Source organism: Typopeltis vanoorti, chromosome 7 (assembly GCF_054136105.1).
Source record: "Typopeltis vanoorti isolate ZY-2024b chromosome 7, IOZ_Tvanoo_1.0, whole genome shotgun sequence".
NCBI lineage: Eukaryota > Metazoa > Arthropoda > Arachnida > Uropygi > Thelyphonidae > Typopeltis > Typopeltis vanoorti.
The window spans coordinates 15594914-15739092 of NC_143555.1; the positions used below are offsets into that span (position 1 = coordinate 15594914).

At 35.9% G+C, this 144179-nt stretch overlaps 2 protein-coding genes across 4 annotated transcripts; both read right to left on the reverse strand.

Annotated features, from left to right (window-relative positions):
• Positions 1-43565: 43565 nt before the first annotated feature.
• LOC150104508 (uncharacterized) lies at positions 43566-70189 on the reverse strand. The gene is made up of 2 exons (XM_090395794.1): positions 70131-70189; positions 43566-44618 (listed from the first exon to the last, which is right to left on the reverse strand). Exon 2 carries the CDS (start codon positions 44580-44582, stop codon positions 43782-43784), a length of 801 nt encoding a protein of 266 aa, XP_090251920.1. The 5' UTR covers positions 44583-44618; positions 70131-70189; the 3' UTR covers positions 43566-43781.
• Positions 70190-72157: 1968 nt separating this feature from the next.
• On the reverse strand, positions 72158-111207 carry LOC150104509 (SEC14-like protein 2). 3 transcript variants are annotated; one of them, XM_090395683.1, is made up of 12 exons: positions 111004-111207; positions 98652-98721; positions 94652-94695; positions 93289-93351; positions 91962-92055; positions 91175-91269; positions 87950-88028; positions 82411-82491; positions 79247-79333; positions 76767-76873; positions 76120-76453; positions 72158-72792 (listed from the first exon to the last, which is right to left on the reverse strand). In XM_090395683.1, the coding sequence occupies exons 1-12, from the start codon at positions 111055-111057 to the stop codon at positions 72665-72667; spliced, it is 1236 nt and encodes a 411-aa protein (XP_090251809.1). In that variant the 5' UTR covers positions 111058-111207; the 3' UTR covers positions 72158-72664. The 3 variants fall into 3 exon arrangements, with proteins under 3 accessions (XP_090251809.1, XP_090251808.1, XP_090251810.1); XM_090395682.1 differs by lacking the exons at positions 98652-98721; positions 111004-111207 and adding an exon at positions 94968-95736; XM_090395684.1 differs by lacking the exons at positions 82411-82491; positions 98652-98721; positions 111004-111207 and adding an exon at positions 94968-95736.
• Between the last annotated feature and the right edge of the window lie 32972 nt (positions 111208-144179).

The window sequence follows — 144179 nt, forward strand, 5'->3', positions numbered from 1 at the left end:
GACCAACTAAGAGATAGGTATCAGAAAGCTGTATCTGGGATGCAGTATCCCAAAAGAGGAAAGTCAGTAGTGGTGCACTGCAGGGGTCTGTATTAATAACGCTGTTTGTTCAACTTGTATATTCAAGATATTGGGATGGGTTTAACTGATAACATTCCACTTTTTGCAGATCATGCAAAATTGGGGAAAACAATGCAGAGTTATGCAGATGTTATAGCCTACAGGGGATTGTAATAGATTATATGAATGGGCAGTAAGTGGAACTATCAGTTCAATTTTGCAAGGTTTTGAAATTTAGTAAGCAACAATGTGATCTAACATTATACACTCAGTAGGGAAACTTTGAAGGAGGTAGAAGAGATGAGACATCTGGGAGTGGTGATGGGCAAGGATCTGAAATTCAGGGGCCACACTGCACAAGTTACAAAGTTGTCACATTGGATAATGACAATGATGTGTAGCACCTTGATGTGCAGAAATAGAGGTTATGATTTCATTATGAGGCATTGATCAGGCCTAATATGGAGTGTTATGCAGAGATTTGGTCACCTGATTTTTATGCCAACATATCCTTGTTACTATGTTAGAAAGGATATAGAGAAGAATCACAAAGGTTGTAACTGGTCTTTGAAATGTGGAGTATGAAGAATTAAAGAATGTAATTTGCAAAGCCCCATGAATAGGATGGGGGGGGGGGTATGAATGAGATGCAAGCTGATCGAGAGTTGTTATCAGGTTAACATAGAAATTTTTTACAGAATGCAAGGGGGAGGGGGAACAAGATACCATCCACGGAAGCTGTATAAGGAGGGTGTGAGCAAAGGAGTGAGGAGAAGGTTCTTTGCATGGACAGTGGTATGCAGTACCTAAGTGTGCTGTGAATGAAGACACACTGAATCAGTTTAAGGCACAGTTGGATGAGCTTTGTGTACTTCCCACAATGAGTCTCTGACTCCTTGGAGGTCAGATGTTAATAATAATAAACAATTTTAAAAACTTATAGATCACCATTTGAAAAAATTAGAAGCTGTTCAACAACGTAACACATCCTGAGCAAAATTACAGCAAGAACATGTAGCACTGAATGTATCATCACAAGCACTCTCAGAAGATGCTGCCGACATGCTCAGTCAGATAGCTCATCTTTGAGATCTTTATCCTCTGTAGTGATGTGAGAGGCCCTATTTTTTAGCATGTGTACAATGCCATCACCCCCCCCCCCCAAAGTACCAGTTTGTAGCTGGTATTCTGAGGAAATCCAAACCTCCCAAGACTAACATTCCACCTAAAGAAATATCAACACTTAAAAAGTTATACAGGAAAAAAAAAATATTATAACCAAAGGTGATAAAGGAAATGCAACTGTTATTATGGACCAAATGGATTATAACAGAAAAAAGAACTGTCTCATAAGGACTCATTTACTTATCAGATTATATATTGGGATCCTTTCAAATCTCAAAATAATAAAAAACTTACAAATCTCTAAATTACCAGAAAGATAAAACTTTATCATGTCAAACAACCAAGTATATATGAGGTCCCAAAATTCACAAACCTAATAATCCCCTTCATCCAATAGTTGACAGCACAGATATCCTCACCTACAAACTGTCCAAACATTTATCAAAGTCACTCTCTGTCCCCTCCCCTCCCCAATTCATACACACAGGTAACTTTATCTTTTATTAAAACTTTTCTGCTGTCTAAAACACTGATAAAAAATTTAACCTTGACAGATTCTGACATCAAATTCAAATTCTACATTTATCCTAGTTATTTCTTATGGAAACCCAGCCATGCTTACTGAAAACTTGACATGTTGGTCCCAAGTCCGAATAAACAGGGAGGGTTGAGAGCAGGGCTAGTAACCCAGTCTCAGAAAAAAAGTTTTGCTATGCAAACTGAAACCTTCCAAAATGTGATACCGGATGAAGCAAAAAACAGAGTCCGGTGGAAAATGGTGGTGGAAGACCTATGCTCCCAGGTGGAGTGAAGAGGATTAAGTAAGTTAAGTATTTCTTATGGAAAAGAAAATATATAAACAGCTAGCCAGACAACTTTACATGGAACATTTTGAAAATCAACACAGCTACGATCAAACCAATGGTCTGACTGTGCAATGTTGATAATGCGTTTGCTATTTAGCCTCATGGCCCAGTGTTAAATTGTGAATGAAGATATTTGAGAATTATAATACTTCATTCACATTTAACATAATCTGCCATAACTTAGCAACAGTTGTAAATATTATTTGATGTTAATCTCTTGCTAGTAAATTATTATTCATATAATTACTTTGAGTTTGTTTATTATTGTTTAATTATTTAATCTAGAATATATTAGTACTGAAAGGACTCTGTATTAAAATGTCATTCAATTTATTTTATTTATTCCTGTATAAATATTATAAGAAGCTGTGTATATATATTATAAGAATTTGTATTTGTCATATTTAAATGTATTTTATGTGAACTATAGATTATTTCTTTATTTGTTATTTCTGAAAGAGAACGTAAATATGTGGAATTCTGCTGATATGATTTTAGGTAATTCTTCTGATTGAATTTGATTGTCTAGTAAAGGAGAAACAGAGTTGTTTTTAGTTAGCGCATGATTAGAATGTGAACAGCTATGATATGGAGACAAGCCTGTAGATGTAAGCTGAATGGCTAGAACCGGATTTTGGTGGGAAGAATAAACGCAGTTGATTGGAAAACGAAAGAATCTGAAAAAAAAGCTTAGGGATAGCGAAGAGACCGGGGGTGTGTGTAACAAAAGGCGAGCGGGGATATGCGGAAAAATCTACAAGGAAAGGACCGGGAATAAAAAGGCATAAAAAAAAACTACCTCAATGGAATTCTGATATTATGATAGATTTCTAACGATTAGAGGACGAATACTGCAGAGCTGAAGTCAATACATAGTGGAAAATAAGGAATTAGTTCATGACGTAAATCCAATGTGTCAAGACTTATGTAGCTCTGTGTTTAATATTTCAGTTAACATAGTGAAGATTTCTTTGAATTGTGTTTCCTCACGATAATTAGTTAACAGGAATTTTGAAAATGTGCCTAAGTAAATTCAATGTACTGAAGTTATAACCCGGTAAGACTTATCCTTTTTACATCCAGTGCGAAGCAAATTGAAGTTAGTTCTGCCTAATTTATCTTAACCCTAGCTGTGGCATTTAACTATAAATAGTCAAAGGAATAAAGCACTAAAGTGTGTCCCCCCTTGAACTGTTAACTGCCTTGTAATTCAATTAAGCATTTATAGACTAGAAGTGAATTAGAGAAGCCAACTATAATAATATTTATTGTGAATTCTGGAACTTTGAACTGTGAGAACTATTTTCTATAAATCGACAGAATACAGAGAACTGGGAGTTGAATGTTTGATACCTAACGCATTGTATCTATTCTGAGCACTAGAACTAAATCTATGTGTAGATGATATGATTTGTCTCATAGAATAGAGACAAGTTGTGATAGAAACACTTATCTCTTGAATATTAAGATCTAAGACTTTTGCTTTAATCTCAAAACCTAACTGAAATGTTACCTGTAACTCAGAGATATTTTGGATTTGTTCAATTGCATTATCATGTTTAGAAAGTTATACTTAGATGTACATTAATCCTGCATTAAATGTTTTGTTTAATTCAATTTGATGTTTAACTGATTTTCTTTAATTGCACCGCTCATAAAAATTTATCAGACCTTGCAGAAGCCTTAAAAGATATTATAAACCTCGGCCAGTAGAAAAGTGAGATTGCAAACATTATTAGTTGACGATTGATTCCTCTGTAATATATAGACTAATCTAAATATAAGGTGGGGCAGGATAATATAAATTTCTTTATATTCAGATCAGTATCAATCAACATCTGACAAAAAAAAAAAAAAAAATGGAATTTAAAGAAATAAGGATAAGTTCGACTAACCAACATAAATGGATCAGTCAGCAAGATAGGACGACACAACACCAGACATTCTGGATACATTTTTAGTGCATCTCAACAGCTATCATCCTAAAATAAATTTCAAAACAGAAAAATAAATTAATAATTGCCTCAACTTTCTTGATACACTAGTGAAACAACTTAGCAATGACATATTATCCTTTTCCATTTATAGAAGGCACACACATACAGGAAAATGTTACATAAGCAATCACACCACCACCCATCCCAACAGTATGGCATCCTCAAAACACTTATTCACCAAACCAAGACTATTTGTTCAAATGACACAACCCTTAAAACTGCGCTCAAAAATCTCTGCAACACATTTTTAGCCAATGGCTGCAACCCATATAAAACAGATAAAATACTGTATGTGTCCCATCATCCCTCCTGCAACCAACACACAGGATTGCAGTTATCCAAACTATTAAGATCCCGTATATTAAGGGTAGAAACAAAAAATGATAGCTAAAGTTCTCTGCAAAAATTACATTTATGCCACTTTCAAACCACTAATTCAGCTAGCTCTTTTATCCATTCTTCTGAAGATCAATTTCATCCTCTTGCACATACTGGAGTGTATAAAGTTCCTTATCCATGCAGTTTAGCCTACAATGGACAGACTTGTAGACCAGCTAACATCTGCATGAACGAACACAAAAACTGCATACATGATCATCTGTGTGGCTAGTTGTTATTAGCATGCTCTGGATATTCCCTTCACACCACATTAAATGGAAGAAGACATTGGTATCACATAAAAGTTGCTATAGGATCAGAGAGACCATTTTCAGAATCAGCATCTGAAGCACTTCACCCAATCTCTATAGCATTTATCTACGTAATCATCTGCCAAAGATAAAGGAGATGGTCATTTTAAGACTAGAGAGCTTGACTTCTCCAAAATAACTTCATAGTTATCTGATTCATAGAGGGCACCATGTTAGGATATTAGTTTAGTACCAGTTACAATTTGAATTGTTTCGAATGATATAATTTAGTGCCTGTGTGCTTTTAACAGTTATAATATGTGCTCTGAAAATGCTGGGGTAGAAAACCAGTGAAATATTTATTAGTTCATTAAAGTAATTTTTTATTTGTTTTTGGTGTTGTTTATACTGTGAAGCTATTATTAAGCATGACAATTTGCCTTTATACTGACTGTTTATGTAGTGCTATAACCTTTGACCTTGTGTATTGCTGTAACATATGATATGGTGCAATATGACTTTTGCTGTTCTTGCACCAATAAACTATAAACCAACCAATCAGACTTTATATTATTTTTTACACCATCCATGGAGTCAGCAGACTCATCATGGAATGTTCATTCAACAGACAACATATCTATCATACTGAATCATAAAATCCTTAACACTCCCAGCATTAACAACATATTCCAGTAATGCATTCCATTCAGTGACAATTATCCGTGTTAAAAATCTTCTCCTCACCCCCACTCCCCTCTTCACCACACTCTCATAAATTCCAGGCATGACCTCTGGTTATTCTTCTCCTCTTGCCTTCAACACATTTTATAATCCTCTCTGGATTAATCTGATAAAATCCACTCACTAACTTAAACGCATCTATCATATCACCTCTTTTCCTGTTATCAACCAAACTCTCCAATTCACATTTCTTCAATCTCTCTCTCACCATAGTCCTGATATTGTCTTAGTCACTCTCTCTGGATCCTCTGCAATGTTTCCACATCACATTGAAAACCAGGTGACCAAATCTGAGCACAACAGTGACCAGTGCTTTATACAGTGGCACAACCACTTCCTTATCCCTACATGTTAGAGTACATCTCATCATAGCAACACTATGATGGACAGTCTTTGCAACGCTTGCAATATGTTCTCTAAATTTCAGTCTACTGTCAACAATCACTCCCAAATCTTGAATGCAAATCCATGCTGACCATTATAAAGAATAAACAGTAAATTACACGATAACCACAGTAATTAACTTTAATGAAATCATCAAAAATAAATAAATAAAATATCAGCTAACGCCTTTTTATTCCCATATATATAGGGAGTAGGCGAGGAAATTAAAGTACAGATATTTTGTAGTGAAAATAACAGTACCACATTATTTCAGACAGTAACATATCTTGTTAGGGTTAGGCACTAGATGGCAGCACTTGTTTGCCAGCCCCTTCATCGGCAGCTGCTATAATTAGTGATAGACATGGGCCAGCTATCTCCAATTGGCTACCGGTGGAGATTGAACTGCCCACTCAGTCTCCAAAAGTTAGATAGGATATAAAGGCCTCGCCTACTCCCTATAAGGGAATAAAAGCTGTTAGAAGATTTTCTTTTTTTTAAGTAACAGTACATCAGTGCGTAGAAACAAAAAAACAAACAAACCATTTTTTTATGCACTGATGATATACTGTTATTTTCAGTACAAAATATCTGTACTTTAATTTCATTAAAGTTAATTATTGTGGTTATCATTTAATTTATTGTTTATAGTCATGCCACAGGTACCTTTAAAGATTAGACATAATAAAGAATGCTGTGTGTCCAATCAACTCAATACCATATTCTATTCCTAACCAAGTTCTCAAACACCTTGACTACAACAGCAATTATACAGATTGGTCTATAATTGGAAGCTTCTGTCCTAGAACCATGCTTGTGGAGTGGTTCTCTTCTGTCTTCTTTCCACTCCACAGGAACCTTACTTACTGCAAGACTTTCATTAAATAACTAGATCAAGTGCATAGTTAACTGTTGTGCACATTCCTTAAGAATAAGGGGTGATATGTCATCCATTTCCACAACTTTATTAACATTTAATCCAATAAATACCAGATGAACCTCATTCTTTCACTTCCAATTCTCAACCCAATATTCAACCCAATTTTGACAAATTGACTCCAAAATACTAGAGCAATGCAGAGTCAAGCATATGTTATGGCCTTACAAGATTACTAGAATAGATTGCATGAATGGAGAGGTAAATGGAACTATTAGTTCAATGTTGCGAAGTGTAATGTTTTGAGATTTGGTAAGCAATGATGGGATGAAAAGTATGCACTTGGTGGGGAAACTTTCAAGTAGAGGAGATGAGAGATCTAGGAATGATGATGGACAAGGACCTGAAATTCAGGGGCAACAATGCACAAGATGTCACATTGGATATGCAGAAATAAAGAGGTCATGATGCCATTCTATAAGGCCTTGATCAGGCCTCATATGGATTATTGTGCAGAGATTTGGTTGCTGGGTTTTCATGGTGATGAGGATATGTTGGAAAGGGTCCAGAGAAGATTCACAAAAGTGGTCAGCGGTCTTTGGAATCTGGAGTATGAAGACATATTGAGAGAATGTAAGTTGCAAAGCCTCGTGAATAGGAGAAAGGGGGGGGGATATGATTAAGACATATAAGCTAGTCAGGGGTTGTTATCGTGTTACATGGATGAGATTTTTCATAGAATTGGAGGGGGGGATAGAAAAAGAGGCCATCACTAAAAACTGTATAAGGAGGGTGTGAGCAAAGGAGTGAGGAGCAGGTTCTTTGCAAGGAGAAAGGTTGGTGAGTGGAATGCATTGCCTTTGTGTTGTGAATGTAGATACAATGAATCAGTTTAAAGCATGGTTGGATGAGTGCAATAATGTTGGTTGTGTGCAATAAAGCACAGTTGGTTGTGTAACAGTGTGTATCTACCACGATGAGTCTCTGACTCATGCAAGTCAGATGTTAATAATAATAATAATTTCCTTTTTTTTGGGTAATAGAAACCAAACATAGTGACTCACTATTTGTGTTCATCTGACCTGTGCAAGAACATGTTTAAGTTTAACTTAAACATGTTCTTTCACAGGTTAGATGAACACAGATGGTGTTGATAGTGAGTCACTATGTTTGGCCATTATTTGCCCCCCAAAAAAAAGGAAATTATTATTATTATTAACATAGGATAAAATTCAAAAATATTTTCAAAAGAAAATATTTGCGATTCGTACAACTGAAAAAATGCAGCAAGAAAGAGCCTTAAATGATATGTAATATCGCATACACTTGAGCTCGGGAAATTTTGTGCTAATTAACCATTCAGCAAATATTTCACTGGTAAGGTATCAGCCTAGTTAGCATATCATAGTCATCTAATATATATGAATTACATATTCAATCTCTCAGATCTGACCAGTCTAACTACCAAATCAATCAAATATGTTAGGTACTGTGTTTATCAGTCTATTAGACATGAAGAAAACAACTTGTACATTTTAAGAGTGATATATTACCATTCATTATTTATATATTACTGATACTTAATCATTTCACACATACATTTTCATTTCTAATGCTTATAGTATGTCTATAATAAAAAGGGGAGATATGATTGAGACATTCAAATTGCTAAAAGGATTCTATAGGATTAATTCAGATGATATTTTTGAGATCAGGACTGGTGGTGGGAGAACTAGGGGACACCCATGGAAGCTGGGCAAGAGCGCGGTTAGCAGGGGTGTTAGAGCTGGGTTCTTTACTTTTAGAGTGGTAAATGAGTGGAATAAGCTGCCAGAGTCTGTTGTGGGTGCTATGACAGTGAGCGAGTTCAAGGCAAGGTATGATAGATACTGTGAGAATGTTGAACAGCTGTGTGAACATGATGTTTAGGGCCTCCCTCGATGAGTCTAAGGACTCCTGGAGTAGCCCGTGGTAATAATAATAATAATAATAATAATATAATTGCTCTTGTATGGAAAAACTCTGAGCTATTATAAACAAATACTGGAGCAAGAATATTCAAATCATTATAAAAATTCTTATACAATAAAATCCTTAGGTCTAAATAAATATCAACTAAATTAGTGAGCTTAGTGAATTAGGAGTAGTCTCCAAAATACTGGTGAACTGTCTGTCCTCCAGTATTTTGGATGTCAAATGACATGATAAGAACTGAGAAAACAATCAAAAAACATTTAGGTTATGTAGAAGCAATGCAAAGAAATTATATATTTTTTGAAAAAATATATAATTTCTTTATATTATAAAGAAATTATTACATTCGTCATATTCCACCACTGGTTACGAAAGACAACATTTTACCATGATTATGCTTTCGTGACTATCACCTGAGAAAGAAGATGTTACTAAATTTGGATTAACTTAAAAAAAATTCCTTATCCTTAATCGAAGAAACTTCACTAATAGAATCATTATCTCCTGTAGCCATTGTACTTGAGTCAAAAATTAAGCTTTTTGGAGTCTACGATAAAGTTGAATCACAACAAATTCTGTCAACTGTGTCATTTGTTTATTTTAATCCTTTACTGGCTCTGTAAATAGTTTGCTTTACACCAGGCGTTGAGTAATTACACAAGAATTCATTCTGATTGGTGCAAAAACTTTTAAATCTCTTTTAGAATCCTGAAAATTATTGACTTGAAACAAAATAAAAAAATATATACATTTAATAAAACTAAAATGATATTACATTTTAAATAAAATCACATAAATAACTACAAAATTAATTGGATCCAAGGCTCTTTTCTTTTTTTAGGTAAGAAAATCATTCATTCTTTGACTCATTATATAGCTAGTTTGTTTAATATATACTTAATCATGTCTGCCAAACTAAACACTTTGTTTACATGATAACAAAATGTTCATCAGTCAGTTTTTTGTTAGGCCCTTTCCTGAAAACACAGAAATACCTCTTCACTTCCATGGGATTCTTTTTATAAATTCCTTAATTAGCATACGATTTTTTCAATCATTCCTCCTGTTTCACTAGAGTATAAATATTCTTACCTCTCACAGTTCAATTTTAATTACAAATTACCAATTTTTGTACCAGAGAAAGAAGGTTCTTCTGCTACTTCATAAACAACATATCTAAGTAGAGCTCTTCATGCTAAGCCACTTGACAGTTATAGATTTTACTAATTCCATCACTTTTTTCCACTAGAATAACAAACAGATCCAGCATCCTTAAGACAGAATATGAAACTTTTCATTCAGCATTTCCTCCAACATAGAATTAGAATGTCAACTCCAAATATCTTCTTTTATTTTCTAAACACTTGCTGACAGTCTCAACTTTTCTAGTTTAAAGATTCACTGTGTTACGATTTCTTTTCAGAATCTTCTATTAATATTCCGCCGAATGTGACATTTTCTTAAAAACTTCCTAAGAACAAAAATCTCTGGTTGCTGTTCTCAAATATCCATTCTCTCTCTAGTTGTTTTCCTCCATACCCCAGATACTGAATGCTCTCTCTGTTGGCTGTCAATCACCCAAAGAACTCCTCGGTGAGCATGCACACCCCATGTAAATGGCAAGCAAAAAGTTACATAATTGCTGACACATTGTCTCATTAGTGACAAAGAGAATAACTTTACAAAACACATCAACTCTTAACAATTTTAAATTACAATAAAAAAAGACTGAGAGTAACACAACTATCACAATCTAGTAAGTACATCAAAATTTCAAATGCTATACATTTCATTTTGACAATAATAATATCAATAATGCACACATTGCCAATATCCGTTGAAAGTTGAAAGTTTATTTTTCACTTGGTTAGAGTATAATAAATTTAGCTTAATCCTTTATCCAAGTGTGAGCAAACAAAGTTTGCACCTGAAAGTATCTTCAGGACTGGGGTAAGGTGGTACAACACCAGGACAACTCGTTGCAAAAGGTGGGGCAAGCTACCAACATTCCTGTCTCAGTATCTCCTATAATGTAATGCAAAACATCTCCTTGCAGATATGTCTAATGTTATGCATTAAGGGAAGGGCCACTACCCAGACTAGTTTTGACCTTTATTGAGGTCTCTTCAGTGGGAGCCAGGCCCAAGCTGAGACAAGCTGAGATACCACGCAGAAGCATTCGCAGGTCATCTCTACCTATAGGAGTTGCCAAATGGTGTGCCACCCTTTTTTAATAAATTACTCTGGATTTAGAGAAAGATGTTGAAAGTTTATTTTTCACTTGGTTAGAGTATAATAAATTTAGTTTAATCCTTTATCCAAGTGTGAGCAAACAAAGTTTGTGCCTGAAAGTATCTTCAGGACTGGGGTAAGGTGGTACAACACCAGAGCAACTCATTGCAAAGGTGGAGTAAGCTACCAACATTCCTGTCTCAGTATCTCCTACAATGCAAAACACATCTAAACTAAATTTATTATATGCCAATATCCATGTTATGAAACCAAAACTAATAATATACTAACATAGAGAAATAATTGTAAAAAGATTCATGATTATAAATTATGAATATTTTTACAAAGAGATGGGTGATGAATAGACATCAAACAATATGGCAGAGTAGAATTCAAGAGAAGAAAGGGTGATCAATAGTATATAATATATAACAGGGAAGAATTCTCCATGCTTGCTATGCAAGCTCATTACTTGAGAAAGAAGTATTTATTTGTAAATAAATGCATGCATTTATAAGCTTGCATTTAGGCTTTTATTTTTGTAGACAGAAGACATCTTAAGCTTGCATGGCAATAATTGAGCTTTGCATTGTGTATCGAAGGCCATACCCATCTAGTCGAAGCTACCTTGGCTTGCTCAGTTGTGGGAGCTTCCAGGTCCTTGTTGCAGCACTGTGATTTAATGTGTGCATAGCCATTTTTACTCCCTTCACGTCATCTTAAACATAGGCCATATGCAGTCAAAGTAGCTCTAGCCAGTGAGCTTCAGCCAGACTTTACAAGTGTGCGTGTTGCTTGGGAAAATTAAGTTACAACCAGCTTTTTATGACGATGTTATTGACCAGTTATAAAGAAGAACTGTAGGGTAGAATTTCTATTCAAGTAGCAAAATTGAAAAAAATAGAATATCATTTGTAAAATAAATGTCATATTTGTATGATAAATGTACATAAATTTCTAAATATATAGTTTTAAACGGTCAGTAATTCATTATTCTGCTAATCAGACTTCAATCACACCTCTCACTCTCTGAATGATAACAAGAGCAAGCGTGAATTTCAAGACCAGCATTTGCCCCTGATATATAATAGTATATAATATAATAGTATATATTACAAAAGTAATGCAGAGCTCCTGAAGAATAATTTAAATAAACTGACAATGCAGGCAAAGGAAAATGGTTGCCAGTTTAGTGTAAAAACATGTAAGATAAGGTTATGTACTTTGGCATGAAAAAAGATTATAAGATATGTATCACTGACAGCACTAGACGATTGCTAGAAATTGACAAGACTAAGGATTTGGAAGTAATGGTGAGCAGGGAGTTGAAGCAATTTGAAGGTCTCAATCATATATCCCCCCCTTTCTGCCAATCAACTAATTTCTACAACCCACAAATCTTCAACCTGTTCTCATATGGTTCATTCCATAGAACTGCTATCATCTTGGTCACTCACCTCTGGATCCTCTCAAACTCCTCCCCATCAAGAAGAAACCTAGGTGACTAGATCTAGGCACAGTAGTCGAGATGGGGTCTTATTAAGGCTTGATATGGAGGAACAATAACTTGCTTATCTCTGCTCTTCAAAGTATTCTTCAGCATCCAAGTGATTTGATGAGCTGATTTAGCCACTTCTGCAATGTGCCCCCCCCCCCCCCAAAACTTCAACTCCCTATCCACCAACACTCCCAAGTCCCTGGCCTCAATCTCCTGGGGTACTGTTCCACCAATGTGATATACTGCTGCTAATCTTTTCACCCCAAAATGCATAACCTTACATTTTGCCACATTAAATTGACATCCATCCTCCTTAGCCCAGACCTCCAATCTATCCAAATCATCCTGCAACTTTGATGGACCAAACTTTGCATCACCAGCGAACAAATGAACCGTTCCTCTCAATTCCTTCCCTATATCGTAAATGAACAAATTAAACAGCAGTGGCCCAAGAACAGAACCCTGCAGCACACCACTAGTTACAGGTCATCTTTTGGACTCTACTCGTGAGTAAACTACTCTCTGGTATTTCTCCATCAACCACCCTCCTATCAATCTCACCAACCCTATATCCATTCCCATATGTTGCAGTTTAAGAATTCCATTTGGTATCCGGTCAAAGTCCTTAGCCAGGCCCAGCAGTATCACTGTAAACCCTTTATCCTTTATCCAGTTCAGCCGTTCACTGTGTTATAAAACCTGAGCAAGTTGATCATGAGGCATGATCTACCCTTCACAAAACCATGCTGTCTCCCAATACAGTATCTCATTTTCATCAATCCATTCCTGTATTTTTCCCTTGACTACTTTCTCCAAGACCTTGACAACGACTCCTGATATGCTGATCGGTCGGTAATTTGCAACAGTAGTCTTGGATCCTCCTTTATGCAGTGAAACTATTTCCGCCCCCCTCTTTCCACCCCTTTGGGACTAAACCAGACCCGAGACTCAGATTAAACAATATGGTCAAGGACACTGACAATTCTTTAGCCGCTTCAGGTAAGACCCATGCTGGTATACCATCCAATCCCACAGATGTATTCACATTAAGGTTCTGTAATAGACTATTCACCTCCACTTCATTCACCACAATTCCCATATAAACTAATGGTTCCTTCAATGTCATCACCTGGATGATATACTCTTGCAAAGTGCTCACTCAGTAATGCCACTATATCGACTGATTCAGTGACCTCCCTACCATCGGCATTCCTTAAAATCATTCTGCCATGTACAGTTTTTCTTTTACTTGCAGCATATTGAAAGAACTGTTGGGGATTCTCTTTATCTTGCATGGCTAATTTCCTTTCACAATCTGTTTTTGCTTTTCTTACCACACTCGTTACCCTTCTGGCCTGCGCTTTACACCGGTCATGTGCCTGCAGGTCACCTTTCTCCTTAAATTCCTTCCACAGTTGTTTCTTTTTTTGCAACTCAAGTTTAATGGTGTTATTCATCCATTTAACCCCTACGTGATTTACTATTCGGACTACTCTAGGTATACAGTCAGCCATAACCTCCTGCAAATGCTCCTTAACCACTTCCCATGCACTATCAACATCCAGCCCTTGCAGTTTTACATGCCATGGCACTGAACCAAGCAATCTCCTAAGCTTGTCAATACCTGCCAGCATGGTAATTCCACATGTACCCTGTCTTAATCAAAAATTCCATACATTTAGCCACATCCCAGGTCAAGACCCTATGATCACTCTCACCAATAGGTGGCAACATGGTCATATTCATTACAGTCCAATTCTCAGATGCTATTATTAGGTCTCACCTTATTCAGTGTCACTGTAATTGTTACAGAGATTTTCTGAAATTTATTTTTTCATCTATATCTCTGTCTCTGAGATATGTTATTATGCACCCTAAATAATTAGACTGGGTTACCTGTTATAACATTTATCTTGTATGACTGTATTGGAACTAATATAATCTCTGCCTTTAAATGCCATGATTTTTGTTTTATTTCGTGGCATCCTTTAAATTGTACTGTTGACTTATTCAATTTATAAACTGATATTCTGAAGGTCATATTCATTATGTTGCAAAACAATCTGATCATCTGCATACAGCATGGTATTGATAACGGTTCTTCTATTTACCTGGATAACTTGTTTTATTATTGTCTTCCATAGTCTTATAATTTGTATATATATATATATATATTGAATAACATTAGAGGCAGACTACATCCCTATCTTACACTTTAATTAATTTCAATATCTTCTGTTAGTTTTTTACCTAATTGCAACTTTGTATAGCTTGTACTAAATGTACAATGATGTGTTTTCATTATACTCTCTAATTTTTCTCTATGTATTTTACCAAAGTTTCTCACAGAAGGCTAAATTGTCTCTAAATTAAATTCTTGTCTCTATTTGATAATTTGCTTTATCATTACTATCTTTGAAAATGGAGAGAAAATTTACAATAATAATAATTTTTCTCATCTATGTAGGCAACGGTATGGAATATGGTACTGTCAGTTCAATGCTGCAAAGTGTAAGGTTCTGAAATTTGTAAACAGTGATGGGATGCAAAGTATACACTTGGTGGGGAAACTTTAAGTGAGGTACAGGAGATGAGAGATCTGAGAGTAGTGGTGGTGGTGGACAAGGTCCTGAAATTCAGAAGCCACATTTCACAAGTTGTGAAGACATCAAATCAGATAATGGCAATAATGCAGAGGAACTCGATGTATGCAGAAATAAAGAGGTTATGATTCCATTGTATAATGTCTTGATCAAGCCTCATATGGATCACTATGCACAGATTTGGTCACTAGGTTTTAATGGTGACAAGGATATGTTAGAAAGGGTCCAGAGAAGATTCACAAAGGTGCTAAGTGAGTGTCTTTGGAATGTGGAGTATGAAGACATATTGAAAGAATGTAAACTGCAAAGCTCATGAATAGTAGGAGGAGCAGGTGGGGGGGGGGGGAATATGATTGGGACACATAAGCTAGTCAAGGGTCATTATCAGGTTAACATGGAAGAAATTTTTCATGGAATGGGAGAGGGAGTAGAACAAAAGGCCATTCCTGGAAACTGCATAAGGAAGATATGATCAAAGCAGCGAGAAGCAGGTTCTTTGCTTAAACAATGGTTGGTGAGTGGAATGCATTGCCTATGTGTTGTGAATGTAGACACACTGAATCAGTTTAATGCACAGTTAGATGAGCTTTGTGTATGTGATAGTGTGGACCTCCCATAATGAGTCTGTGACTCCATGAGGCCAGATGTTAATTATTATTTACTCAGGTATCTCCAAGGGATTAAAAAACTCATCAACAGAGGTCCATACTAACCATTATTCACACAATATCTATCATACTTCTACTTGAACTCATTCGCCAATGAAGCATTCATAATTGCTACTGGCAACCCATTATGCTCATTCATGACCTACACAAAAAATATAGTCCTCACACTCAAACATAATTTCCAGAGATAATCCTGAGTTTCCCCACTTCCTGTTTTCTGCCTACCAACTAGCTTTCATAACCCACAGACCTTCAACCTACCTTCACTGAATTGCAGAGATATGCCACAATCTTAGTCACTTGTCTCTAGATTCTCTCTATCATCTCCACATTCCAAACAAAACCAGGCAACCATATCTGTACAGATAATTTAAATCTGGCCTTATAGGAAGAATAACAACCACCCTATCCCTGCCTGCCAGTGTGCTTATCAACATCCAAGTAATCTGATAAACTGTTCTGGCTACCTTTGCCATATGCACTGTAAACTTCAACTCTCTATCCACAATCACACCCATATCAATCGATACCTTAATCAATTTCCTATAGTCCTGTTCTATCATTGTGGAATGCAGCTTGTAATCTCTTCCTCTCCAAATATATTACCTCACACATTGTTACATTAAACTAAATAGAGTGCATTGCTGAGAAAGTGGTGAGTGTTGAAACCAGGAATGAGTTTGAAGCACAGTTCAATGAGTTTTGCGTGTGTGTGACAGTTGGGACCTCACACAATGAGCATTTTGATTCAATGAAGGTGTGATGTTAATAAGTTATACTGTATTAAGTTATATCAGAGTTAACTTACCTCTTTCAAAATGGTCTGTTCAGAAGAACTCAAATTTTCTATTTTTTCACTCATAGTGAAATACACGGTTTTAAGTCCTTCTCTGCCAGATGAAAATATTTAATATACACCCTTTAAATGCACTATGACCTAGAAAAATTACAAATATATTTTTATTATTACATTTGATTAAAATAATACTTATACTACAGGAAAAATCTATATTATTGGGGAGAAAAAAAAAATTCATATTCTGTTGCACGTATCTGCAAATCTACATTGCACTGCAAATTCTGATTATTCTGCTCTAAATGTTTATGCTAAAATTTTCTGCAGTCTAATTATTCAAATAGCAGGGTTATCTTCCACGAGGCCTTGAATGTTCATAACTCCATCATAATTTCCAATTTACAATTCCAGTGATCAAGCTTCACAAGATATCAAAGTATTCACAATTAGCAATGATCTAACATAAATTGAGCCTCCATAGCTCAGTCAGTATAGACGAAGCCCTTTTTTGGTTAGAAAGACCTGGGTTTGATTCCTGTCACTGACGTGAGGAAACCTTAATCTGGTCTCATTCAACAAAAAGTGAGTTAGCCAGTCTCATACAGAGGTGGGTGTTTTTTCACCCAGAAACTCAGGTTTTCATCCCCCAGAATAGGCAAACTGGCCCCATGAACACACACACACACAGATTACAGTCATGAATATTGCCCTTAGAATATTTCCCCAGCATCAATCTTATAAAAACCTTTAAGTAATTGAAATGTTTCTATCATATCTCCTCTTCTCCACCTATCAACCAACCTCTGTAATCCACAATCTCTCTATCAATGTAGGGAGCATTTTTTACATCACTCACCAACTTAGTCACTCTCCTCTGAACCCTCTCCACAACCTCCTCATCTCCAAGGAATCCATGTGACCAGACCTGAGTACAGTAATCCAAATGTGAAAGTATCAATGCTTTATAAAGGGGAATAATAACCTCTTTATCTCTGGATGTTAGTGTGTTCCTCAATAACCAAGTAATCCTATGTGCAATCTTGGACACCTTAGCAATGTGTCCCCTGAACTTCATCTCCCTATCCACCAACACCCCTAAGTCCCTAGCCTCATCAATCTTTTGGAGTACCGTTCCATCCATGTAGTACACAGCTGGTAATCTTTTAATCCCAAAATGCATAACCTTACACTTTTCCACATTGAACTGACATCCATTACCTTTTGCCCGCTTATTTAAATCATCCTGCAAACTCTCAACATCAGATATTGATTTTTTTTTTATTGTGCTACCCAATTTTGCATCAACAGTAAACAACTGGATATCTCCCTTTAAGCAATTTCCTATATCATTTATGTACAAATTAAACAACAATTTGGTATAGAGGCCTCCTATAGTAATTTACTATCTTATGCATTACATAAGATAGTAATTATCTTATACACATTATCTGATTTTAATTGAGTGGCCAATTTTCTCTTTCATTAATTATATATTAGGTTTTATCCTTTATCCAAGTGTAAGAAAACAAAGTTTGCACCTGAAGTACTTTCAGGATTGGGGCAACTCGTGGTAAAGGTGGTATAAGGTTTCATCACCTGCCTTAGTATCTCCCATAATGCAAATGGGAGATCATGTGCTTTGCATTATGGGAGATACTAAGGCAAGTGATGAGAACTTATACCACCTTTGCCACGAGTTGCTCCAGTCCTGAGTGTACTTCAGGTGCAAACTCTGTTTGCTTACACTTGGATAAAGGATAAAACCCAATATATAATTAGTAGCATAGCCAAGTGAAAAAAATTCCTCAAATTTCTCATTCATTAACTAGTTGTCAAGACAGATGATTTCCTCTTTTCAGAATTCCATATAAATACAAGTGCCAGAGGAATACGTACATTATTATTATTATTATTATTATTATTATTATTCCTGATACCTCCAAGGAGTCCGAAGATTCATCGCGGGAGGACATCTTCAACTGTCTCTACACCTTACCTCTACTACGAATCAACGCCATCTACCGCCCACCTCCAACACCACCACAACTAGTAATTTTTGTCTGTAAATTGCGTGTGTTCTGAAGGGCCGATTTGTATGTATGCGGGATGAAAAACCCGAGTTTCCGGGAGAAAAAACCCTGCTACCTCCGTATGAGGTAGCAGGGTTTTTTCTCCCGGAAACTCTGTTATCCACCCTGTTATTCTTTTATGTAAATGATTTCTTCTCATTGATCTTAAATTTTATCAGTTTTGCTAGTGATAGTTACTCTAATTCTCTTCTTTTGACAAAACTTTCAGACTATTCAAATCACACTGTAAATGCTGTAAATGGTGGATGAGGACCTGAAATTCAGCGACCACATTGCACAAGTTGTGAAGACATCACATCAGCTAATGGCAATGATGCAGAGACATTGACATGCAGAAACATATGGATTATTGTGCAAAGATTTTGTTGCAGGTTTCATGGTGATGAAGATATGTTAGAGAGGGTCCAGAGAAGATTCACAAAGGTGGTCGGTAGTCTTTGAAATGTGGAGTATGAGGACAGATTGAGATAATGTAAATTGCAAAGCCTTGTGAATAGGAGAAAGATGGAGAATATGATTGAGACATTTAAGCTAGTCACAGGTATCAGGTTGACAGAGATTTTTCATAGAATGGGAGAGTGGTATAGAACAAGACAGCATTGCTTGGAATTGTAAAAGGAGAGTGTGAGCAGAGGAGTGAGGAGAAGGTTCTTTGCATGGAGAGTGGTTGGTGAGTGGGATGCATTACCTGAGTGTGTTGTGAATGTAGACACACTGAATCAGTTTAAAGCACGGTAGGCTAAGCATTGTGTGCAATAGTGTGTACCTCCCACAATGAGTCTTTGACTCCATGGAGTCAAAAACTCTAATAATATCAGTGGCATCTCTGATTATCTTTGCATCATCAGCAAACAATTCAAGATCTCCTGTCAGGTCCTTCCCAATAGCATTAATATATAAGTTAAACAAGAGTGGTCCAAGGAGTGATCTCTAATCCATGCCACTGGTCATCTTAAATCTGGCACCTGTCCATCAACTACCCACTTATCCAAGCGAATAGTTTATATTCTAATTCCATATTCTCCAGTTTATGCAACAACCTTTTATATGGTATGCTATCAAATGCCGCAGGAAAGTCCAACAGTACCACGGTGTATTCATTCCCTTCGTCCAACGCAGCTGTAACATTATTATAAATGCTAACATATATATTTCTTGAACATGACCTTTAGTAAACCTATGCCGTTCCTTGCAAAGTACAGCTTCTCTGTCCACCCCATTTCTGTATGCCAGTTCTTAGCAACTTCTCTAAAATCTTCACAATCATCAAAAAAGAGTCAAAAGGTATCATTTCAGAAATGTTAAATAGATAGAAATAGGGAATATTAAAGATCCATCCTTATTTCATAGCCAAAGAAAAAATAGAAACTATGAAAGTTTCTGAGAATTTACTAGAGAGCTTATGAGAATATAATCCTAAGCATGAGAGTTTCCTTAGCTTGTGTGAGTGCTGCCTAGATATCTGTATAGTCATCATTTATTAGTAATTCTGAACATCCACTCCAGAGATGCTGATAAGTCTATAGTTAGACACATCAGTGTTTGTACCATCCTTATGCAATGGGATTATCATACATTCTTTCCATTCCTATAGGATCTTTCCTGAGCTAAGACTCAAATTATACAAACACATCAAGAGCCTAGCCATTTCGGCTGAACATTACTTTAGCACCTTCCCATTTGCTGATATCCTATCTGACTATTGTTGAATTTACATCCGAGTTATGTAATAGCTCTAGAACCACCTCATGTACCTCTATCTCTTCAGCCAATGTAGTAATAGCACTGTGCAATTACCAGGTTGAGATCATGGTGAATTAAGCACTCATTTGAACTATCACATCTGCTTCTGATACAAGAATACGGTCTGCAGTAAAGTTATTCTTCCAACATTCATTCTTTCTTTTACTTGCAGCATAACAATAAAATTCTTGTCGGTTGCATTTTGCCTGTTTATCATACTCAAACTTAACTTTACATACAATACTTGCACCTTTTCCGACCTGCGTTTCATAGATTTCATAACTCCTCTTGCTCTTATTCTTATATTCCTTTGATATTCCTTCCACATCATCATAATCTTATGAATCTCTTGCTTATTAAGATAGCATAACCATTTCACTGTTATTCTATTTGTTGTTCAAATTCCAGGGACACATTGAGATACTGCATCATTTAAGCATATTTTCAAAGTTTCCCATGCACTGCTGATATCCTCCACATTCAGTAAATGATACCATGGAACCAAGGATAGTATTCTTCTGAGTTTGTAATAATTTCCAGATTTGTAGTTCAGCATGTAACGTGTCATGATTGGAATGTCAATAAAGTTGTCTATCTCCCAGGGTCAGTACATCATGATCATGTCATCAAATGGTAGCAAAACAGTCACATCCTTAATTGAGACATCTTCTGATGCTATGATCAAATCTAACACGTTGTTCTAGAGTTGCTTCTTTTACATGCAGCTTGAGAAAATTGTCTCACAATAACTTAATAAATTCTCCTTCATTCATATGAGTTTTCTCTGCAATGCAATCAACATTCAGATAATTTAAGTCACCCATAGTAATTAAGTGCCCATCAGGGTAATTTGGCAATGCATTTCTTCATCTGCAGCAAATGAACTGAAATCAGATATGTGAGATATGCGAGTACAGATGAAATAGTGATACGAATGTCGATGAGCATAATTATGAATCTGCTTAAGGAATGATCTGTACCTTGAGTTCTGGTATTTTGTGTGTCTGCAGAGGAGAAAAAGAAAACTGTCTATTTGGGTTAAGCAGACTGTGTATAAGAAAAAGTAAGGAAGTAACTTATGTCCATATCTATACATAAATGCCAGGTGCATTAGAAACAAATTTCAAATGCTCCTGGCACAAATTTCTAAACACCCCAATGGTATTATAATTCATCCAATTAGCCTCCACACAGCACCACAGTTTATGGTAATGAGATTCTAAAACTGAGGGAGCAAAGTATGTTGCTGAAGTACAAAGAATATTTTTCCAATAAATGCAAACCATAAAATCAATACCAAAAAACTATGATTAAATAGTCACCTAGCTTTTATGATACTGTCTTTGGAGAGTCACACTAACAATAGAGTATGAAAAGTAATAATCCTTAATGCAACTTAGTTATAACTGGGCTAAGCAGTTATGATGGATCAGAAGCAAACTAAACAAATTAAATAAGCTGAACTGAGTTCACCGTAATGGCAAACCAAGTCCATGAGGCCTACTTTTTATGTCACTTAATTTTGTTGCTGGTTTGCCTGTTTTAATCGAAGCTGAAAATTTAACTTTTCAGCTTCGATTAATCTAGTTTGAAAACCAAAAAAATAATGTTTTCAATCAACCACTTCTCTGTACTCCCTCTAGCCTAAGAATCGCTTAGTTTGGAGAAACACCATTTCTAATAACGGTGTCATTTTTAAATGCAAAATATTTTCTTTAAAATGTATAAGAATCATAAAAAAAATGTACTAATGTTGTCGCTCATTTATGAGTTGTTCTTTTCCCTTGAGTTTATGAAATACAGAAAGTACAACATGGAATAAATATTCTGTGCGTTCAAGCATTCGCGAAAGAGTTAAATTTCGGATGACAATTCTACACTAGCGGAACCACCTTAATGCGAAACGAGCGATGCGGCAGGGCCCGCAATGGAAGATTTTCATGGAAAAGAAGGTAACGTAGTTTGTCGAGGGGTGATGATCAATTCTGCCACTGTTCACTTCCCACGTAAGTAAGCTGCTGTCCCCAATAACTACAATACTTCAGCAATTACTCTTCTCCATTGATCAAAAACACCATCTTACTGAAAATAATTAAATATAAACCAATGGGGTTTACTTCTATAGTTCTCCTCACCCCGCCAACTATAGTTTACTTCTAGAGTTGGTGGGGCGAGGTCCTTTGCTAACTGCAGAGAACCTCACACCGCCAAATACAACGGATGCCTTCTCAATCCAAAAAACCAACGGTCAAAGGTCAGGAGGAGCAAGATTCAATCTTGCTCCTCCTCTCCACGACGCCATAAGCAACCAAGTAGGTCGCCCCTAGTCCAAAACACCTCACCTTCAACCACACAGGAAGGAACAAGATCCACGACCAAAACATATGCTAAGGCTGTACGAACTAAGATTCCTACATCTCTCGAGCTAGCAAGCTCCAATCTAACATCAGTTTTAACTGATTCGCCCACTATGCTGCAGGAATTCAGCAAAACAAGCCCTTCACCATCTTCCAGAAAAAGATTCCTGCAAGGCACTCAAACCATTATAACAGCCATCAGTCATGTGTAAAAAATTCAAATCAAAGTCACTCGTGATAGTAGCATGGAATGCAAATGGATTGATAAAAAAAGTCCTGAAACTTCAAGAATTTGCGACTCGTCTCAGTGCTTATATCATCTTGATTGGTGAAACACAACTAAGACCAGCTAATAACCCTAGAATCCGTGGCTACACTATGTACAGAAATAATATACTTGGCACAAGAGGTGGAGACACAGCCATGTATATCAAGAGTTACCTGAATCATAATACAATACCCAACCCCCAAACCTGGAGGTGACTGGTGTGGAGGGACATACCAGCAATGCTAGCAGTCTCAAGATCAATGCTGCTTATACTCCTCCGAGCATTCCTCTGCTGACAACAGATCTGAACTCCATACTTGGATCAAATGACTCCATAATAATAGCAGGAGACCTCAATTCAAAACAGACAGCTTAGTACAGCACTTCAATTAACACCAAAGGCTACATGCTATTCAACTACGCAATGCTCAACTCTGCTGTTGTGACGTGACCTACCGAGCCCATCCACTTCAGCACATCCGAGCTACCTGATGTGCTAGACATCGTCATTTTTAAAAATATAAGACACCAATACAAATTAGAAACAGTTAACGAATTATCTTCTGACCACAGTCCTATAGTGCTTAATCTAGGTTCATCAGATCAATTATCTCCTCCACACACATTCACATCATGGGACAAGTTAGCCAAGGTTCTTCTGGGTTATATTGGTCAGGTGCCCAACATCAGTAAAAAGGAAGAGAAGACTCAGTAGTAAATAACTTAACCATACAAATTCAGAAAGCAATAGAATCAGTCAGGCAAACCACGGTCTTCCACCCAACCAACCACATCCCAGAGGAAATCATGGATCTAATTAAAGCAAAAAACAGAGCCAGAAATAGATACCATAATACTATGGTCACACAAGACAAAACAGTATTGAACAACCTAAACAGACAAATACATGAAGCTCTTCAAAAACACAGAAACCATCAATGGGAAACCAAATTGGCTAACATCAAAGCTGAAGGTCACTCTGTCTGGAAATTCTTAAGAGCCATCCGCACCAAAAAGCAACTCATAACCCCCCCCCCCTATACAAATCAGGAAAGGGATTGTTCATACAGATGAAGAGAAAGCTGAAGCACTACCTTGAATCACAGTGCAATCCATCTTATTCAAATCTAAATATTAACCTTGTATACAAGATTCTCTGTCATGTTAGAACAACTTTACGACAGCACATCGATAATTCAGAACATATCACTCCCCCAGCAGAAATGATAAATATCTTCATTCACCTAAACAGTAAAAGGCTCCAGGTCCAGATGGCATAACTAACTGAATAATAAAACTACTTCCAAGAAAGGCCATTGTTCATTTCGTCAACATTACCAATACCATTTTTAGATACCAGCATTTTCCCACTGCTTGGAAAACAGCCACCATCATGCCATTGAAGAGGCCAGGGGAAAACCCTCAACTCCCCGAATGCTAAAGACCTATCAGCCTGTTGTCTAGGCTCGAAAAGGTGAGAGAAAGTGATCCGTACAAGGCTTCAAGTAGAAACGGATAAGTTAGGAATTTTGCCCTATGAGCAGTTTGACTTCCGCAAGTCCCATAGCACAGTTCAACAAGTACACTGGCTAGTGCAGATCATTACAAAAGGCTATAATTGGAAACTCAATACAGCTTCCATCTTCATAGATGCTGAGAAGGCGTTTGACGAAGTATGGCATCAAGTTCTTCTTTACAAACTCATAGCATTTAACTTGTCAATCAAGTTAATAAAAATACTCCACTCATACATGAAAGGCAGACAGTGCAGGTCAGGGTCGGCAAAACGATTTCGTCCAGACCCAGGGTCTTAGCAGGAGTACCTTAGGGCTCTGTTCTGGCCCCGCTCCTGTTCTCAATCTTTATTCACTGCATTATATGCAGATGATACTGCATTAATGGCAAGATCTCTGAGCCCAAAACTGGCAACTAGAAGACTTCAAAGCAGTATATATACACTAGAAAAATGGAAGGCAGACTGGAGGATCCAAGTAAACCCCCAGAAAAGCTCAGCCATGCTGTTTTCTAGAAAGAAAATCCATAGTATGGAGGACATTCATCTTTTGGGAGTCAAGATTCCATGGCAGACTGAAGTCAAATATCTTGGAGTGATTCTTGATAGAAAACTCCTATTCAGCAATCATATAAGACACATTGCCTCGAAGACATCCAAAGTAATAGCGCAATGGAAAATACAATGGGTCTTTGTATTTTCTAGCATTTTAGCACATTACTAGTATGTGCTAAAATGCAAGAAAACAAAGTAAAAACACTGCAAATATAATACATGATGGTACAAATTAAGTGAATATGGAATCCAACATTATTTCATAGCCGAATATAGAAACTACAAGAGTTTCGTGCCGAATATATAGGAACTATAAAAGTTTCGGCGGATGTAAGCATAAGTAGTGCCTTATGGGTAACTCGTAGTAAAGATGGAGCAAGCTCCAGACCTCTTTCCTTAGTATTTTCCATAAATGTAAAGCACATCTTGGAGAGGTCAGCAACCTTTTTAATATGAGCGCAATATAAAATTTAAAAATTACGTAGGGCTCATAACAGGAATTTTTTTCTCTCATTTCAGGCTTAGAAATTCTGTGATTAGTTCTTTTTAAGAAAAATGATATTTCAAATTTTAACATTATTTTATTTACCTCGCTTTTACAACATATTTTTGTCACATATGAATGAATATAAAATACCATAAAAAATAAATAAATACAGAAAGAATATTCATGTTAACAATTAGCATGTATTTGTCAGATCAGATGCGAGCTCTTTGCTTTATCGATCATAATAGCAAATGTATTTGTTTATTATGCAATAAAGTGTGGCTATTTCCAAAAAAAAAAGTAAAACAGAAAGACATTTCAAAACCATTCATGCCTATGGTAATTTTATGTTTAATTATTTAAATCAAGAGGAGTCGGCAACGCATCGCCTGCTAGCGTCATGGCGCCCACAGTATTGCGCCCTTCATATTAAAAAGATTGCCGACTAGGGAATTAAAATAATTAAAATTTTTATTTTCTTTAATAAACAAGATCTAGGGCCTTGCATAACCTTGGGGATTTTTCATGAAACTAATAGGGAGGTGACTGAAGCAGACGAAAAAGTTGATTGAGTGATCAATTTGCAAAAGTATAACATCCAGGCGAAGATATTACAGTAATAGATATGACAAGGGTTAATGTGGAAGTAGAGACAGAGGAAGTCGAGGTACATATTACAGAATATGGATTCGAAATAGAACTTCAGGGTTTGGGCCGGATATCAGTTCATGTATTTTGAAAATGTCCTAGGGAATTGGTAGAGTCTTTGACTACATTGTTTAATCTGAGTCTCAACTTGGGTGGAACTCAAAGAAAACCGAATTAGGTGAAAATAATTCCATTGCATGAAACAGGTTCCGAGACAGAACCAGAAAATAATCGAGCAATTTGAATTTTGGGAGTGGTGGTCAAAGTATTAGAGAAGTTGGTTAAAGACAAAATTCAGAAATGGTAGATATGAATGGAATATTTGCATGGCTTTGTAAAGGATAGGTCATGCTTCAGTAACTTACTTTTTAGCTGAGATAGATAAAGGTAATGGATACACAGTGATACTGCTGGACTTCACATAGACGTTTGAAAGGACATCACATGGAATTCTGACACATAAATTACATCCGGTGAGTATTGATATGAAGCTGGTGGCATGGAGAAGAAGACGGTTGGAGAGATGACAGACAGCAGCTTATTCAAGAGCAGTCCTGTAGAAAGCCTATAACTAATGGTCGACCACAGGGCTCTGTACTTGGCACACTACTACTGTGCATACCGGCCAATGAGTTATAAACTTTTATTTAATACCACGTTGGACCTCGGTTTATCTATATGTCCATAACATACCAGACATTAAACAGTCCTTTAACCTGGCTGAGATTTGACAGAAAAGGGCTTTGCTCCCTGATCAGTTTTTCTAACATGTTCCATACATTTTCAATGAGGTTTAAAACTGGACTTTGTGGAAACCAAAGAAAATGGTCAAAGTCGCTGTCATGCTCGCTGAACCACTGTTGAAAAATTCTTGCCCGATGGACTGTAGCATTGTCATCCATGAAACAAAAACGTTACCTACTGGGGAAAAAAAGTAGAAATTGCAGGATGGACTTGATCGGCAACGTTGTTCAGCTATTCCTTGGAAAACACTTGACCTTATTCCCGCAGTATCATGAAACTCATTCTGTACTAACAGAACACCACATATAGAACCTTAGAAACACAGTAGTGTTTACAAGGCATGCTGTGTTCACTGCATCATGAGGCTCCCGCCAAATTCTCTGCCTAGCATTGGTTTACAGCGAGGTGCACCGTGACTAGTAAGAGGATATGACGTTTTTCCAGGGTTCGTATCTAGGCACGTGTGTTCCTCCCTAACACCACTGTAGACTAACTTTCCTAACCGGAAAGTTAGTCTAGGGCCGCATTTACCATTAGGCGCAAGATGGGGGCCTCGTTTTAAAACCTTACTCCTCACAAAGAACAATAAAAAAAAAAGCAGCGTAGTCATAGTTGCAAAATAAAATACTTAATTTTAATTATTGAATTCATAATATAAAATCCAGAGGCCGCTGAAAAATTTGTGAGGCTTCCCGCTTCCATTTTAAATACATTGTTATTTCCTTAGAATATAAAACTAACAGGAACTCTGTATTCCATAAAATTCATGCATGTAAGCGTACCATTTCTTTGCTGGATGTATATACGCGTCCAAATTAAGTTTCCTATTTTATTCATAATCTTAGTTCGAAGGTTAGTTATCATACGTTAATCTTGAATCATATCATGTAATGTATAATTTTTATAACGTAATCTGTAGGTTTTTGATTTTCAACTTTCTTGGTTCCCCCCAATCACTCCCTACAAATCGAAATAAACGGCAGTTATGAGGTCAACTGTTATGTATATATTTTCGGCTAATTTAGATATCATGTGGCAGTTTCGAAGTGGCGATATTTTCCCTACAAGTTTATCTATTGAAACGTGTAGGTGCATGCGTCAAAATGAAATTTTATTTCCAAAATTTTCATAAAGAATTAATTCGCCTTTAATTGCTAACCCCCCCCCTCCCAAAATTATCACCACACAAATACAGCTAGATAACATGTGCGCACGTTCTTTTTGTTTGAATTCGTTATTTTTCCAAAGTTATTTACTTGCAGTTTTAAGCAAAAGACAAAGGCGTAGAATCTCTGATAAAATACCATTGGATATAAATTAAAAAGCTCACAATCGGAAACCCCGAGTAATGCAATGTAACACCGTTTGTTTTCATAAAAAATATAAAAAATAAAAAAATCGTTCCTAAAATTGAAATGTGCGACCCATATAATCTTATTTTGCAAGGAAAGGAAGCAAAATGTCATATTTATTTCAATAAATGTTATTTAAAAATATAAATATTTGACATAATATTTCCAATGCAAACAAACATTTTCATTATTTATTTTCGCACTTATTCGGGAAGAGACACAATAAGTAAATTGTGCAGCAAAAAAGGGTCAATTTTTTAGGTCAAATCCCTTTGACCTAATAAAAAGGCAGAATGCTGATGAAACTTCATCATTCTGCCTTTTTATTAGGTCAGAGGGATTTTGAGTATATTTGCGAACAGATATATTCAACATAACTTAGCCAGCTTTGTTGTAAAAAGTGCCACATTTGAAGAAATATTAGCGGCATAATAATAAAATAGCAAAATTCACAATGCTTCAGAATAACTTGATAATACTAAAACAAGATGAGACATCTGTAAAAAATCTATTATTATTAGAGTCCTTTTAATTATGAACTCTATAAAGATATACTTAATAAATTTGTATTTTTGTGTTTTTAAATAAATGAACTAGTTTTATTTTGTCACAGATGGTTTTCACTGAACTACCTGGACTTTTAGACTATATTTCTTATCAATATTGTAAAAACTCGATTGTAGCTTAAATATTCCAAAGCACATTACATCGATTTTTTACTTAGGTCAAGTCCCATAAGAATGTTGTAAAATATAACCTTGTTTCTATATATTTTGTATTAGATATTTTTGTAAATAGCCCTTTGGAAATTAACTGTATATACTTCTTTAATAAGAATATGTTAGAGTGTTAAAAACAAAGGCAATGTTTTTCGCCGAAGCTGTATGTAATAGATCTACATGGTGGCATTAGAAAGGTTGTTCATTAAATTTTGTGTGTATGAGAAAGGCGTACAAGCTCTGCACGTAAACACCTCCGAAGTCAGTCAGAATGGTTCAAACAACTTTTTGATGGTCGGCAACTTGCAATGAAAATAAGGCACAGAAAAGAAAAAAGAGCGGGCTGAACTTGAAACTTAAGATGAAAGAATCATGCCGAATTCTTCGGGGGTTACAAACTTCGTGCATAATAGAGAAGGCATAACAAAAGGGAACAGAGCCAAGCATATAGGGTTTCCCATTTCCAGACGTTGCCAGAGAAGAGCTTCCCAGTTCCAGTCTTAAGAGAAGGTTTCGAGTTGCCAAGCAGAAGAGAAAAAGCGAGACATACCCGAAGCACCTTCGCTCGGAAGTTTTTCTTTTCGCCGTGGGAGAATAACTTTTTGCCGGAGCTGTATATGAGTACCGCAGGGCGCAGTTCACAGTCCGCTATTTTCCCAATGAGATATTTCTGAAGGAAGCTCAAGATCTGAGATCAGAGAATTGCCTTAGAACTTTTTGTGCAAGGCCTTTGACTGAATGTGCGATACAGAGCTTTTGTAAGTTATATACCTTTGTACAATTCCTCTTATAATGTGTTTTAGTTGGCCAATTCAGATTTAGTTTAACAGTGACAAGTTTCATTAAGAGAATCTATTGGCATATTTGACGATGATATACAGTTTGTAAAAGTAACTTAATATAGAGTTAGCTAACCTCTATGCAAGTATACTAGAAGTTTAATAAGTGGAAATTGTAAACAGAGTAAATAAGTTTTTGCGATCATTTTGAAACACGTTCCAGAGACAACAGATGTTTGTTTGTGTGCTGCTGCTATTTGTATTAATTAGTTGGGTAAGGGCAGCTTCTATATCACATAAATAGAGCATTTGAATTTCAAGTTTATTATTATTTATAAATTAAATTGAGTTTTCAGTTCATTTTTTTGTGCGTCAAGATTCTTGTCATTTTAGGGTAAAATGTCGAGCAAAAAAGTGGTTGTTAGCGAGCATAGCAAGTTATCGTTGCTATTTATTGCCTCTACGTTTTAACTAAAGCTGGAATTGTGCTTATTGCTGCAACTTAAAAAAAATCAAAGCTGGAGTTGAATAAATCTTGTAATAAATAAATGTTATAATTCCATAAATATGATGATTTTTGCTATAATTTTTATTACCATAAATTCAAATTTTTATTTTTAGTGAGAATATCTGAACTTTACAGTTCATGAAGTTACAATTTTTACCTTGATTAGCAATCTTAATTTGATTGTATTTAAATTCTTTTTAAAAAAATTAAAAAAAACTTATTCTTATACTGAATTATTACCATACCTTTTAATATTTTTTCGGTATTCAGAATTTTTGTAGCAACTATGATGCTCGTCAACGAAGCTTGTCAAACAAAATCAACGTTCTCAAAATCAATAATCAACACTGCAATTGAAATCTTTCACAGAAATATTTTAATTACACCTTTCTTTAAATTAATTATGATTCAATTACATGGAATATTTAAAAGTGTAAATAATATATTTAGAATTACATTAAAAGATTTTAAACTATTTAGAAAATATTTAATATTAAATATAAAGTATTGTAGAAGTTGCATAATTATTTATAATCCATCGATAAGTTATTTATTTATATAAAATGACCTCAGAAGGTTGCAAGTTTTATTACCAATATCACCAAGATTTTTTAAATATTAATATTTATCGTATACATGTGAAACGCGTTTATATTTTTCGGAAGAGAAACAATAAATAAATTGTGCACCAAAAGGGTCAAATATCATAGAACAGTAAAAAAAAAACAAAAAAAAAAACGGTAATTAAACTGATAGCTTAGTTACAGTTATTTGGCGGCTAGTACTTGTAAAGCAGTATACTGTATATAAGGGTATATACCTAATTATATGGTTCAAGTAGTTGTCGCAGTAGGTAAGAATGTATTATTTAATTATTCTTATTTTACTGTTACTCGTTTATTTTAACAAAACCAAGATACTACTTTTTCTATTTTTGTATTTTTTAAGCTTTTAATGTAATTTATTTTATTTATATGTTTATTTTGGATTTAATAAATATCTATTTTGCTTTAGATAGATTAATACACATAATGATGCCAAGAAAATTTGAATCCGGAGCTAGTAAAAGAAAACGACTTAGAGAAAATGAAAAACAGCTAAATAGTCAAAAGGGGGCAATTTTGTCTTTCTTGCGTTCTGAAAACGAATTTCATAGAACTGAAGTTGTACTTCACAGTTCTCGGAATGAAAAACGAAACATTGGTATCATTATCAGGAGGAGATGAAAGTGAAAATGAAAAAGAACATGAAATGATGTGGAAAACAGAAGGAGAGAAAGAAGTAAATGAAACAAATCAAGAGGATTCTGAAGAAAATTTTCAATCGGAGTCTGTACTTACCAGCAGGCAAGCCATCTCTTATCCTACCGATATAGCAGTGTGGCCACTTACTATTAATGAACAGTTTATCGATCATATTTTAATAAGTATGCCCTAGAATGTTGGTAAAATCGAAAATTTAAAAAAAGAATACACAAAACGCAATAGAATATATGTCAGAAATGTAAATATATCACATTTTTACTGTAAAAAGGCGAATGGAACAAAGGAGAAACGAGAGCGGCTAATTTTTTCAGAAACCAGCAAAGCAATTTACTGCTTTGTTTGAAAATTGTTTTCTAAGTCAAATAATAGCTTAATGAAGGGTTTTAATGACTGGGGAAATATAACACGAATCTTATGTGATCACGAGCATTCTACTGAGCATATACGAGCGATGTGCACGTATCGCCAAAGAAAATCAAGTTCTGTAAATAGTCGAATTGATCAAACAAATACAACTAAATAAAATTATTGGAGAGAGGTTTTAAAAAGAATAATAGCTACCATTACGTTACTGAGTAACCTATGGCTAGCATTTAGAGGAAATACAAATGATATTTTTTCGGATTCTTGCGGAAATTATTTATCGTGTTTACATTATTTAAGTGGATTTGATGAATTTTTAAAACATCACATGAAAATAATTAAAAGAAACATGTATTAACCACAGTGAAAATTATTTAATTGTAAATATTTCATCCTAAGTATCTTAGGACATCATCAGTACAATAGCTTAAAACAATAATAGGAATACCATACGGTTAGGGCGCATGATTACAATAGAATCTCATTAAACGTGCGTAATGTGTTACAGAAGTAAAACAAAATTTAAAAAAAAAATTATTTAACACAATTTGTATGACAATTTCCCATACTTTAGGAATAGTAAGAATGTCGTTGCGGTTTAAGTTTGGTCTGTGTAGTAGGGTTTCAGAACTTTCTTTATATAAACGTTCATGTTTATATAAAGATCTATGTACAAGTTTAGACTTTTACCAATGGATCCTATGGTTTGGATCCATTGGGAAAATTTAGAAATATGATTTCTAAATTTCTGCGGTTGAAGAATACATTCGTCTTCTTCATCCGCAGAAATCTGGCCTCTCTCAACACGGAATTGAAAATCCAAACCATTGGGAAAAGTCTAAACTTGTACATAGATCTTTATATAAACATGAACGTTTATACAAAGAAAGTTCTGAAGCCCTACTACACAGACCAAACTTAAACCACAACGACATTCTTACTATTCCTAAAGTATGGGAAATTGTCATACAAAATTGTGTTAAATAATTTTTAAATTTTTTTTTTTTACTTCTGTAACACGTTACGCACGCTTAATGAGATTCTATTGTAATCATGCGCCCTAACCGTATGTTATTCCTATTATTGTTTTAAACTACTGTACTGATGATGTCCTAAGATACTTAGGATAAAATATTTACAATTAAATAATTTTCACTGTGGTTAATACGTGTGTGTTTCTTTTAATTATGATCGCACCACAGGTTTCGTTATTAAAAAAAAAAAAAAATCACATGAAAATGTACGCCAACTGTGGTTCTGGCAGATGAAATTATCTTTGTTTCCATACTTGTGATGAATTCATAGCGTTAATAGCTAAAAAAACAAGAGAAATATTAATATCAGAAATTAAGGAAGCTGCTTATTTTGCAATAATACTCGATTCAACGCCAGGCATTGCCCATAATGACCAACTAGCTATGATATTTACCGCAAATTCTGACATCAGGGAAACATTTATCGGGTTGATCAGAATTACACGACATAATTCCTTATATTTAGAAAAGGTAGTATTAAAATAATTAGAATTATCTTTGGATATAAAAATGTGCAGTGGGCAAAGCTATGATAACGCTGCCAATATGAAAGGTATTTATACAGGTTTACAAGCTAAGCTGAAAAAACGTAGTCCCTCTGCACATTATATACCGTGCTCGAGTCATTCCTTAAATTTAATTGGCAACTATGCCGCGAAATCTTGTCCGGAAGCAGGGCAATATTTTTGTTTTATTCAAAATGTATATAATTGCTTTTCATCTCCAACAAGAAGTTGGGGTGTACTCCTTAAACATTTAGGAAAAAAAAATCTTTAACAGTTAATAGACTAAGTGAAACGAGGTGGTCCGCAAGAACTGACGCTATATTTGCTTTGAAACGTGAATATAAACAAATTACTTGAACTATCCATTTCTCCTCATGCAAAACCTATTTCTAAATTAGAGAGCTCATCATTGGCTGAACATTTCGACAAACCAGAAACAGCAATCTTACCAGTTATGTGGGACAAAATTATACAACGAATAAATGCTACTAGTAAATTTCTATGAGACCCGATATGGATTTGTTTTGAGCTAATAATCTGTTACACTCTTTAGTTGGTTTTATTTTAGATATAAGAAATAGTTTTCCTGCTGTAAATGAAGAAGCGAATTTATTAACAGATGAGACAAAATTTAAAGATGAAAAGGAAAGAGTTAAAAAAACGGAAAAAAATGAGTGAAGTTTTACAATCTAACAATGAGATTATATTACACGGAAATGAAAATTTCGTTGTGAACACTTTTAATATAATTTGCGATAAGCTAATTTTGGAAATTAATGAAAGAACAAAAAGCTATTTCGACATATTAGATATGTTTAACATTTTTTTGAAGGAAGATATAGATTAAGACAAGTACAAGACTAGTATTGATAAAATTTTAAAAAACTTATGGGACTGATATTGATCCAGAAAAATGTACGATGAAGTTAAACAATTTTTAATAATGATAAAGCAAGAAAATTCTTCTATTAAAAATATGTACAAATTTATAAACGATGGGTCAAGGTCTACTTTTCCGAACGTAGAAACAATTTAAAAATATTTTTGACGATGCCTATTTCAAATGCAAGTGCTGAACGCGCATTTTCAGCGTTGAAACGAATAAAAAATTATTTAAGAAGCAATTTGCACCAAAATAAAACAAGTGACCTGTCGTTATTATGCATTAAATCAGATGTAATGGACTCGATCAATTATGATGACATTATAGATATATTTGCTAAAACCAAAAAAAAAAAAAGAACTTTTAGTTATTAATATTTTTTATTTAAATTTTAACTGATTTATTTTTATCCTTTTTTTAAAATGCAAATATGTATACCAATGTTGTATTGTGTTATTAAAATGAGTTATGGAAATGTTGACTTTTATTTTCAATAAACTAAAAAAAAATGCTTATTTTAAAAGGCCTCCTAATGATGTTGCGCCTCGGGCCTCCAAAAGTATAAATGCGGCCCTGTTAGTCTTCAGTCTTTATGGAAATCATTGATCAGGAATGAATGGTTTCCTTAAAGATTGATCCTCTCCAGTTCCCTGCATATAGTTTGGCGAGATGTGGACGGAATAGGCTTCATTCAACTGATGCACACAGGAAGTTCTGTTTGTCCGTATAAGGTCTCTAAAGCGGAGGTGATCTATTCCTGACAGACTGTCTTAGGACCACAGTTACTGCTCTTAGATAAGTAAATGAGATTATTTTTCCACTAATTAAACACCTGGAAAATCTCTCCTTTTGAGAAACCAGCCAGTTCTCCTGTTTCAAAATCGTGGCTCCAGCCAGAAGGGCTCCCACAATTAGCCCCTTATCGAACTCCAAAAGATCCTTTGTTTCTCCCATTGTGATCAACACCATCCACGATTAGTGAGCAGCGGCATTCTGAAATAGTTGCCTAGAGCACGTGGTGATGCGCATGACCTAGTGTTTCATGTACGCTGCATAAGCGATATTTATGTACATCCGTATAAATGTTCCGAATCCAGTGGCTGGCACGTATATTTAATTTGTTCATTAATGATGTAGGAAATTATATTCAGTTGTTTGCAGATAATACAAAATTGGATAAAGCAGTAGCCAACCAGGATGATACTGAACCTCGTAAGATGACTGTATGGGTGCCAGCTGTATACCATATTGATGGAACTGTACTCCAGAAATCGATGAGGTACAGAATTTGGGATGTTAATAGATAAGGAGCTGAAGTTCAGATGGCATATTGCCAGTGTTAAAACTGCTCAGGTGATTACCTGGATATTGAAGAACACCCTGAAATGCAAAGATAAAACAGGTTATTATTCCTCTTTACAAGCTTTGGTTAAGGCCTCATCTCGATTATTGCGCACGGATAAGTCGCCTAGGTTTCTTGGAGCTGTGGACGAGGTGTAGAGGATTCAGAGGTGAGTGACCAAGATGATGGCAGGTTCTGTGTAATGCTCCATAAGGGGAGATTGAACATTTGTGGGATACAGGGGCTGGTTGATCAGCAGAATATGATATAGGCATATCATATTCTGATATGAACTATTTCCTCACCATCAATCCCATAACCCCCTAAGTTCAGTACATGAATAACATGAGGAAAACTAAAGGCCATCCATGGAAATTAAGTACAAGTGGGATTAGCGGGTAAGTGAGGACTAGATTTTTTGATGGAGAATTGTGAATACGTGGAAAAAATTGCCAAATTCAGTTGTGTTCCTTGTCAGTGAATGATTACAAGGCTAAATATGAGAAGTGTTGATAATTGATATTTTTGAAATGGACTTCCATGGTGTCCATATGTAAAAATAATGACTTGCAGAAGAAAAACCCATTAGAGATCGTCGAATGGTAGAAAATATTGATGCATTCCTTCAGCCACTTGCAGACTAGTCGATCTGGGACGAAAGAAAATTATTCTTATAATTTTAAAGAAAACATTTTTCTTATTCGTAGAAGGAACTAAAGTTTTTAATCTCAACAGGAAAAAATCGCTTTTAAACACACACACACACACACACACACACACACACACACACACACACACACAGTGCTATGCAATCATATTCCTTCTGAGTAGGAAATGATCGGTATTTAGGGCATACTTATCTCAGACGCGAATGCCTCGCTACTTTCGTAATTCCCGAAACGTATATTTAGGACATGAGTAAAAGAATTAATAACAAGATGAGTTATAGAAATGGTAGCATTAAAATTAAATTAACTATGCTAAAGTTAGACTACGAAATAATATTGAAAAGAAAACTGCTCGCCATAATTAAATGCATTGATCATTTGGAATATCAAGGTTCGGATAAATAATAAGGAAACCGTAAAAAGGCGTTAGCTGATTTATTTCATTTATTTTTTAACTTATACTGTAAAAGGAGGCATGAAGGTGTCCTTGCTTTCCTTAGCAGTCAGACAAATTTGTATGCCTGAAATAGAGGGAAAACGTATTAAGACAAACTGGTTATGGAAACATCAAAATCAAAAGTCGTGTTTGTTTTAAAAGTACAATTTCCTATAATATATGCATACAAGAAAAAAATTTTTTGGATAAACTAATTTTCCTCAAATACTGCTTGCCAGTGATAAACCATGTCATAACTACGTATATAAAAGTAAGGAAATTCAGCGAAAGACTAATTGGAAATAAGTTATGACTCACATTTAGCAAAATTTACACGTGAAGTGTCCTGACATATCTATCATCTCTTTCGTGCAATTGCAAATTGCGAAACGAAATCAAATAAGGGATCGAGTGGACCACATAATTGGTCGAAAAGATTTCACGTTTCTACTATCGTTCATCTGCGAGTTTCTCAACTGACAATCAGCACTCCCTTACTTAAGGCTTTCCACTAGAACACCATGTACCAAACTGTACGATCTCACGAGATAGCTTATGTGCAAGACTAACATCACAAACACAATGCAAATTAAATTTTATTGGTTTAACTGTGTTCAACGTGAACTGTGTATTCAAACACTTCGTATGAATTTGCGATAGTATTCCAACCACCATTATGCGCGTCAAACGAATGAAATATAGCTTGTACAGTAAGAGACGAAAAACCCAAGTTTCGGGGAGAAAAAACCCACGTTCCGTGCCAGAGATCGAGTTAGTCGTCTCTGGAATGGAAAGTGGGTTTTTTACTCCCAACTCGGGTTTTTCGTCCTGTAAACTCAAGAAAATCAACTGGAGAACCCACACCTTTCAGACAGCAAAATGTAGTGTTAGGATTAGGGACTACATGGCGGCACTTCAGTCGCCTCTCTTCCCCGTACGCCATATATAATTAGTAATAGTCTTGGACCAGTTATGTTTGATTCACTACAAGTGGAGAGGAAACAGTCCAGTTGAATCAACGCATTAATGCACCATTGAAAGTGTTCGGGAAATGACGGAATGGAAGCTGAAAAATTAAATTGGTCATCACAAAACATTCTATAGCACTATATAGCAATGCCTGTGTCTGTTCTCATGATATTGCTGTTAAGGGTTAAAACCTCCACATTCTCAAAGAAAATATCCTATTAATATCCGTAGAAGACTTGTTAATGCATTTATCTTCTTCTTTAGTATTCTGCAATTGAGCAGGTTCTTCTTTTAGTAGCAGAAACTTTCCTTCCACTCTCTTCTTATCTGAGCCTTCTCTTTCAAGGTTGTGTCTCCATTCAGCATGTCATCTAGCATTGTTAGCCTTCCTCTTCCTCTTGGTCTTTTCCCGTCTATTTTTCCTTTGATGGCATCTCTGATGATTCCATTCCCTCTCAGAATATGTCCGATCCAGTTTCCCATGCTTCTTTTTATCCTCCTTAACAGACTTCTTTCACTCTTTTTAAGACCTCTTTATTAGTTATTTTATCTGTCCATTTGATTTTTTCCATCCTTCTCAAAATCCACAGATCAAAGCTTTCCAAAATTTTAATTTCTTCTTTCTTCAATGTCCAAGTTTCAGATGCATAAAGGGCAACACTCCACACAACATTTTATTAATCTTTTCTTTAGGTTTCTATCCATTTTACTTATGAATAAATTCCATTTTCTATTAAAGGCATCTCTTCCCATCGCTAATCTTGCTTTTATGTCACTTTCACAACTTCCATCACTGCTAATCACACTTCCTAGAGATTTAAATGTCTTTGCTTGATTCAATTATTTCCCATTTATTCTGATATCCATATTCGCCTCTTTCCTTGCTATCTTCATCACCTTTGTTTTTCTGATGTTAATTTTCATTCCATAATTGATACAGGATTCCAGTAATCTGTTCAACAGATGTTGTAGTCCTGTTTCAGCGTTTGATAGTCATCTGCGTATCTTATTGCAAATATCTGTCTACCTCCCATCTTTGTTCCTTCTTCCGAATTCTCCAGTGCTTCTTTTAGCATTGCTTCGAAATACATTTTGAACAAAATTGGTGACAGAACAGCCTTGATCTTATTCATCGTCCAATGATAATACCGGGTTCTGTTGTACCAGGTATGTCTCTCACTATGCCAGTTTGTCCCATACATAGTAAGATAATTAGCCTTCTGTCTTTCCAATCTATACCAATCTTTTCCATTACTTCCATCTTATCCCATTTTACATAGTCAAAAGCTTTCTCGAAATCTATATGACAGATATTTTAACATCTTTATTCACTTCCAGTCTTCTTTCACTTACCATTCTTAATAGTCATTTACTGGATTTATATAATATAATAATATATATAATACATTTATCTCAGAGTAGTACTGAAATCTAATCTACCAGCAGATCCTAGCATTAAATGAACTATTCTTATGATGGTTGGTGGGCAAGTCGGCCGAATGTTGAAATGAAAAGTTATGCAAATAGGACAAGAGACAATACTAGACCAAGGAACATGTACAATAAAAAAAATTGTAAATTTTTTAATTTTACAAATAAATTTGGTCGGCCTTATTACCCGAGCTGTTAGTATTTCTACTTTGCAACTAGAGGCGGAGAGTCTAATCCTGGCGAAGCGTGTTTCTTGATGTCCAAATGATTTCTGCTTTCACTGCCCGGAGTGGTAAAACCATTGCCTTTGCATAGTGGGGACTTAAGGTCCCATGCAGGGTGACCACCCAGCAAAAATATTTTGTACTAACTTATGCAGGAAAAAAAGGTACTAGATCTGAAAAAAAAAAAAAAAGTACTAAATTTTTATTTGCTTTCGTTTCACTCTATTTAGGACATTTTACGATATTACTACCTTATTATCATAGATGAAGTCAATGTACAACCGCTAAATTAACACACGTACAACAAATATGAAAAGAAAAAAATGGTCAAAATCACCTCACTGTAGTCATCTATGAATCCAAGAGCTGCAGTTGTCAATCATCATAAGAGAAGTCCAAATTTTAACTCTAGCACTTCGTGTATTAATTTACCATATAATTTTTAGTCTCATTTTAGTGTTTAAAATAATGTAACATTAAATTTTCAGTTATTTAATATGCTATTTACATATATAAAGGGGTTCCCACCCACAACACTGGAGTATTTGTTTATTCTTTTTTTTTTAAACCAGATTTTGCTAAATTAACTCTTTAGAAAGAGTAAAATCTGTAGCTGATGAATGTTTCAATTTTTCTTTTGTTCAAAAGGAGGTGTTTTTTTTTTTTTTTTGAGATTTCATTTGCGTGAATGCCAAAGCATTTTTTATAAGAGTGTTACATTTAATGCGTCCACACTGAATTTTCTTAGCAATTTCATTATCAGGCGCAATTGTTTTCAATAGAGTTGGAAGAGTATCCATAAGCCACAAAAGCAGATTGTGTTCGGCATCCAGGGCCGTTCCGTGGGTTTGCGTCGCCTGAGTAAAAAATTGTGCCCCCCCCCTTCCATTAAAAATTAAAGAATCCCGAAGTACAATAACACGTTACGAAATCATTTTATTATACTGCACATTATGAGGAATGTATATTAAAATAAAGAAAACACAAATAGTAAAAAAAAAAAAACTTATTTTTATATAATAAACAAACATACTCCTACAATGTAACATGGAACACGACAAGAAAAGAAGAGACTCGCACAATAACTCAGCGTGCAATGGAACGTAGGATTTGTAACATCAACAAAATGGAACATGTTAGAATCACGGAACTAAGAAAGAGATCAGGCATAACTGCAGCATTGAAAGCAGGATGAGATGGGCAGGTCACATAGCCAGATTCAGGGATAACAGATGGACATAGCATATTCAACTAGCAACAAGAATAAAGAAGAAACCAGGAAGACCACCTACAAGATGGGAAGATCCACTAGTGAAATCTAAGGGTATAACATGGAAGAGAGGCTCAAGATCAATGGAGGTATCTTTGTGACCTGCACTCATGGAGAGATCCTGAGTGAAATACAGATCCATCAAGAAGAAAACTCAAAAAAACTCCTGGAAAGTTTGTTCAATGTGCTGAGAGCAGTGATTAAAGTAAGTTGTGTTGAAGCTCGTGCCATTTATTTAACTACTCAACCCCCTCACTGAAATCTCTCATATTCAAAGGTGACAAATATGCACAAACAGTTCAGTGTATTATTTATTCCCTATTTTTTATGAACGTGTTCGCTTATACCGCCCCTAAAGCCGTCCGGGTTCATTGCACCCCGGTACGGAAGAGGCCTGTCTGCATCATATGCACATAATGTTAATTCTGCTTCTTTAATTTGTTTTTTCGACTGGTATTTGGAACTGGAATTAAACAAGGCCATTATACCTGGTGTGCTTCTTTTAGATTCTACATTCTGCAAGTGTTTTGGCGTGTTTGCATAACGATTCAATAGACATTTGCTATTATTAATGCTTATCACAAAATTTTCAATTAGTGGTGTGTCCTTTACTTTTACCTGAACTGATCCAAGAATGCGATCCTCCAACCATTCTTCTTTGAATTTTTGCTTATATGATTTTTTTTTCATCTTTTTAGATGAACCTTGTGAACCTGAATCATAACTATTATCACTTTCTCTTTTATCTGAATTACCTGTGTCAGAAGTGGTTTCTTGTGAGTGGTAACGAGCCATTGAGATCTTCACTTTCAATGGCTCGTTTATATACTTTACTGAATGATGCACTACGCATTCCCCCTGAGATTTAATCAAATTTAAATTTAGAAAAATTTTTCTTGCCACTTGTTCCATATTTAAAAGGAAAATCTAAATAATATTTTCGATGAAGAATTAAACAAAAACTCGTTAATAAAACTTGTTTGAACAGCGAAGAATATATTTTCATTGGCTAATGAAAATATATTCTCCAGTCGGATTGCGTGAGTACGGGATCGGGGGGGGGGGGAAGACTAGCGAACAGTGAGAGGGGTAGGAAAAAAAGAAATCATTCTTGTGTCACTGAATGTGACATATGGGGAGGTGGGAGCAGAGAAAAATACAGGGTGGGAATAAAATAACTTTCCATCTTTGGAGGCATCTGTAGCGAAAACCAATAAAGTGAATGAGACCAAATTTTATATTGAGACTTCTGAAGGCATGGGGAGATGATTTCCGTGAAAAAAGATTTAGTAGCAAAAGTCGCCGATAGGGGGAAATTTTGGCTCTGGCGGAGCCAAAAACAAGCGGATAATTACATTTAAGGCAGATAAAATGGAATAACATTTTGACGGTGTAAGCGACAGCCGCATCCATCATTCATTCCAACTGGATATGTGGCGGGAGACACAGAAATTAATGTAGTGATTGAACTCACAGGAAATATTTTATTCTCAGAATCAGGGTCCCCTGGACCACATACTCGATTTTCAATGTGCTGACCTTTCTTGTGTACAAAAAATTGCATCCGATGTGCGACATGCTCTACAGCTGAGCGTAAGGAGTCGGATTGGATATTCATAACATGCCGGTTTGTGTTCTCTTTCAAGACATGCAAGTTCGGAACGCCACCAACATACACAACAGATTTCGAATACCCCCACATCCAAAAGCCACATGGAGTGATGTCCGGGATCGAGGTGGCCATGCCGTCGGAAAGAACTGACTATACATAGGACCTGTATGCAGGTTATGAAGCCTTCTAAATTCCCTAAGGACCGCTACGGCATTCCACTATTTAAGGTAAAACAACTTAACAAGTAAAGCACACTGAGGACACATATGACACAATTCATCATTGTGTCAATATGTGTCCCCATTGACACATTCGAATAACTGCCTGAAGGTTCCCAATCCCTTTTCAAGTGGAACTGGTGTGGCTGCTATCACGTACGCACAGTAAAATTTGCATAATCATTTTTACCTGATTTACTGTAAATATTTGACGGCTTTAAGTTCCGACAGCGCCAAAATTTCCCCTATCGGCGACTTTTGGTACTTTTTTTTTTTTTCGCGGAAATCATCTCCCCATGCCTTCAAAAGTCGCGACATAAAATTTGGTCGTCTCATTCCATTTATTGGTTTTGGCTACAGATGCCTCCAAAGATGGCAAGTTATTTTATGGCCACCATGTATTAAACTCGTATGCCTAACTCTCATGTTGTTGTTATTATTATTCGGAAGGAAAAAAAGTACTAGATCTGTTGGTGAACTTACTAGAACACTAAAAATTTATAAAAAGTACTAGATCTAGTACAAAAGTACTGGTGGTGGTCACCCTGGTCCCATGTTTCATCCCAACAGAGTTTAAAGTTATCTACTCCTTAGCCCTACCTATACTACTAAAATGTATAGTGGTTTTCGCAGCATTTTGTGGATGGGACTCACATAAAAATACTACATATATATACTACATATATAATTGTTGGTGATGGGTGAACGCAAATTTAGTGCTTGAAACTATTTTTGTTCTCATCTTCAGTTTAAATCTTATTCGATACCAAATTTATTGCGCAATTCCTGCACAATAAGAGATATAGCGTAGTTTTAAGTGGTTTCAAACCATGTATGCATTCCGTGAATAATGTAAGGAAAAGGCGGTATTACACGGAATGGCAATGCCACTTTCTCTGGATCACGGAAGAAAAAAAAAAAATTTTACCCATTCTTTTAAAATTAATTAAAAATCCCAATTAAATTTGTGAACCTGGTTAAATAAAAATTAAAAAACCAGTCAATTGAAGTTTAAAGATCAGTTTATTTACGCTATTTTTATAATGCGTTAACTGATTTATTTCAATAGAATTCCAATATTATAAAGCACTGTATTTAAGAAATCAACTGAAGAAATGCAAACGATTCACAACAAAACGGGAGTTTAATTTTATTATTTTAGTTACATTTCAAATAAAATGCATTACAATGTTTATTCACGTATTGCCTGTTGTATAACGAGTCAGGGTTAAATAAAGTTAAATATCAACGAAGTTAATTAGATGGTCTGAATGACGAATTACGTGATTTACAATAGAATTCGTTTTGAATTCAATGATCTGATCAGGAAGAGTTCGATGAATACAATTATATTTTTGTTTCCGTTAAAAATTGAAGTTCGGGTAAATCAGATATCGTCGATGTGTAGCTTTCTTTGTAGTTATATGATTTCTCAAGGTCGTATTTCGCCTTGGATCTTTTTATTAAGCAAACTAGAGAAGAAGTAACAGCGATGATGGCCACTAAACAAGTAACAGTTATGACGTAAGGATTCCTTAACGCCGACATCAATCTCCTTATCATTTTTTCATAACCAGTATGTAAGTCCGCTTTAGGTGTTTGTGAACAAGTCAATGAAACATTTTGGCTATTATTTTGTACTCGGTAACAGCCTACTGTTTCTGTCCAATTAGTAATCACTGCTTCTGTTTCTGGGTCTTCCGATGATGTGGTAGTCCAGTTATTGAAGGTCCAGTTGTTCAACGTCGATTGCGTTTCAGTCAAGTTAAATATTAATTCTGTTTCAGTGATTGTGCTGGTGGCATTTTCGGTCCACTCCGTAACAGAGAAAGTTGATGTGTCTTCGGTACTCCAGTCTGTAGAATCTTCTTCAATAATGTTAGTTGTGACGGTATTAGTGAATATAATTGGCTCGTCGATCTTGATAAATTTGTGTTCTGTTGCACGTGCGAATCGTTTATTTCTAGTAAATAAATTCTGTTGTTTACTGGAGATACTATTTAGATTATCTTTCTTTTTGTTCAGCATCCCAATTTTCTTCAATGAAAAAATCTTGTATATGTGTCCATTTTTGTTATCATCCCCTTGTTTTTCAGGCAAAGAGGCCAGCAGATTGGACTTGCAGTCATTTTGGCAAAGCTTTGTCATCCAGGCCAACGAAATATTGAAGGTAACATCTTTAGTCTGAAATAAGAATAAATGTGTTTTTCAATCGGACATCGAATTCACATCGAGTTACTGAATGTACTAAAATTCAACTTTCATATAATGTACATTAATTTAAAAAAGAAAAATGAAAGAAAAGCAAACGGCATTTCTGAATGCAAGCCCTACTTTAATCTTTGAAGTAACCATAAAAAGTTGAATTATTCAGAAAGACAAAAATTAGATTATTATTATTTATTAATAATTTATATATAAATAAAGGATAAATCATAAGAGAAAGGAATGCAATTTAACGTGTGGAATGAGTTTGAAGGACGAATTGAACTGTATAAGAGAGAGAGAGATGGTCTGTATTTGAATGGTTTTGGTGCGAGTCAGGTGGAGAGGTTGCTGGCAGGGTGATTAAGGATTGCAGAGAATGAATCTGAGCAAATGAGCGTTCTGAGAAGAATGCTTATTTTGAAGGAGGGATTGAAGTGGTGCTTATGAATGAAATAGGTAGCGAGAGCATAGAGAATAAGCGTATAAGACAAATTAAAACGGAGCGACTTGGGATGGACAGGGGAACATAGCATGAGGAAGGTTGGTGCTCAAAGAGCATGTGGATGCGTGCGTAGACATGACGGGGAGGGGTGGCCGGGGATGTACGGAAAACAGTAGATGAAGGTTCTGGGATAAGTAAGGAGAAAAAGAATTGGTTCGAGGAAAGAATGAAGAAGTCACATCTAAGTAGTATCAGTGAAACTTGTTATAAATCCACGAGGGAGCTGATATGTTTATATACGAGTGCTAGGGGTATCAGAAACAGGGAAAGTGAAATAGTTAAATTGATTGAGTCTATTCACCAAAGAATTGTTGGAATAAGTGAAACATGGATGAGGATGCCATCCTGAAAAGGAATAGAGATGGACTGACATGATGTATTTCGTGAAGATATAAAAAGGTGGAAAGGGAGATGGAATGCTTTTGATGATAGAAAAATAGTGATGTCCATAGACGGAAGAGGATAAGTGTCAGTGGTTTTAAGGTAGTACGGTGTGAGATACAGGTGAATAGAATGAAATGCGCAGATGTTGTAACCTAACATAACTCTAATATGGAGGGTAGTGAACATGAAATATATAAGTAAATCAACTAAGCAAATAGGAAAAGGATGATTTTAATTATGGCAATATAGGCTGGGATGACGCGATTGCAAACGAAAGTAAAGAAAATGAGTTTCTCCAGTTTTTGATGTACAATTACTGCAGGTAGTATGAACACGGGGCGTACTAGGTTTGATGGTCTGGGATTTTATCATCTCAGAAGTTATTATGAATATGTTGCCGAATCTTCATCCAGTTGGGAAAAGTGACCATGAAGTGATTACCTGGACGGTTACCAGCCATGAAGACTTCCGTGAGGAAAGGGTATATGTGGAACTACAAGGTAGTGATTATGACAAGATTAGTAGACTGCTTGAAACTGTAGAATAGAATGGGTAGCATAGAGATCAATGCTGCTCGGGTGATATTCAAGAGCAATCTAGTAGAAGAAATCTTCTCTTCCGTCTAAGACGGGTTCAGTCTTCTCTTAAGCAGGATCTTCCAGTCTTCTCTATTCCTTGCTGTTCGAAAGAGTTCCTTATATGTTCTGCATCCCGAGATGTTCTTTATTAATTTCAGCCAGGTAATTCTTGGTCTTCCGGGTCTACTTTTTTCAGTTGGAAAAGTATTGATTAGGACGTTAGGAAGCTTGTCTGCATCCATGCGTACAGTGTGGCCAAACCATCTCAGTTATTGTTTTCTAATTTTTTCTATTACTGTCTTTTTATACAATAGTTCTTGTCCTGTGATGTTTGTTTTCTTTACTATCCAACTTGTTCTATTTATTTTTCTTAAGCATTTCATTTCAAATGCCAGCAGTTTTTTATTCTCTCTTTTCTTAACTATCCACGCTTCTGCTCCATAGATGACTGTTGGTATAATTATTGCTTCATATAATTTGGCTTGCTTAGATATCTTGTTTGTTTTCCAGATTTTCTGTAATTTTCCCATGGTGGTCCATCCTATCGCTATTTTGTGTTTGATTGTTTTGAATTCACCTATTGTTTCTGTTAGTTTTGATCCAAGGTATATGAAATGTCTACTTGTTCTATTTGTTATCCGTTTAGAGTGGCTGAGATGGTAGTTCCATTCCTCCCTATTTCATCACTTTTGTATTTTTGTTGTCATGTTTTACAGGTTTCGTTTAGCTTATCAACTTTGGTAGTTCATTTGGGTTCTTGCAAGAAGGACGAGATCATACACATATTTGATATTATTTATGTTTAAACCATTGACATTGATTCCAGGCTCATTTGATATTGCCTTCTTTACAACTTCTAGATATATGTTGAATAGGCATAGGAATAATGGGCATCCTTGCATTACTCCTTTTTGGATCTCTATGGGTTCTGTTGTTTGTGTCCTTTTTAATTATTGCATTTGTCTTAGAGTAATATTTTATCAGAAACTGTATTATATATTTATCTCTTGCTTTTTCTAGTAAAATTTTAAGGATTTCTCTGTTGATGCTATCGAAAGCTTGTTTCAAGTCCACAAAACAGCAATATAGTTCTTTATGGTCTTCCCTGCTGAGCTCTGCTAGTTGGTGCAATGTGAAAATTTGGTGTATTGTTGAATAGTTTCCTCGGAAACCAACTTGATCAAGGCCTATAATTTCTTCATAGGTGTTTTTTTAATCTATTTTGTATAATTCTTATGAATATTTTATAGGTGTGAGGGAGTAAATTGACTGATCTGTAATTTCTGCAGTCTCTTTTGTATATTGGAATGATCTTTCCAGTTTTCCAGTCATCTGGGATCTCTCCTGTTAGTAGTATTTTATTGAATAGGGTTGTTAAATATTCTATTGATATGCTGCCTCCATATGACCACAGTTCAGTAGGGATGGTATCAATGCCTGGTGCTTTAATGGTTTTCATCTGTTTTATTGCGTATCTAACTTCTTGTAAAATTTTTGGGTTTTATTTTTCTTATTTTAATTTCTTTTTTTATTATTTTCTTTCATTATTTTCTTCTATTGTTGGCATTGTAATTTTGTTTCCTTGGTGGAAAATGGTCTTAAAATGGTTTGACCACATTTTTCTTATATCTTCAATATTCCCGGTTTCAGTCATTTTGTTGTTTATCACTGCTACTGCTTTTGCTTAGAATTCCTTTGTAATTTCTCTTACAGTATCATGGAAGACTTTTAGGTTGTTTTGTTGGTATGCTTCTTGGCATTTCTTAGCTTTTTCTTCTAACCATTTTATCAACTTTATTTTTAGTGCTCTATTTTTCTCTATTCTCTTCATTGTTTTGTTGGTTTACAAGTATCTTGGCCTCTCTTTTCTCTTCTATGGTAGCTATGATTTCTTGGGTTATCCACTGTTTATTTTGGGTTTGGAACCTAGAGTGTCTTTTGCAATTGATAACACTGTTTCTTTTCCTTCTTCCCCGTATTTTCTGCTGATCTGGAAGATGGAGGGTTTTAATTTCAAGCATATCTGTTCTAAAAATCGCCTTCTGCATGAGCTATCTTTTGGTTTTGATAGGTTGACGTTTTCTTCTTTTCTGATATTGTTTTTCCTGTTGAATTTTATCTTCTTTGGCAGTTAATATTTCGTGGTCAGTATCGAAATCAAAACTTCTTAATGTTCGTACATTATTTACTGATCTTTTCCATTGTTTGCTTATGATGATATAGTCTATGCAGTTCTTTATATTACCATCTGGGGATGTCCATGTATATTTATTATTAGAGCGTTGATAGAACAATGTGTTTGTAATCATTAGATCGTTTGCTTTACAGAAGTGAAGTAATTGTTCTCCTATGTCGTTAAGCTCTCCGTATCCAAATTCTCCCATCACATCTTCGTCTGCTGTGAACTGTCCTATTTTAGCATTAAAATCTCCCATCACTATCATGGGTTCTCTATTTCCTGATGTAGTTCTTCATAGAAATTTTCTATTTTTTCCTCTGAATGGTTACTGTCTGGTGCATATATTTGGATTATTTTAATTGTTTGACCTTTTTCTTTTGCTTGAAGTTTGGCTGCGATTATTCTAGGCGACACTGGATTTATTTCAATATTACTGAGTGTGTAAGTTTCTTTTCAATTAATAATGCAACTCCTTCTCTGTGTACGTTATCTTTTCTTCCTGGGAAGTATAGTCTTCCTTCTGGTAAATCCATGAATCCATCTCCGCACGAATATATCTCTGATAAACCTAAAATACTCTATTTCAGATTTTTTTAAAAATTTTTCTGGACTAATTGCAATTTTCCAGGTCGGTATAGTGATCTTATGTTGAGGGAGGCTGTATGTTTCGCGTCCTTGGCTGACCACATTGCTGATTTCTCACCTACTCTATGTGGTCTTCGAGTAGGTTGTCCCGTACGCAATAGCACTATCTCGGTTTGTAGACTTGTCGTGCATATGAAAGTTACTGGCATAATAATGTAGCCAGCTTACCATGCCTCTGCTACATCCTTTGGTCCACGACTCTTTATTCTTTATTCAGAGCAACCCATTTGGTTTTCCCCCATCCGCCACACGCGGGGGACGCGCCTGGTAGGAGTGTGGTCTCCCCCAATGTAGAAGCAATGTCTAAATATATTCAGATGGTCAGAAGCTTAAATAAGGTAGGTGTGAAATGAACAAATAAACAGATTAAGCATGCAATACAGAGAAAGAGGATATTATGGAGGCAACATAAGATGAGTGGTGGCAATAGCAATTTTCACGAGAAGTACAAAGAGCAAGCAAAAGAGGTAACTCTCTTGTTAAGGGTAAAAAAAGTGTAGTTTGTGTAGCAGTTAGCTAATTAAGCCGGGAAAAAAATCCTAGGGCGCTCTTTCGATGTGAAACCAGCCAAAAGAAAAATAATCATGGAAGGATGACATTCGTTGGAGAAAATGGTATAAAGACAGTTGTTGCGGATGATGTGGTGGAGATAATAAATGAGCAGTTCATAAAGGTCTTTCAATCTTGTGAATGGGACGTCATGGAGAGATTGAGAGTTGATGAGGAGGAGACTGAGTGAGCAAGAGGTATATCGGGAAATGAGCAAACTTCATGTTAATAACTCTGTGGGATTTGATATATCCCCAAGTATTTTGAAGGAATATGCTAGGGAGTTGATGTTTGTTTAATGTGAGTCTTACATTGGGTCAAGTTCCAAAGCAGTGGAAGAAAACCAAGATTTTACCACTCAAGGGCGGCGACAGAATTCGAGCATCAAATTATAGGCCAATGCATGTGTCAGGTGTAGTGCTTAAATTATTTAAGAGGCTAGTGAAAACCAGAATCGGGTTGACAACAGTTGTATCTTTGGTGGACAGCAGGGATTTGATAAAGGGAGGTCATGTTTAAGTAATCTACTTATTAAAGTAAGGTGACAGCGGCATTAGATGATGGAGATGGATACACAGTAATGTACTAAGACTTTGCAAAGACCTTTGATAGATTACTGCATGATAAGTTGATGTTCAAACTAGAGTGGGTAGGGTGGATATTAGATTAGTGCATTGGATTGAAGACTGGCTATCTGATAGGTATTAGCAAGTTGTGTATGGGGGAGCAATATTCCGGAAGAGGAAGTCACTAGTGGTTTTCCTCAGAGGTCTGTTTTAGGGTCAGTGCTGTTAACCTGTACGTTAATGATATTAGAAAAGAATTTTGATGGGGATATAGTTGTTTGCAAATGATGCAAAAGTTGGGAGGAGCAGATGTGGCCTTACAAGAAGACTTGAATAAATTGAGTGATTGGGAATGGGAATAACAGTTGAATGTTGCGAAATGAAAGATAATGAAATTTGGAAAACAAAAAGGTGGGAGTGTCGAATTCACTCTTCGTAGCAATATATAGTTGGAGGTAGAGAAAATAAGAAATATTGGAGTGATAGTGGATAAGGATCTAACATTTAGAGGGCATTGTCAAAATCGTGAGGTCAACATAATGAATTCTGACAATGATGGTGAGGACACTGGTTTGTAAAGTTAGGAGATTCTGGTTCCATTGCATAAGGCACACATTTGGTTACCCAGTTTTCCAAAGGTTGAAGAGATGTTGGATATGGTCTAGAGACGTTTGACCAAAGAAGTTTCTGATCCACAACATTCCATGCAAAAACCTGCTTCTTGCTCATAATTCCCTTGCTCATATTTTCCTTATACAGCTTCCGGGATGACCTCTTCTCCCACCATTTTATGCAAAACCGCTTCAAAGTTAATCCTACAACAACCCTTACAACTTGTATGCAATTTACAGTCTAGTGAATAGGAGGAAGAGGGGTGATATGATGATAGCGACGTATAAGTTGGTGGAGCTGTTATAGGATTAACTTTGAAGTGATTTTAAAATGGTTGGAGAAGAGCTCATCCCCCAGAAGCTGCATAAGGAAGATATGAGCAAGGAAGTGAGAATCAGGTTTTTTTGCATGCAGAGTTGTGACTGATTGGAATGCCTTTCCTGAGAGTGTGGTATTTGCAGAGAATTTGAATGTGTTTAAGGCAAGGTATCGTGAGCTAGGAGGTCCCTTTGTGCATGACGAAGGGACCTCCTAGATCAATGACTCCATGGGATCTTAGGATGATAATAATAATATCGTAAGTATGAATTTCTAAATAAGCAAACACAAGTTTAGCTTAAAAGGAAGTGTAATCACTGTTGTAATTATCAATTGAATTATTGGAGGGACAAAGCTAATTCGTGTTTAATTTTTCCGCTGTTCTAACTTAATCGACGAACGGAAACAATAACCCTTGTGTATGCGTATAAGCAGAGGACTTTAGACAAGAATTATTCAAAACTGCCATGAAATTGATACTTTCCCGCTATTCTTGATATATCATACAATGAGATATCTTTTTCACAGCAGTCTGTAAATAGACCTGAAAATGAAAACCGAATAGCGCATGACGAAAGGATCTATTTCTTTACCTGTAGCAGGAGGTTTTACTTTCGATCACCATCCTTGATAACCGATTCATGTTTTTATGCGACTTCCTCCACCCCCCTCCCCAACACACACACACACACACACACACACACACACACACACACACACACACACACACACACACACAAAAGGTTTTGAACTTATATGTTAAGTGCCATCGTAGGCTAAGGATTTTTTAAATTATTTCTTAATATTTTCAAAAATAATTTTTGGCACAGAAATCTCGCTCTAGACAAACATGGGATGGGGTTTCATGCTGGGTTCCACTTTAGACAGATGAAGTGGTCTCGCACCCGCCGGTGCAATTCATCTACCAGTTGCAGACAATCATGTACATCCACTCCAACGGTGGTATTTGAACCCGCCGCATGTCGAAGAGTGGATACGCTAACTACTCAGCCAAACAGGTCGGCAATGATCAATGCTTTTAGGGAAGAGATTACTGGACAAGTGCAGTGCTACCATCTAGTGGTCTTAAACCGTAAGAAGTGTATGTTTAAACTGAGTTTATGGTCATTGTCGAATTGAGAGTTCAAATCCCGAATTTCTGGGAGGGGACCCTGCTTGCCCGTGACAGAAATCGACTAGTTCGGGAACCGGTCCACAAGTTGAAACCATTTCTGAAATAATGATAGTCGAATTGTTCCACTGACCTTTAAGCATAATTTTCGTTTAAAGCGAACGCCGACAATTGAATATTAGAAACGGCAAGGAAACGTTTATGGGGAAGGCGTTACTTTCTAGAAAAATCAAATAACACTGAAATTTCAAAAATATAACAAACGAACAGAGCAATATAGTAACAGATGTACTTATAAAAGGTACAGCGATGTATTATTAGTGATAGAAAAACTAAATTTTGTAACCTCATCTCGGATGAGTACGACAGCGGGCAGAAGTTCTGGAGACATTTTAAACATTAAACAGAAATAATATCTTAAGATTTTGTTATCACGTTCTGTATGTGGCTACTACCAGGTATAATAGTGGCTTTAGGGAGACGGAACAGGTCTGGGAGTTTAGATTTTGACTTCATTTCGAAAAAATGCAGTGAGTATCCATTAAGGTTGGATCGAATCAAAGCAAGATGGGTTTCAGTAATCTCAACAAGAAGTTGAAAGAAAAAGTAAGCAAGCGTACCAACTTCATTCTGAGAAATCTTCACAGTTTAATAGGAAACACCTCAAATGGTCTTAAGGGAAAAAAAAAACAACAACTTAAGATATCCCTAAGGCCAAGAAGTCTTGTGTCAATATCTTAACACCCTGTTTAGATTTTAAAATAAAATCCTTAAAAAAAAATAAATAAATAAAAACTTTCTTACTCGGTTTTCTGAGATTCAGTTCTATTTCTTGTTACAATTTGTAAACCAAATAGAAGCAAAGAAATCTGTTCACCAACAAACCGAAAACAGAATTCTTTCAGCTACAAGAGCCATTTCCAGACACCGTAGAAATTTTAAACACAGCATAAATAGCACTTTCTTCAGATTCCAAATAGAATACATTGAACAGACCCGACACTACCTAATTAGAATTTCTCACGTATGTACCTTAATATCCACCCTCGGATTAAATTTACTGTTGAACTGGAGTTAAACTAGTCTATCATTTCTAGACACGCCTGAAGTATCCCAGCAGAACACACTCGATTTCTCCATGCATAAGAAGCCAACAAACATCCACGACACTCGCACGTCACATCCCATCACCACCCAGAGCAAAAAAAAAAAAAAAAAGCATTATTCTTTCCCTACGTGATACAGCTTACAGAATTACCAGTAATAATATAAATAAAAGAAATCAGAACTGCTTAGGCACCACCTACCAAAGAACGGTTGCTATAGAAGATTAGTCAAAATGCTACATCTACTTCCTAGACTGTCACATGAAAAACATGGCTTCAGAGGAACGGTGACCCCTACATATACAGTTATGTTTTTCATGTGACTTTCGTGTTTTTCAGTCACAAACAAAATATCAAGGATGCTGCGTCAGCAAAATATAAAGGTGACTTTCTGTCTCTCAAGATTTCCGATAACCTGAAATCCGGTGTCTAAGACCAACTGCACTTGTGGTTTGCATTACATAGAACAGACAGAACGTAATATGTACGCCATTCTGAAAACAAGAACGTAGAGAACGAAAGTTGGCAAGTCAGGACTGGAAGCATATACGACTGAAGCCAAACATCGAGTATGGCAACAAACCAAAATGCCCCATAACTGGATTTTTCTCAAGGGCACTGTAAAGGTGGGTCTTAACATTCTCTCTCTCTAGATGTTTCTGTCTTGAGATTTCCTTAACAAAGTAGAAATGAAAGAATTAGTCATTTTCTAATACAGGAAACTTCGCTTAACACGAATAATTAATCCATCAATTAACGAGCGCTAAACGAAATCGCGTTAATCGAATACAATAAACAAGAATAATTATAATTCATCCATCAGTTCAAGTAAATTTGAAAAAAAAATGCATAATCTATATTAGAAGATAAAATCAAAGTTAATTAAATCAATTGCTTACATTTTTATTAAACGTCTAAACATTTGATTGATCCAATTTTTTTTATAAAAAAAATCCAAACATACTTAAAGATGTTTGAATCGTGCTCAACGTCTTCATCTTGTCATGCAATTTGCGATCGCTTTATCAAGATTTCGGCGGACTTCGAAGCCTCGTTCCATATCAGGATCAGCATCAAACGAAATTTCCTTAGCATATTCAATGTGATCGAAAACTAGCTCAAGTTCTTTTGCAGTTAGCTTCTTAGTCGTAACATTCTCTTCTAGTTCGCACTCCTCATCTTCATATGCAAGATTTACACAGCTACTCTCGCTGTCGTTTTGTCTGGAATTCTTATACGAATTGAAAGTAGAATTAATTATCAGCTGAGTTATTAATACAAATGAAATAATTTGCACATTGAGGGAGGACCTTCTCCCACACGGTTCCTTTATTGCTCCAGCTTTCTTTATCAGTCTTTCTCTTTTCCGTATCAGGGATTGAATATAATAAAGACTTATCGGTATCTGAATTAAAACAAAATGAAGCAAAAGTGATTGAGCAAGAGAACGCACTTCACCCTTGCGCTTATGAAGGCTTTGAGTCAACTGCCGAGTGTGGCCAGCCACCGCCCGCTGCAGACCGGCAACAAAAAATTTAGCATAACGTAAAAAACTCGCTTTAACTGATTAATCACTCGCTTAAGACGGGAAATGGTATTATTTCACTCACTCTCGCTAACTGATTATCGCGCATATCGAATTCGCGTTAAGCGAGGTTTTCCTGTATTATCTGTCCAGGTGATTCTAGGACCCCAGTGTCTTGATCAAAACACTGGGATCCTCTAGTGCTATTTTTGGTAAGCTACCTGATCTAGCTACATGGCCCAGCAACTGGAGCTGTTTCCAGCATATTTTAGCGATAACATTGTGTTTGGCAACAGAGCGGATTTTCCTTCTAACCTTGTCGAATATAAGGTACAAGTGTACTGCAGCGTTGTAGTCGACAGATTTCAATTAGGTTCGATGACGGATTACGTCAGCTTATTTGAAATTAACTGAAATTTAAGTTGTTGACTTCGCTGTATTTATGTTTAGTTCATGAATGACAATCTCATAAATGGTAACACAGAACAACAGACGCCAAAGGGATGAGAATGAAAAACTGAACATCTCCATCCGATGATACCAAATGAAACGGTTCAATCTTTCTTTCGATTCATGACAAACGATTATCACGAATGTAAGCAGTATATCATGTCACACCAGGGAACTTTCGTAGAGAGCTGTGGTATACCCAGTGATAAGCCACTGAAGATTCGCTATCCTTCGTGCTAATGAGATTGAATTGGGATGTTTTCTCAACGGTTCACATGCTGTTTCAATAGTTTATTATAAGAGCTCAATTTTTTTTTTTTTTTTACATATTTAAATAATGTAAGAATAGTGCTAATTATCCTTCTAATGCATGTGGTATCCCATGCGACATGTTATATTGACCACTGTCGTAGAGCGAATCACTCCTCTCCATTTCGATCACGGATGTATATAATGGTTCAAGTCATCTGTGTGCGTCATTAGATAAACAAAGCATTCATGTACGACAGTTACGCCAAAGAAAAATTCAGAATACTTTTTGCAGACGAAAATGTGATAAAAATAATTTCAATCTTAATATCTATTGTAAAAATGAACGAATTTTTTCACTTGAAACTCCATAATAATTACAGGCCCTTTTACTTGAATTTATTTCCTGATACATATCCCCACACTATCCTTTGTATTCCCTGACCTATAGCAGCAGCCAACCAAATACTTTGTCATGTCTCATTGTTTGTCATTGTTTCTCGGGGAAAACATATTTCACACCAAATGGCCTCAAAAGCACTCTTTTTAACTTTCGGCTGCAACTCATCGGATTGCAAGCGTAACCATTGCAAGTTAAAACTTACTTCACGTCAGAAATCTATCCCAGTGTTTTAGTTACAATTCAAAATTCGCCTTGTAAATTTATACAACAAGGTATGATTTACAATCATTCTCAATGGCTTATTCCAACCAGGCCGTTTAAGGCTGCATCAAACAGTTATACAGAATTAGAGTCAGAAATTGTAAATTAATGTTTACGAATATTCGCAATATTTTAAGTTAAAAAAAATAGAAAAGACTGATTTAACTGATTTATTATTTTTTAATCATTGCCTGCCTTTCCATAAACCAGTATTACTACAAATTAAAATCCAACAGAAACATGTGGATCGGAAAAAAAAAGCTAACGCCTTTTATTCCCTTATAGGGAGTAGGCGAAGCCTTTATACCCTATCTAGCTTTTGGAGACTGAGTGGGAAGTTCAATCTCGGAAATAATTTATGAAAGTAAATGTTTCAATACGTAATCACACAGTGTAATCCCATTTGTGCGAAACTTGTTTTCAGACTAGTGTTACTTAATTCTATGCTATCACGGAACATGTAAAGTTAAGTAAAATAAAATAAAAATCGCAGAACCCCTAACTAGAATTTTTAATTTAAAATAAATTGAAAACAAACAAGTTTCAAGGATTATAAAATGGGTAATTTATCTTTTTAATAAACGAATACTACTTTATAATCACATTTGGATTCTTGCAAAGATTCACCGAGTTGGAAAAGAATCGAAATTGTTCTTATGACGAGATCCAAAGCTGCAGCTTTCTTAAAAATAAGGGAATTGCAGCTTTCACGGGGAAAACTTATTTCTGGTAGTGAAAATCTTAGTTTATTTTTGGAAATATATCGGGCAAAAGCAATTCTTTATGACTACGAAAAAATTTTCAGCTATCTGGTAATCATCGAAATTCATCAAGAAAGAATTTGGAGACCTCGTTGTTATTTAATCTGAATGAATTGTTTCACGACAGCCATCTGATACTTCAGTGTATAACAGCTAAGTTGAGCCCGTATCTTCACATTATATTTTGAGTAATCTTTCACTTCATCCAGTGTTCATTTTAGACAGGAAGAAATATTCTTGTTACTGCACCATTCACACCTCGTTAAATATTATCAAAAGTTGTGTCGGTTTGCGAATCTTCACCTGAAACATGTGTTCAATAGAATTATCGAAATATCTAATTGCATGTAATAAATGAAGTCGAAATATGGAAATTTTGAATGTCACTATCCAGACAATATTAAGCGAAGTAGTATTGCTAGACAAAAAAAAAAAGGTACAGCTTCAATTTTTATGATAGGACTTCACATCCAACATACACTGAACCGCTTTTGCGTATGATTTTGAGGGGTTTCAGATTGTGCGCGCTTCTCGGTCTAATGTTATTAAAGTAACCATGTAAAATCATTGTATCTTTTTTCAGTCTCAAGTGACACGTTTCATTAAAAAAAATTACATCCTTGTGTTGTGAGCGATTCCCTTCGAGATGTCTTCGTAATCTGGTTGGTGACAAAGACCTGACATCTCTGCGCAGAAGTGGTCGAAACGGTTCGACATTCTGCACAAATTCCACACTTCTTTACAGTACTCTTTGTGTTTGCCTTCTTTCAATTCATAGTGAATTTAGCTGTATAATACGTGAAGTTATGTTCATATTATTGATTGAGGATATTTCAGAACTTTCATACATTTTATCTAAGTTTTCTAGTGCCATCTCCTGTATTATCGAGTGTTCAGTTTCTTAACTTCAAATACTTCAGTTTCTTAGCTTCGAGAAGGCAACAGATTCTTTCCTTTTTTACCACCTAAGCAACATCGCTTCAGTTACGTTTGAATATTCTGAACTACTGGGTAGAGAATTCTTTCCACTACATTGTTCTCGAAATTTACTTCCAATTGTAAAGTGATCCGCGAGCGGTTGATGTGGAGCACTTGCTTGAATTTTGTCTTTTAACGCTCTAACAAATACCACCACTGAATCCCCTTGTCAGGACAGTAAATGTTCGATGCAATACATAAATTCATACGAATAGCAAACCACTATTTCCTAGCAAGTGTACAATCATAACGCCAATTGTGAGAACACCGCTAAATTTGATTTCGTGTAGAACACCCACTTCTTGTATAAAAACGGCTGACAATAGGACCTGTATTCGGGGGACTCAGAATAACGGTAAGCATTAAATAAGTTGCAATCGAAATGAAAGTCAGCATTCTCAACAGGATTCTCAAAGAAAATGCCTCATTCTTCGCAAGTACCACCAACACTCCCAATCCGCTGAGTGAAAGTAGACCACGCTAAAGAGAACTTTACTAGGGTAAAACGCCCCAACATGGCCTAAAATTTTCAAAAAAAAATTTCAGAGTAAAGCTATCCGAATTTCTACGCTAAAATCCAAAAACTCATTTGTGAAAATCAGTTTTCTAAACTTGTAAATGAATAGTCTAGTTTCACTACTATGGATGGGCTTATGCCATTCAAGAAAGGTGATGAGTCATTTAAACTTAACATCTCTGAGATGTCATTCTCAGTCGCCACTTTCCTGAATGAACTCGTTAGTTCAAAAGTATATTTAATAGTAGTCATGTTTGTCTAGTTCAATTGTCCAATATTTCGAAAGGCGAGTTGTGTGCTTATCTTTTTTTATTGTGAATAAAAAAACACTATGAAAGTTTTCTTAAAAATTTGAAAATATTCTTAAGGATTTGTTACAACTTCCTCCTTTGTCTACCTGAGCTGAAGGTAGTTCGATGTTCTGCGTGTTCCTTGCTACAAACAGTGTTTTTTCGTGCTAATATTTACCAACTTCGCTGATAATTTTTAAAGTTAAACAGTCTACTTGGAATTATAATTCCATCATTAGGAATAAGCCGCCTCTTAAAAAAATTAAAATGTCAATTTTAGAATAAAATCTTAGATCTGTGTTAGAAAAGAAGCAAAGCATGGGAGACAGAAAAAAGTATTTTCAACTTATGCATCTAATAAAAAAGATTTTATCCAAAGGAAAAAAGTCCAAGCTTAAACGATAGCTTTACTGAACAGAGCTGAGCGAATTCAACTACAAAATGAAGTTATAAAAAAGTTCTTGATGATTTAGAACTCATTTTAAATTTCCAAATGGTGGACTGTTAGCAGTTCAAAGCAATATCAGTACAAAGATTTCACGACGAAAGTTCTTCAAATGCTAATATCATTTGTACCACTACAACTGGTTATGTAAACCCAATACACCAGAAAGGAAGATTGGACAAAATCCTCGTCCATCAATATCCAAGATATTACAGACCTACTCGGTTGTAGTTTCTTCACGAAACTAGATTTGTCAGTAAAGGAATGCACGGTCACCTAAAAAAAGAGTACCAACAAAAATTTTAGCTAATGGCAAAACGCTTAATATAAATCATTACCATGATAGAAACGTGTGCAATGCTATCACATCTACAAGTACTTCGTAAGGATGTTACTTGTGCGGACGAAACATGTCTAAATTTTATCCGTGCATAAGCTTGTGAACAATTCATTTGTCTTATGAATTAAGAGTTAAAACGACGCAAAAACGAAAGAATAGCGACAAGATGAAATGCGTAGAAAATAAAATAAGAATTCGAAGAAAAGATGGGAGTTCCATTGGCAGTCCAAACATGCTGGCTGTGGGAGTACGAATGATGACAATATCAGCCCTCCATGGAGTCTAGTAATTCATTGTGGGAGGTCCCACTATTACACCCACTGCTTATCATACCGTGCCTTAAATATATTCACCGTCTAAGCATTCACTCGGACAATGCATTCCAACCACTCTCAGTGCAAAAAATCTGCCCCTCACACCCACCTTATACAGCTTCCACGAACGATCTCTTTTTTTCCCTTTGTTCTTCCCCGTTCTGTGTAAAACATCATCCCTATTATCTGGTAACAATCCCTTAATAATTTATGTCTCAAATCACATCCCCCCGCTTCCTCCTCCTGTCTACTGCAATTTACATTTCCTCAATCTGGTTTCGCACTCAACATTCCAGAAACCACCTTAATCAATCTCTGGACCATTTTCAATATCTCCTCGTCCGTTCGAAAACCAAGTGACCAAATTTGTGCACAACAGTCCACATGTGGCTTGGTTCTCCCACCTTTGTATCATCTGCTAACAATTGCATATCACCATTCCGACCTCTCCCGATATCATTAATATACAAGCTGAACAGCAACGGTCTCAAACCAGACCCTTGTGATGCACCACTATTAACTTCCCCCTTCTGGGATATTGTTCCTCCTCCATGATGGCAATACTGCAATTTGTTTCCCCCAAAGGGTTAAAATATCAGCAATCCCTAGGATTAATTTAAATTATATATTTTTATTGCTATTTGGCCTGCTTTTGTTTAGGAGTGACCCTTTTTTTTAAAGTCATTTGCTTTTACTCAAGATTTCCTAGGGCATGTATATTTTAGACACAAATATACGTAGCATAATAAAAGAAAATTTGCACATACCTTATCTTGGATGTTGTTGCCTGTCTTCTTTCCGCAGTGTGCACACTTCTGGTGTTATGGTGTTGAAAGGGGAGTGGGGGGGAGGATTAGGCAATATGGGAGAATTAATTAGGAATAAACCGTTTTTTTTTTTTTTTTTTTTTTTACATAATATATACACGGAGTGCTTTTTTTGTAGGGTGAGAAAGGATGAAAAGGGGGCTGAAATTAGAAACTACATCTGCAATGCCCTAAGAATTCTTGAGTAAAAAGCCAATGACTTCAAAAAAAAGGGACACTCCTAAACAAAAGCAGGCAAAATAGCCGTAAAAATAATAGTTTTTTTAGAGCAGTAACATGGGAGTTTTCCCAGAAAAAAATACATATATTTAAATTATTAATAAATATATTAAACCTCCAGTGGATATATTGATACAACAAAAATTAAGAATTATGTTGAAAGACTACAACGTTTGTATCTAAGTATCGTAGTACTCGTTGCCTAATACTTTACACAAGGTGGTTATTTATGGTCTCCAAGAGTAATTGAGAAGTGTATACTTCCAATAGATAAGTTGTCAAAACAGGCATCTGAAGCAAAAAAAAAAAAAAAGACGCCAAGAAAATGGATTTCTTAGGAAGTGTTCAACAGCCGAAAATGAAGATACTTTCAGAATGCTTCTTGTCGTCCGACTTCTATAGTTGTGTGTCCGACAATTACCAAGGAAGAGTATTAAACGGCTTCTCCAAGTACTCAATTTATTAGTGTCAGAGTATCAATGACGGAAGAGTTTCTAGATTTGTTATGATGGGAGAGAAAACTATTCTTCTTTCTCTCATCGACTTGTGTGTCCTCCCGCGATGAGTCCTGAGACTCCTTCGTGGTGTCGCGTAATAAGGAGAAAGAAAATAATTTTTCAGTGCTGTTTGCTCTTATTTCGATAATGCTCATTTAAAGTGAGATACTATTCATTTGATATTTAATAAGAGTAAACAGCACTGAAAAATTATCTTGACCAGGAAATTCAATTTCCCTCCTTGCGGCTCTCACGGTTTCAGATCCCGATGATTACGGGATCTGAAACCGCGGGTGCATTCCAATGTTTAAATTGAAGAAATGCCTTGCGCTGTCTGCGTTTCGAAATTCTGTTGTATTAAGATTATTATGGCAAGAGTCGAAAATTCGACAAATGAGTTTGTATATCGATTATTACTGGAGAAGTAATCATGGAAGGCGTACTCTGTACTCAGTATGTTGAATATGTTGCAGCCAACATACACTCTTAAATTCGCACCAGATTCATAACATTTCCAAAAAATCAATTCAACTTACTCTACGTATATATATATATATATAATATAAACTCACTGCTTTACATAAATTCCAGAGATGGTCTCTGGTTCTTGTCCTTCCCCCTGGGAATACTGTTTGAAAGACCTTTCCCGTACAATTCCAGTCAATGCTCCACAGCTTCAACGTCTCAATCATAACATGGCGGATAAAAGATTTCAGGACTGGAATATTAGCTACGAAAATAGATATTGTAGGCATGTAATTAGTTTCGTATATAAAACGAGGCGCCGTTATGACAGACTGAAGCTGTTGAGAGGTATTTACCGGATGAATATAAGCAGGGCCGTCGCTAGATTAGCTCGCGCCCTGAGGCAAGCAATTATTTCCAACTGTTATTTTGTTTTTATTACAAGAGAAACATTAATGCAAAACGATTACATAATAATATTAAATGTTTGCTCTACGGGGATATCGCACAATAAAACTGTTTATAAGCCCGTCTAAATTTAAATTATAAGTCATGTCCGCCTCTATCGATATACCAATCTTTCTTGGGTCATTGTTATTCGCAAATAATTTTTAATCAGTTTAGACTTGGAAAGACTTCTTTCCGCACTTGCAACGCTAACAGGAATTGTTAGCGTAGCGACGGCGCCTATCGCAATATGGCTGAACGAGCGCCCTTATTAAGCGGCGCTGTGAGGAAGGCTGCTTCTATGCTACACCCTGTCGACAGTACTGGGTATAAGAAGGTTCTGAAAGACTGAAATCTCTTCATGCTTGATTTGAGCACAGCAGCCGAGATGTGGTCTGAGCTTATACAATGGAATCACTAAAAAAACATTTTATATCTCTGCTGATTAATATCTTAAATACTGCGCAATCGTCTTACATTCGTAAGATGGTCCTGCATTCCAAAATTTCTCTCCGCCAGTCCCAAACCTCTACATAGTCTAGCAGGACTTCGCCACCAAGAGTATAGAGTATGAGTATCCCAAACTTGAAACTTTACATTTAACAATGTTAAGTTAACATTCCCACTCACTCTGCCCACTTTTCCAGCTTGAGATCTTCCTGAAACAACTACATTGGCATGGCACTTAATGACGCTCCCTAGTTTTATATCATCTGCAAACTTAACATCTCCGCTCAGTACATTAACAACACTGACATGAATGTTAAGTGCAAGGGTCCCAGTATCGAGTCCTGTGAATCTTTCCTTTTCTGATCTTTCCTTGACATTGTTGCGCATAGTATAGTATAGCAGACAGCCAATTCCCAATCCACTCCTCTTAGCTGATTTATATGAATTCTTATGTTACAACTTAAATATCATATGGCGAATCAGCCTGTCATACGCTTTTGAAAAATTAAGAAAAAAGTGTGCGCTTTTTTCGTCAATGTATTATAAAAAAACAACCGAATTACTGAAACAAAAGGGTCCCGTAACAGATCCGTGTCTACATGCATATATTTTCACCCTCCAAAGCCAGTCTTCGAACTCTTAGTTCTTCCAAGATCTTAACTACAAAAGTAAACAAACAGGTGCATGGTCTGATGTCTCCAGTTCACCATTATTCATGCAATGGCACAATTTTATCCTCCTCCTACTCTTAAGGCAAGTTTCCAGTAGCAAAAGTCGAATTAAAACAGCAAGGGCGGTGGCGCTTAGTTCTTTCGCACACTTCATTAAACACGTGGTGAAACTTATCCAGTACTGACAGGGTGTATTTAGTAATCTAACTTCACTTACTCTTAATCTTTCAATCCCCCCCCCCCAGAATAAAACCTACTTTGCCATGAAATGCCCTATTAAACAATTGTCGCGAAAATGTCTGATGCAGTTATTGAATTAAAGTTGGCACAGAGGGTGAAGAACTAGACTGCTTTCGCGAAGCTAGCATCCATTGCGTGAATTAAATACACCGCGAAATGAGAAATTTTAAGCTGTTCAAAAAAATTTGTAATGCCACAATAGTAGCTATCGTCTGCTCCGCTAGTTGGCCACACTCTTAGACCATTTAGTGCGGGAGAATAGTGACATTACGTACAGCCTGAGAATAAAATTTATTCTATTTACCGCTAACACTTTCGCGAAATAGCAAATGATCAAGACTGAGCTACGCCCACACGGCTCGCCATATTGGCAAAAGTCTCAATTTGACGTTTAACTGAAGACTACTTTCACAACACAGCCTAAAAATTACACCGCAGTTACTTTATACAGTAAACCCTTGATTTAACGGACTAATAGGTCTAAAAGGCCTAATTGCTAAGGGGTGTCCGTTAAATCGCAATTTTTTTTTAAAATAAGAGTATCTGTAACATTATACTGCAATTTTATCAATATTAGCACTGTAATAACAACAAAAAAAAATGTTTTACACACAATTTTCACACTTTTAGATATGTTAATGTGAAGTTAATATTCGATGTTGAGGAGCTTGGTTTAGGTAATCCTGTTTTGATAAAAACTATTAAGTTTTTTTTTTTTTTTTTGAACTCTGCTAGTTTTTTTTATAATCAACTCCATCAAATTACGAAAATGTGTAACAAAACAGCCACAGAAAGTCACGTCACGTGACAAAAGAATTTGTGTGATCACATGCTATTCATCTCCATGTTTATGAGAGGCGACTCATTTATGTCGGCTAAATTACCTACAGTATATTTCCAACATATGAGAGCCTATTCGCCAAAATTTGTTAAAAATAGGAAATTAATAACCTGTTAATTTAATTATAAGCAATCTTGGTTAAAAGCGTTTTAAAATTAACAGGGTATTAATTTTCACATTTCACATGCGAACCGGAAATTTTGTCCGTTAAATAAAGGGTTTACTGTACTGGCAATTCCGCCTAATAAATTCCGGTAACTGCTGAACATTTACAAGCCGCGTGATCTTACCAAAGTTAATGAATAAACGAAATCTATTATCGCTCTGATTTCCCATCCAGAAAAGATTGAATCAAAGATTCACTTTACTAATGACACTATTAAAACCATTAAATGAAGCCAATTTTAAATTTTAATCCGATTACTGTCAATCTCCTACTCTCTGCACTTGAAAAGTACCACCATCTTACCTTCTATACATTATGTTCATTTACATTACTGGAAAAGTAATGCATTACGACAAAGAACGCCTATCAGCGTGAATATATTTAACACGTTGAAAGCAACAAAATAGCTTCGACTAGCTCTTGGTTGAAAAGATTAGTTTTCGTTCAGACGTTAATGAATTTAATAGTAAGAAGATATGAATAATTGGAATTCAAATATCGTTTACTTTTAGCACAAACAAAACATCTTAAAACTCACCTCAACACCCTCCTTAATCTTTCGATGTTTAAAGGTTTGAACATAACCAGTTAACAATACATAGAAAAAAATAACAACACACTTCGCAATCATAATGAAATACCCAACTGCTTCAAACTGTTTAGTCTGAAATATTTTATTCCAGTTCTATAGAGGGCCTACAAGAAAAGCAAATTGCGTTTAGTTTTGAATTGATACGAGTGGGGTCGCCACCTGTAGGAATTAATATACTGCGGACGTGCTTTTCGTTATCCTTGCTGTGGGATCGTCTGCTTTAAAGGACTATCAAAATTAGAAGAAATGTAAACTGGAACAGTTTAATAAAGAAATTCAACACATATTTACAATGAACAAAGAGAAAAATGCTGGCATACAAGGCTCCACACAGCGATACGCTGTGTGTAGCCTTGTATGCCAGCATTTTTCTGTGATGTGAAGAAATTATGGTAATTATTGTAATTAAGAAAATGAAGACTCATTAGATTTAATTAATTATGAGATTCGTATAATAAAACTGCTTCTATCAGTATATTGCATTCAGTAATTAACACTTTAAACGTTGTATGTACAGATATTAAAATAAACAATTATCTTAAATTGCTAATATTTTATTAGTGTATAAAATACGGTAGAATACAGAACAGACCAGTAAGGACCTAAATACAAAATTTCTATTTTGTAACCATAATTTCTTCACATACAAAATACAAAATAGAAATTTTGTAGTTCATGAAATTTTTTCCACGAATGTGGGCAATTGTGTTTTAATAAATTCAAATCATAATTACAAAATTATAACATTGGCGATTTCAAATATATATACAGATAGATATAGATAGATATCTCAAATATATATCTATATATATTTAGATATATACGACGTGTCCCACACCCACTGGGGGGGTCACATATCATCTATAACAAAAGTGACGGTGGTGTGGATGGTAATTCTTACATTAATTAAGTCCTTCTTTGAATAAAATTAAAGAAGACTAAAATCAATGGGAAGATCTCAATATCGTAAATATCTGAAATAATGAGATCTGTAGACGTGTAGAGGTCACATCATTCAATCGTTTTGGGGGTCAAATTCGAAATAAACAGAGTTGGTTCTTACGTTCAAGGTCCTCTGGCAAGTTCCTCACAACTGGACCAGCCTGGAAGACTGGATTGTTAAAGAAAGGAGAGGGAGAGAGAGAGAGAGGATGGGAAAAACTGTTAAAAAAAAAAAGGTAATGCTGGAAGTCGCATTCAACTGATTTCAACAAGTAATAAGTTGTTACTTAATTGATCTAAAAATATCACATGAAACATATCTCACATATTAAAATGTGAACTGAGGAAGCAGGAGATGGATTGCAATTTAGGAGTTGCTTGGGTGAGATTATTGTCCGAAATTTGAGCAACGCCATAACAGCAACATCCAGCAATACCGCTACTCTTAAAAAGAATTCAAGCAAATTATCCGCTTTTGCATTGCAAGTAGCTTTATGAATACGTGGTTCCATTTAGTATGAAATTATAATTACTGCCGTGAAACTTATCATTCATGCAAGGAACATTGTTCTGCTTATAATTGTAAAATAAAAGAAGAGGGAGTAAAATATCCACAACACGACTTTACGTAATCTAAGAATGCGCCTGGCCAGGAATACGAATCGATTCAAATAATATAATCTATAGATGAACATTTTTTTTTTTTTTTGAAATTTTTCATTTGAATTTTGAGTGGAGAGTAGTAAGATGGTGTTATTTTTCGCATGCGACATGACACAGATTCCCATTTGGGGCATTCCAAAGAGCAGTGTCGTTGGTTGGAAAGACGAGACGATGAAACCTTTAAACCTTAAATCACTTCCTTATCTACACTTTGGATGGGCGAGTGATTAGGGAATCTGCTCTCCAGCTTATGGGTTCGAATCCTGCCGTGGGCACTGATGTTATGGGAATGACGGTAAATGCGAGATAAATTTCACCATCCGATGTGAGCTCACCGCCCTACTTACTGGAGGCCTGAAATATGGAGGTTCCATATTTAGTTTCTAGGGGAGGATTTGCAGATTACCTTACCTTAGAAAATCCCACGGTATAATATCAACGTGGTAAAAGAGACTTTCGTGAGTATACGTTCACATAATAATAAAATTTGCCAACCTTCTTCCATGAAAACTCCTTGTGCTGTTCCCTATTCACTATCTCCCCAGCATCTATCTTCCTCTCTCTCCTGCGCTCAGCGTAGTAGACATTATCATGATGTGCAGATACTGTAATAACTTCTTTCTACTCTATCTGTTCAGAGCTGGTCTCCTCTCCATTTCGCTAACACCGCTGGCACATATGAGAACTTCAAAAAAAGTTGTTTCATAAAAGTAACAAACTAAGTCGAAAAGCTATTTTTTTATTTAAAACAGAAGTCGATAACCATTAACTTCATTAGGCTATATTTTTATTCAGCTATTCTTTCTTGTCTCCCCAATCAACTTAGTTTCATAATCTTCTGAATTTCGTGTGGTTCAAATATTCAATCTGCATATTTGTAACACAGTGAATAAAATTTTGGGTGATGCAATGATGGGAAGAGTAATTTAGTAACACTGTGATTGCAGAAGATGACAGTGTCAATTCGATCTAATTTAAAAGCACAGTTTGGAGAGTGAAAACGGAGCACTTCAATGCATCTTGAAGAAGTTAGAATGAGTGGATGCGCTATTTCATTGAAAAACAACAGAAGATGAATAACGAAGAATTTAAATGTGAGGGTAAAGTGCAGCATATTAGACATAGTTTAATTTTTTTTTTTTTTTCAAAATAGCGATCACAATAAGAATAAAGGAATCATTCCACTCTAAAAAAAGGTAACAGTTCCTTATTCGGATTACTCTGCTCAAATTTAGCTCCTTCACGAGGAAGCCAAATTTGAGCCAGATCTGATTATAAGAAGCGAGAACAGGAGTCTAGTATGGCGTTAACATTCCCATGAGTTGCAAGCGGACGGCGGCATTAGATTTTGGAAAGGATACGAATTGTACAAAGACTAAGGAAAGGATCTAAAGGCAGTTTACTGAAATCGCCCTTAGATCCATTCCTGGACAGACAACTCCACAGTTAGCTGAGTGAATTTTGGGCAGGTCGATAGGTTGAGTGCATTCAAGACAAAGCATGTTGTCTGCAGTGGTTCTCATGCTCTTCTATGGGATTCATGACATGATGATAATGTCTTCTTCATTAATAAGGTTTATTATGTTTCAATTTATATTGGTAATTGTAATGGGATACATGCTTAGTTTAAGAAAGGAATCCCATGTTGCGCTATTTTTAATGTTCTTTTCCTGTTAATAACTTCACTTATGGGCGATAATGCACGCAAATTTCTAGTAACTCCCTTGAGGTCTCAAGAATCCTCAATACCGCGTGTATTATTATTATTATTTGTGTGTGTGTGTGTGTGTGCACAGGGGGTGAGAACCTCTAAAGTTTTGCTTTTAAGCAAAACATTGCTTTCATTTCATACATCGTAATCATTTGACTACTCGATTCCTCCAGAAGCAACTTGTATACACGCACAAACACACCATTTTAGAAAGTCATTCAAAATACCTGTTTTATCACGAACTCCTTATTAGCAAGAGTTCAGACAATCATATTTGTTACGCAGCTTCTTGCAACATGAAGATTTGGTTGGATCCTCTTCCTTTTCGAGACCAATACAACCCCTTGCAGATTTCTTGGACTATTCTTATTGAAAATTTGTCCAAACATTCCACTTATAACAACTTACAGCAACATGAAGCTTTAGATGGACCACATTCTTTTCTTACTGTTCCTTGCTCCAAAACGTCTAAAAAAATCGCACATTCTTCTGCATGAATGGTATAAGATAGCATTAGTGATCTCGGTTTATTGTTTCTATTATCACAGTTTAAAAGTACTGCAAGACTTAGACAGGATTCTCGAAAATCTTGAACCCAACATTGTGTAAGTAGATATCAAATATCACACCACAACTTGTATGCGCGCAACTTCCTATAACACACGTATCACGTTTATTATAATTATATAATTCAAACAATAATATTATAATGGTAGACGGTGTAGGTGATGAAGGTAGTTGCGGTTGATGGAGATGGAGAGTTATAGACTAAATCTCCTCCCTCGATGAGGCTTTCTATTCCTTGGCGAACTGTGTGAACCTGAGTGGTCAAATGTGCACTTCTACTTCAAAACGTGTTCAAGGGCCACAAATATTCTTCAAAATAAAAATAAAAAGTGAAATGGGCGACATTTTAGTGCTGTGCGAGCGGAGAGATTTGGATTATGTACTTATTATAAGGATAATATTTAGATGCATTATCATGATTATGTCTATCACTAACTAACACATCGGAACAAAACCTTCCATTTCAAATTTTCATTGGAATTAGCGACGCAATTACGGCATGTCTATAAATTGCGTGTGTTCTCTTGGTCGCTATTCTGCATCGCTGGATGGAAAAAAGCCTGCCACCTCCGTATGACACCGGCCAATTCATGTTCAATGGAAAACAGTCTTCATAAGTTCTTTGCGTCCTAGACAGGATATAAAACCAGGTCTTTCCTGCAAAAATAACATTCGCTTTCAAAATATTGAAAAAGAGTTCGTATAAACGTACGTGATTCAATATCATTAGGAATACGATATACAAAATTTGATTTTTTTTTTTTTTTCATTATTCTTATCACTACCAGAAATTTTAATAGCGTCTAAAAAGATCTCGATAACAGTAATATATATATTTTATTTTATTTTTTATTTTTATTTGGGGGGGGGGGGTCGTAATAATAATAATGCTCAAATTTTGTATCGCAGAATCCTGAAGTTAATGAAAAACTTAAATTCCGAACCTGTTAATGAAACAGGTTCGGAATTTAAGGTGTCCAAATTCACGGTTTATGCAGAAGTGCAGACAGAATGTATGTTGAGTTTATTTTAATTAAACGGACACACTGATGTTGTCATGAAGCAAATTAGCTCTAAATAACTTACATTTTAAGCAATTCTGATGCTCCAGGGATCGGAAAATAACGCAGTGAACACTACTCAAGAATGCAACATTAATGAATTAAAATTCTTTCATAGCTTACGAAATGGAAAGTTCTAAACTGCGAACACAGCGTGACTTTCACTATTGACAACTAGTAAAGATGTAAGCTCGGGAAGAGGCGCCACCTACTGGTGGAAGGAATAAGCTGATGAAGGAAAGACAAAAATAAAAATAAAAATCCTGAATAATGTTCAGAGTACATAAAAGGTTGCCATTCGTACTCTTTGCTGTACTGTAATAAGCGAGAATTTCAAAAGCTAGGAAAGTAGCTTATATTTATATGGGAATGTTGGATTCTGATTATGTAGAGATTAGAGTAATTATTATTTGCTTCAGAATCCAACATGATCTTCCATCACAAAGGCTAGACTTGTAAATATTATTTAATGTATATAACTTATTTTAAAATTTAATATTCATATAACTGCCTTAATTTTGTCTAATATTTAATTATTTAATCAAAGATATATGTATGAATAATGAAAAGACTGTATTAAATATTAATAAGTTATTTTATTTATTGTTATGTCAATATTATAAGAACTTGTATTTGTAATTTAACTACGCATTTATTGAAATGCAAATATTCTATTTATTCTTGTTTGTGAAAGTTTAACGTTATGTAATAACTGAATGTAGTTGTATAGCCTAATGTAACATTCGCGAGAATGTTTACGTTTATCGGTTGTCATAGAGACGCGTGAAATAAACGAGCGTGAGTGGAAGGGAGCGTGGACTAAATAAGAAGAGAAAATATATACGTAGTAGAGGAGTTGGGACGGAAACTTGGAAGTGAAAGGAAGTAAGGGCATAAACTAGAGAAGTAGAAGTAAATGAAAGGTTCTTAAGGGCAGGAGTTAAGTGGATATTTTTTTTATAAGCGAGCAAGGACGAACGAATTTTCTAGTTAGCTGAAAGTGTAATCAGCAGTAATAATAAAAAGGAAATTAATGCTACAATCGGATAAAATAAAAAGCTGGACGTTTAAGGAAGAATTCTGAATGAACCCGGCTATTCTAGAATTGTGGCTTATTTCCGATTTGCCCTAAAAAGAACCTCACAGTGTTTAATTAGTTTATGAGTGGTAACGACGATAGTTGAAGTACCCTGTAATTGACGTCTAGAATTCTGAAGTGCGTTTGATAGTGCTTTAAGTATAACCGTGGATAAGTCTTGTAGATGTGTTTTTATTAAGTAAGATAAATAAGTTCCAAAGGTTTGCTCACAACATAATTGATGTACTAGGAACTATTTCCGGTAAGGTCTATCATAGTGTATTATTTCATTGCTTGAAGAATTGTGTGTTAATTACGCTATGCTTAACCTAACTTTAACTGTGGAAACTCTTCGTGATTGAGAGTTGGAGATAAGAATTGTTTGAAAGATATTTTTCAGCTATTAGTGCCTGTGATACCTTGAACTTGTAGCATGACTGAGAAATGTGTGAAAACTGATTAGATTGGATGTTCTATTATATTTATTTAAGTGTAGAAACTTTGTAATCCAGAAGCTGAGAAAGTGCATGTGAAGACTTGGAAGATTGTGCTAATGTGATTAACTTGACTTAATGTTTGACTTGTTACTACTATTAAAAATTAGAAGTAAAATTTATATTAAATGTTTGTTTTTGTTAATCAAAAGTTGTATTTTGCCTGAATCTCTTTTACTGCACCATTCATAAAATATTCGAACCAAAGCGGGTAAATTAAGTAAGTCAAATATACTCGGCCAGTATATATATTAAGGAGAAATGGTTGAGGGTTGATTTTTCTTCAATTCTTGAATTAGAAACCAACTAGCAACTATTTTTAGGTTAAGAACATCGTAGTAAATAACATGTCGGATCCAAGGTACAGATTAAGACGAAGTAGGATCCAACAGGAACATCCATAACAGAAGCTGTTGTGGATGTTCTGCCGTTAGCATACAAATGAGTATAGATGTTGCGATGATTAGTCAATTGAACTGGTGAGGGACACCTCATTTAGTTCATTTATTTAATACATTTTTACATTTTTCAACAAATTAAGGGTCTAGTAGCATTCTTTTTGGAGGTAGAACACAATTCCTATAAGCTCTGCCCTTAAATTGTTTCGTGAATGTATATTAATGCGAAGTTCACGAATTGTTTTTAAATGGCAGGAGCATTTTCAAAGTGAAAAATTGTTTTAAATACTTTGCGATTCTGCTATTTTGATCCATAAAATGACTTCTCACTTGTTTACTAGTATATACAAAGAAAATATTTCTGTAAATGAATAAAACAATAGACGTTGAGCACGTCTGGAAGAAGACGTAGTGAGCAATAAGCAAAAGAGTGCAGTAAATGAAAGAAGACTTCCCACAATTTACAACGCAACACGGAACTGCTTTTGGTGTTCGAAAGCAAGTGAGAGGGGTCAGTGGTTTTGTAATAGTTTTCCACATCCATTTGCATTTCTATTTTTTTTATGAAACTGATAGAATGCTTTGGGGGTTAAGAGTCTAGAAGGGGACTTTCAGCAGGTTCATTTGGCACTTCTGACGTCGGCAGAAGAACTTCTATCCGATACTTCAGTTTCTTTTGTCGGAACCAACTAAATCTGTTGTCAAACAGGAGGACATCTGGAAAAAAATATGAGAAAAGCTGTAATAAACTCTTATTACAGACCCTGAATCTTACTGCATATTTTAAAAGAAGGTATCAGGTATAATGATTATTATACTGATAAATGATTATTATACCTTATTATAAAACAGCAAAGTGTGATTTTAACTTCATAATAAGAAAAGAGAGTTTGTCTTAACACTTCAGAAAATAAATCCAGCAACAACTTCAGGTTGATCCCGATAATTGCAATCGGAGCTAATAAAAAATGATAAGTACACTGGAGTATTTTGGGGTTTTAAGACTTCGAAGAAATGAGGCAGGTCATTTCTTCGAAGGTTTTCTTATTGATTGAATGGTTATCTTTCAAATCTGTCTATTGTCGCTTTAAATTCTCTAAGTAATAGGCAATGTTTGCTCACGGGCCAATGATCATTGCACGTCTCCAAAAACTAGCACAAACGAGGGTAAATTTTAAAGAAAACAATATAACTAGATGAACTTCAGCACTACTGTATACTGTTTTAGTGGGAAAATAAAGAATTGGAACAAATTTTGCTAGCATTCGTGATTTCTTAATGGAAGTGAAAGATGCAAAATTGTTACGGTTTGTTTGACTTCATTTAATCTTCAGTGACGTGAGCATCACTGCTCAATAAATGCACCTGATAGTTCTGTTACTGGCAGTAATACTGATAGTCACTGCTAGAAAATCATCGCAACCTTCTGCCAGTCAAGAAATATGACTTAATGGTTTGATAAACATGATTACAACAGCAATAATTTTCTTGCCTGGTTGATAGTCCTCAATCTAATTGAGCATTTATGGAAAATCTAGACAGACATGCATCTGTCCAGGTGCATGTCTGTCTAACAGTCACTAAATCTCCCCGGGGGTGGAGACTTTGGTGACTATTACGTCTGTCTCGCAGCATTAATTAGAACCATTACATTATTTGGTTCTTGAACTAATAACAAATGGCCAATCAGTATAACATGCTCTCTCTCTCTCTCTCTCATATATATATATAATAAATAAATCACAATAAATGATGACGTTAATTATCTGAACTGATCTGAGCTGCTTCTACACAAAGCTAAATAGAGCCTCCGTAGCTCAGTCGGGTATAGACGAAGCCGTTTGGTCGGAAAGACCTGGACTCGATTCCCGTCAGTGACGTGAGGAATTTCTTTATCTGGTCTCTTCCGACTAAAGGTGAGTTAGCCGGTCTCATACAAAGACTGGATAACTCACACGGATTTACAGACAAAAAATGCATACTTAATCCCTCACTAGGAGGGGCTCAACCAGTCTTAAGGGACCGTCAAGGAACGGGGGTAACCCCCACACGAATAAATAAACAAAGCTAAATAATCTCAGTACTACAGTGTACATTCATGTTTATTTGTTTATTTTGGAAATATACATTTTAGTGTGGTTCAGTAGAAGTGACGCTTGCGTCCATAGCGCTAGGCAGCCCGAAGAAAAACCTACATTCAATTCTAGTCATCGATTAGAGAAACTTTTTTTAGGCTTTTCTTCAACCGGCTCCAGAGCCAGTCGATCTTTTCCATGATCAAGCGGGTTTTTTCTCCAGAAAACTCGGTTTTCTCGTAAACTCAGAAAACCTTAGAATTCACACTAATTCACGCAATAAATATATTGTGTTAGGGACCACGACATGCGGTAGCGGCACGTCTTTGTCGTCTTTTCACTGCATGAATTTCTTTAAAATTAGTGATAGTCTTCGGGCAGTATAGTCCATCTTCTAACTACCTAATCTGGTTAATTGTAACAGACTTAATTGCAATGAGGTCGATAATCAAATTCTTTTCTGCCCAAACATTACAGGAAACAAAACTGGTAAACGATTACTGAACTTTGCAGTGCAGTTGGATTGCGAAAGAAGAAACGACAGCTACGAGACCAGGTATGGCTTGTGTTCTCTTGGACAGTTTTACTGTTTTCAGGATGATAAAACCTCTTCACTTGTGCATAAGACCGGCTAATCACCTTCGGTTGAAAAAAAGAAAAACGTAACAGTTCTTCGCGTCCTAGAACCCAGGTATTTACTACCACAGACCAACTTGGGTAACGACTAAGTCGCACTGCAGTGCAGCTGGCGTGTGTTCACTTAGCTGCAGAGAACACTCGCGTTTCGCTTTTGTTTGCGACAGTGGCGGCTCGTGACTTGACATCGTGAGGATGCTGCAGCTTTCGAAATATACATAATATACATCGTAAGTACAGTGTATACGTGCTTGGATAAAATATCAAAATTATGGTAAAAATGAAAAAAAAAATAATAAACATGAAACAATATTGTTTATCATCGATAAAATTATACAATTTGGTATAATTCAAAGTTACTTAAAAATAAAATATATTCTTCTTGTTTTGTTTCATGAAAAAATATTTTTTTATCGATAAAATGATACAGTTTAGTATAATTCAAAATTACTTAAAAATGAAATCCATTCCTTTAATTGTAATTAAAGGAATGGATTTACAATATTCGGACATTACAATTAAATCTTTTAATTGTAATGTCCAAATATTTAAAGAGACGGAGTAAATACGATAAGCACTACTAACATTCTACTACTGGCGCAAACTGCATATAAACAACAGTGGAAATGCGCGGACAGTGCCGCATTACGCTAATAGCTCGCATCTCACTGTGACGTGCATATGCTTGCGAGCGTAGCAATATGATACTGTGGTAAACACAGTGCTGCTAGAGTCCTTCGCCCTCCTAAGTGCTACAAGATGGATTTTTATTATTTTTTATACAAAATAAGAGAATTGTATGTTGATGATAAAATTAAATATTATAAGCAAATATAAATAAATTAATAAATATATGTATCGAGAAAAATTGGGGGTTCTACAGTTCCACAGTGCCTATGCACGAGCCGCCCCTAGTTTGCGTAATGAAAGTGAATTTCCTTCTTTAGCCCTTTCATATTTCGACAAGTGTACAATAGCTTTCCCTGGGTGCAACTTATGTTTAAAAGAAATTTTTGAAAATAGCAGTATGAAAAACTTTTTGAAATGATGTCATATAATGTTGCAAGAAAAAACAGTCCCTAAGGACCGCTCTCAGAGGTTTCTATTTTGATTGAATTTGATGCTGATCTGATAGTCAACCTGCTGCTGCTATTTTTGAATTTTGAGTCGCAGTCACCTTCATCCACACATTCTGACGAACTCATTGCTATCCCCCATCTTTCTGAATCTGGTAGCTTCCGTGTACTCGTATAGAAACATTCTGTGCTTATTTTTACAATAATGTATAAAACCTTTTGTATTATATAACTATTATAAAGTAAAATTTCCTTACATGTTCCTTCCTCCTTGCATTCAAAGATTCCATCCTCAGGTGAAAGATGAGATTGCAGTCTTTCGATTGGGATGAGCTCGACCATCTTCGGTTTGAATTTGGTAGATGAAGATGTTGGTGCACTTTGAGTGATCTTTAAGAAAAGTCCCATTCCGATATCGCCATCTGTTTGGAATTCCCAATGGATGACTGAGCTTTCGGTAGTCACTGGAATTTCTACTTTGAAAGTGCTTCTGTTTCTTACGATGACACTCTCAACATCTGCTTCTGCACAAAAGTCATTCTTTTGGTTCTTTAAGTAGTAGCACTTTGGAATGGTTCCTCCTGGATTTATCTACGAGAGAAGAGAAACGTAATATTATGAATACACAATTCAAAGTAATTCGTTAGTGTTTTTAAATAAAAATAAATAAATAATGAAATAATTTTCAGCTTACTTTCTCCTAACTGCAGATTTTCTAGTTTTTTTTTTTTTTTCAATATCGATTCAAAGTCATTTTGTATTGTTTTAATCACTGAGGCTGCTATAAGTCATCTTTCGTATACTACATAGCACTATAATACAAGTAATCTTGAAAAAGTACTATTCTTGAGGAAAAAGTACTGTTCTTTAAAATAACCTATAAATAAATAAAACGATGACTTACCACTGATGGACAGCGTGGATTTCCATCGGGATCTACTCTAACTCCGCCGAGAAATACCGGAAGAATATCTTGATCAATGTCTTGTAAAAGAATGTCTTTCCAGCCGTCTGTAAGAATATCACACGGATTAAATTAAATATTTCAGGATTGATTTTGAATGAACATATCAGAAATCTGACATAATACAACCAGCGTATAGCGTATCATTTTCAGACGTCATATTTATATTCAGGCTACTGTTGTTGTGGTTTTGTTTTTATTCTTATTATTTATCTCCCTGACATATCACTTCCGAGTAGGGGAAGGTGTCTAATATGTAGCTTATTCACGTACTTAATGCAATAAATACAACCTTTGGCCAGTTTTTTTTGGCCAAAAAAAAAAAAAAAAAGACATAATAACGTATGATTTAAGAAAATGCAAACAGCTTACCCACGGTTCTAATATACTGCACCCTTTCGTAGATAAATTCATATTAAAAAAATAAATTAAATGAAAAATGATACTTATTTAAGTTAAGAGATATTATATCCCATATTGTTTCTTAGCCGAATAAGAAACTCAAAGAGTTTCATGCTGAATATAGAAACTATATAAAGTTCGGCGATTCCAAGCGTAAGCAAATACCTGGATAGTGCAGCACCTGACCCTTGAAGGTAGTGCAAGCTGAGGCAACTCATAGAAAGGGTGGTGCAAGCTCAAATCACTATTCTTGATATTTACCCATAATGTGAACTTAACTCCTAGGAGCTGTATTACTGTTCAACATTATGAGAGAAGGTCGCTACCTAGACCGGTTTCGACCTTATAAATAAGTAAAGTCGTCTCTAAAAATTCGGACGATCCCTAAGCCACTCAATCGTGGGCGAAAGACCGTCAATCTCAGCGTTGGCTCCACTCAGTGATGGCCTTCCACCCACCACCACCACCACTATCACCACCGAGCAGAACCGCTTATATTCCGAAGAAAAGCATTCACCGACAAAGCCCCTCACCGGAAAACACTTTCCCCGGAGACTCAAATTGCTCCCTTAAGGCAAAAACCTTAAGAGAGCGAACTCATATTGGCAACAGTCGAGCCTCAGTTAAACTTCATTGACTACAGCACTACCCAGACCGGTTTCGACCTAATGAATAAGTAAAGCCGTCTCTAAAAATTCGGACGATCCCTAGGCCACACAATTGTGGGCGAAAGAACGTCCATCTCAGCGTTGGCTCCACTCATTGATGGCCTTCCATCCTCCACCACCACCGAGCAGAATCGCTCATATTCCGAAGAAAAGCATTCACCGACAAAGTCCCTCACCGGGCAGTTCCGGAGAACACTTTCCCCGGAGACTCAAATTGCTCCCTTAAGGCAAAAACCTTAAGAGAGCGAACTCATATTGGCAATAGCCGAGCCTCAGTTAAACTTCATTGGCTACAGCACTACCCAGACCGGTTTCGACCTTATGTATAGGTGAAGCGGGCTCTAAAAATAAGACGATCCCGAAAGATCGCCCAACTCAGCGTTGTTCCACTCGATGACAGGCTCACCCCCGTCACCGAGAACTTCTCAGCATTGGCTCTACCCATTGGCAGGCTCACCCCACCACCAAGCAGAGCCATAATCTCAGCGGTGGCCCCACTCAGAGACAGGTAAAAACCTACCTCCAACTGGAGCCTCTCAAAGCCAGATCCGCCCCGCACCGGTTTCCACCCTCATTGCCAAGAGGTGTCCTAATAAATTACTAATTATATGACGAGCCAAAGGCTTCAATTCGGCGACATGAACTTATTTAAGTTAAGGGATATTACATCCCATATTGTTTCTTAGCCGAATGGCAATTCTCATAGAAGGGATGTAAGTTCTGTTCGCTACAAACTTGGTATTAACTAGGGTCTACCTACTCACTGATGAGACCTCAATAAAGGTTGAAACCGGTCTGGGTAGTGACCTTCTCTTATAATGTTGAACATTAATACAGCTCCTAGGAGTTAAGTTCACATTATGGGTAAATATCAAGAATAGTGATCGGAGCTTGCTCCACCCTTTGTATGATTTGCCTCAGCTTGCACTACCTTCAAGGGTCAGGTGCTGCACTATCCAGGTATTTGCATACGCTTGGAATCGCCGAACTTTATATAGTTTCTATATTCGGCACGAAACTCTTGGAGTTTCTTATTCGGCTAAGAAACAATATAGGATAATATCCCTTAACTTAAATAAGTTCATGTCACTGAATTGAAGCCTTTGGCTCTTCCTATAATTAGTAATTAAAATGATACTTTACTGAGAGAATGCACAGATTCGGTCACGTCAGTTGAACAAAGCTGCTCAGAAGAAGTAAATCGAAGTATTCGCTCATAAATAACAACATCGAAGTTATTTTTCTGTCAGCTCGCATTTGCCCTGGTCTAAATGATAACATTTCGGCCACTCTACCGATTAGGAGTTAGTTACTGCTCAGAGAATCGAATGGAAAAGAAATCTGACTTACCTCTGCCGCATATCACCACTTTTCGGACTGTTTCTGGAGAAAGAAAGGGCTTCACGAGGGCAAAGATGGCGGGAAAATACGATGGTGCTATTAAAAAAGAAAAGTATAATATTATTTCTTAGGGGTAAAAGTGCACTCTTGTAGTTTTCTGAGAAATCAAGTTTATTAGTTGTTGTTTGAATTTTCGAAATAATTAAATATTTGGCCAAAATGTGGTGCAAATTAGCAACGAGAACTTGAACTGAAATACTTCTTTCTAAGCACTTTCCATGCAAAATATTTCAGTACATAAGAGTACTCAGATTAACGTTTATTTTACAGGCGAGTTAAAACTGATTTAATTTTTTCTAAGGGGGAAAAGTAGCTTTCTCTTCGCAAATTTCAGCTCATTTAAATAACATTTAAAATAGCGCTAAAATTTTTGCTTTCAATATTGATTGCACAGAATGAGAACGAATGCATTTCGTACAAGCTAGAATAAAATTTCCTTCCTCAAACTAGGAAGGAAATTTTAAGGCTGATGGGAGAAACAACTAAAGTCTCCTAGTACTACGATCTTTAGCCATACTTTGTGGCCATCCGAAGCCTCAGGAAATAATAACTAAGACTGGATGAAGTGCAACACTATACAGTATTCCCCCCCCCCTTATCCGGGGGGGGATACGTTCCAAGACACCCTGCGGATACCTGAAATCGCGGATAGTTCCGAACCTTATATATATGTTTGTAGAAACTATGAAAATTTCGGAAGTTGATCTAAGAGCTACGATAATACAATCCACGGCATCCCCGAGTTGCCTTATCTTACACTACTTGACGTAAGTAGCTAAGGCAACTGGGGGATGCCGGGGATTGTATTATCGTAAGCTCCCGGGTCAATCTCCGAAACTTCCATAGTTTCTACTAACATTCGGCTTAGAAATAATGTTGGATCGAATATCCACTTTACCGACGTAATTATAAATTGTTTATTTCTGGTATTTTCCATTTAATAATTTCGGACAGGGGTTGACCGCGGATAAGGAGGAAGGGGGGGGGGGGGAACTACGGTATGCGCGACTATATAGCTGACTCATTACGTATATTACATGCAACATAAGTACGGACGTGTAACGAAAGCTTATTATTGCTATTAAGAATGTTTGCAACACGTTAAGAAAGAGGAGTGAATGAAATGCTCGTAGCTTAAACAAAAGTGAAAAGGGCTGCACTAAACCAACGCGGAAGGCGACACACACTTCTTACAGCGACGGTACAGTACACTGTTCCGATTTAGAAGCTGCCATTTTAAATGTCAACAAGTCACCCGTTGCCAAAATGACGCCATTATTATTATCTCCAATTTTTTTTAATTACTTATATATGGTTAGAAATGATACATAGAGAGAATTTCATCTTTCAATACGCCTCTTTTAATTTCTGACGATTTCTAAGCTTCAAAATCAACCTCGTCTAATGAAGAAAAAATTTGCAACATTGGCATATCGAAGAAAATAGAAACAGCATCCTGAGCTGTAGGAAATCTGTGTAACAGGAAAACGGCATCTGAATGTACGTCTTCTTGTTAAAAACTAGTTTCTCTCGTTTACTCAGTTCTCATTATAAAATCAACAAGTGAAGAGAAAAAAAAAATATTTATCGTGTCTTTAGCCGTAATTTAATGTGGCCCTTTTGTATTATCATTGACATCACAGGAGGACACTCCATTCTTTTCAACCGTCTACACTACTCCCCATCTACACAGCGCTACTATCATCATACCACGATACAATCCATCAACTACACACAACGCCATCTACTGCCACTACTAGTAGTTTTTGCCTGTACACCTTGCGAATGTACTAGTGATGGCGAGCCATTTTATGTGCGCGTACCAAAAATTTACCAATCGAGTTGCTGACGTGCCGGGCAGTTTTTAATAGGGGAAAATTGATAGAAATTAATCTAACTTAATTTATTTATTTATTTATTTATAATATTTTATAAAAATATTTATAAGTTTATAAATAATGTTATTTATAATATTTATTTATATATAAATTTATATTATTATTCAGTGTAATAATGATTATTGTATTATTAAATTGATTTTAATGATGTTGGTTTGAAAAAAATAAAAACGGTAGTGGGCAAGTTATATTCGAGTAAATACGGTAAGCATTTCGCCGACAAGTTGACAGCCTTCTGCTACTTCTCCTGCTCAGCTAACTTCTATATTCATGCATTGTAACCCACCATAGAAGTTAGCTGAGCAGGAGAAGTAGCAGAAGGTTGTCAACTTGTGGGCGAAATGCTTACCGTATTTACTCGCGTAAAACTTGCCCTCGCGTATAACTTGCACCCTTGATTTTACTTTAGGAAAAAAGACATTCAAAAGTGTTGCACATACCTCGCACAAGAAAAATGTTTAAACATGTTCGCGTCGAGGCGAGAGTAACTCGCTCACCGCGGTTAACAACACGCCCTTCCCAACAGCCATTATACTGCAGATGCAAGAAAAACAAGTAGTTTTAGTACCCCTGAATAAGGTGCAGAGGCTTTTGCAGTCTGTGTAATATATTTCTCAACAAATAGTGCGATTAGAGATAGCTGGAATAAAAACGGCGCTAACTAATGAATCATATGTCCCCCCCCCCACTCACAGAAACTGTGCTGTATAGACTCAAGCAAAGTTTCAACAAGGGTTGAAAGTTTGTGCGAGTTGAGCCTGCGGAAATGAGAGGTTCTGTCGGAACGATAAACGACCTGTGTTAATGTGTTAAAACTAAGAATATAGTGAATGTTGTTATGATAGTTTCAGATGTTATGGAATTCGGTTGAAGAGAATTAGCATTTCAACTCAACAATTGTCGATTGCCTTTGTCTTTGGATCTAGCGATCTTTTGTTAATGCCGCACCAATCATATGCACATCTTCATAGCTGCTCTCTCCTGTAAAACAAAATTTAACTTGTACGTATTGTAACAATTAAAAAAAAAGGTTGAATAATTTATAAGCGTATAAAAGGATATGACCTATAAATCGACGTGCCAGCAAAATTCTCGGAAGTGCCATAGGTTCGCCATCTAGGTATTAGATCATCAGATCATCACCATGCTAATATTTATGTTAATAAGAAAGCATTTTTAAAAGTATCATAGTATTAAAAAAGGGTAAAGTGTTACCATTAATTATGACCGCTCTCTTCAGACATTCAGGATAATTGTCCTCGTATAACATGAACACGTAACCAAACAGGCTGATGGCTGAAAGGGGGAGAAATGTTGGTTAGAATTTCCGCATATAAAAAAAATCTGAAACGTCAATCACACATAATTTAATTCGGTTTTAAAAAATACTGAGGGAAGGAGGTAAAAGAAGACATTGGACATCAGAATTATAGTTGCCAACTTAAACTGGAAAGCGAAATTATAATAGTCACAGGCGGATCAAGCGGGTATTGGACCTGGAGGCCGCCAATGGTCCCGAGATCAAAGGATACTTTTTTCGGAGATAAAAATTTATTTAACTTTTTACTCCAACTTAAACACGTTATTTTTTTCTTAAAATGTTTTAGTATTTTATATATATAAAATATAAAATGAAAAGCACCCTGGCTGAATATTGCTAAATTCGTAAAACAACTTAATTATGTAATTCAAAGCTACACAGAAATGTACAACATTTTTATTTAAATGACTTTTTTGAAAGCGCATTTAAATAAATATGGTGAAAATTATAGTACTGATACATCATTTGCTTATGATTCCCAGTATATGCAGTAATGAAATGGTTATGATTATATCTATGTGTAAATGATTTCAATGACTGTGAATGATTATGAAGCACAAAACCACGTTTGGGTTGCATCACAGAATTTGAAGTCAATAGTATTGGGCTGTCTTTCAAAAATCAGCTTCAAAAAACCTTGAAAGCAACTCTGATCGCAAGCATCTATAAAACTAACCAATCCAGTAATACTGACTTGCTCATATAGGGAACGTCGCCCACCTGCCTCACGGAAAATATGGCACTGTTGGCGTTAATGATATTTTGTTTGAGAATAGGTTGCCTAAAATGTTTTTTTTTTTATTATTATTCATTTCCTATTGTTGTTCGTTAGTTGTACTGATGAAATATTTACATAATTAAAGAAATATTTAATGTTGCATAAGTGTTATTTGTATCTTATAATGATATACACCATTTGTATACTGTATATCATTATAATAGCAACACAAAGCAAAAATTATTTCAATGAAGCCCGCGGGCCACTAAACTACACTGCGGTATTTAGAATTGTAAGACGCTTTCCAGATTCACAAGGAACGCTGTGCATTTGATACTTTACATAAAATCATATAAAAATAAATATTAAATAGACATGCTTCTTCAGCCATCTACCGGCGGCAAGCGGTACTTAAATACTAGTAGTAACGTCGCAGGTTAATACTAGGCTGAAGCAGTAGTTCGTTCGAGTGCGCTGTCTAGTGCCTTCCGGATACATCTTGAAGGTTCTCGATACTTCGTTATTTTCATATAAATACAAGAGAATCTCATCCACAGTCAGTCAGTCAGTCGGGAACAGTGTGATATACAATGTATAAGCGCACGCAGGTTCGTCGTGTCAGCCATAGTCTATTGTGGTTTTATATTGCCAGACTTTTATCATTAGTGTGAGACATATTCAGTGGATAATAACCGTTACATGGCCATTTTTGATCATTTTTTGGGTTTACCTTCCATCACTATGGCGTCTACGAATAAAAAGCGTAAATCAAGTGATTCTTGTCGGGTTTTTAATGAAAAGTGGATCAATTTGTACTTTTGTGCCGATCGACGATAAGCCAGTGTGTTGAATTTGTCGTGAGTCAGTGTCGGTATCAAAAGAATACAATATAAATCGACACTATGAGACAAGCATGCGTCCAATTTCGATCACCTTCAAGGGTAGCTGCGTGTGGACAAAATGAACCGTCTCCAAATTGGTTTAAAATGTCAGCAGGCTACGTTTAAAAGGCAGAGGGAAGAGAGCGAAACGTCGTCAAAGTAAGTTATGTAATAGCTGAAAAAACTGCTAAAATATCAAGTCTTCTTGAACGGCGAGTTTGTGAAAGAGTGTCTCATCGCTGCTGGGGATATGCTGTACCCAAATAATAAGAAAGTGTTTAAAAAACCGAGTTTGTCTGGGGTAACTGTAGCACGACGTGTCAAAGAACTTGCCAATGATATTGAAGGAACTTTAAAAAAATGGTCGTCCGAATATACGTCATATTCACTTGCTTTAGATGAGAGCACAGATGTGAAGGATACAGCACAAGTGGCTATCTTTGTTCGCGGCATTGATCAAAAATTCAATTTATTTTATTTATTCATATGGAGTTTCCTCCCCCCGTTCATATTGGGGTGAGTTGAGTCCCCTCATGGGGGGTTAAGTATTTATGGCTGTAGATTCGTGTGTGTTCACGGGGCCGGTTTGCCTGCTTGCGAGATGAAAAACCCTAGATAAACTGGGGGGGAGGCTGCTTGCCACGCCCAAGACCGGTTAACTTGGCTATGGCTGAGGAAGATCCTTAAGCTCCTCACATCAGCGACGGGAATCGAACCCAGGACACTCCTTCCCCCGGCATATGGTTGCGAAGCGCAAAGCCACTAGGCTAACCGCGCAGACAAAACAATTCAACGTGACAGAACTGCTAGCGCTTGTACCTATGAATGGAACGACGAAAGGCACTGATATTCTTGAAGCCGCCAAGAAAACGTTCCAACGTTTCGACCTCAGCTTAACCAACCTCGAGGGTGTGGTAACTGATGGGTCCCCTGCTATGGTGGGAAAAAACGAAGGGTTTGTTGCGCTGCTACGGAAAGAACCGGAACTAGAAGGAAAAGATTTCGTCCATTACCACTGTTTAAATCCACCAGGAGAATTTGTGTGCAAAAACTTTTGGATTTGAGAATGTCATGAAAGTTATTGTGACTGTTGTGAACTTTATTAGGGCAAGAGGATTGAATCATCGTCAATTCCAAGAATTTTTGACCCAAGAGTGCGAAGCGGATCACGGCGACGTGTTTTAATATAGTGATGTGTGTTGGTTGAGCAGAGGGAAGGTTCTTAAAAGAGTCTTTGACTTCAGGAGCGAAATACAACAGTTCAAACCAATGGGGAATCCGATTGCGGAATTTAACGATCCGAAGTGGATGACAGACTTTGCGTTTGTGACATATCTCGTTGTATATGAATGACCTATATACGCGGCTACAATCCAAAGATCAACTGGTGAACACTCTGTTAGATCACATCAAAGCTTTTGTGGTAGCCAAGCTCAAACTTTGGGAGGCACAACTCGCAAAAAAAACTTAACTCAATTTTAGCTTCTCGCTGAGTCCAACTGTTCGTCTCTTGATGAATCCGCTACAAAATTAGCCGTGTTACGAAGTGAGTTCGAAGAGAGATTTAGTGATTTTCGTAACCAACAGTCTTCTTTAGATTTATTTTCAATGCCATTCAGTGTCAATGCTGCCGAAATGCCAGGCTCAGTATAAATGGAGCTGCTTGAACTCCAAAACAACTCTTCTTTGATAGAAAAATTATTCAATGTGCCTTTGCTTACATTTTACAAAGACTACATTTCTGAGGACGCATTCCCTAATATTCGCCGGCATGCTTTGAAGATGTGCGCTTTGTTAGGAACCACATACTTATGGGAGCAGTTCTTCTCCAGAATGAAGTCTAAGACAAGAACTCAGATTACGGACCAACATCTCGAGAATACTCTGCGCATAGCGACTGCTAACATTGATGCCAACAACGACAAGCTGGTCAAGGAAAAACATTGCGAAGTTCCCCATTGACTTTGTAAAAAAAAATGAATGTTTTCTTCATTAAATTATATTTTTTCAAGTATTGATTGTATTTACTTATCATGAACCCTACTCCTACTTACGCTCTTAAAGCTGAGTTTGTTTATTTTTATGGGATTTTATGTAAAGTATCAAATGCATAGAGTTCCTTGTGAATCTGGAAAGCATCTTACAATTCTCAATACCGCAGTATAGCTTAGTGGCCCACGGGCTTCAGTGAAATTTTTAATTCGGCCCCCACTGTCCGAAAGGTTGAAGACCCCTGTTCTACATGATAACAAAGCCCACAACATCATCAAGTATAATGCCATCGGTAAGTGGTCAAACGAGAAAGGTCCTTCCACCACTAATTGGCTTCCAGTCAGCTTTCATTCAAACAGGAAGACCTCCTACAAAGGGACGAGCAAGTTTAAGTGTCTAAATGTATAAATCGGCGTTTTAAACATGTTATACCCAAGGTTTTAGCAGTTTTTACGTAAAACTAAGTGTAAACTATATGGTGGGGTGGATGGGTGGCTTAAGGCAGTGAATCCATACATATAATACTGTATTCTGTGTACACACGCATAAAGAATACAGTATTATGTGTGCGTGTGTACGCGTAAGCCACTTACACTCTCCTTAATTCTCTTTTATCATTTGGAGGTTTGGCTACAACGGCAAAAATAACGAGTAAATTACCTCCGCACATAGGACAATAAAATGCGTATATCAAAATGAGATTCAGACAGACTCCAAGTGGAGGTTACAAGTTTAATCACTAACTTGATACACTTTAACTCTGATTGATAAATATTTTGCTCTATCAATGTTTGACAGATATCGTTACAATACATGAATCTGATAAGAACGTCAGCAGAAAAATTATCCTTAAAATATAATATTAAAAGAAAAGCGACACGATCAACAAACAAAGCCAATTAAATACGACGTAATGTTTCATCTCGTCATCAGGAATAAAGAATGATGAGATGTTGAATATACGAAAGAATTTTTATTTCCCCGCAGAAGACTGTCACCGCCTCTCAAGAAGAGTATTTCTGATATCCATACAACGCTTAGACATTTCAAGGGAATGACAGAACAAAATAACGTCTTATACTTGATACTCATTTGCAATATTTACTGTTCGCATAGTCGAAACGGTCCTCCGAAAAAATCTACTTCAACTTACAAGTCATGTTTCAAACACAGTAAACGAAAACAGTGTTCCATAAACATTTCCAGTTGTCGAATTTAAACCGCATTCCATCCAGTCGTATAAAGCATTTGACGCTTTGTGCAGCTGTTACAAAGTTTACAAGAGTGCAAATACATTGCGAAACTAAAGGGTGACCTCCCTGAATTTGGATTTCCTGGACCATCTTTTGTAGACACTACAAAAATGTCCAAGTTTCTTTTAAGAAGATCTTAAGTCAAAACAACTGAACAGCCACAAAAATAGTCTGGAAATTCACTGATTATTTTAACAGAATAATGTATACGATAACATAACAATTCTCTGTTAGGGTTGTTCATTTGTCCAAGCATTAAATAAATTTCTTCAATTTCTCATTTTCTAAACATAGACCACCAGCTTGTTGGTTGTTTAGGAATTGTGGCAGACACAATCAGTGCTAGGATAATGTATTATGTCTGATAACTGTGTGTTAAGATTCAAATGAAAAAAAAAAAAAAATGAACAAGCCCTTATAAAAGATTCCTAGCATCATAAATGAGATTCGAATAAAATATGGAACAGCAGTTGTTTAAAAATAATTACCTTATACAAATGCATTTCCTCTTAACATTAACATGTTACAGAAGAATTCTGCGAGATGTTTTCAGCAGTTCCAAGATGTGAAAGAGAGAAAAGATTCTCACCTGCTTTAACACAAGAATAGCTAATCTGGAAGTCATCCATATCCAAAATATAGTAATGCGTTTCGATAACCTTTCCTCGCTGAAAAAGAAATAAATAATAAAAAAAAATGAAATTACTTAATGGATCTACACCCTCTGTCCACAAAGAAACCGAACTTTTAGAAAATAGAAGAAACTAGTGGCGCCACCTGTTGTATCTTTTTTTATTGTCGAAAGCGGCAACCTTCATTAGTGTTGTGACATTTGTTTCATCAGAAGCCGAGTTATAGTGCCAAGAGCGACAGTGTGTTTTGACGAACGGTCGGAAAATGAGTTTCAAACAGAGAGATGTGATTGACGTTTTGTTCAACTTGGTAAACATTTAACCGAAACGTATCAAATGCTTCAAAAAGTATACGGTGATGAATGTTTATCCCGTACTCAAGTTTACGGTGGTTTAAGCGATTTCAAAGTGGTCGTGAGACGCTTGAGGACAACGAAAAGCCAGGCCGTCCAAAAACTTGACCGAGCGAAGTTAACATCCAAAACATGAGTGATTTCTTCAACGAAAACCCTAAATCGTCCGTGAGATTGATTGAAGATGAATTGGGGATTCTAAAATCAACTGTTCACAACATTTTGACCGAGAGTTTGGGCCTTCGTTAATTGAATTCGCGATTTGTTACCCACAGGTTGACCGACGACTAAAATATGTATCGAATTGAACACTTCAAGGACCTCATTAAAACCTCGTAAGGACTCAAACTTCCTTGAAACGATCGTTACTGGTGACGAAACGTGGTGTTTTTGAGTATGAGCCCGAAACAAAGCCCATGAGTGGAGACCACCAGAAGAGGGGCATCCAAAAAAAGTCGCTTGGAGAAGTCAAAAGTAAAGAAAATGCTGATTTTTTTTCTACGATTTCAAGGGCATTATCCACGAAGAATTCGTTCCGCCTGGCCAAACGGTCAATTTATCTCGAAGTTTTGAAGCGATTGATAGCGAGAATTCGTCGCGTACGGCATGAATATGGTGACGACCGACCGTTCGTCAAAACACTGTCACTCTTGGCACTCTGACTTGGCTGGTAATGAAACAAATGTCATAAATAGTTGACCAGTTGACACAACACTAATGAAGGTTGCCATTTTCGACAACAAAAAGATACAACAGATGGTGCAACTAGTTTCTCCTATTTTCGAAAAGTTCGATTTCTTTTTTGGACGGATAGTGTATTCTGCATTAACAACGCTATTTGATCTTTTACTTAATAAATATTTCATACTTGTAAATAATGACTTTGGTATAATTTTAATTTTTAGACGCGACACATTTTGACTTCCCAAACATTGTGAATTTCCTAAAGATGAGGGTTCACCTTATCTCGAAAAACACCCCTCCACTCATTCCTTCTGACAATTCCACAGACTAAATTTGAGACATTAACGAGTTCGTTTGAACTTTGAACTGTCAATTAGATCAGATGTTAGCGGTCCTGGACACTTGAAATATTTTCAAATTATGCGCTTTTGAACCTAATTTAATTCTTTGCGTGGAAAGTTGCGTAAATGATAGAGAAGACATTCCCTCTTCCCATCTCTTACAGAGTGTTCTATTTCTTTCCTAACAGTTTCATGTTTTTCTATTTGTTTTCTCTTTATCCTGACAAGGTGTGTTCTTATTCTGATCAGGTTTGCTTCTCTAAATTTGGGAAAGCAACTGCAAGTAACGTGATGAACGATTCTTAAACATTATTATTATTCTTGGAACTATCAATATTGTTAAATAAGAACAATATGGAATTTAACATGATTTGTGTCTTGTTTCGTAATTACCTTCGAACAATATCTTTTTAAAGAATGATAAAAATATCTAATTATTACAAAGTAAGCATCTGATCGGGTTTGGCACAGGGGCCTACTTAACAAACTGCCATCGTATGGTCTGCCTTCCTCACTCTGCAACTGGATCGCCAAATTTCTCACTGGTCGCCCACTACACGTCATCGTGGATGGTTTCCCTCTTCTCAGATTTTCTCGCCAATGCAAGGGTAACCGAGGTTTTTGTTCTTTCACCCACTCTCTTCCTACTGTATATAAATGACCTGCTCTCACAGACTTCCAATCCTATCCACAGCTTTGTCGATGACGTAAACTCTATTCCTACTTTTCATTACAAATCTTATAATGCTCAAGTATTAGAATCCTCAAGATCTACTACGACCAGCGACCAGACCTCCTAGCTATATCCAGTGGGCAAGGACAACCTTGTAAACCTCAACGCCATCAAAACTCGGTCCTGTGTGATCTCTCGCAAGAAGGAAATCGCATCCCTCCCCCATTACCTTCAGTAATACTGAGATATCCAAACACGATCAGATTTCTCTATTCGGACTGACCTGCACCTCCGATCTTTACTCACACAACCACATTTCAACTATGGCTTCCACAGCAGCCAAAACACTTGATGTAGTTTTCCGCATAACGCACTCCACCAGACATTCACAGCTGCTAACTTTAACAAATCCCAAATCCTCCCAACCATGGATTATTGTTCCCGTATTTAGGGTGGTGCACCAAAATCCCCTATAAGATTGACCGATTCTATCCAGAAAAGGACAATGCGGCTACTTAATGATCTCTCTCTCACAGACGTCTCAGTTTCTGCCTTTGCCTCTTCTACAGATTTTACTTTCGTGGACAGTACATTGCTGCATTAGCCACCCTTCTCCAAAATCATTAGAACAAGATCCATTGTGGGAAAAGAAGAAAGGAAAAATCTGTTCATAAAATGTGAACAGATTTGTGATCCCTCTTCTGTTTGCATCGTTCCTGTAGCAAAAGCACACAATACTTTACATTCTCAGTATTTTCCCCTTCATGGGTTTTCAACTTACAAAGCAGGAAAACTAAGATAAAATCAGCAATTAACAGACCCAATATTCCCGTTTCCTTCCTCTTCTCGTAGATCTAGTTACTTCAGCTGTGATTCCAAACAACTGCAGAAGTATTCTTAGCATATTCACTTCAAATGCAGAATATTTCATCGCCGGGTTTATTACACTGACAGGAAATTATATTCTTTGAAATTATATCGCATTGATAAAAATAAATGCGAATAATGATGCTCAGATGATCGAGATATAACTGTAAATATTGTTAAAAATAATATTAAAATATTAAAAATAATAAAATTATAAAGATAAGTAAATAAACACTTTTATATAAATTTTTAAAGACTATCTACCTCTTTACTTTGTTCTTTCATCATTTTAATATCCTCCTCGAACATGAAAGTGAAGTTCCTAGCGAGCACAGATCTTTTAGTGCTTTGTAAGGACCCTAAAAAGAGACCTTATAAGTTAGCAAACGAATTTCGTGATTGATAACAGAAGAGGAAATAGTAGAAAGCCAAAGACACATAGACATTGAAACTAAATGTCTTCGAAAAAGTTAATGTGCATTAATTACTTTAACCTAAATATCAATTTCATTATCGATAAAATAATCTGCTTTTTTTATCAATCATGTTTCGGAATTGGAAGCTTTGAATTAATTCTGGTTATGTAACAAGCTGTTGTTTCTATGTCGGTTATCGCAGAAGTATCATCTTCAATGTCATTAAGCCAGAGCATCTTCCTTTATTAGAGATCTGGGGCGCATGGAAGCGTTCCATGTTTAGTCTGTAAAAAGGATATCTGGATACTTAATCCTTAGCCATCCCACAGTAATAAGGCACTATAGATTTATAACCTTTCCTGGACGAGGTTTGCATAAAAATAATAATAAATCCACTATTGAAGTTAAAAGTTAAATCGGTTAGTGTTTGCTTTTAAAATGCACAAGAGAAGTGAATTCCGAAAAAAAAAATAACAAAATTCGTTTAAACCTATTCACTGCTAAACCCAATCTATGCAGGTTTTGCATGCACGTAACAACTTTTCTATGCTCGCAAATTTTAAGACTTTTTACAATGGAAATGTCATATCGCTGCAAATATTTTAATGAAGCATATTTTAAAGAAATATATTCACCTTCTATATCCAAGTGTCCTAACAGAACGACACGAATTGGACACCCTTCCTTATCAAATCCTAAGAGTCCACTAGGGTAATATTTCGCAAAGGTCTGAAACAAAGAGCAAAAGAAGTCATGCCATGAATTTTGTTGACTATTTTCTCAAAACACTTTATAAATATTTGGAGTTTTATTTCAGACCTGAAATATTTCAATTATTAGTTTTCAAAGACTTGTAGTATAATAGATATACACTGCTATACTTCATTGTTTATCTAAGCCCACAAAAATTATTCAGAGACAGCCAGTAGTGCACTCAGGATTTAATCTTTTTTTTTGGGGGGGTGGACGAGTTGAGTAGACGATTTGAGAAGCACCACATACGACCCATGACTGAGCATCTGCAATGATCGCTAATTCATAAGTAGTATAGAAACAGAAGACCCGACACAACATAAATAAAAAAAAATGAATTTTAATTAGGTAAAGATTTTTGGAAAATTTTCTAGTGTTTTTTTTTCCCTTTTTCTTTGGGGGGTACAGGACCCTTTGGCCCCCTCTGGGTGCGCCACTAGAGACAGCATCTAGTAATGGAAGCATCTATTGTCAGCCACAGTGCTTCAACGAGAAACACGCATTACAAGTTGGGCTAATGATGGCCAAACAACACGAGATGTGACATGCTGGGAGACCGCTTCCAACGAAGATGCTGAAGTGCATATTCAATTACTTTTATGTGATTGTTGTGCAACAATTATTCTTTTATAGTGTTTTCCACTGATTCCTTGCTTTGGATAACATGTATGAAATTCAAGGGGATATTTTTCATTAGCGATAATTGTTGTAATTGTCTCTATAACAAAATAAGTAGAAATTCTCATGAGAAAAAATGATGAATTATAGTCGGGTTTAATCATTTTATATCTATCTTACATTCTACGCATCCTACGCCTACACCACTTAACCTCTATCCACACAAAACGCAGCTGTCTACACCCCAACGCCGTCTACCTCCACCAACAGCATTTTTGTCTGTCAATTGCGTGTGTACTAGGAAAGATTTGCCTGTATGTGGGAAGAAAAACCAGCGTATTTATATTGCATCGAAGAGTTTTATTCTCCCCCTATTAAATAAATTTCATTTTATTACTAACATTTATTTACAGTCCTTTTATTTTTGGATTCCATGCTGTTTTTTTTACTGCTTTTAATAAAATATTTAATTTCGAAAAGAAAATCGAATAGTTTTGCAAACCAAACAAGCAAATTTATTTCGATTGTTATATAAGTGCCAACTAGTCATGTGATAATCAAGTAAAGGTGATCATAATTAGAATCTCTTACCTCGGTCGGAGTAAAATCAGTGAGTATTGAGTCTGCTCCCATTTGTCTTCTCCATAACATGTGCTGTAAAAAAGGTAATATGAGAACAACTCTTAAGGATGATTTTTATTTTATAGTGAAAGCAACAACAATAGTTTCATTGCATTGTCTGAGAAGACCTTCACGTATAAACAGAACTTCCTGTGTGTGTGTGTGTGTGTGTGTGTGTGTGTGTGTGTGTGTGTGTGTGTGTGTGTGTGTGTGTGTGTGTGTGTGTGTGTGTGTGTGTGTGTGTGTGTGTGTGTGTGTGTGTGTGTGTGTGTGTGCAGCAATTGACCGAAGCATTTAACGAAGGCTGTTCCCGATCCACATCGACGAACAATGCTTAGAGAATTGAAGAGGATCGGTATTGGTAGTTTCATGCCTATTCAGGTTGTAGTTCGGTGGCCGGGATGTGTACTACATCCAAATGTGGTATGCTGGAGTCCAATAGACCACAAATATTCTTTCAAGCGAAAAAAAATGAAATGGGAGATATTTTAGTATGTTATATTCACTAAACAAATTATTAACAATGGATTTTCTCTATATTTGCGTCGCGTATCTATGCCTTGCATTATAACAGCGGACTCAAACCAACACTTCATTAAAATGTGCAGAAGTACACCTGAAATTGCTGTGGCATCGTCCTCAGTATCAAATCAAAAAATCAAATCAACTAACGCCTTTTATTCCCTAATAGGGAGTAGGCGAGGCCTTTATACCCTATCTAGCTTTTGGAGACTGAGTGAGTAGTTCAATCTCCAACGGTAGCCAATCAGAGATAGCTGGCCCATGTCTATCACTAATTATAGCAGCTACCGATGAAGAGGCTGGCAAACAAGTGCTGCCATCTCTTGGTACCTAACCCTCACAAGATATGTCACTGTCTGAAGTAATGTGGGTACTACAGTCAATTTTCTTGAGTTTTTACGGGACGAAAAACCCGAGTTTCCAGGAGGTAAAACCCGCCTGCCTGTGCCAGAGATCGACTAACTCGGGAACCGGTCGAAGATAGGCTTAGAAAAAGTTCCTCCAGTCAGCGACTAGACTAGAACCTAAGTCTAACTTCAAGCGGCCAAGCGCAGAGGACGCAAGCGCCACTTCCACTGAGCTACACAGGCCTTTCGTCCTCAGTATAATGAATAGAAATGTATATGAAGAGTAAGCATTTTAATTCCGCATGAACACACACACACACACACACACACACACACACACACACACACACACACACACACACACACACACACACACACCATGCAATGCAATTCAGTTACATTAAATTAAAATAAGTATCAATGTTAGTTACTATAATCATTATTATCAACATCGTTTTACTTACTTTGCGTAGCATAACTTCTGCTTTGTTCTTGTCAAACTGCCGTGCTAAGAAGGACAAAATGAAAAGACCAACGTTTTTAGATTTATTGGCATCAAAAATTCATTTTGTTTTAAAAGGGTGTAAAAACAAATCATAGAAATTGGAGACATATCAAACAGAATAAATCTTGTCAATTGCAAGTAAAAAAACATCACTTTTAACTGGATAATGCATGCTTTTACCGGCTATAATAATCGCATCGCAGTAGCGAATCCTAGAGGTTAGGCTTAAATTAAAAATAAATGGAAATTGGTAGCCAGTCGTCTCCGCCTCTTACCATCGCCGAGGTCGAGTGCATTTTCACAGCATGCTAGATAAGTCTTTACACGTCGTATAGCGAATTTCTTCGTAAAGTGAATCATTGCTCCTCCTCCTCCTCCCCCTTTCAGTTGCGAATGTATGTAATGGTTTGATAACATTCTTAAGAAGTCATCTATGAGTTAAAAAAGCATTTAGTCAGTTACGCACATGAAAAAATTAGAATAATTTCGTATTTTCTTTTCTCTGCATATTTCTCTATATAACAGGTATATTGGCCTAAAACATGCCTCGTTACTACATTTAACAATTTTAATCTTAGTATCTAAAAAAAAACAGGTTTATGAATCTTTTATTTTCACTGGAAGCAACGTCCACGCGGTTAGTCGAGTGGCTACGTGCTTCGCAACCATATGCCTGGGGAAGGAGTGTCCTGGGCTCGATTCCCGTAGCCGACGTGAGGAGCTTAAGGATCTTTCTCAGCCAAGTTAGCCGGTCTTGGGCGTGGACAGTAGGTTTTTTTCCCCCAGTTTATCTGGGTTTTTCATCCCGCAAGCCAGCAAACACACACACACAGGCTACACTCATAAGGATATAGCATTAATCCCTCATTAGGAGGGCTCAACCAGTCATAAGGGGCGGTCGAGGAACGGGCAGAACCCCACACGCATAAAATAAAAATAAACTGGAAGTATTAAAATAAAATAATAGCTATAAAATGTTAATTCATAGCACAGGGAGAGATGCAGCGAACTACGAGTTCGTAAACTCTCTATGCACATCCGTTGATTCACGGCAGGGTACGTCGTATGAGCGAATGAAACATCGTATAAATGAGCATCGTTCATAATTTGAAACGCGTCGTAAGGCGGGCCTTAATGTACTCGCAAATGCTCTGAAGTGACGTTTGCTGATTAGGGAGGTCAAAATCCAGTTTCATAATTAGATAAGTGGTGCCACAATGCTTGTGCTAGTGCCCTGGCAAAAACCGTACGGCGATAGCGAGAAAGACAGGCAGAGATTACACAACAGCAAACAGTTCGTATTACAAGATCAGTTGCACTGACATTTATCTATGTGACTTTTAACTGGTGCAACATTCTTCACTCTGTTCGATAAGGGAGTAACATTCTGCCGAACAGAATATACGGAGGCTGCTCAATAAGTGACGATTAAAGGTCATCAGTAAACAGATTACCTTCAATCGTCATCATTTACATGGTCTTTTTCGAAGTAAGTACCGTGAGACTCGATGCATTTGTCCCAACGTTGCGTCCACTTCTTAAACACATGTGAGAGAGTCCGTTTTTTGAGAGTTGTTTCAAAACCGCCTCTGCAGCTTTTACACATGCTCTGTTGCTTTCGAAATGGCGGCTTCTTAGTAGTTTCTTGAGCTGAGGAAACAGCCAGAAATCGCACGGTGCGAGATCAGGACTGTATGGAGGGTGTGGTAGGATATCTACGTTGTTCTTCTGCAAAACGTCCACTACACAACCAGCAACATGTGGCCTTGCATTATCGTGGTGCAATAAGAAGCCATTCTTCAGCAATGGGCGCTTCCTTTTGACGTGCTGTACCATTGTTTGTAAAACATCTGCATAGTATGAGCCGTTTACAGTATTCCTACAGCGTGTTGGTAAACAATGCCTTCGTAATCAAAAAACATTATGGTCATAACGTTACCAGCCGATTTTACAGTTTTTGCTTTCTTGGGGGTAGGCGAAGAGGATGCTTCCATTCACTGCTTTGTTGTTTCATTGTAGGGTCATAGTGATATCCAAGATATCCAAGTGACAACCAAGCTTCATCTGCTGTAATGATGCGATTTAAGAAGTTGTCGCCTTCTTGTTCCAGTCTTTCTTTCCATTCTGTGCACACATCCACTCGATGCTGCATTTGCTCCGGTGTTAAGAGTTTGGGAATCCATCGGGCGCAAACACGTTTCAGTCCCAAATGTTCAGCCATGATTGAGTGAACACTTCCCACAGAAATATTCAGGACAACGTGCAGCTGGCGTACTGTAATTCTGCGATCCTCCTTGATGATAATCGTTGCTGTGTTGATCATTGTCTCTGTGATGGAAGTTGAAGTCTTCTCTCACGTTCAAGATCGTCCACATTTTGCCTTCCTTCCTTAAAAGTTTTATGCCAGCGAAAAACACTTGCCCTCGATATTGCTTCATCGTGGAAAGCTTCGCGTATCATGTTAAAAGTCCGATGCCTTTGCAAACGCACACAAAATTTAATCGTATAACGCTGTTTCAAGGACGCTTCCATTTTCTCCCCTTTGTATTTACTCTTCGAGTAAATATCAAAGGAACCGTATTCTCTGTCCAGTTTTCGTTGGAACTCGGTCTTGTCAACCAATGGGAGATTGGGAGATTTCTGCTGTCAGGTGACCGTCAGCTTGAATGCTCTCTTCAAGCTTTGCAAAAAAAAAAAAAAAAAAAAATCCAGTCAAACCCATCTCTCCCAAAACTTATAATAATTACGACATTAAGTAGTGGCGCTTTGAATCAGAAGACTCATTCTTACAGATCCAATATTGCAATGATCGAATAAAGAAATAGAGCCATTTCAGTTTGCTCTTAAGACTTATAAGAATCTTCTCTCTCCTCTGCTCACTGAGCTACTGAGGCTGATAAATAAATAAAAAAAATTTAAAAAAAAAAAAAAAATATATATATATAATATGTAGAAAGTATTTTTACCTTGGGTATAAATATGTTAAAGATACCAAGTAATTTTAGACCTGGTTTTACTCCATTTCCCAAGTAAGCAAACAGACCAAAAGTCAAGTTTGCGCCTGCAATTGATGCAAGTCTAACTGATCCCACAGGTAGTGCAGGACCAGGGCAACTCGTGGCAAAGGTGGAACAAGCTCCGATCACTAATCTTAATATTTACCCTTAATGCCAAAACACATCTCCAAGAAGGGGATGTATGATGTATGATGTATGAGCTCCCACTGACGAGACCTCAATAAAGGTCGAAACCGGTCTGGGTAGTTGCCCCTTGCCTTTAATACAAAACATCATACATCCCATTCTTGGAGATGTGTTTTGGCATTAAGGGTAAATATTAAGATTAGTGATCGGAGCTTGTTCCACCTTTGCCACGAGTTGCCCTGGTCCTGCACTACCTGTGGGATCAGTTAGACTTGCATCAATTGCAGGCGCAAACTTGACTTTTGGTCTGTTTGCTTACTTGGGAAATGGAGTAAAACCAGGTCTAAAATTACTTGGTATCTTTAACATATATTAAATATATATATATATATATTAAATATATATATATATATATATATATATATTAAATATATATATATATATATATATATATATATATATTAAATATATATATATATATATATATATATATTAAATATATATATATATATATATATATATATATATATATATATTAAATATATATATATATATATATATATATATTAAATATATATATATATATATATATATTAAATATATATATATATATATATATATATTAAATATATATATATATATATCACACTAATAAATAAAGCAAGTAAATTTAGTTCCATTTAATATTAACTCAATTTATATTAAATATTCTCTACAAGCAATTGAAGTATACCTCCATAAAAACAGACATACAGAAGGCACATAAAAATGGCGAATCGACCATGATATTTGAAAGAATTTAGAAACTGTACTCACCTCGCAGCCATCGAAGACAGAAGTAATCATCATGCTCGGGCTTTAAAATATCCGCAACGATTTGGCGAAACTACGGGTGAAGGAAAATATAATTGCCTTTCAATATAGCAATATTGCAATGCATGTATATATATATATACAAACTCAAGTTTGTATATATAAATAGCAGAGTATTCTTGTACACAGTCACACATAAACACAGACCAATAAAAATCCATGTATGTACACTCTTTGTCCAAAAAGAAACCGAACTTTTAGAAAATAGAACTTAGTGGCGCCACCTATTGTATCGTTTTGTTGTCGAAAGCGGCAACCTTCATCAGTGTTGTGTCAACTGTTTGACATTTGTTTCATTAGAAGCCGAGTTATAGTGCCAAGAGTGAGAGTGTGTTTTAACGAACAGTGGGTCGTCGCGATATTAATGCCATACGCGACGAATTCTCGCTATTAATCGCTTCAAAACTTCGAGATAAAAGTCAACATTGACCGTTTAGCTAGGCAGAACGAATTCTTTGTGATAATGCCCTTGGAATCGTAGAAACAAATCAGCATTGTCTTTACTTTTGACTTCTCCAAGCGACTTTTTTTTCTGATGCCCCTCTTCTGGTCGTCTTCACTCAGCATTCTTGCGCTTTGTTTCGAGCTCATACTCAAAACACCACGTTTCGTCACCAGTAACGATCGTTTCAAGGAAGTGCGAGTCCTTACGAGCGGTTTTAATGAGGTCCTTGAAGTGTTCAATTCAATACATTTTTTGGTCATCGGTCAATTTGTAGGGAAAAATGGCGAATTCAATTTACGAAGGCCCAAACTCTCGGTCAATGTTGTGCACAGTTCATTTTGGAATCCCCAGTTGATCTTCAATTAATCTCACGGACGATTTCGGGTTTTCTTTGATGAAATCACGCAATTTTTGGATGTTAACTTCGCTCGGTCCAGTTTTTGGACGGTCTCCGGCTTTTCGTCGTCCTCAAGCGTCTCACGATCACTTTGAAATCGCTTAAACCACTCGTAAACTTGAGCACCGGATACGCATTCATCAATGTATGCTATTTGAAGCATTTCAGTAAAACTTTTACCAAGTTTAACACAAAAGTCAATCGCAGCTCTCTGTTTGAAACTCATTTTCCGACCGTTTGTCAAAACACATCTTCACTCTTGGCACTATAACTCGTCTTCTAATGAAACAAATGTCATAAACAGTTGACACAACGCTAATAAAGGTTGCCACTTTCGACAACGAAAAGATACAACAGGTGGCGCAACTAATTTCTTCTATTTTCGAAAGGTTCGGTTTCTTTTTGGACAGAGGGTGTATCTTCAAGATCTGTGTTACTGTAAATATATTTCATTCTTTATTGAAGCGGGAATTAAATACACTACGAACTATTTTCATAAGCTTTAACAGTCTACTGATGAACAAGAACACAATTAATTTAGAACATTTCTGTGTTTCGTTTTAACAGTTATCAGGTCCATAAATAGCATTACTGGTTTCCTTTACAATCATCCATACAGAAATTAAACCATATTTACCACTCAAGGTAAGTTAATGTATCCATAGTCACTTTTAAAATAGTGAAAACACAGAAAAATCATTATTCTTGCCTTGTATTTAGTTTTTCAAGGAATTCGTGACTCTCTCTCCCTTCTGTTTTTACATAATTCAGTTCCTTTCCACTTCGCCAGCGTATTCTATTCTTCACCTGTCCCGTCAGCTGCTCCCATATCATAATATAGCATATTCCGTACTTTGAATCATTGCAACTGTGTGATGACGTCACGACCACCAGGTGTCACAAAGAGCAGTTCAGCCATGGCGGACGAGATACGTTTATCTGTGGTACAAAGGCACAACGTTTGCCATTCACTTGATGCCTATTAATATAATCTACAGATACCATCTATAAGTATTTTAATTCCAACAAAGTAAAAAGGAAAGTACATGTAACAGATTCTTCTTGTTTAAAACACTTTTTTTTTTTCAAATCAACAGCGAATCCACAATTCACTGATGTTTCATTCTCTTTGCAACGAAATTATGGTTCTGATGTGTAGCTTGAAAGCTTATCAACATAAAAGTAGTAGAACAGTGCTTTAGGACAACGGTATCTCCATAAATCATGTTCGCTGTAGTCCGGTGCTTGTCGGATCAGGTGGAATGATGATTTTGTGAACTATCTGTGCAAGACCGTCGCCAGATTAGATCGCGCCCTGGGGCAAGCAATTAAATATAGCCTCTGATGGATTATAAGACAAAAATATGAGAAAATCTATCTCCAATTGCTATTTTGTTTTAATTACAAGAGAAATATTAATGCAAAACAATTACATAATAATATTAATTAAATGTTTGCTCTACGGGGATATCACACAATAAAACTGTTTATAAGCTCTTCGGAATTTAAATTATGAGGTATGTCCCTCTATCGATATAGTTGCTACACCAACCAACCTTTCTTGGGTCATTGCTGTTCGCAAATAATTTTTAATCAGTAGGTATGACTATAATTTTTTTATTATTAAAATATAATTAGCACATAAACTAAACTAAACGCCGTATATTTGTAAAATATCTTGTTACGTAATACGGCGCCTACTGCAATATGGCTGAACGAGCGCCCTTATTAAGCGGCGCCGTGAGGTAAGCTGCCTCTATGCTACACACTGTCGACGGTACAGTATCTGTGAGTAGCCAGTTGTAGGGTTGTGCGCTTCTCGGTGGAGTTGCCAGTTTCATGAGGCATCAAATGTCATGAGGAGGCCTTTGTTCTGGATAGTTTGTGGCTTCTTCGTGTTGGTGGCTACTGGTGATCCATACATTAGGATTGGACTGTCTTGTAAATAAGCAGTTTGTTTTCTGTGCTTACCTGGCTGAAGTAGTTGATCAATGGATGCAGTTGAGCGACTGCTTAGATAGTTTTGTTGCAAATGTATGCGATGTGGAGTCCGAAGCTGAGTTATTTATCGAGGTATATACCCAGGTAGTTGGCACCAGGTTGTCATGGGATGGCGATATCAAATAGGGATACTGCACTGTGCCTTGATGGGATGCTTTCCTTCTCGCGAATAGGACTGCATTGCTTTTATCCGTTTACATCTATTCTCTATTTTCGGGACCAGTTTTCGAGATGTATTGCGGTGTTGGCGGGCGAATAATGCCGTTGTGATCAAGGCTGTGTGGAGGATATCGACTATGTAGATAATGAATAGTAGGGGGAGAGAGTAAGAAGCCTTGTGGGACACCAGCTGTGATTTTGAGTTCGATAGATTTAAAGCAGCATTGTTTAACTTAGAGTTTTTTATCTTTTAGGTAGGATCTGATGAGCAGAATTAAATATGTTGAGAAGTTGGCTGTTATAAGCTTATAGTGGAGGAGGAGGCTATGCCAGACCTAGTCAAACGCCTTGGCTATATCGAGGAAAACAGCGCCCGTGTGTTGTCTCTAGTTTAATCTGACTGATGTATTCGATTGTCCTATGGACTTGTTGAACTGTACAATAGTCAGTGCGGAAGCCGAACTATTCGTTAGTATGATGCGGGATTTGTTTGCTGGTTCCGAAGCCTTTGAGTACGATTTGTAATAAAAATTACCTGTTGCCATTATTTTAACTGTTTACTCAGATTCTCCGTTTTGTTCGGAGTTTAAAAAATAAAAATAAAATAAAAAATAAATAAAATGTTAGTTTTATATACTAATGTGTGATGAGTAGTGACGGCTCGTGGCTTGAAATCGTGGGGGTGCTGCAACTTTCGAAATATAGATACACACTGTAAGTACAGTGTATAGGTTTTTGGATAAAATATCAAAATTATGGTAAAAATTAAAAAAATTAAACATGAAAAAATATTGTTTATTATCGATAAAATTATAGTTTAATATAATTCAAAATTACTTAAAAATAAAATATATTCTTCTTGTTTTGTTTCATGAAAAAATATTGCTTATTATCGATAAAAATTATATAGTTTAGTATAATTCAAAATTACTTAAAAATAAAACCCATTATCATAATCCCAATAATGTTCTAAAATAAAAACTATAACAAATGTTATGTCTTTAATTGTAATGTCCAAATATTTAAAGAGACGGAGCAAACTCGATAAGCACTACTAACAGTCTACTACTGGCGCAAACTGCATATAAAGAACAGTGGAACTGCGCGACGGACAGTGCCGCATTACGCTAATAGCTCGCATCTCACTATGACGTGCCTATGCTTGCGCGCGTGGCAACATGACACTGTGGTAAACAAAGTGCTGCTAGCGTCCTTCGCCCTCCTAAGTGCTACAAGATGGATTTTTATTATTTTTTATACAAAATAAGAGAACTGTATGTTGATGATAAAATTAAATATTACAAGCAAATATAAATAAATTAATAAATATCTTTATATATCGAGGAAAATTGGGGGTGCTGCAGTTCCGCAGTGCCTATGCACGAGCCGCCCCTGTATACAAATCATAAAAGCAAGCGAAAACATTATTATTATTATTATTATTATAGTTATATAACAATAAAAGTTCCAGCAATATCAAAAACAGAATTCATAACAGATAATACATAGGACTGATTTTCATAGGATTAAAAAAATAATAAAATAAATCCTTACAGAGAAGAAGAGAAGTAGCAGAAATAAATCTTCTGAGACCACAGGCTATATATAAAAGCCTCGATAACAAAAATGAGGGGGGGAATAGATACTAGGGGTGAAGAAGAAAATAACATTACCGAAATAGCGCATGTAGAAAATGATCTTTCTATGTGTGTAGGATCGCAATGGAATACAAGCCGAGAGTATACAAAAACTGAGAAAGGTGAAAAGGCGCAATTTTTTTTTCAAAACGGTACAGAAAAGAACCGATCTAATCCATAGAGCAAAGAAGATGATCGTGATATTTTTGATGTTTCAGGAATAAAATAAATTAATCCTCTTAAGCCTTTTTTTTTCGTAATGAAAACAGGCGAGCTCCTATTAGGCATACCAACTAACCTATTAGCAGACAGGTAAGCCAGTGTCTGCCCTTAGCTATTACTGATAGCTGAACCCAAGGCTATCAATGATTTTTAGTATTCGGGAAAGAGAAAGAGTATTGCAAACAAATGAAACTGCAGACAGAAAAAAAAGGCATTCTTTACATATTTTCTGTAATGTTATTTATTTTCAGTTCTTCATATCTCGTAGTTCTAAACTCTATCAAGTATAATGAGTTCTACGGTAGATTTTTAGTTGCGGTGTTAAAACCCCGAATTAAAGGGAGGAAGAAAATCTATTTGGTTGCGCCGAAAATAGACTAACTCGTGAACCTGCCATAAAAATTATAAAAGTTACACTAGTCACAGATATAATAATTTAAATAAATAAAATATTTTGACAGATAAAACTTCAGATTTTGCCTTCCTGGTTAATCATAGCAGCGCTACAAGAACTGGCTGCAGGTTTGAATTTCCTCGTTGACAAGGATGCATGTGATTGTCTTCTGCCGTACATGCATTTTGTCGACTGGTGGGAGACCACTTCTCCTCTTACTGGGGCTCTGAATTAGCTTGAAAAAGTTACATGTTTGGTGTCAAAAGTTGCGTTTCAAACCAGGTAAAAAAATGAAAAAATAAAAGCATTTATAAAAACAGAAAAACTTTAGTCCACCTACGGTACTATTGATTTTAATGGGTGGGAGTCATCACAAATGATGTAAAAACTAATATTACATCAACATTTTAGGGTTTAGTTTAACTTTTAAAAGCAACGTTCGGATAGTAATCATTGATTCATTTATCTCTCTCGCTCTCATCTCTCTCTCTCTCTAGAATTCACACGATGGATTGAAGAACCTAAAGCAAATTAGTGACAGGTGTGAACTTACAGTAAGTATTTATTTTTATGCAAATATCCCATCCAAGAAAGGTTAAACTATCATAACATGTTGTGCACTGAATGAACCAAGGGTTAAATATTCGGAAATCCTGCTCTAGAGGCCAAACATGGCACGTGTAAAGCCACTTCAGGCCTCCCATAAGTATGCTAGTGGTCTCATGCTAGATGAATTATTGAAATTCATCTTGCTCATTAGATTTTTTTTTTTTTTTCATTTTAAATATCTAATTACAATTTACCTTTGGAAAATTAATTCATAAACTTCTTTCTTTATTTTTATGAAATTTTAGGATCGTCTCTAGGTCAGCATGTCACAATTTTGCAAAACGCTAGTCTGTGCTTTGAAATGATTTTTCCTCCCATCCGTGTTGAATAACTAATCAAGAAAGATAACAACCACACATTATATCGTTCAGCATAGCGATCTTTATCTCATTTTAGTGGGAGCATACGCTCTGTACAGTTCTTCGCGCTGTGTCATTCAAGTGTCGTTCGCGACATTTTCGGTAGCTATGGCTTTCTATGTCGAGGTCATACCAGATGGCTGTTGTACAGGAAGGCGTTCATCCTATTTTTGTAATTATGTATAAAATCCTTCTTAAATGGTATTTTTAAATCCTATCTCTGTAGTTATTGCTCTGTTTAGCTATAATTCTGGTTAAAAGTATAATTAAGTTTAGATGAAGTCCGACTACTGTTTTGGTAGACACAATTATGACAACAAGAACATAACAGGGAAGGAGTATGGCCCGAAATTTATGAAAAACTATATGAAACTGCAGTTTATCACACGATAAACTGCAGTTTTCTTAATAAAAAGGTTTTTTCCCTTCTATTATCTTGCCCGGAGTTCCTCAATCTTCTCACTTACAGAAGTGCATATACTTAATACTTATTGGTACAGTACCTGTTACAGTAGCATCCATTATATAACAAGCAAATTCGAATTTAATTTATAATCTGTACTTCCTCGCCCCTTTCAAACTGGTTTCACCCAGCTACCTTCTCTTCCATTTATGATAATTTAGTTAGGTAAAAATTTTTTATAAAAGTTACACTAGTCACAGATATAATCATTTAAATAAATAAAATATTTTATTTATTTATCTAATTATCTTTAATTTTATTTAATTAAATAAAATTATTTTATTTAATTATCTTTATCAGCAATGTAATAATTATGCTAATGTCAGCAAATCACTTGTCTTCAAGAGATTTTTTTTATTTATTATCATTATTTTTTTAAAACGGTAATAACTTGCCGTTTATGTATAACACATTACTAAAGTTCCTTCCTAATGTGGATCTTGTCATTCTGTATGTAAAATTGTGGAGTGGGTACTTAATCAAATATTCATCACGCTTTTTATCTTGAAGAAATCCAGCATTGTTAGCATACGTTTCTAAGATTCCACAATATGGTGATTGTATCAACGAAATGTATCAAATATTCGAATCTTGTTTATAATAATTTCCAACATGAACAATACATTAATTTGAATTTATTTATTTTTTTTAAATTCCCTTAAATTTGGTACTATCTTCCATTTCCATTGACAACTTGAGACCTTCGCTGCCGCAGCAGAAAATAAATAAATAAATACACAAATAAATAAAATAATAAAATTTTGAATTAGTAGGCTTTCTGTGAAGCCATCTTCATTAAACGTTTCTGTCTAATACTGAAATGTATTATCAAAACACTGTTATATTTGAATTTAAGACTGTGTTCTATCAAAAATTAACTCGCATCTTCTGCTCGTTCAGTTCTGACTATAAATACGCCACCTATCATAAATTAAAGCAATAAGAATAGAAATGCTATGTTATGTCGTGCACGTGTAGCGAATTTCTATCTTCCGTTATATAAATGCGCTTTTTCAGTTCAGTTTTTCGTCGGCTATCAGCAAAGGTTATTTCAAAGTTTGCTATGAATAATCACAGCTCTACAGTTATCAAATCGCAGAGGTTTAGCACAAAAATTTAATTCACTTAAATTTACTTCAGGAATTTATTAATCTTTGTGATTTATTTTAAGTCATGTCTCCAGTCTAAAATTATTTCTTAAAGAATAATTAATTTCTTAAAAATTAATTATTCCTAAATTTAATACAGATATACATAATACAAATATATATGAGGATAGATTGAAAGTGTGGGGTTTGCAGAAGTTGGTTGATAGGAGAAAAAGAGGGGTATGATAGAGGCATTTAAGTTGCTTAAAGGGTTTTATAGGATAGAAGCAGGGAAATGTTTCAGCATTTGGCTAGAGGGACCAGAACAAGGGGGCCATCCCTGAAGTTGAATAAAGATGTGGTTAGTAGGGGCGAGGACTTGGTTTATTTTGCTTAGAGAGTGGTGAATGAGCGGAATGGGTTTCTGTTAATAGGTTCGAGAAGAGGTATGATAGATTGTGTGGATAGATTGGGTCTCCTGCGATGAGTCTTCGGACTCCATGGGAGGTGACCGTATAATAATAATAATAATAATAATAATAATAATAATTTATAGCATGAGAGAAAAGGAGACAGTACTTGAGTAATGTCATAAATCATAAAAACATACAAAAATATATTCTAGCATATTTAAGTTTCAAAAGGTTTTAAATAAAAATATTTCATATACTTCAGAGAGAGAGAGAGAGAGAGCAGATTTTCGAGTAGAAGTGCGTGTGAGATGACATTTTGAAGATATTGAATAACCATAGCTCATATCAAGGGCCAGCTCAATTTCTTGGAGAAATATTTGAAGGGTAGAAAGATTGGGGAAAATAAGCCAAAATTGCCAATGATATGAAAATGACAAACTGGGACAATTAAGGCAAGTGTACAGTTCTGTTTTGACGGATGAAAACCGAAGTTCTGGAAGGGAAAAAACTCGATCACTTTCATATGAGACAGGTAAGTCACCATATAGATGGGGTTCGAATCCAGAGCTTTCTAGCCAAAGGGCATTGTCTATACCTACTGAGCTACGGAAGCTATCTTTTGCATTTAAATATAACTTAAATAATCAAATCAAATAAAAAAATAATAATAAATAGTTAAACAAAAAATAATTAAATTTAATTAACAGGCAAAGTATAGGTAACCCTCGTATAACGCGGTACTTATACAACACGGTTTCGATATAATGCGGTCTAAAACTGTAGTAACCGTTGTTGAACGCGGTACTTATACAACACGGTTCCGATAAAAACACGGTCTACAAATTGTAGTGACCCTTTATCTTGTCATATGTTTTTCACTGCGCGACTTAAAAATCAAATTTTATCTTCGTTAAATTTGTGTCTGCCTGTAATCCCACATGTAATTATAAGTAGCGAATTTCTATTAGGGGAAATACCCTTTAGCACGCATGTACCCAATTGTTTACCGTATAAAAGTTTATTGCTGAAAATTGTCCTCGTTTCTGCCAGAAAAGTGCATTAAAAATCATGTGTGTTCATCTCAAGCTGAGCCCTTTATTTTCTGGTGAGTTACATACAATATGTAATGCTTGCTTTTTTTGTGTAAAAAATTATTTTTATAGTAATGGCCACAAACTGCAACGAAAGTGAAAAACCAACATTGAAAACAAAATTACTTTCTCTCGAAGAAAAATACTCAAAATCTTGGATCGGTTGAAAAATGGAGAAAAACCAGAAGTTTTTGGAGGGACTTTGAATTTAAATGAATCAACAATGCGAACAATCAAACAAAATGAACATAAAATCCTAGAAAGTGTTTATTGCTGGGTCAACGATAAGTGCAAAGCGTGGTGCTCGTGTACGCGATATTCTAATTGCAAAATGGAGAAATCTCTAATGATTTCGATAGAAGATTGCACCTCAAAAGAAAATTCCTATGGATGGAAATCTTATTAAACAAAAAGCTCTCAAAGTTTATAAACATTTATAGTGCAGACCAGGTGTTCAATGCGGATGAATCCGGGTTATATTGGGGGAAAAATGCAAAAACGCACCTATATTTCGAAAAATGAAAGATCAGCTCCTGGATTCAAAGTTTCCAAAGATAGAATTACTCTACTGTTTTGTAGTAATGCATCAGGTAATTACATGACAAAACCAGTGTTTATTAACCAATCCTCGTGCTATGAAAGATTAAAATATGCACTATTTTATTTTGCCTAAAACATTTATGCATTATGTGCAATGAAGTTTAAGTACAAATTGTAATTTTTATGCTATGTATTTGTTTCATAGTTTATATGTTTTCTTAACTTACATGAATTAAATAAAAATATTTTTTTGTTGGATATGTCATTGTTGTTTATATAATTTTAAAAAAAAACGATTTCGGAACATAACCCTACTTTTTCTATGTGATCAGAGACTCGCATAACGCGATTTATATAACGCGGCGTTTCTGCGGAACCTAACATCCGCGTTATACGAGGGTTACCTGTATTTAATAGTCAAAGTGGCTTCTCAGGAATTGAGAAGATGAATGATTTGATGATTTTTTTTTTTTTTTTTTGGATGGAGTGATTTAGCAGTTATTATACATTGCATATGTTTTTAAATACATTAAATTAAATAAATAAAATTTTAAATAAGTTCACGTGTCTTTTCTATCCCTATCTCCATTTTTCTATCCTCACACCTACTGCACTTTTCTCATTTTTTTTCTATTTCCCCCCCCCCCGCTAAAAGTGGGTAGCTAATAACAATAAAACATTTGAATCATTTAAACAAGAAGCATCGTGCATTGTGCCGAACATGGAAAAGGCATGTTTTTCCCCCTTGAACAAATGTCTGAGTGAACACTGCAGAAACATATGCAGATTTACTGAGGAAACAGTTGTGACGACAAAGCCGTAATTCTCGCCGAAAAATCCCCAGAATTGTAATTTGACTTCGATCCATTAACATACTCGAAGTAACAATTAATGCGGTTTGTTCTCTTATTTAAAAATAAATTAATTAATAAAATTGAAATTGGGTGCTGCTTCTCTCAAGTACACCAGTGTCTGGCCAGGTCTTAAAGAGATTTTTTAAAGCCAGATGTATCCTTCAAATCATCCCCCCCCCCCCGCCATCGGCTACAATATCAACGGAGAGAAAGAAAATGATAAGGGTGTGCGCGTATTTCTTATATAAAGCCGAGTTTGTCGGTGAATATAATTTTTGTCCTCAAAATTCCTATTTCTGTACTCAAGGAAAGCGTCCAGTTGTCGACCTTTGATATGGCCATTCCTAAGTGTTGCACGCATTGCATTGCACAATCGAAGCCATCGATCACACACGCACATGGACCGAGGTTGTGAAGTTTTTATCTAAAACTGCTCTCTTACAAACAGACAATATTCAGAGAGCGATAATGTGTAGCCATGGAGGTATATTAGCAACTTACCTAGAATTCAAAGTATCTTCATTCCCTCAGTAGCGACGCTTACTTTTCTGTTGGAAAATACGAGACCAGAGTTCCAATCCTACTGATGGCGCACCTTCATAGACCTGTTAATTGAAGGTGAATTACCTGATGACACAAAGTGCAATGGATTCTTCATCTTGCAAGACAAATCAGGCATAGACGTGGTAGACTAGAAATAAAGCTATTAGGGTGTGTGGTATTCCCCTGGCTGACATCAGACATTTCAATGTCTCCCCCCCCCTCCCACACACGCCACCAGGCATGAAAATACACCGTCTATGATTGAGTTTATAAAGTGCATCCGGCTGAAAAACTCGTCTCCAAGCAGACCAAAAATGTCTGAGAAAAAGCAAAGAATTGTTGTGAAAAGGTTTATTTATTTATTTAATATAATAATATCATAAAATGTTTCAACGTAAAATCGCTGTAAAATAGAGCCGCGCATTTGCTACTTGAGATAGTGATTAAATTTAATTATGAGCTAAATTTTGTTTAACAAGTTCAACCAATACTGAAAAACTCTGAATATAACAGAATGTATTAGTTGAACTGCTTTTGATAATCTTCTATTATTAGCATTAGGCGTAAACAAAATCTGTGATATGAGTACGTGGTTATCAGATGCTGTTCCAGTTCAGCAGTTACTTTTTTAAAATTTAATTACATAAATCAACTCACTTCTGGTATGATTTTTTATTCATGGTCAGTTTCCATGCGATTTGGAAATATCGTTTTCAATAAGTAATTTGGTCTAGAACATAGACTTTGACCATTAGCTATTAATTGTTAAACTAATTCCTTCTGTGGACATCATGGGGAAACGGAAGAAGGAAGAAAATAAATTTTAGCTAATCGAACGACTTAATCAGGACAGTTACAAAAATTCTCTTTCTACAAATGATAATTATACCCACATTAACGTTACAATAAATGAACCGAATATATCTCTTATAACATAATTATGAACACCAATCCCTCGATGAGTTCTTGGACACCCTGGAGGTGTCGCGTAATAATAATAATAATAATAATAATCTGTGAAGACGTATAAAATTGAGTACAGTGCATGTAAGACAAAATTTAACAAAAGTGAGAATTTACCTCACACAGTATCCTCTCTTGTTCTTGACTGAGATTTCCAACTCTTCCACTCATGATAAATCAAAGTTTTAATATAATACAATACTCTTAAATTACATATCATTCACTAGTAATAGGGATAGAAAAATTAAATGCGCATGGTGAGAGCCGAGAGTATATCGAAATACTTGGCGGCCCAACTGAAAGATAAGAACAGCAGTAGTGACCATCGACCGATAGGAAGATAAAAATTGTCAGCTTCAATAGACTGTGGACTAATCAAGGCCTTCTGTTGTAAAGACAACCCCGTGAACTTCAGAAACACTTATCTGCTGAACTTTGTGACTTGGGATGATATATATTTTTCAATTATCGGTGGTAGCTCTAATGTCAATATTCCTGGCTGGAATTAAAAAATAACTGCACACATATACCAACATACTAAACACTGCACTACTAGCTGCAAAGTTTTTCCGAGCCAAAGAAATTTGCCAACTAACATTAAAAATAAATAACTCATATCACGGAATTTGTTAAATCAGTACTCAGGTACGGTATAAAATTTACATAAACACCGTAGTTGCCAATCAATAGAAAAAATCCATCCAAGGAATTGTTTCAACGGTGCCTTGGAAGCCCACAAAAAACACACAAATAACAAATCAGCATTTTATCCACAATTATTTTAAGTTAATCAAACTTTCTTCAAAAAAGCTAACTCCAGCTTTGAAATCAGTGGGATTACAACTTCATCATTTCTTCATTTAGCATTGCTAATAATATTATCATTACTTTTACCAGATTCAACTCCTAAATTTACCATTTCATTTGCTTTATTTTACGTCATATGTCAAAATATACTAAAAATCATTTAAAATGAATTGATATTCATTTCAAACAGTACCTACTGAAAAACCAGTAAGTACTGTTTGAAATGGTATAGTTTAATGAATACAATTTTAAGACAGTAGTTTTTAAAACTGCATAATTAAATGTCATGCAAGATAATATGAAATCGTTTTCATTGTAAACAATATTATTATATCGTACTTTTTATGGTATGATAATAACGTAATGTAAGTGAGCATTTATACTACAAACATTTGCTGTATAATTCTCTGTCAGCAATAATTCTCTGTCAATTAATTTGTCAACAGTAATGCAAATATTGCCGCATATTAAAATAATAATAATAAATAAATACGGGCGTCACTTACGTTAACTGGTTATTTATTTTTGTAGAATTTTCGGCTACATTTCATAACTATTTCAATACAGGAGGAAGATATAAACATAAAAACGAACAATTAAATTGAAAACGCGTGACATTATATGCGCTATGAACTGTAGGAGGATAACTCCATCTACATTATTAGAAAGCAAGGAATAAAAAAAATAATAAAATTTAAATAATTAATTAATTACAGTCTTTTATGAAATACATAAGTGAGGAATATTCTTTTGAATAACTTCCCAAAATTGAGAAATTTCATTTAAAATGCTATGAGAAGTAGCCGAAAATTCTACAAAAATAAATAATAAATTAACATAATAACGTGTAAGTGATATCCGAATTTTTTTTATTGATATTCTAATGTCGTCCACTTACGTCTCGATTTTCAAATCTATCGCTGCACATGTCCTAATATTACTTTGCACATTCATGTCGTTATTACTTACTGTATATCCTGAATATGCAACTGAAAATATTCGAAACATATCGAACATTAAATAAATAAAATACTACTACAACTACTACTAATAATAATAATAATTGCTTCTTGGCATTTATTCAAAGTTTAGTTTTAATTCTTCAAACAATTTTAATATGTCTTCTAGATTAAAAAAAGTACTATTATTATTATTATTATTATTATTATTATAAACACTACATGACATTAACAAGGAATTACTTCAACATCGCCGATCGAAACAACAGAGGCACATATCGTATAACACGACCTACAACAACCCTCTACATCCCCACACCCTTCAACAACTCATACGGTTCTTTTGTGAGATCACATCAGATACCCACGCAACTCAACAACCTACCAAGAAAGTTAAAACAAGTAGATAACTACAGAACATTAAAAAACGAACTCTGGAAAATATACCAACAAAGTGTTAAGAAACCATTAACACTAATATACACATCACAAATCACTAGCATCCAATGCCTACATCCCATACATAAACAGTAGCAACAACACAAATAGTGAAGGCTAAATCCCACTCTCTTCATAAAACCTAACCCAAGCTTCGAAGTAGGTGGGATTAACTTGCCTCACTCATCTACAAGTAATCCTTATAAGCAAATGCAGAAATTTGTATGTATAATCACTCTTTCTCAAACTTAAAAAAAAAATAATAAATAAAAAATTATACAAAAAATTCTGTTTAATCTTCATTGATAATATTAGAAGAACATGTGTTGTAAATACATAATATAAAGGCAAAAAAGTATTATTAAAAATTTTAATTGAAATCCAATGTAGGAATTGCAGCACTTAGTGCTGAACTCTGTAAAATTATAAGGTGCAATGTCATACAAGATGTTTATTGTATGTATAAATATTTTAGCAATAATAAAAAAAAAACTTATTATTATTAGAATACATAAAACGGAAAAATTTGTATGAAATTCACTGTAAAAACTATACATGTAATATGTAATTATATGTAAATATGTAAATGCTCTGTAAGATGATAAAAAAATAAAAAATGTTATTATTATAAAAACCTCCACGGAATCAAAGACTCATCGTGGGAGGTCCACTGTTATACACATAGTTTATCATACCGCGATTTAAATATATTCACTGTCTCTGCGCTCCCCACACTCTCGGGCGTGCATTCCAATCACTCAACACTCTCCATGCAAAAAACCTGCTCCTCACTCCCTTGCTCACGCCCTCCTTATACAACTTCCAGGAATGACCTCTTTTTCTCCTGCTATCCTCACCCATTCTGTGCAAAACCTCCCAGACATTAATCTGGTAATAACCTCTTAACAGCTTATATGTCTCAGTCATACCCCCCCTCCTCCTTCTATCCACAAATTTCTGCAAATTGTATTTTGTCAATCTGTCTTCATACCCTACATTCCAAAGTCCAGAAACCATCTTAGTCAATTGCCTCTGAACTTTTTCCAACGCATCTTCATCTTTTTGAAAACCAGATGGCCACATCTGTGCACAATAATCCATATGTGGTCTGATCAAAGTCTTATACAAAGGAACCATAACATCCTTACTTCTACAAGTCAGTGTTCTCCGCATCAATCCCATTATCCGCTGTTGTCTTCAAAATTTTAGTAACATGCCCCCGAAATTTTAGGTCCTTGTCTACAATCACTCCCAGATATCTCATCTCCTCTGCCTCTTCCAAGATATTTTCACCGACTGTGTACTTGTCATCCCATCTCTACTTCCCAAATTTCAAAACCTTACACTTTGAAACATTGAATTGACATCCTCACTTATTTATCCATTCAGCCGGTGTATTCAAGACCTCTTGCAAAGCTAGAGCATCCGCTATACTCCTGATAGCTCTCCCCAACTTTGCATCATCTGCAAACAACTGCATATGACCATTCAGACCGCACCAGATATCATTTACATACAAAATAAACAGCAATGGACCCAGAACAGACTCTTGAGGTACACCATTAGTAACTTTCCTCTTCTGGGATATCACTCCTCCATAGGCAACTCGCTAATGCCTATTAGGTAGCCAATCTCAAATCCAGCAAACTAATCTACTGTTCAACCCCATCCGTTCCAATATAATTACTACCTTGTCATGTGGCAATTTATCAAACGCCTTTGAAAAATCGAAATATACCACTGTATATGCAACACCCTTATACAACGCATTTGGCACTTTATTATAAACAGTAAGCAGATTGATAAGCGCGATCTTCCTTTAGTAAATCCATGCTGGCCGCCAAAGAGTATTTTTCTGTTGTCAACCCAATTCTGAATCTTAGTCGTAACTAACTTCTCTAATACCTTAACCACAACTCCAGACACACAGATTGGTCTATAATTCAAAGCTTTACTCTTATCACCTCTCTTATGAATTGGAACAATTTTACCCTCTTTCCACTCTTTTGGAACTTGACCCAGTGAGAGACTCATGTTGAAAAGATATGCAAAAGCTGTTGTTAACTCTCTGGCACATTCCCTCAAAACACGTGGTGAAATAGCATCAAAGTCACATCAAGTCTATTGAATTCCTCATATACCTCCTGTTCACTTACTAACAGTTCCTCCTACTCCTTCACCTTTCCCACTGCTTTCCAGTTCTGCATGATGTCACATTCACAAGAAAGAAATACATTTATAAATTGCTCACTACAATATCTCAACCAAATCCTCCGCAGCGGTTATCATTCCTCCGTTTTCACCATTCAATCCCATCCTACCATTATCATTCTTTCTTCAACCGGCCACATATCGAAAAATCTTCTTAGGATTTTTCTGGGCGCTTTAGCTAACTGCTGCTCATACTGCATTTTTTCTACCCTTATCAAGCTAGTCACCTTCCTCGCCTGCTCTTTGTACTTTTCATGCAACTGGATGTTATAAATACTCATTTTGTATTTCTTCCATAACGCCTTCTTCCAGATTGCTTACCTTATCTATTGATTCATCCATTTTACAGCTATTCTATTTACTCTCTTAACCTTTGGAATACACTCTGATACTGCCTCCACCAAATAGTTCTTGATTAGTGCCCCAAGCAGCACTGATATCCTTTCCATCCAGTTCCTCTTTCCAATTTATTATCGCTGTTTCCGGAGCTTTTTCTAATTACCAGTCTTATAATTCCACATATATCCCTTTATAACAGACGTCCTCGAATGACTGGTCATCCTACAAGTGATCACCTCGTGGTCACTCTCACCAACTGGTGGAAGATTTGACACCTCATTTATAACAACATCATCTGATAAAATGATCAAATTCAATACTCTTGATCCTCGTGTACCCTCCGTAACTTGCTGCCTAAGGTAATTGTCTTTCGAAAACTCCAAAATTTCATTTTCTTTACCCCCTCGCTAGCTAGGCAATTTGCCTATACATTTCCTTCTCATTACCCTCCATATTACCAGGTCTATAGAAACACCCAACTAAATATTTCATCCTGTTTACTTCTACCTCACACCATACTGCTTCAATACCGTGACCACTATTTGCACCTTGCAATTCCACCTTAGATGGGCACAACTCATCTGCTACCATTAACAGTACTCTCCTCATTCTTCACTGTCTATCTTCATGAAAAATATCATATCCGTTCATCTCTATTCCTATAAGGATGTCATCGTCATCTAACTACGTCTCACTTATACCAACAATTTTGGGGCGAACAGACTCGAGCAAAGCAACAATTTCGTTCCCCTTATTTCGAATACTTCTAGAATTTGTGAATAAACATAAGAAATCATTACTGCTTCTATAAGTCCTACGAAGGTCATTCTTACGATGTGACTCTTCAATACCTTCCACACTTACTTCCTCTATATTACCACCACTTCTGCAACTTTCCTCACACCTAATCTCTCCCCACCCATCCCGGGTCATCTCAATTTATGTTTGCTCGCTCACACATTCACCTCTGAATTCAGCATCCGCATTTTTCATAAAGTATCTCCCCGTCCACCCTGATTTCCCCCCCCCACGTTTCCCTGTTTGTCTTGTACCTCCACTCTCTCATTTACTTCATTCATAATATTCAACTCTCCATTTGCAAGTGCGCAAATACCTCTCTTTACCCTGCTTTTTTGCTCTTTCATATCACTTCGCACTACCTCAGATCTATTCGTTACAGTCATTACCTCTCCTGCCAGTAACAATCTCTCCAGCCGACTCACACCAAAACCATTTAAATGTAGCCCATCTTCTTTATACAATTCCATCTGTCCATCAAATTCTTCCCACACATTCATAAAATGCACTCCATTCTCCTCACATAACCGCGCTAACATATCATTCATAATCTTTGCTCGCCTCCTCAGTTCATCACTATCATATCTTGGTAACACACTGACTACCTTTAAAACCATACTGTTATATTTTACTCTCCTTAATAATCTCCTTATATCCAATCTGCATTTTCCTTTTTCCCATCCAAATCATTTGTTCACCAACTCTTGTGCTCTCTTATTCCTCATGTCCAATGCTTCAGTCACTCTCTACATTCTACCACCAGGAAAACAAACCTTATACATCTTCTCATTCACCACACCTCTAATAATGGAATCTCCATAGAGAGCCACTCTCGAATTACTCGATATATCTTTCGCATGGCCATCTTTCCTTCTTCTCTTTTTCACTCTTCATGTATGTTTGTAATTCTTTTCATTTCATTTCGCATGCAGTTCATCTCTTGCCTCATCGTCATCAACCCTGCTTTCATGTCCGCATCCAATATATATTCCTGTCTGTCATTTTCATGTAGTTTCATATTATGTCTTTGGATATTTTTGGTTACGCAGCATCTACAGCAGACTTCACACTGATGTTCTGACGAGGATATCCAAGGATAATTAATTGATCCATTTTCCTTCTCCTGAGCGACATTTTAATCCTGTAGTGGAAACTGCTGATCATGTATTTTATGAATGTTTGGCGTAACAGCAGTAGGCCTGGATGTATCCCAAGACATTATCATCATGGATCTACTGTCTATGTGAAGAACTGGCACAAGGTTAAACTGCAGCTCCAGGTAATCATTTTAAAAGGTAATATTTCAAAACTGGTTTAAGATAAAATCTTGAATCGCTGCATGGTGAAGATTAATATGTTTGATTTTAAGTTTCCTTCTAGTCCTCGAATGCAGAAGCGTTTTCTAGGCATGAGTAAAGCCGATTCCCAAATCAGTACCTCCTTTGCAGATGGAAGTTTTTTTTTTTGTTGTTGTTGTTTTATTATTATTATTTTAACTGGCAGAAAGTCCAACGACTCAGTTAAAGTCGACATCACAATACATCCTCGTAGTACGTCGTGAACTGAAAAGTCTCTGAGATTTTTGATTTCCAACGCAAATCATTTTATCTCCCCCCCCTGTATTTGTTGACTTCCGCATATTTGACTTAAAAAAAAAAACGGAAATTTTGTATTTTATGAAGTAATGACATTTTCGACTAAATGCAGTCGTTTTTTTTAATATAGTCATGATTACAAAATCACAATATTGCAGATTTCCGAAAAAGGAAAAAAAAAAGTATATTGGTGGAATGCTATACTTATAAATATTCTGCCCAAGGCATGTGCTTGCTTTTCTGGTGTCCAGAGCAAGCCTTTTGGAGTGTGGATGGAGAATGAATACAGCCATTCTCGGGAATTGGGAAAGGTAAAGACTGCCTACCTAATGAAAGAAAGAAAAAAGTGCTAAAAGAGTCTCGATCTCAAGGGGGTTATTACTTATCACGGGGTTACTTGATCAAAACTTGTATCCGTTTGAAGATGGGAATCAGTGGCATAACTGCTATTCCGCAGAATCCCTCAGTGCCAGGGAAGGGTTAGTAAGGCATGCTTTCCCAAAACGTTGGGTGGAATCTTTGGAGAATAAAAAGATGTTAGAAGATTTGTTCTAATAATAATAATAACAAAGGAAAAAACTAAGTGTCTTTCTTACGCTTCCGCTGTAATCTCATTTTATTTATTTATTTAATTTTACAGAGTAGTTGACCAGCCTTTATCCTAAACTTTTTTTTCCTACTGCACAAATTTCCAAAATTATAATTCCAGCTGCGAAATAAGTCCTAACGTAAAGATCTCCGTTAAGGCTATCGACATGAATTACAGTTGTTAAAAAGAACAGAATCATCGAACTAGCAAAGTAAATAAATTTGATACAAATAAATTTTCAAAGAAACTGTAGGAGCGAGATAATGACGAAACTAAGACAAATAAAATAATAATAATTTTATTGTGATTACGCATATATTCTTATTTATTTTTATAAAATATGTTCCGCTGTTTTTTTTTATAAATTTTTTTATAAATATTTAATTTATAAATAAATTAAATATTTATTTGTGATCTAATTCAATATTTATGTATTCTGTACAATACTTTTAATACACTTTTAAATTCCCACTGCACATTTCGTATCCACTGCACATTTTACTAGTACAGGGCGGCTCCCTGTTATGAAAGGGTTTTAAATGTGAATAACTTATTTAATTTTATTTTTTCAGGTGTTCTAAGCAACATTTGGGAAATTAATCATGCTAATGTTCACAACTCAACAACGAACCAAAATTGTCCCATTCCAGCAAGAGAATGTTCAGCCAAGATAGAGGAATACATCCAACGTGTGCGGGACATTATGGAAGGCATTTAAGTACGTAATGTGGTTTTTCATAACTAATTTAAAAAATCTCCAAGTTCTGTATTTCATTATAACAAAAAAGAATAAAAATCTTTTAATAAATAAATAAGTTATTAAATATGTAAACCCCTTCGTGACATATGGGCCACCCTATATAAAGGTTGATTTATCCAAACGTAACTATCAAAACTAACTTTTGATTCCCCCCCCCCCCCCTCCCATGCCCTTTCTAGCATTTCTTAGTGCGAATGTGCCTTCCTTTTTTAAGATTTACTTTCATAGTTAACATTACCAAATATTTCATTCGGTTTCCTTGCGTTTACAAAAGCAACACTTACCCGATGGTGAACTCTTCTGTAATAAACTTAACAAGATGTTACCACTCGCATTATTCGATTTTTTTTTTTTTTTTTTTTTTTTTTTTTTTGCTGCACGGGTCACAATTAAAACTATGATTTAGCACACAGTTGGTACGACCATTCATGTTGGATGAGAACTACTTCAAATCTGGAATTAAAGACACATTTTTATGAGGACGCTTCATGACCAATGTTTTGAGGGGAAGGAAAGAAGCAAAGGGAGAATTATACCTGTTGTATACTTATACGGAGTGCGCTTACCCATGACAGAATATCATCCGAGTAAGTCTGGCAGTATCTGGTGCTTTGATTTTTATTTGATATATTAAACACTTGCAAACAGTGGCGGCTCGTGGCTTGGAATGGTGGGGGTGCTACAACTTTCGAAATATACGTACACACTGTAAGTCCAGTGTACATGAGTCTAGATGAAATATCAAAATTATGGTAAAAATTAAAAAAATAATAAATAAACATGAAAAAATATTGTTTATTATCGATATAATTATACATTTTGGTATAATTCAAAATTACTTAAAAATAAAATATATTCTTCTTGTTTTGTTTCATGAAAAAATATTGTTTATTTTCGATAAAATTATACAGTTTAGTATAATTCAAAATTACTTAAAAATAAAAGCCATTTCTTTAATTGTAATTAAAGGAATGGATTTACAATATTTGGATCACATTACAATTAAATCCTTTAATTGTAATGTCCAAATATTTAAAGAGACGGAGTAAACACGATAAGCACTACGAACACTCTACTATGGCACAAACTGCGTAAACAACAATGGAACTGCGCGACGGACAGTACCGCATTACGCTAATTGCTTGCATCTCACTATGACGTGCATATGATTGCGCGCGTAGCAATAATACACTGCCGCTAGCGTCCTTCGCCCTCATAAGTGCTACAAGTTGGATTTTTATTTATTTATTTATTTTTAAAAAATAAGATAATTGTATGGGATTGTTGATGATAAAATTAAATATCACAAGCAAATATAAATAAATTAATAAATATATTTATATATCGAGAAAAATTGGAAGGGTGCTGCAGTTTCGCAGTAATTATGCATGAGCTGTCCCTGATGATAAGTAATAAATAATATTATAGAAATTTAATAATATATTATAATAAATTTATGTTATTATAAATATTATATTATTATAGAAATAGCTTCCCTCGATGAGTCCTTGACTCCCTGGAGGTCTCAGATAATAATAATAATAATAATATTATTATTATTATTATTATTATTATTATCTATACTAATTATATTATACTAAGACTACCAATACACAGCATCCCATAATACTAAATGCTATTTACAGGCCACCAAACCTAAACATGATAAAATTCTTGCACGAACTCAATTGCTGGCTTTCAAGCCAAGAAATATGCTCAACCGAACATCTAATGATAATTGGCGACATAAACATAAATATTGCAAATGAAAACCGGAACAATACTGTACAATACCTAGACACACTATCCATGTATAATCTAATACCAACAATAACATCATGTATTAGAGAAGAAATATTCGGAAATACTATCACTGCCTCCTGTCTAGACCATATAAACGTCCGAGCACCACCAAATAGTTACACTGCATCAGTCATAAAGTGCAAAGTAGCAGACCATTACTTCACCGCTCTAAACTTGCACACCAAGACAATATCCATGCAATGTCCCACAGAAGAAAAGCGAGAGAAAACAATAATTGACGAAGAAATAGTCAACCACGAAATAAGACTGGGAACACCTGGCATCAGATTCAGCAGATATCTTATACAACAACATTAAACTCACACTGGAGGAAATATATAAAAAAGCTACAAAGAAAGTCCGAATTCGTTCAAAAACAACATAAAATCCTTGGATAACACAAAACTTAATCCTAGAAATACACAGAAAGGACGCTTTATGGAAAGAATTAAAGCGATATCCAAATAACACAGCTTTAAAAACTGAATATAAGATAACAAGGAATCGCCTTACAACACAAATCAGAAATGCAAAAAGAAGCTACTACAGAGACAAACTAACCTCTGCACAAAACAACATGAAACAAACCTGGCATCTGATCAATGAGATGCTAGATTTTGTTCCCAACACCACCGCCTCCGAAACCATAAAACACAGCTTCTTGAAAGACGCAATACCTATTCAACAATTAGAAAATTACTTTAACCAATACTTTGCAGACTCTAATAAGTTTAGTTTAATCCTTTATCCAAGTGTGAGCAAACAAAGTTTGTGCCTGAAAGTATCTTCAGGACTGGGATAAGGTAGTGCAACACCAGGCAACTCGTTGCAAAGGTGGAAAAAGATCTCATCACTCCTATCTCAGTATCTCCCATAATGCAAAGCACATCTCCTTGCGGATATGCGTAATGCTATGCATTAAGGCAAGGGCCACTACCCATACCGGTTTCGACCTTTATTGAGGTCTTGTCAGTGGGAGCCAGGCCCAGTAGTGGAGACACAAAGGCAGAAGCAATGAGAGGTCATCCTAACCTATAGGAGCTGCCAAAGGGTGTGCAACCTTATTATTAAATTACTCCGGATTCAGAGAAAGATGTTGAGAGTTTATTTTTCACTTGGTTAGACTATAATCAGTTTAGTTTAATCCTTTATCCAAGTGTGAGCAAACAAAGTTTGCGCCTGAAAGTATCTTCAGGACTGGGGTAAGGTAGTGCAACACCCACTGACATGGGTGTTGCACTACCTTATGTTGCCAGAAATAGTTGCATATGCTGTGACAGTGATTGAATTTAAGGAGAGGTATGATAGCTGTTGTGTGAATAATGGTTAATGTGAACCTCCTGTGATGAGTCTTCTGCCTCCATGGAGGTGCCTGTAATAAATAAAGATGAGTAAGCCAATCTCATATACAGGCAGCAGAGATTTTCCAACCAGAAACTTGGATTTTTATACCCCACTCTCCATACCAAATAAGCAAACCAGGCACAAAACACACTATTGACAGACAGAATATACATAGCTCAAGGCCTTATTTGCCTTGTCATATACCCATGTGCTTTCCATTCCGGTTTCTGATAACTGTTCACTATGTAAGATTTGTTATTATTATTATTCAGGATGTTCACAAAGCCACAAGACTGATTGCAAGCAACCCATCCTAGACAGCACAGTCTATCATACCACTCCTTAAACTCATTCACTGTTTGTGCTCATACCACACTTTCAGGCAGTGCATTCCATGGTTCAGCTACCCTTCTAGGGATGGTACTGGAAGGACCTCCATACAAAAGACTCACCATTGTCAACCCTGTAATTACCTCATAACAGTTCAAATGTCTCAATCACATCACCTCTCCTTTTATCTACCAAGCAGTCCACATTCCCTCAGTTTATCCTAATAACTAATATCATACAGTCTTGATAGTATTTTTGTTATCCACCTGTGTACTCTTTCCAAGGTTAATTTATCCCCTTCAAATTCTGGTGACTAAATCTGAACACTGCAGTCCAGGTGTAGTCTGACCAGGGTTATGCAATGGAATCACAACTTTCTACTTTTGCTGGTTATTGTTTTCCTTTTTAGTATTGCAGCAGTCCTTTGGGTTCTTCCCCACCTTTGCAACATGTCCCATTCCAAATGTTTATCAGAACCTTTGTTTCACATCCTGGGTCTCCAGTCTTGATTGTCTGTTCTGTCTTCAATACAGTAAATGTAAACAATATAGTGCTAGCTTGGTATTTTGCTAATTTTTTTTCTAATTCCATTTGCTCCAAATCATAAGATTTGCATTTAGATTTTGAAAGTCGTCTAAGTGGAGGGAGGCTCCTAACTCACACAGCACTTAAAACACCTGCATATCTTCTTGAACACATTCACAAAAAAAAAGCACAATTTTCATCAGCAACTTATTCCACTCATTCACCACATGAGAAAAATTCCATGTGGAACACCTAGACCTCACATGCTCATTGTCCACATTCATATTCAGCTTTCAGGCCTGATCCCCTGCTTTTGTCATCATTCAGTATGAAATTAAATATCTGTGCTATACCACATTCTTAGTAATTTGCATGTTTCTGTGATATCCTTTCCTCATCTGGTTTGAAAGTCACATTCATAACAGTCTATCCTCATATGTAAAATTCTGCAGGCCAGATATTACCACAGAACCCCAGTTGGCTATGTGTGAACACAATAGTCCAGATGTTTTATTATTATTATTATATAGGTATCTCTATCAAGTCCAAAGACTCATCATGGGAGACCCCATGCTAACCATTATTCACGCAATACCTATTGTACCTCTCCTTAAACTCATTCACTCTCTGGGCACTCACAACGACCACTCATTCCCACTCTCCAAGCAAAAGGTCTGGTTTGTACATCCTTACTAAACACACTCTTACGCAACTTCCAGAGCTCACCCCTTATTCTCTTCCTACTTGTCAACTATGGAAAAATTTCTTTTCTGTCAATCTTATAGAGTCCCTTTAGTAACTTGCAAGTTTCTATCATATCCTCTCCTCTAGAGTTTAGTTGAAATCTTAACTAAACTCTACAACCCATAACTTCAACCTATCCTCATAGGAGAGCATTCACCAGCCATATCACCAGCTTGGCAACTCATCTCTGAATCCTCTCCATCCACTATCATGTGATTCTCAAGAAACCCAGCCCACTAAATATGTGCACAATGGTTACGATGTGGCCAAAATGTTTTTATTAAAAAATTAAAAAGAACCCCCAGGTTGTCTATATATAGCACCAAAAACACATCATTATCATTTGCCAATGCTGCCATTTAGTTGAAATCATTCTTGGCAGTGCCTTATTGGTCAAGTAGAGAGCATGCCTACTCTCCATCAAACAAGCTGTGGTTTTTGAAGCCCATCATGGGCATGGTGATGACACTCTTTATTTTTGAAAGTCACTAAGTAGATAAATGCAATCTCCCAGGAAGCCCCATGCTACAAATCTGCAGTCTTATAGAATGGTATGAAGAGATGGGTGTTAAACAACTGCCCTGGCCTGCACAGAGTCCTTACCTCAACCCCATCAAACACCTGTGGGATGAACTGGAGTGGAGATTGAGGTTCAGAGTAGCATGTCCTCTATCTGTCGCTGAACTCAGCTGCTTTGATGGAGGAATGGAGACAAATTCCACCTGATGTCTGCTGCACATTGGTGGAAAGTCTCTCTCAAAGGGTGTGGGAGGTGATCAAAGCCAAAGGTGGACATACCTTTTTTTTTATTTTTCAAACCCTGATATTAGGGTTTGCCTGCTGGTATCAATTATAAATTGCTACAGTATCTGGACAATTATTGGTAATAGTGTATGTGTGGAATTGCAAAGCAAGGGGACTATGGGAACAGATTTGGTGGTGATTGGTGGCTTGATCGGCTGAAAGAAACAGTAGTGCCTGATATTTGGTCCAGAATCAATTACTTATGACAAGGTTAGATTATATTTCTAAGGTTTGGAGGATAAATAAAGTAGGAGTTAAATGGATAAATCATGGAATTATGTGGAAAAAACTTATGAGAAAGAGGATGTTATGGAGGAGATATAAAGAACTAGGTACCCATCAACAGCATAAGAAGTCTAAGGTGCAAGCTAGGAAGGTGGCAAGTGTAGTAAGGAAAGAGAAACTGGCATATGGAGAGATTGGCTGAAGCAGTAAAACAAAATCCCTAGAGAATTCTATAATTATATATTATTATGTGACACCTCTAGGGAGTCCAAGGACTCACTGTGGGAGGGCACTCTACTCTGCTTATGTTTGTTAGTAGAAGAAAGTGGGAATATGTAAATCTGACTAGTTGCTACAGATGGAACATGAGTGATGTCTGCTGGAGATATGGTGGAAATATTTAATGAGTATTTTGTTACTGTATTTCATGTGTAGGTGCAGAGTGGAGGCCTAAAAGTAGTGTTGAATAGCAATAGGAAGGAAGACAGAAAACTGACAGTTCAAGAATAGGAAATGTTTAGAATATTAAGTAACCTTGATGCTAATAGGGCTGTGGGATTAGATGGGATATTGCTTAACCACCCAGCTGGCCATGACATGCATACATGTCAAAGTGTATTACCATGGATGCAAGGTGCATATTAAAATTGTAATACTTTTGATATTACATTGAAACATATGATGGATATGAAGTGTACGAGAAGTGATGTCTTTTATCCATATTGAGGTCAATGTGGTTAAGGAATGTGCAACAGAGCTAGCAGTGCCTTAACTTGGTTGTTCAACAAAAATCTGTAAACAGGAACAGTCCCAGAAGAGTGGAAAGAAGCAAAAATAGTGTGATTGCATAAGGAAGAAAGTAGTGTCAAACTATAGGACAGTGTGTATCAGTGGCGCACTCAGGATGACTGAGCATCTGCAGTGATCGCCAATACATGATACTCATGATCTCCTCTGGCCCAGCTTGGGCAAACAAAGTAGAGCACGAGCACTACTTCATTTGCTTTGCATTCACAGTGGCCAGGATTCTCAAGTGCTATAGGATATTCCCACCTTATGTGATCGCTAATTCATAAGTAGCATAGAAATAGAAGACACAACATAAATTTAAAAAATAATAATAATTTTAATTAGGAAAATATTTTTGGAAATTTTTCTAGTGTTTTATTTCCTTTTTCTTTTGTGGGGGCCAGGGCCCCTTGGCCCCTTCCTGGGTGTGCCAATGGTGTGTGTATATATCAAGTGTGGTGGTGAAGGTGTTACAGACAGAAGACAAACCTGGATTGATGAGAATGAATATCTTTCAAGAAAGTAGTATGGGTTTGTCAAGAGGAAGGCATGCTTGAGTAACTTGGTTACATTTTATTATTATTATTATTACACTCTCCATGAAGTTGGCAGACTCATCGTGGGAGGTTCATTCAACTGACAACGTATTTATCATAACGAATCTTAAAATCCTTAACACTCCTTGCATTAACAATGCATTCTGGTAATGTGGTTCCATTCACTGACGATTCTCCATGTAAAAAATTTACTCCTCACACTCCTCTTCATCACACACTTACATAACTTCCAGGGATGACCTCTGGTTTTACCCCTCTCACCTTCTACTCTTTTTATAATCTCATCTGGATTAATCTAATAAAATCTTCTCACTAACTTAAATGTCTCTATCATATTACCGCTTTTCCTCCTATCCACCAAACTGTAATCCACAATTTTTTAACTTCTCCATAGCCAGCACTCCAAAGTCCTGATATTGTCTTAGTCACTTGCCTCTGGACCCTCTCCAATGTCTTCACATCACAATGAAAAACAGGTGACCGGATCTGAGCACAACAGTCCAAGTGTGGTCTGACTAGTGCCTTATAGAGTGGCACAACCACTTCTTTATTCCTACAAGTTAGAGTACTTCTTATAATAGCAACACTAGGAATATGCCCTCTAAACTTCAGTCTACTAACCATCACTCTCGAAGTACAGCACCATCGATATAGTACACAGCTTTATATTTCTGCACTCCAAAAATGCAACACCTTGCACTTATTGATATTAAAACTACAACCCCATTCCTTTGTTCGAGTAAAAAGTCTATTCAAACCTTCCTGAAGAGAATTAACATCAGCAGTGCTGCTTATAATTCTTCCCAACTTTGCATCATCAGCGAACAACTGAAGATCTTCAGTCAGTCCACGTGATATATTGTTTATAAAAAAGTTAAACAGCAGGGGCCCAAAAACAGAACCCTGGGGCATGAAACTGGTTTCCCCTCTTTTTTTTTTTTTTTGAGAGACTGCTCCATCATACACAACCTGCTGGTATCGTTCAGAGAGTCGGTCTCTGATCCATCTAACAAATATACTATCTATTCCGATCCTCTGCAGTTTGTACCAACTTATCTGTGGTAATCTATCGAATACTTTTGCAAAGGCCAAGAATATCACTGTATATCATTCTCCCTTATCTAACTTATTATAAAATGCAAGTAAATTTCTAAAACAGGACCTACCCTTTACAAATCCATGCTGACCATCATAAAAAAATGCCATGTCCATCAAACCCAATCCTGTATTCTATTCCTAACCAATCTTTCCAACACCTTGACTAAAACTGTAGTTATATAGACTGGAGATATAATTACAAACTGCAGTTATATATAAATGGAGACTTCCGTCCTAGAACCATGCTTGTGGATTGGTACAATTTTGCCTTCTTTCCACTCCTTAGGAACCCTACCCACTGCAAGACTTTCATTAAATAACCAGGTCAAGGGCATAGCCAACTATAGTGCACATTCCTTAAGAATATGTGGTGATATGTCATCCATTCCCACAGCCTTATTAATGTTTAACCTAACCAACACTTGATACACTTCTGATTCTTTCACTTCTAATACTTGCCTTCCTTCTATATATTGCACCTGCCATAATTATTATTTTCTTGCGTGACATATAGCAAAAAAATTCCCTTGAGTTAATCTTGGCCTGAGCAGCCAGTCTCCTCTCGTACTGCACCTTTTCTTTCTTTACCATGCTTGTCACCTTTCTAGCCTGCACTTTAAATTCTTCATGGATCTGATCACCACCAACTGTCTTGTACCTCCTCCTTACCATTTTCTTTTTCAACAGCTTTCTTCATTTCATTGTTCATCCATTTCACTCCTACTCTGTTTACTTGCTTAATCCTTGGTATGCAGTTATACCACACGAACCATGAAATGCATTGCCTGATGGAGTGGTGGGAGCAAGAACGGTCAATGCGTTTAAGGAGTGGTATGATAGGCTTTGTGTTTCCTAGGAGGGACCTCCCTCGATGAGTCTTGATAGACTTGTGTTTCTTAGAAAGGACCTCCCTCGATGAGTCTTGATAGACTTGTGTTTCTTAGAAAGGACCTCCCATGATGAGTCTTTTGACTCCATGGAGGCCTGAATAATAATAATAATACATTGTGTTACTACCTTGTGAGTTTTATGCATTTTCAACATCTTTTTTTTTTTTTTGCTCAGCTTATCTACCCAACATATTGATGCTAAATGACTACAGAGCTTCCTATAATCACCTGCTTTATACTTCCACATGTATCCATTTTTGGAAGTAGCCTTTTCTGTTTCATCACTACTTCCCAAACAAGTACCTCATGATCACTCTCACCAACTGGCTACAGTGTCAACACCTCATCAACTACATCTTGTGAAGTTATCATCAAATCAAAAACATTAAAGCCTCTAGTTGCTTCAATCACATGCTGCTTAAGATACTTATCTCTCAGATATTCCACAAACTCACTCTCCTTTTCCCATAATAATGATCATGTGACTGGCATACTGGATAGAGTAGATGCTTATATAGTAATTTATTTGGATTTTTCTAAAGCATTTGATTGAGTACCACATGATAAACTACTGTTGTAATTGGGCAGGATGAATAGTCATTTGCTTGCTTGGTCACAAAGCCAGTTTATTGATAGGAGCCAATGAGTTGTGTGTGTGTGGAGGTGCAGTATATCAAAAATGGAAGAGGACAAGAGGGATAGGTTGTTTGTTTGTTGGGACTACTGTTATTTAACTTATATATATATATATATATATATATATATATATATATATATATATATATATATATATATATATATATATATATATATATCAATAATGTAGTTAACAGTGTGAAAAGAGTTCAGTTGTGTGCTGTTGTTGTTAAATTAGCAAGAGCAACACAGAAAGTTCTGATATGTTGTTGTTTCAAGAGGATTTAAATAGATTGGGACTTTGAGCTGAACAATGCGAATGTCATTTCAGTGTTGCTAAGCATCAGGTTATGCACTTTGACCAGAATGGAATGAGGAATATAATGAGGTTTACCTCATTTCATTCCTCATTCCATTCTCCTTTGCTTCAGGAGGTGGAGGAAGCAAGGCATCTGGACATCTTAGTGGATAAATAACTGAAGTTTAGGGGACGTATTGCTAAAATTGTAAGGGTTGTCCAAAAAATTGTTGCTATAATGCACAGCATACTGACATGTTCAGATAAGGAGGTGATAGTTCTAATCTACAAGATGCTAATTTGGCCTCATTTGGATTTCTGTGCACAGGTCTGGTGACCTTTTGATCTGGTCAAAGGGAAACATTGGAAAGAGTGCAGAGAAAAATAACTCATTGCCTCAGGATTCTGGAATATTGAGTATGAGGACAGACCAAAGGAATGTGATCTTCATAGGTTGGCATACAGGAGGAGAAGGATGATATGATTGAGACACATAAGTTTGGCATGTGTCAAACAAAGATCATGTGAGTAAAGAAATGAAGGGAGATTTTTTTTGCTTAGTGGGTTGTGAATAAGTGGAATTCATTGCCAGAGTGGGTAATGAATGCTCCAACATTGTCCAAAGCAAAGTATGATAATTATTGTGGTCTGTGAGTGTTTTGCTTCTGCAATGAGTCTGTGGACTCACTGGAGGGATGGAAGTAATACTACTACAGAAACACTGAACTTCAACTATAATCATTTCTGAACTTCAGGGAGATCAGAGAAGTGTTCAAAATGTGCTAAGAAAGAAAAAAGAGAGGAGCTGACTGCAACACCAAGAACAATTCTACCCAAAACACCATGATGAATAATCATGATAAATGACTTGCATAATTGCCTCTACAAATAGCCACTAGCCCAGCTGCAAAAGGAATAATTGCTGAGTATTTGCTTCAACAATGGTTTTTAGTGGATAAAGTGGATATCTATTTGAATGGAAACAGGCAAACATAAACAGCTGTATGTCTGTTTAAAATCTCTCAGCTTAGTGAAGTTAAGGAGTAGATGTTTTGGACTGCAGAAGGTTGGCTAATTGAATATGCCAAAATTTCCTGTAATCCATAGTAATCATAATCAGCTCTATATTCATGGCTATCAAAGTTTGGATCTAACATTCCTTGCTTCAAGTTCAGGATATCAACAATCTGTTGAACCAACTGTCTTTTGATTGCTGTACATTTTCACAAATATGCAAACAGGGTCATACCTACAATTTTTCCAAGGGGGGGGGGGGCTGAGGCACTAGAGCGCTCCGTGGCCTCTTCCTCATTGTTTGGGGTCCTACCTAAAGACTCGTATGCCTGTGCATAAGTACAGCCCTGTATGGCAATGCTTCCCACATGCTGAAATTTAAATTCACAGAATAAAAAAAAGTTACTTTAAATTACATTTTGATACTATTAGTGATCTGTAATGAACAGCGCTGCAAAAAAAAAAAAATTAAATGTGTTTAAAACAGGGAATACTGAATTCAAAATGGGCAAAAAAAAAAAAAAATCATGAACGAATCCATGCAGCATTTCAGATACTTACACACAGCTTTTAGCCAAGACCACAAATTAAATATAATTTAATATGAAACTAAATAACAGAAGTAGTAAAATATTTGTGGAAATGTAATTGAAGAATTCATATTTAATGAGAAAGTAATTATCCAAAACACTGAATATTAATGTGATCAGATAGCTTTAATGGCAAAACCATATTATTATTATTATATAATGCCTCTACCTCCACGAAGACTAAGAGGTTATCATGGAAGACCACTGTACAACACTCTACCGTAACACTGACAAATCACCATCTTCACTGCGTCATTTATCAGCCACTGCATAGTATTTTGGTCTGTAAATCGATGTTCTCTGGTCGATTTGCCTGTTTTTATGGGATGAAAAAGATATATTATTTTATTATTGTTATGTGACATCTCCAGAGAGTCCAAAGACTCATCGAGGGAGTGTGCCAACAGCATCGAACAATTGAATCCCTTCTAACTACCAACTGTGCTCAAACTTGCTTAACTTTTTGCAAGCCATTAGTAGCAGAGGCTCTACCAATCAACCAACCTTTATATCTGGGAGAAAAATCATGCTATGATAGTGACTAACTCAGGGGAGCACTAGTAGTCTCCGGCACCTGTGTGCAAAACTTTCCTTGGCGCGCCTATCCCCCCCTCCAATAAAAAAATCACTTTTAAAAAAAACGTTTTTTTTTTAAGTATTTCCTTCTCTTTTGTGCCTTTACTATCCTGGTGCCTGTGCGCGTCACACACATTGCACATATGACCAGTGCCCCTGGACTAACTCACTTTCAGGCGAATACGTTCTCACATGAAGATTTCCCTTCCATTATTTATTTTTCATTTATCATTATTATTATTATAAAAATCTCCATGAAGTCAATGACTCATCGTGGGAGGTCCACTATTATACACACAGTTTATCATACTGTGCCTTAAATATATTCACTGTCTCTGCACACACCACACTCTTGGGCAAAGCATTCTAATCACTCACCACTCTCCATGCAAAAAACCTGCTCCTCACTCCCTTGCTCACACCCTCCTTATACAGCTTCCAGGAATGACCTCTTGTTCTCCTGCTATCCTCACCCATTCTGTGCAAAACCTCCCCAACATTAATCTGCTAATAACCTCTTAACAGCTTATATGTCTCAATCATACCCCCCCCCCTCCTCCTTCTATCCACCAATTTCTGCAAATTGCATTTTGTCAATCTGTCTTCATACTCTACATTCCAGAGACCAGTAACCACATTAGTCAATCGCCTCTGAACTTTTTTCCAACGCATTTTCATCTTTTGGAAAACCAGATGGCCAGATCTGTGCACAGTATTCCATATGTGGCCTGATGAACGCCTTATACAAAGGAACCATAACATCCTTACTTCTACAAGTCAATGTCCTCCGTATCATTCCCATTATCCGCTGTGTTGTCTTCACTATTTTAGTAACATGTCCCCGAAATTTTAGGTCCTTGTCTACAATCACTCCCAGATCTCTCATTTCCTCTACCTCTTCCAAGATATTTGCACCGATTGTGTACTTTACATCCCATCTCTGCTTCCCAAATTTCAAAACCTTACACTTTGAAACATTGAATTGACATCCCCACTTATTTACCCATTCAGCCGGTGTATTCAAGTCCTCTTGCAAAGTTACAGCATCCACGCTACTCCTGATAGCTCTCCCCAACTTTACATCATCTGCAAACAACTGCACATCACCATTCAGACCTCTCTAGATATTATTTACATACAAATTAAACAGTAATTGACCCAAAACAGACCCTTGAGGTACACCACTAGTAACTTTCCTCTTCTGGGATATTGCTCCTCCATAGACAACTCGCTCATACCTATCAGACAGCCAATCTCCAATCCAGCGAACCAATCTACTGTTCAGCCCCATCCATTCCAATTTAATTACCAGCTTGTCATTTGGGAATTTATCAAACGCCTTTGCAAAATCTAAATATACCACTGTATATGCAACACCCTATCCAACGCATTTGTCACTTTATTATAAAAAGTAAGCAGTTTGCTAAAGCATGATCTTCCTTTAGTAAATCCATGCTGGCCGTCAAAGAATATTTTTCTGTTGTCAATCCAATTCTGAATCTTATTCCTAACTAACTTCTCTAATACCTTGACCACAACTCCAGACACAGACAAGTCTATAATTCAAAGCCTTACTCTTATCACCTCCCTTATGAATTGGAACAATTTTACCCTCTTTAAACTCTTTTGGAACTTGACCCAGTGAGAGACTCATGTTGAAAAGATATACAAAAGCTGTTGTTAACTCTCTGGCACATTCCCTCAAGACACGTGGTGAAATAGCATCAAGTCCCACAGCCTTATTTACATCAAGTCTATTCAATTCCTCATATAGTTCACTTACTAACAGTTCCTGCTACTACTCCACCTTTCCCACTGCTTTCAAGTTCTGCATGATGTCACATTCACAAGAAAGAAATACCTTTGAAATTGCTCACTAAATATCTCAACTATATCCTCCACAGAGGTTATGATTCCTCCGTTTTCAGCAATCAATCCCATCCTACCATAATCATTCTTTCTTCTACTGGCGACATATCGAAAAAACTCCTTAGGAATTTTTTTGGCCGCTTTAGCTAACTGCTGCTCATACTGCATTCATACTACCCTTATCAAGCTAGTCACCTTCCTCGCCTGCTCTTTGTACTTTTCATGCAACTGGTTGTTATAAATACTCATTTTGTGTTTCTTCCCTAATACCTTCTTCCAGATTGCATACCTTATCTCTTGATTCATCCATTTTACACCCACTCTATTTACCCTCTTGACCCTTGGAATACACTCTGATATTACATCCACCAAATAGTTCTTGACTATAGCCTAAGCAGCATTGATATCCTTTCCATCCAGTTCCTCTTTCCAATTTATTATCGCAAGCTGTTTCCTGAGCTTTTCGTAATTACCAGTCTTATAATTCCACATATATCCCTTTCTAACAGACATCCTCGAATGACTGGTCACCCTGCACGTGATCACCTCGTGGTCACTCTCACCAACTGGTGGAAGATTTGACACCTCATTTATAATAACATCATCTGATGAGATGATCAAATCCAATACTCTTGATCCTCGTGTACCCTCCGTTACGTGCTGCCTAAGGTAGCACGTAACGGAGGGTTACGTGCTACCTTAGGCAGCACGTAACGGAGAGTGCTATTTCACCACCAAATTATCTTTCAAAAACTGCAAAAATTCATTTTCTTTACCCCCTGATGCAGTCTCTTGCTTCCTGTCTATATTACCATATTAAAGTCGCCCGTAATGATAACTCGTTTCTTGCTAGCTAGGCCAATTTGCCCATACATTTCTATCTTATTACCCTCCATATTACCAGGTCTATAGCAACACCCAACTAAATATTTCATCCTGTTTACTTCTACCTCACACCATTCCGCCTCAAAACTGTGACTACTATTTACCCTCTTTTTAAGGTGGAATTGTACCTTGCAATTCCACCTTAGATGGGCACAACTCATCTGCTACCATTAACAGTACTCTCCTCATTCTTCACTGTCTATCTTCATGAAAAATATCATATCCATTCATCTCTATTCCTGTAAGGATGTCATCGTCATCTAACTACGTCTCACTTATACCAACAATTTTGGGGCGAACAGACTCGAGCAAAGCAACAATTTCGTTCCCCTTATTTCGAATACTTCTAGCATTAGTGAATAAGCATAAGAAATCATTACTGCTTTTACAAGTCCTACGAACGTCACTACTACCATGTGACTCTTCAATACCTTCCCCAGTCACTTCCTCTATATTACCACCAATTCTACAACTTTCCTCACACCTAAACTCTTCCCACCCATCCCAGGCCATCTCAATCTATGTTTGTCCGCTTACACATTCACCTCTGAATTCAGCACCTACATGTTTCATAAAGTTCCTCCCAGTTCACCCTGATTCCCCCCGTTTCCCTGTTCATGTTGTACCTCCACTCTCTCATTTACTTCATTCATAATATTCAACTCCCCATTTGCAAGTGAACAAATACCTCTCCCTACCCTATTTTTTTGCTCTTTCGTATCACTTCGCACCACCTCATATATATTCATTACAGTCATTACTTCTCTTGCCAGTAACAATCTCTCCAGCTGACTCACACCAAAACCATTTAAATGCAGCCCATCTTCTTTATACAATACAATCCCTCAAATTCCTCCCACACATTCACAAAATGCACTCCATTCACCTTACATAACTGCGCTAACATATATTCATAATCTTTGCTCGCCTCCTCAATTCATCACTATCATGCCTTGGCAACACACATAATGGGGTTGTAGAAGTATAGTAAGTATAGTATATAATTTTTTGGCTAAGTAACAAAAAGAGTTATTTTAAAACAGTTGTAGAATCCATAATTTCAAAAATGAATGCTGATCACGAAGTAACACTAAAAGAAAGGATTATGATAATTCATGGAGATTCAACCCACAAGCGATGTAATCAGTACGGTAAGCTGAAGAATCAGGTTTCTAATTTGATCAATCGACTGACTTTTTTAAAACGGTGTAGGGACAGCATATCATTCCTAATTGCATCAGGCTAAAAAGGAAATTCACCTCAGCAAAAGCGCAACAAATATACTGTACTTGCGCATGGATAAAGCACTTCTCAGAGAACAAATCCAAGCTTCCAGAAAGAACTTAGCCACTACACAAAACCGGCTACAAAAGGAAAAAAACTGAACTCTCAAGCTATGTAAATGCAGATATCTGGATGAACATGAAAAAGATTACTGACAACATGGCAAACCACATCCTCCAAATGAAGAAAGAAAATCTAATTTCCAAATTCCAAAGGCTAAAACGAAAGAACCAGCCACCATATTCAAATTTCTCCACAATGAACAATAACAACCAACCAGAAGCAAGAAACAACAGGAGCCACCAATCACCTACAGGTAACAGTAATATAGTGAACCTGTCCAACCACGCTTTAAACAAAGACAAAATCTCGATACTTAACAAAGGTTTAAATTATGCTATAGCACCCAAATTGATAAACAAACTTGAATTTATTTGTAATATTGAAAGAGGCCTAAGCTTCATCCCAAAATAACATAGCAGAAAAAATGCGTTTAGAAACCGCCAACATTTTAAATCATAACAAAACAATAACAAGCAACCCAACTCAACACGAATTAACAGCGATAAAATCACTAAAGTCAAATCCGAACATCTTAATAACCAGAGCAGATAAAGGAAGTACCACCGTTATTTTAAACCGAACCACGTATGTGGAAAAAATGAATCTGCTGGTCTCGGACAATAGCACATATCAATTAGTTAACTATAACCCAACTAATAGAATAAAAAAGAAAACAGAGAATCTACTTAAGTCAATTACCACATGGCCCGAAGATACGATCAAAAAACTATTTCCACACTATGCTCGTTTTCCCCGAGAATTTACGGGCTACTGAAAATTCACAAAGAAAGCACACCACTAAGGCCTATAGTCGAAGGGATTGATAGCCCGACTTATTACTTAGCCAAAAAATTAGTGGCAACACTCAAGGAGTTGGTAGGCCATCCACCCCCCTCCTATATCAAAAACACACAAAACTTCATAAACATCATCAAAGACATTACATTAGAAAAAGATGATCTATTAGTCAGTTTTGACGTCTCTGCCCTCTTTATGAATATCCCAATCAATGACAATTCTTCTTTTACAGAACAGATTTCCTCCAGATATCACGGCCCTCTTTGTGTATGTATTACGTTCTGGTTATTTTGTATGGTAAAACGCTTTCCACCTACAAAAAGAAGGCACAGCTATGGGCTTGCCATTATCCCTCCCAATTGCTAACTTTTATATGGAATATTATGAACAACTTGCTCTAGGTTCCTCCCCTTTAAATCCAAAGTCTGGCTTAGATACATTGACGATGTTTTTGCAATCTGGTCTCATAGCTGCCAGGCACATTCCTTAGCCACCTAAACAAGCAACACAAACGCATACAGTTCACAATTGAGATCGAAAAACATAACACACTGCCGTTTCTAGATACACTTGTCACACATCTTCCCTCGGGCAATCTTTCCTTCACAGTTTACCAGAAACCAACACATACTGGCCAATATATACACATAAACTCCTACCCACCCAACACAAAAACTAGGTGTCATCAATACTCTAAAAAACAGGGCGCTGAAGATCTGCTGCAATGAACAGGCACTGAAAAACAAATTTAAAGTGATCAGCAATACTTTTCAAAAAAATGGATACAGCCAAAACACTATTAACAAAATTCTCTACAAGACCTCAATAAAAAACAGAGACAAACCAGACTATAGTAAAACTGTAACCATTCCCTACATTAAAGGGACATCAGACAAAATAAACAGAGTACTACAAAAATACAACCTCAAAGCCACCACTTTAAACCTCCTGCAAGATTAAAAAGCTTACTCAACTCATCGAAAGACCCACTCCCTCTGCTGGCCCACCCTGGAGTATACCGTATTTACCTCACCTGCAACATACCATACATAGGAGAAACAGGACGCACAATTCCGATCAGACAAAAAGAACATAAACGACACATCAAATATAATAATTTTGGTGAAGCTGGCCTTTCTGATCATGCCCTGAACACCTTACATAGAATTGACTGGAAAAGCACTAGTTGTCTACATCACACCAAAACATGGTATGAACGCAAATTTAAGGAAGCTTGTGAGATCGTTAACAACCACCCCAATCTAAACAACAATGATTGTCTAAAAATCCCATACATATGGAAGGCATATATTCGTCCCACGAATTCTTCCTCTCTAAGAACAACTATAAACAGGACTGTAGAAAAATCCAGAATCCTAAATCTAAAATAACACCTTTAATAATAAAAAATAGGACATTACTGTTAAAAAAAAAAAAATCTATAAAAAAGAATATTTATTCATGTTGTAATTTATAAATAATTAATTTTTTTATTTTATATATATATTTTTATTTATTTTTATTATTTTTTTTAAATCAAAAATAACAATTGTAATAACAGAAATAGGACATCACTGTTACTGGAAAGAAAACCATCTGTAAGCAAGAATGTTTATTCATGTAATCATAAATTAAATCTAAGTTGATGTAATTTTTTTTTTTTTTTTCACTAGAGGTCATGCCAGTGAGTTGCATGTGATCAAATCATTGTTTCTCTAGCTTACGGTTTGAAATGTAACGCAGCTTGTCTTGTATATTTATGTATGCTTCAGATGATCTTGATATGAAGATCGAAACGTCGGGATAATAAAAAGAGTTATTTTAACACGGTTGTAGAATCCATAATTTCAAAAAGAATGCTGATCACCGTGTAACACTAAAAGAAAGGAGTATTAACTACCAAATGTGATTCCTTTGAAAATGTCAATGATACTTTCATCCAAGATAACATATCTTTATGTAGGCTTTAATGTTAAGAATGACTAGTATCTGTTTAATCTTGCCACTGTAAAAAAGAAATGCAATCCAAACACAAAAATACGTAACAAATATTTATTAGGAGGAAACAAACAACAAAACAAAAAATATAATTTTATTGTTTACAACTATTATATTAAAATTTAAAACTTCTATTGAGCATTTCAGTCAATGAATGCCCAATTTCCATTTTTTTTTTTATGCAATGATAAACTATCCTTATAACAGAGAAGTCTTTTCAGTATAAACATACAATAAAATCTTAATAAATATTACAACTGAGATCGCTAGAGGCAATAGAGGTGATATGAAAATTTATATGCTATAATGATAAAAATGATTAATAGTTAAATCTGAAATGCAGCAATGTTATATAATTAAACAAAGTATTTAATTAAGAACTTTTATTGCTAAAAGAACATAAGATATAATGATAAAATATGTTTTATCATTATATCTTATGTTCACTAGCCACTGTCCAGCATTTTCAAGGCTGTACTGGCGTGAAAACAAATGCATCGAGTTACATGAAAAACATACACTTTAGTAACTGCTAGGCCGTTACATTTGATAATTCGTGTTTGATGGCGTGCATGCGTTCGAATGCTTCAGTCAGAATCCGGTACATGACCACGTGTTGTGTAGTTTTTTGCATATTGTAGTTCTGTTAAACTGAGAGAAATGATGAGATTTTTCCATGTCTTTAAGAATAATACCTTGATTTCTATTTAAATTATTGCCTGTGCGTAGCACCAGAGCTGCTTTCAAATGTAAGGCATTTGAAAGCAGCTGTAAGGCATTTGTAAGCCTCGATGTAAGGCATAGAACTGTTTTTCCAATCTATAACATGATTTGATGTTGAGAAATGATGAGCTAAACCAGATGTGATGATTCTATTGTGATCGACATCCCCCACATGTTCCTTCTGTCTTATTTCAAAACTTCTAGAAGTCTGACCAATGTAAGAAAGGCCACATGTGCATGGAATTTCATATACTCCAGGAAATTTGAAGAAAGGTACCTCATCTTTGGGTGATCTTAAGATTTGTCTGATCATGGTAGTTGGTTTAAAAACCACTCTGATGTTATGAGCTTTTAACATTCTCGCCAATTTTGTGGAAACTGAATTAATATATGGAATGACAGCTGTGGACACATATTAGGACACCGTAACACGTTGTTGGAATATGAAATTCCATGCACGTGTGGCCTTTCTTACATTGGTCAGACTTCTAGAAGTTTTGAAATAAGACAAAAGGAACATGTGGGGGATGTCAATCACAATAGAATCATCACATCTGGTTTAGCTCATCATTTCTCAACATCAAATCATGTTATAGATTGGAAAAACAGTTCTATGCCTTACACTGAGAATGACTACAGACAAAGAACTTTCAAAGAAGCAGCTGTGGTGCTACACACAGGCAATAATTTAAATAGAAATCAAGGTATTATTCTTAAAGACATATGGAAAAATCTCATAATTTCTCTCAGTTTAACAGAACTACAATATGCAAAAAACTACACAACACGTGGTCATGTACCAGATTCTGATTGAAGCATTCGAACGCATGCACACCATCAAACACGAATTATCAAATGTAACGGCCTAGCAGTTACTAAAGTGTATGTTTTTCATGTAACTTGATGCATTTGTTTTCACACCAGTACAGCCTTGAAAATGCTAGACACTGGCTAGTGAAACTTGTGCTCTTTGTATATTTTATCATTATATCTTATGGTCTTTTAGCAATAAAAGTTCTTAATTTTAATACATTAGACCAAATATGTACAATTCAAAGTCTTCAATATTAACTGCGTAAGTTGACATGTACTCAAAATCAATTTACTGATATAGAATATCACAAGTACACATTTTATAAGCATACTTTTGTTTACAATCTTAAAAAATAATCTTATCTAATTTTCTTAAAGGTAACATTAAGTTTCTACAGCAATTACAGTTTAGAAGGCCATTATAACAAGAGTTCACAACATTCACAAAAATGTCATTAAAAAAAAAAATGCACTGTATCTGCTATTTAATGCAGTGGCGACGTTTCATCTCAAAGGGTTAGAAGTTGCTGCTGCATCAAACAGCAATTACACTAATTGCAAGAATTTTAATTTACTTAAAGAACATATTTATTATAGTGATAATTTATAATTGATTTGCGAAACCTTTTACGCAAATTGAATAACTATAGCAAATCATATCGTGTGTGTGAGTGTGAACACTGGAGCATGACATCTATGTGGAGTGCACAAAAGTGAAAAATTACAGTTGCTGTATATCGAGCCTGTCTATCAAGTACTTTTAATTATGTCTTGTGAAACTTTTGGCACATTTATACTAAGAAATAAAAGTTGTTTCACAAAGCATGTTACATGAAGAAAGAATAGAAAATTAATACACTGCAAAGTTTGATTGATCAGATCAAACATTAATTTGGTAGTGCAAGATAAACATGAAAAGTAAAACTGATAATAAATATCCTGTGACTTAATAAACATGACTAGTGTGATACAGTACATTATTCCATAATAACTTTAATTTTCATTTAAGTGCTGTACAGCAATTTGCAATAAATGATTATGCCATACTGGCTAGTATTATTATTTACTATTATTTACTTAACTGAGGACAATGATCAAAGTGCTCATTATAATGAAACATCCTCTCATTAGAAAAAATATTCCAATATTTAACATAATCACAATTATACAAATAAACACAATTTTAAATATGGACATCTCATTATATGCACTATTTATTAACTGGGCTTTTACTGTATCTGGTTTAAACATCCTAATTTTAGCAAATGATAATATATTAAAACTTCCTAAATTCTACTAGTACAGTATGCAAAAAACAGTTATAATGAAATCACTATGCTTACCTTTCTTGCACCCCTTAAGGTCTCTTAATTGTCATTTCTTAATATAATTTAAACAATGACAATTAAGAGAGTGGTGTGACAAAGTTTTGATTGTAAGAACAGTCTGATGAAACAGGTGCACTGAGCTTGGTCTGATTATTTAACCTATAAGATGTCATATATAAATGACAATATGGCAAAACACGTGGACTCGACTATACAGAAAGTATCGTTACTTCTGAGGATGACACAAAGCATTGCTTGGGCTATAATGCATGATTAAGGCAAGGCATTATAGCACATATTAAAATATGTGCTATAACATATAGCATTTTATTATCATATGGTAGTTTGTCCTATCATTTGGTCAAGATATACCAAAATTCTGACTAAACAAGTGAATCTATATATCCCCCAATAAGCATGACAAAACAAGCACACTAGCCTGTGTGAGTATATGAGAGTGTTGGATTCTGATTATGTAGAGATTAGAGTAATTGTTATTTGTTTCAGAATCCAACATGATCTTCCATCACAAAGGCTACAATTGTAAATATTATTTAATGTAAACAACCTATTTTGCAATTTAATATTCGCATAACTACTTTAATTTTGTCTAATATCTAATTATTTAATCAAAGATATATGTATTAATAGTGATAAGACTGTATTAAATATTATTAAGCTAATTTTAATTATTACCATGTTAATATTATAAGAATTTGTATTTGATAAATTAACTGCGTATTAATTGAAATGTAAATATTCCTTATTTATTCCTGTTTGTAAAGTTTAACGTTATGTAATAGCTCAATTTTATTATATTTTGTTTTGTTGTCATGAAAACGTATGTAAGTGAGCGAGCACATTTTGGAACACCACGTGAGGCTGATTGAAAAGACTTTTAGAAAGAAATGACGTGAGCAATTGAGGGGGGAAAACAGATATATAAGCGACGAACGCTGGAATTACGAATGAATTAGGAGATGAGAGCAAGAGAGATTTATAAGAGAGAGAGATTGGTATTAGGTTGGAATCGGGCATTCAGCATTCGGCAATCACAGTGTGATAATAGAGAGTCGGCAAGTCACTCGAGCAACTAAATAAAGTCTACAAGTTGAGAAGCAGTTAGCTAATAAGTTTCTGAATAACAAATAAAGCAACGGAAGATAGCTGAGTGACTACTGAATGACTAGTGATACTTTAGTTGAGATTTATTTTCAGGGCCGACCTTTCAAGGACACACTGAAACGTGAAGCATAGTACGAAGTAACTAGAGAATAAATAGAGGCAACAGAGTTGTGCTTAATGATATCGGTGTTTAGAATTATAGTGCCTAAGGAATTATTTGAATGCCAGAGGAATGAACATCTGTATATATAAAACCCCAAGTTAAGGAATTATTGTGTATTGCCCTAATTCAAGAGTGATCAGTAGTGCTTCATACAAGAACGTCTAATTATATGTATTGTGCCCGTGAATTAATTCAGTTAATGCTTAGAAGATTTATTTTAACGAGTGCTGTTTATTGTTAAAAGTGTTTACAGTTATAAAAAAGTGTTTGTGTGTATGTTGATGAAGGAAGAAGATTAACGGTAAGATTATTCCAACATTAATATTTCTGTTCAGAGAAGTTTATGAGTTTCATCTTAGAATTCCCCGATGTTAACAGTAACTATCGCGGAGAATTAGCTGAAGTGTAAAATTAAAAGTGATTGTTTGTGAGGAAGTGTTACTGAAATTTTTATTGTATTTGGAATTTAAGGAACTGTGAGAAGACTGTAAAGTAGAGATAGCAGAATTACCATTGTCTGAGTTTGCATGACTGTATTGCCAGGAAGGCTGAAGTGTTTCTAATAACTTAATTAGAATTTGAAGTTAAGTGTAAAATTTGTGATTTTTAAAATTAAATGTCTGTTTTTGTTAATCAAAAGATGTATTTTGCCTGAATCTCTTTTACTGCACCATTCATAAAATATTCGAACCAAAGCGGGTAAATTAAGTAAGTCAAATATACTCGGCCAGTATATATTTTAAGGAGAGATAGTTGAAGGTTGATTTTTCTTCAATTCTTGAACTAATTCAGATATAGAGTGGCGCAGTCTATAAATATAAATTTTCTCTATATTTGAATTAGAAACCAACTAGCAACTATTTTTAGGTTAAGAACATCGTAGTAAATAACATGTCGGATCCAGAGTATAGATTAAGAGGAAGGAGGATCCAACAAGAGCACATGCATATCTCTCACTCTCACACACACACACACAATGCACTGTTAGAGACAGGGCTAACTACTTTATCATATAAAAAGCGAATGAAAAAAGAATGAAAGTAGAAATTCTCTTTACTTCACTACAACACCTATTATATAACAGGAAGAAACGTTTTTTAAAATATTTGCATATAGAATCAACTCTCAAATAATTCATAGGAATGAAAGAACTAGTGGAAGATTTACTATAGTGAATATTCCTTTATGATATCACTGTAGAAATAATATTTTGGTTGGCACTTCTTTGAGAGTTTGTTATAGTGAATAAATTTGCTATTATTATTTTTATTACATGACACCTCCAGGGAGTCCAAAGACTCATCGAGGGAGGGCACCTACTCTACAACTCTGTCCCCACCACTCAATCCACCAACTACAACAAACTGCAACTACACCAATGCCATCTACTGCCAACCACCACCACCACTAGTATTTTCACAGACAATCACACATCCATGCCCACGGCAGGATTCGAACCCGCAGCCTTTTGGCTGGAGAGCGGATACACTAACCACTCAGCCAACCAGGCCAGCAACACTTTCAA

What these genes read in the sequence shown, in the direction of transcription:
- LOC150104509 (XM_090395682.1), bottom strand. Translation starts at nt 95,109, where the DNA reads ATGTTATCAAACCATTACATACATTCGCAACTGAAAGGGGGAGGAGGA. An exon ending in AGGACACTTGGATATAGAAG is followed by an intron (nt 91,270 to 91,961) that starts GTGAATATATTT and finishes GTCTCTTTTTAG; the next exon opens with GGTCCTTACAAAGCACTAAA. An exon ending in TGAAAGAACAAAGTAAAGAG is followed by an intron (nt 88,029 to 91,174) that starts GTAGATAGTCTT and finishes TTTCTTTTTCAG; the next exon opens with CGAGGAAAGGTTATCGAAAC.
- LOC150104508 (XM_090395794.1), bottom strand. Translation starts at nt 44,582, where the DNA reads ATGACAAAGCTTTGCCAAAATGACTGCAAGTCCAATCTGCTGGCCTCT.